Source organism: Microcaecilia unicolor, chromosome 7 (assembly GCF_901765095.1).
Source record: "Microcaecilia unicolor chromosome 7, aMicUni1.1, whole genome shotgun sequence".
Taxonomy (NCBI): domain Eukaryota; kingdom Metazoa; phylum Chordata; class Amphibia; order Gymnophiona; family Siphonopidae; genus Microcaecilia; species Microcaecilia unicolor.
The window spans coordinates 298,875,590-298,991,639 of record NC_044037.1 but is presented as its reverse complement, the minus strand read 5'-3'; the positions used below and the strand labels follow the sequence as shown (position 1 = coordinate 298,991,639).

At 43.7% G+C, this 116,050-nt stretch overlaps 1 protein-coding gene across 1 annotated transcript; it reads right to left on the bottom strand.

Moving 5' to 3' along the window:
- Nucleotides 1-23,830: 23,830 nt before the first annotated feature.
- On the bottom strand, nucleotides 23,831-114,265 carry IGFBP2 (insulin like growth factor binding protein 2). Its single transcript, XM_030210639.1, has 4 exons — nucleotides 113,865-114,265; nucleotides 37,795-38,021; nucleotides 31,146-31,283; nucleotides 23,831-25,403 (listed from the first exon to the last, which is right to left on the bottom strand). The coding sequence occupies exons 1-4, from the start codon at nucleotides 114,214-114,216 to the stop codon at nucleotides 25,242-25,244; spliced, it is 879 nt and encodes a 292-aa protein (XP_030066499.1). The 5' UTR covers nucleotides 114,217-114,265; the 3' UTR covers nucleotides 23,831-25,241.
- Nucleotides 114,266-116,050: the final 1,785 nt, after the last annotated feature.

The following is a 116,050-nucleotide window of genomic DNA, read 5'->3' as shown; positions in this document are numbered from 1 at the left end:
GGTTTGCACTTACCTTTGAACAGTAAGCTCTTTAGTAGAAAGAAGGCTGGAGAGAGCCGGGGGGAGGCGACCGACACTGAATGGTGAATTTTCTGTCAATGAACAGAACGCATTTCAGATCCACCTAAAGAATAGCCAAGGAGCAAAAGCAGAAAGTTTACACGCGACTGCGGCAAAGCCGTGAGGTCCAGGTTACCATCTGTTTACCCCTTTCGTGTATTCTTTTAGTGTGGGAGTAAACAGAGATCTGCCTTAATTTTATTCCTACACACATATAACTTTAGACTCCTAAATACCGTGTTTCCCTGAAAATAAGACAGTGTCTTATATTAATTTTTGCTCCCAAAGATGCGCTAGGTCTTATTTTCAGGGAATGTCTTATTCGGGAGTAGTAGGGGGACTGTGGTGGTCGGGAACAGTATTGAAGTGGGGGACGGTATCCTGCAGGAGTAGGCCATGGCTTGCCTATCTACCCACAGTGACTGCAGGACTCGAGTGGAGCAGAGCCGCCCTGGCCGGGGTGGGAATGGAGAAGGGGTATGAACTAGGGAAGGTAATGGAATGTGGGGCTGGGCTGCTCTGGCTGGGGGTCTCGGGAGGTTGTGAGAGGGCTTAGGGCGCAGGATCATCCCTACCGTATTACAAACGATAAAAAAAAATTCAACGGTAGCTCCGTTCCCCGTTGGTGGTGCTTTATGCGCTCCTCCTGTACATTCGCAACACTTTCCATCCTCCTAGTCTGACTTAGCCCTTGGGCGATGGAGCAGCGCCGAAAGGGCTCAGTTACTCATTTTCTTTTCTTTCATTATTTCTGCAAGGGGGATGTTTCTTTTCTTTCCGGGCTCACTTACCGGTAGTTGATCTTCACAAAAGCGTGAAGGAGGATGGTAGGAGTCCACTGGACGATAGATTTTCCACCTCAGTCTTGTTTCTTGCATTTCTTTTATGTTATTTCGTCTTTGGGTTGCAGCGAAAAAAATTAAGGTTTCTGTGTCCATGTCCCATCGGGGCCAAACAAAAACTTTGCTAGGTCTTACTTTCGGGGGAGGCCTTATATTTAGCAATTCAGCAAAACCTCTACTAGGTCTTATTTTCGGGGAAACAGGGTAGATATTGATAGCGTCAAATATGGATTATACTTAAATTATAGAGGAAAAGCCTCAATCCTGGCGTGTGCTCCTTATGTTGTATAACAACGTTAGGGAGCACCGCCCGATCATCACTGGCTCAACATATACAACATAAGGAGCACACGCCAGGATTGAGGCTTTTCCTTTATAATTTAAGTATAATCCATATTTGAAGCTATCAATATCTATTTAGGAGTCTAAAGTTATATAAGATTCGACTGCCTATTGCTCCGTTTGTGATTTAATTTTATTCCTCTCATAAGCTGGAAAAGATCCTGCCCGAAATTGTGGTCAACCTCTGTTTAAATGTTCCTCAGCAGATGAGTTTGAAGCTGGGTGATCAACAGGAGCGGCACGCAGGGTACAAGTCATTTCAGACCGGTTTTGGATATGTTTATTTGGGAGAGGGTGGGTGGAGTTGAGGCTTACTAGCTGTGCACATAGTTCAGTTCTGGAAGCTAACTTTATAAGTGACCCCTCCTGCCGGTGTCCTTAGACTGGGTGGCTGTGCTGTAAAGCCCGGGGTGCGATTACGACCTCTCTTGGCCCACTGAGCTCTGCCAGTGACCTTTTGCTGTTTTAGGTCTTCGTTTTGTAACTTTGACTGGACAAAGGTCTTGTTGGCTCATTTTGAGTTCATTCAGGCAAGATCTGGCAAAAACAAAGTTAGCAAAATCTCTGCTTTGGAGACAATTGAAATAATATATAAATATATATATATATGTGTGTGTGTGTGTGTGTATGTGTGTATCTATTTTGTTTATTATTGAAAGGAAGTTTCGTTTGTAGAGTGGAGGGGGGCAAGGTGACCTTTCCGGAACGGAAGTGGCTGTAGACTGTGTTGTTTAACAACAGAGGGAGCCTTCTGTTAGGGATGTTCCCAGGGGGGATGACTCAAGATTGTGACTGCGGCTAAGCATAAAGTAACTCCCCCTCCCCCTATGACAGAAGTGACTTTGATTTAAAGCAAACATACAGACAAGAACAGTCCCCCCCCCCCCTTCCAGTTGAGGCATCATTTGGTGGTGAGAACAGGCTTAAACTCCGTCACTTCACGTCTTCGTCACATGGCCCATTCACGGTGGTGCATGGAGGAACAGGCAGATCCTGCATTTCCCAAGCCCTCAGCAGTGTTGAGGCTTGGGTTGTTTTGGTTTCTTAGCTGGGCACAGGCTGCCCCGTGTACCTTTGTTTAAGTCTTTGGCTCTCTCTTGTTTTGTCTGGGATGCTGGTTTTTCTCCCAGGGAGGAGGGACAGTTTGAAGGGGAATGAACAGTTATCTTTCATAGTGCAGTAGTATGTCGGTGATGATTTTCCTCACATTAGTGCAGGCAGAAGAAAATGGAAGATTCTCCCAATATACAAAGGTTTTCGCCGGGCATTTCCAGCTTCTTTTCCTTGAAATGGCAGGTTTAAGGATTAGAAGCTACCTTCCCTTACTTCTTTGATGGCCTCTCACGTTCTGTAAATCCTTCTCAACTCTCAACCTGTGTGTCACGTTCAGATGGCACCTTCTTTCTCACCTTCAGATTGAAACAGCCACGTCGGGCTTCTGTGTCACAGGCTGAGCGTCCCTGATGAGTGGCTGCACCTGTAGTGTTGTTTGTACTGCCAGTGGTGTGTTAGAGCTGCCTCCATGACCGCTTTGGGAAGGCTGAAGGAAGGAGCTGAATCAGTAATTAGTTATCACTAAAGTCCACCTTCTATACTATCCTGCCTAACACCTTCCTTCTCTCTTCCCTATCTTAATCTGTATACATTACTAATTGTATCTGAGAATTGTATCTAACTGTATTTGATGGTATCTGGAATGACTATGTCATAACAAAACTCTGCAAGCCACATTGAGCCTGGGAAAATGTGGGATACAAATGCAATAAAATAGTCCCCTGATACTGGGCTGATGCAACCGAGTGGTTCAGAGGTCCCTACAGAATTTCTTCCTCCTGTATTTGTCCACTGAACTTTGTAGGCGCAAAGTCTTAGCCAGTTGTATTGGTCTTGGAGTCGCTGGAATCCCTGCAGGGTGGAATATCGTTATTACATTGGCCTAAGAATCAGATACTGGACATGAGCTCTTAAGATCACATAGAATCCAGTCTACTCTAAACTCAAAGTTCTTTGCCCACATCTTGGCAGCCGCTGTGCAGGAATGCAGAGTCTGGCATGGAGTCTGCTTGTGAGGGCATCTAGGAGGGGGAAAGTGTAAGTCTTATGAGGTATTTGGGGCTGTGACCTAGAGGAACTAGGAAGGAAAACAGAGAGAACTGATAACGCCGCTAAGAGGATTGCAGAAATAGCACGGATAGGCTGAAAGAAAAGACCTTTGCTGGCAAAACCATCATTATATCAGAGAGGTGAGGTACAAACACACCCCTTCCAGATATGCAAAACCTCCATTGGGGCCCACCCAAGGATATCTAACTCCGTTGGCAAAACATTCAGCCAAGTGCCTCTCCGCAAAGAGGCCGAAGGCCCTTTCCCCACCCATATCCAATCTCTCCCCTTTCCTACCTTCCTTCAAGTGTCCAGCATCTTCTTTCTATTCCAGCACCCCCCTCCTCCTCCTCCTCACATGGTCAGCGCTGTCCCTTCCCTACCTGGAATTGCATTGCCACCACCAGGCCAACCCTTACACACCAGGACTTGAGCAGGTGTGCACATTCAAGGTCTGCCACGCGTCCCACCCTCTCTAAATAGGAATTTTGGAGAAGGTAGGTTGGAGCAGGCCTTGAGAGTGCATGTCTGCCCAAGGCCCCGTGATGGGCATAGTTTTCTTTAGGGGTACTGCAGACTGTCGTGCCAGCATCATCCTCGGATGTGTGCCCACCTAAGAAGATAACTTAGTCCTCCTCGTGATAGAACCATTCCTGAATTCCATCAAGCTATTCCATGATCTAGAAAATCTTTGAAAGATGTCAACAGAATGCAACTGGCTGGAAGACAGCCATAGAGACTTGAGTAATGATATAGTGACTCATTTCCCTGGGGTGCTGATCTTTAGGCTTCAGAGTGGTTTCAACGTCTACTGATGGCTTGCTGGTGAATCTAGGAAGGTTTTCAGCTTTGAGGGGTTCTGACAGCTAGAACCAAGTTACAAGTGGAGAATCTACAGTACTGAGCCATAACAGGAACTAAGATCAGAGTAGGAGATGTGAGTTTGTGCTAGTAACCCATGAAAGGTCATCCTGATGGAAGAACAGGGGTAGACTCGATTACTAACAAACTGTGCTGGACTGCAAGGCCTCCTAAACCTGTCCTCAAAACCTCATGGTTCTCATATGCAAATTTCACTGTGGGTATCCTGAAACCCAAGTGGCTGTGGGATCGTGGTCTCTACTGTACCATGAGATACCTCTGCCTTTTGGAAGAAGGGGATTTCCTTTCCAAAGTGCACTGGAAAAGCTGTTTCTGTGTTTGGCATATGGAAAACGAGACCTTGTGTAGATCCTCTCATGTTTCTTTCAAAACATTTCTGTTCATTCAGTGTTCTTTACTGGGAAATGCGGATACCCCACTCGCTTTGGTAAGGCAGTGGCTCAGAGATTCTAATTCTTTTTGTCCTCCCACCCCCACCGCCTTGGTAAAGGCATCAGCACTAGAAGGGCAAAAGTCAGGAAGAATCTTCCAGAAGTCAGGCTTCAGTAGTCTCTGAACACCTAATTTCCCTATGGTGTCATCTCCCAAAAGGAGTATGTAGCTTCATCAAAGTCTGCATCTTTAGATTCATTAGACAATTCCCCTTCACAGTGTCTTAGTAACATAGGAGAGGATAAGATGTTTGATCATCCAACTTTTACCATTATTCACTCCATGGATATATGCCAGCCGAAGACGCTTGACCACCTGAGGTCATTTGTCCTGTTGCGTGCCAGTTTTCTTCATTGTTTCTCTGCTAGGTAAGCATACCAGTCAGTGTCTGTAATACCCGGCAGCATTCCCCCCCCCCCCCCCCCCCCCCACCCATGTTACATTCTGTTTTCTTTGAGTTTTTCTGGAATTTATCCTGTCCCTCTTCACATACTGGTACAGCCCTGCAGTGTACAATCAGCCTGGCCTAGCTGCGTCGTCATGTGGCACAAGAACACTTTATGAGGAACACAGAAAGCTGTATTAAGTGCCCCACGCAAACCTTCAGCCTTGCACCCCCCCCCCCCCCCCCCATCAATTAACCCTCGTCTGCTTCCCAAATTTTGCAAATTAAACAAGTTATGGTCACTCCAATTCCATCCCTACCAAAATGACCTTATGAAAGCTTGTGCACTGTTAGTTGGTTTTTTGAGTTAGTGCGGCTGGCAGGATCAATGGTTTTGCTTTGACCGCAGCATCTTTGTGCCCCCCCTCCCCTCCCCGCACACCTACCCGTCTAGTGGTTGAGCCAGCCCTGGATGAAAATAGCCAGAGTTTGGACTTTAGTATGTGCAGGGCTCTTCCACTTTTTCCTAGGTTTGGTGTGACCTGCGTCTACTTGCATCCTGCAAAAACTTCCTGCTTCTGAGCTCTGGTAACAAAGCCAGTAGCCATGAAAGTCCCCTAGGGCAAATACCTTGTGTCAATGGCTTTACGCCTGTGCCGCTACCCTGCCTGATGTACAGGAAATTTCGGCGGTATTACAGGTGGCTTTTCCAGTAGGTGACCTGCATGTCTGCATAAGATGCCATACATGCAGGCAGGGGAAGAGAGTCCGACAGGTTGGGGATGACGGTTCGGGGTAGAAAGAAGGAGATGGATGAGTAGAAGGAGAGACAGAAAAGGGGGTGCAATGCTGGGGCTAGAAGGAGGGGTATCAGCGTTGCCTACCGGAATGGGACGCTGTTTAGTTTTTGCACAGGGTGCCGCTTAGCTTAGAGCTGGCCATGGACTGGACACAAGATTATAGACCAGTTACTGAAAACCCACAACCTGATTTTCTCTTAAGGCTGATCACACAAAACACACGATCAAAAAATAGGTACACCGGTAACTGTGCGTATGTGAAATACAGACAGAATGGACCTTGTAGCAGAAAAAAACCTCGGGGGGACAGTGCGGCCGTCATAGAATGGTCCCACTTTCATCATTATAGAAAAGTTTCTTTTGGGATATTTTTTTCTCTCTACAAAATGGCCCTAAAATGCAGGAGGGGTGAAGAGGAGAATTTTGATTGGCTCTTACGGTGACCAGATGCTTCCATTTCAGAAGGGACAGACAGATCCAAGACTGGTTTTAGCCCACGCCATCTCTGAATACGTACGTCCCATTTCCTTAGATGCGGTGGGGGTTAAACCCAGAATTAAGTAAAGTTCTTGGAATGTATGAACTGCTGCCAGAGACTATTTTAGGCTGTTTAGTCATGTGGTCATTGTTGAGCCAATCACAGTTGGAGAAGGTTTTTCTAAAGATATGGCTGTTAACTAGCTCCAGGTATGTGGCAGATTTTGGGGCTGCTTTAAAAACTGAAACTTAAATCTGAAGGATCTCAGGGGACATGGAGTCTTGTGTGTGTTGTGCAGACCAAGGAGGTTTGATCATAGGAGATGGCATGAGCCTATCTGGCCCATTATGTGGGCTGAAGCCAGTAGGCAGAGCTTTCCCCTTAACAATTACATTGTTTTGGGTGTACCAAGATGGCAGCAGCTGCATTGGGGAGAATTAAAACCTCCTTGGGTGGAGTGGAAACTGGCTTCAGCCTTGTGACATCATGCTGTCTCCTGTTATCAAACCTCCTTGATGCAGACTGAGCTTCCAAGTTACTGTGTTACAGGACAGAGATCTTAGGCCAGTCCTGGATTTCTTGACAACCCTATCCTGGTGCGTTATAGGACATGCAGCACTGATTTCAATGAGTAGAATCAGGGACTAGAAAATACCAACTACTTCAAGACGCAAGTTTAAAACCCAGACTTGCCAAAAAGTCTCCCTCCTTGAACTGGGTAACGTGGCAGCTGTGTAAAGAGATAATGAAGCCTACAGTTCCCCGAGTGCTGAAAATACTAATTTAAGCGCACACACACAACTAAGGCCATTCTGCAAATGAGACTGGCATGGGGGTGCCAGTACGGTTACTTACAGGCAATGATGGGGCAGAAGGAGCAGGCTGAACGAAGCCTGGGTTTATCCCCCATGCACTTGTAGCTACATTAGATGAATCATGGGACAGACCTAGGCCTTTCTTGGCCTGCACAAATGGTCGTCACCTGATGTCTCTTGTCAGTTCCTGGTGTGTTTAAGAGATTGGGGGGGGGGGGGGGGGGGGAGGAGGATAATTAAGTGGAAACCATCAGTAGAGCTTGGCATTGGGATGGGTTTTGCATCTCTTCATATTTTTGTGTCTGGGGGTCAATGTTTGCACCTGTGTCAATGCCGTTGATGAGCGACATGAGGTTGGCATGGGGGGGGGGGGGGAAACTATTCAAACATTATTAACAGGAGGGCACCGGTTCTGCATGCCTGTCCTGTGTTGAAACCACTACAGTGGGGTGTTATTTGTGTAATCAGAGGGGCCAGGCCGAGCGGAGTTCCAGTCCCTGTTTCTCTGTGCACTATTGGACATGGAAGTTAAGAGATGCCACAGGGGAGGGGGGAAGGGTGGCAAAGCTAGACTGGCTTGGCATGAGTGAGATGGATGACCCTTGCTGATGACCTGGTGCTCTCCAGTCACCTTTCTCCAATTTCTTTTGGAACTTTCTCAGAGCGGCTAGTATGGTATCCTACCGAGCCCTCCCCTCCTTTTTCACATGGTACAGTCCTTCCACAACACATTTATCTACCACCGTAGGCACTCATGTTAACCAGATTCCAAGTTCACCACTTGGGTTGGATTTCTTACTATTTGTTAGGTGAAACACTACAACATGCTAGAGTTCTTATAACTTTACATACATACATACATAGCTCTGGGTTTTTTTCTCAGTACTGAATATTCATAGTCTTGCTGGTGAAAAGAATAAAAAAAAAAAAAACAACAGTTTGTGAAAAACTGACCACAGAAGAGTTTAGTGACTCTGTTTTAGCATTTTGTACGTAAAAGAAAAAAAAATCTCACATTTTATTAAAAAAAAGTGAAGATTGCTGTATACTATTTATTCAAGTTATAATTTATGTTACTCTTTGAACTGTGTCCTTTTTTTTTTGTCATGACAAAGCATTTATTTAATAAAGTTATGTATTCTGTTTTCAGACTGATGCGTTTCCATCTTGTGGCACTTCCGGGTGGGGTGGGGGGGGTGGAATGGGAAGGGAGGGAGGTGGAATGGGAAGGGAGGGAGCTTTCTCCATTGTCAACGTGGAACAACCAAAGTGACTTCTTTCCATCAGGAATTTCTCCTACAGTTCTCATTGGCTGCTCCTGGAGAGGGAGGTCCCCCTGGCCTGGAACTGGAGATGTGAAGGAGGTAGAACGAGAGGGCATGAAATGAGATTGAAGGAGGGGCAGACTCAAGAAAAATGTCAGGAAGTATTTTTTCACGGAGAGAGGAGTGGATGCTTGGAGTGCCCTCCCACGGGAGTGGGTGGAAATGAAAACGGTAAGAGAATTCAAGCACGCGTGGGATAAACATAAAGGAATCCTGTTCAGAAGGAATGGATCCTAAGGAGCTTAGCCGAGATTGGGTGGCAGAGCCGGAAGCGGGGATAGTGCTGGGCAGACTTATATGGTCTGTGCAAGAGCCAGTGGTTGGGAGGCGGGGCTGGTGGTTGGGAGGCGGGGATAGTGCTGGGCAGACTTACACAGTCTGTGCCAGAGCCGGTGATGGGAGGCAGGGATAGTGCTGGGCAGACTTATACGGTCTGTGCCAGAACCGGTGGTGGGAGGAGGGGCTGGTGGTTGGGAGGCGGGGATAGTGCTGGGCAGACTTATACGGTCTGTGCCAGAACCGGTGGTGGGAGGAGGGGCTGGTGGTTGGGAGGCGGGGATAGTGCTGGGCAGACTTATACGGTCTGTGCCAGAGCCGGTGGTGGGAGGAGGGGCTGGTGGTTGGGAGGCGGGGATAGTGCTGAGCAGACTTATACGGTCTGTGCCAGAGCCGGTGGTGGGAGGAGGGGCTGGTGGTTGGGAGGCGGGGATAGTGCTGGGCAGACTTACACGGTCTGTGCCCTGAAAAGGACAGGTACAAATCAAGGTAAGGTATACACAAAAAGTAGCACATATGAGTTTCTCTTGTTGGCCAGACTGGATGGACCGTGCAGGTCTTTTTCTGCCATCATCTACTATGTATGGAACTGGCAACGGATAAAGAAATAAATCAAAATGAAATGCCAAATAAAATTTTACAGTCCACAGGTGTGTTTTATTCTACTTAACCAGTTGATATTCAAAGTCATTTAAGGGGGGCAGGTGAGGCTTCTGCCTATTTCAAGTTTATTTCACTCTTGATATACCATCCTAGGATGTACCTTCTGGGCGGTTTACAGTATACTACAATTAAAATGGAGAAGAATATGAAAGGAAGTACAAATACTGATAGAAAAGAGACAGGGAGAGAAGAAAGCATAGGAGGAAAGAAATAAGTATTGCCGCACTGGGACAGACAGAAGGTCCATCAAGCCCAGCATACAGTGGCCAATCCAGGTTACAAGTACCTGGCAGGATCCCAAAACAGTACAATACGTTTTATGCTCCTTATCCCAGAAATAAGCAGTGGATTTTCCCCAAGTCCATTTTAATAATGGTCTATGGACTTTTCCTTTAGGAAGCCATCCAAACCTTTTTTTAAACACCGCTAAGCTAACCGCCTTTACCACATTCTGTGGCAATGAATTCCAGAGTTTAATTACACGTTGAGTGAAGAAATATTTTCTCTGATTCATTTTAAATTTACTACTTTGTAACTTCATTGCATGCCCCCCTAGTCCTAGTATTTTTGGAAAGAGTAAACAAACCATTCACGTCTACCCGTTCCACTCCACTCATTATTTTATAGACCTCTATCATATCTCCCCTCAGCCATCTTTTCTCCAAGCTGAAGAGTCCTAGCTGCTTTAGCCTTTCCTCATAGGGAAGTCATTCCATCCCCTTTATCATTTTCATCACCCTTCTCTGTACCTTTTCTATTTCTACTATATCTTTTTTGAGATGCGGTGACCAGAATTGAATACAATATTTGATACAAAGGCATTATAACATCCTCATTTTTGTTTTCCATGCCTTTCCTAATAACACCTAACATTCTATTTGCTATCTTAGCCGCCACCACACACTGAGCAAAGGGTATCAATGTATCATCAACGACGATGCCTAGATCCCTCTAATATGTAACCTTGCATTACGTAGCTATAATTTGGGTTCCTCTTTCCCACATGCATCACTTTGTAGTTGCTCACATTAAATGTCATCTGCCATTTACTATAGATGCCCAGTCTCCCAGTCTCTTGTGATTTAACAACTTTGAATAGCTGTGTTGTCAACAAATTTAATGACCTCACTAGTTACTCCCATCTCTAGATCATTTATAAATATGTTGAAAAGCAGCAGTCCCAGCACAGACCCCTGGGGAACCCCACTGACTACCCTTCTCCATTGAGAATACTGACCATTTAACCCTACTCTCTATTTTCTGCCTTTTAACCAGTTTTTAATCCACAATAGGACACTACCTCCTATCCCATGACTCTCTAATTTCCTCTGGAATCTTTCATGAGGTACTTTGTCAAACGCCTTCTGAAAATCCAGATACACAATATCAACCGGCTCACCTTTATCCACATGTTTGTTCACCCCTTCAAAGAAATGTAGTAGATTGGTGAGGCAAGATTCCCTTCACTAAATCCATGTTGGCTTTGTCTCATTAATCCATGCTTTTGAATATGCTCTGTAATTTTGTTCTTTATAATAGTCTCTACCATTTTCCCGGATCTCCTCTGGAACCTTTTTTAAAAATCGGCATTACATTGGCCACCCTCCAATCTTCTGGTACCATGCTTGATTTTAAAGTCCATAGTCTGTTATTGAGATGGGCACGGGGGAATGCCACTGCTTGCCCCAGGTTCGGTTGCATGGAATGTTGCTACTAATTGGGTTTACGCCAGGTACTTGTGACCTGGATTGGTGACTGTTGGAAGCAGGATACTGGGCTAGATGAACCATTGGTCTGACCCAGTATGGCCATTCGAATGTTATGTTCTTACATTTAGAGGCCTTTACCATGATTTTAGGAAAAGTCTAAAAACACCGATGCTTGAATTCTTTTAAAATCTTATTTTGCGATTATTTTTTCATTTGATTTGTATATGAAAGCTTTTATTTTATTAGGGATTTAAAAATATTATTTGCTTTAATTCACCTTGAGATTGAGATCAAAGGCTTTCAAACATCAAATCTGACAATAAACTAAATTAGTCTAAATCAAACCAACTCAATGGGCCAGTTAGCCTTTGTCATAAATTAAGGGGTCCTTTTACTAAAGCTTAGCGTGCATAATGGACATTAGCGTGTGCTAAATGCTGGGCATCCTATTTTATACCTTTGGCCCACACTTGCCACACACTAATATCCATCAGCTTGCACTAAGCTTTAGTAAAATGGCCTCATTTGTTAATATATTCAAATGGAGAAACATTGCATTTCTGTTTTCAAGGGTGATCTAGCTGCAAGAAAGATAAAACACGTTGATTGCTCTATCCTGCTGTTCTGGGTGTAATATCGAGCCCATGGTGATCATCATTTTTTAAAACTGCCAGCACATGTAGGATTTTTATATCCAGACATTCAGTTTTGCTATTTGTATGCCAGTGGTGCTGAATATTTGTGTAAATCTTGACCACTGTTATTCATCCAGGTACCAGAGCAGGATCCAGATAAAGATAGGATCTTGCTGAAATGGCTCTGTGTGGATTTTCAGTGGCATTATCCAGATAATGCTATTAAAAATCTGGGGATGGACTCGGTGGGCAAGACTGGAGTTGCTCCTATCTGGATAAGTCCTGCTGAATATCAACTCCTCTGTTCCTAGATTACTACAATTGTTAAAATGCCACATTCTACCACAAGATGTCAGCAGACCTCTACTTGTAGACATAACACTAGACGCTGGAAAAGCAGGACACAAAGAACTCAAATAGTAACATAGTAGATGATGGCAGAAAAAGACCTGCACGGTCCATCTAGTCTGCCCAACAAGATAACTCATATGTGCTACTTCTTGTGTATACCTCACCTTGATTTGTATCTGCCATTTTCAGGACACAGACCGTAGAAGTCTTGCCCAGAACTAGCCCCACCACCCAAACACCAGCCCCGCCTCCCAATCTCGGCTAAGCTTCTGAGGATCCATTCCTTCTGCACAGGATTCCTTTATGTTTATCCCATGCATGCTTGAATTCCGCTACTGTTTTCATCTCCACCACCTCCCACGGGAGGGTATTCCAAGTATCTACCACTCTATCTCTCTCCGTGAAAAAATACTTCCTGACATTTTTCTTGAGTCTGCCCCCCTTTAATCTCATTTCATGTCCTCTCGTTCTACCGCCCTCCCATCTCCGGAAAAGGTTAGTTTGCGGATTAATACCTTTCAAATATTTGAACGTCTGTATCATATCACCCCTGTTTCTCCTTTCCTCCAGGGTGTACATGTTCAGGTCAGCAAGTCTCTCCTCATACGTCTTGTATCACAATGGGAAATCATTCCACTCCCACCTCATCATACTTGTAACTCGTTCTTGTGAACTGTTTGTTGTGTAGCTGCCCCTCCCTCCCCCAAACCCTAGTCAGTGCATGAAACCTTCCCCTCCAACAAGGGGTGGACTGACAGTGATCTGGACCGCTGGGCATTAATCGTCATGAGCCCCTAATCACCTGTCAAAAATGATTAAACTAGATGGAAGCTAGGGGAGAGTGAGCCCCCTACTGCTGTGCGCCCCGGGCACCACTCTATTGTCCCAATGGTCAGTCCATCTCTGCCTCCAGTCTCTCTGCATATGATAGATGGGGTGAACAAACATGTGGATAAAGGGGAGGAGCCGGTTGATATTGTGTATCTGGATTTTCAGAAGGCGTTTGATAAAGTACCTCATGAAAGACTCCAGAGGAAATTGGAGAGTCATGGGATAGGAGGTAGTGTTCTATTGTGGATTAAAAACTGGTTAAAAGATAGAAAACAGAGAGTAGGGTTAAATAGTCAGTATTCTCAATGGAGAAGGGTAGTTAGTTGGCTCTGTGCTGGGACCGCTGCTTTTTAACATATTTATAAATTACCTAGAGATGGGAGTAACTAGTGAGGAAATTAAATTTGCTGATGACACAAAGTTATTCAAAGTCGTTAAATCGCGGGAGGATTGTGAAAAATTACAAGAGGACCTTACGAGACTGGGAGACTAAATGGCAGATGACGTTTAATGTGAGCAAGTGCAAAGTGATGCATGTGGGAAAGAGGAACCAGAATTATAGCTACGTCATGCAAGGTTCCACATTAGGAGTCACAGACCAAGAAAGGGATCTAGGTGTCGTCGTTGATGATACGTTGAATCCTTCTGCTCAGTGTGCTGCTGCGGCTAAGAAAGCAAATAGAATGTTAGGTATTATTAGAAAAGGAATGGAAAACAAAAATGAGGATGTTATAATGCCTTTGTATCGCTCCATGGTGCAACCGCACCTCAAATATTGTGTTCAATTCTGGTCGCCGCATCTCAAAAAAGATATAGTGGAATTAGAAAAGGTGCAGAGAAGGGCGCCAAAAATTATAAAGGGGATGGGATGACTTCTCTATGAGGAAAGGCTAAAGTGGCTAGGGCTCTTCAGTTTGGAGAAAAGGCAGCTGAGGGAGATATGATAGAGGTCTATAAAATAATGAGTGGAGTTGAACGGGTAGATGTGAAGCGTCTGTCCACGCTTTCCAAAAATACTAGGACTAGGGGGCATGTGATGAAGCTACAATGTAGTAAATTTAAAACGAATCAGAGAAAATATTTCTTCACTCAATGTGTAATTAAACTCTGGAATTCGTTGCCAGAGAATGTGGTAAAGGAGGTTAGCTTAGCGGAGTTTAAAAAAGGTTTGGACGGCTTCCTAAAGGAAAAGTCCATAGACGTTATTAAATGAACTTGGGGAAAATCCACTATTTCTGGGATAAGCAGTATAAAATGTTTTGTACATTTTGGGGATCTTGCCGGGTATTTGTGACCTGGATTGGCCACTGTTGGAAACAGGATACTGGGCTTGATGGACCTTTGGTCTTTCCCAGTATGGCAATACTTCCGTACTTATGTTTATGTTAAATGTGGTAAAGAAGTTTTGGAATAGAATAAAATAGTTTATCAGGTTGGGCAAGAGACAGAGAATTTTATAAGGCAGCAATCAGTCAAGGGTAATGAGAGAAAAGAGTCAGCGAAAAAGGCACAGAGTCATGTGTGAAAACATAATCTAGAGTACGACCAGCTTGATGGGTAGAAAAAAAAAGTCATGTTGGTGAAAAGAGAGGTCTGACAGCAAGGAAAGGAATCGTTTGTAAAAGGGGGCGGATAGGATTATCGATGTGGAAATTAAAATCATCTTGGATCATTAAGTGAAAGAACTGAACAGGGATGTCAGTAAGACATTAACAAAATTGATCAAGAAAGGAAATATGAGGGGACGGAGAAAATAGACGAGAAGAGCTGTCCAAATGAAGAGTCTGAGGAAAGAAAGGAACCACGGAAATGTGAGAGTTAGAGGATGAGAGATAAAAAGTTGATTAAGTAGATGGAAAGTTAAAAGGAGTAGAGTTAGCGGGTGAAAGTTGACTGGACAGAGGCAGAGAAGAAAAACAACAGAGGAGAGCCCTTTAGAAGATCAATGTGTCAGCAACAGATGTACTGAGGGACTGGAACAAGACAGGAGTAAAAATAACAAATGGACAGCGGCTGCTGGAAACAGAATCAGCAGAAGACAGGAAAAATAAACTGGACCAGTATGATGGAAAAATAAAATGCCCAGATACACAATGGTACATACATAAGTACATAAGTAATGCCATACTGGGAAAAGACCAAGGGTCCATCGAGCCCAGCATTCTGTCCACGACAGCGGCCAATCCAGGCCAAGGGCACCTGGCGAGCTTCCCAAATGTACAAACATTCTATACATGTTATTCCTGGAATTGTGGATGTTTCCAAAGTCCATTTAGTAGCGGTTTATGGACTTGACCTTTAGGAAACCATCCAACCCCTTTTTAAACTCTGCTAAGCTAACCGCCTTCACCACTTTCTCCGACAATGAATTCCAGAGTTTAATTATACGTTGGGTGAAGAAATATTTTCTCCGATTTGTTTTAAATTTACTACACTATAGTTTCATCGCATGCCCCTAGTCCTAGTATTTTTGGAAAGCGTGAACAGACGCTTCACATCCACCTGTTCCACTCCACTCATTATTTTATATACCTCTATCATGTCTCCCCTCAGCCATCTCTTCTCCAAGCTGTATAGCCCTAGCCTCCTTAATCTTTCTTCATAGGGAAGTCGTCCCATCCCCGCTATCATTTAAGTCGCCCTTCGCTGCACCTTTTCCAATTCTACTATATCTTTCTTGAGATGTGGCGACCAGAATTGAACACCATACTCAAGGTGCGGTTGCACCATGGAGTGATACAACGGCATTATAACATCCTCACACCTGTTTTCCATACCTTTCCTAATAATACCCAGTATTCTATTCGCTTTCCTAGTCGCAGCAGCATACTGAGCAGAAGGTTTCAGCGTATTATCGACGACGGCACCCAGATCCCTTTCTTGGTCCGTAACTCCTAACGTGGAACCTTGCATGACGTAGCTATAATTCGGGTAGAAAAAAGTGATTTATTTTCAATTTATAAGCTGGAATATGCTAGCTTTGGGAAATGTGCATCACATACCTCTACATGTTCTGTTCAGTACAAAAGGACATTCATTTGCTCTTTTCTCCAGTGTTGCAGTATTTGCTGAGCTTAACCTCTTGAGGTTCCCATATTTCTATTCCTAATTCAGGATCCCTTGTTCTGTATTTGGGTGAGGGTCTGTCTGTTTTGCATGTTGACTGAAGCGTGGTATTTGTTTGCATATAGTTTTACTTGTGTAACTTTGTGGTCTCACTACAACATTCCAGGCACCGGCTAGCTCTTTGGGTCAGCACTCACACCAGGGTCACCACAAAAGTTTTATTTTCTTACTCAGCTGAGTGCAGGCCAGGGCCGGAATAAATCTGGTAGGCCGTAGGGTTTTAAAGACATGTTTATTTTATTTCTCTCTCGGTCTGGGAGCAAATTAACCTCACTCGCACTCCAAAGAACTCTCCACTCCAGGATTTGTATTTTATGCAAAACAGAACTTTACTGGAATGCTGCAACAGGCAGATATCCAAAACGTCATATAATCTTGTAACAAAACAGTTCATTTGGTATCACACAGTTCAATTTGTATCCAAAATAGTTTACTTTGCTGAAAGCGGTTTTTGTGCCAGTCTAAGACTCTTGGTGTATATCTTAACTACGTAACTAATAGTCTCTATATAAATCTAGGATATTTATATATATATTTACAGCATTACCAGGCCTCCAATACCCATCCTTTCTGGCAGAACAATCCAAGGCTGTGCTTGCAGTGCTTTCTGCAGCAAGCTGTCTCGCTGGGCTTGATCCAGTTGCTGGACTCATTCAGGATCAGACCTCCCTGTCCGTCCTTTCCAGAGGGGCACTTCCACCAGCTGCTACCTCTAGTACCGAACAGGCTTTTTCCTGTTCCACTCACGGGCTGGGTTAACGCTTTCTACCCAACCGGAGCACTCCTCACAATCCAATTAATGCTTTGTTTGCAAAAACCTCTTTTTTTCAGCCTTAGGTTATTGGGTCTATCCAGGATACCCCCTCTCCTCATGGGTCCTGGTGGGGGTGAAGGCAACCAAAGACCATGTGCTCACCAGTCCTATCACTTTTATAGCTTGCTAGTAAAAAAAGGCCCGTTTCTGGAACGAATGAAACGGGCGCTAGCAAGGTTTTCCTGGGAGTGTGTATGTTTGAGAGAGAGAGCCAAAGTGAATGTGCGGGTGTGTGACAGAGTGAGACTGTCTGTGTGACAGTGTGTGTGTGAGAATGAGAGTGTGTGACAGGGCCCCCTCCCCTGTTCCTAATGCCCCTCACCCCGTTCCCTCCCCTCCTTTTCCTCCTCCTTCCCACACTTTGGGTTCCTTAAGGCTTTCAAAAGTCTATGTACCCCCGTGGCCCTAACGCCCAGTATCCGGATACCCCACCGCTTTCCTCCTCACCCCTCCCCCAAGATGTAATACTTTCACGTCCTTCATTTTTTTTTTAAACGTGTCCTATCTACCCTGTGTACAAATGCCCGGCATTCAGATTGTGTTCCTCTCCTAAGTTTTCATTTCTTTCATTCATTCAGAACTTGCCCCCCCCCCCCCCCCCCTGAACACTTTTGGTTCCTTCAGTCTTTTAAAACTCTCCTATCTACCCTGTATCCTAATGGCCAGCATTCAGATTGTTTTCCTTTCCCAAATGTTCATGTCTTTCAGTCGTTCAGAACTTCCCCCCTCCCCCCATTTAACGCTTTTGGTTCCTTCAGTCTTTTAAAACGCTCCTATCAACCCTGTGTCCTAATGGCCAGCATTCAGATTGTTTTCCTTTCCCAAATGTTCATGTCTTTCAGTCATTCACAACTCCCCCCCCCCCCTTCTCCAGTTTAACACTTTCGTTTCCTTCAGTCTTTTAAAACTTGCCTATCAACCCTGTGTCCTAATGGCCAGCACTCGATTGTTTTGCTTTGCCAAATTGTCTGTCACTGAGGTCAGTGCGTGCCTGCCTAGCAGACCACTTCCGGCAGGCACGGTCCCAGGCACATCCTGTTGGAGGTGAGAATTATTATATAGGATCAACTCCACCCCAAGTATGACATCTACTGTCACTCTTCTTTTCGTAAACCTCCCCCCTCTGGGCTGGGCTCCACTTCCACACCCCGCGCTGTTCTCCCTCTCCCCAGTGACTCTGGAGAGTTCCACAGCAGTCTAGTAATCTCCTGAGGAAATTTCCAAATTCAATTTAGCACGGGATTACAGATTTCTCATCCCCCCTCCTCTTGCAGCATACCCCCACAGACTGTTTGGACAAGTCCCCCTCCCTCACCTGACTTACCCTGCCCTCCCAGCTCATGTAGAAGGAAGAAATAATCAGCTGCACATCAGACCACTTCCTCTTCCTCTGCTGGCCTGGGCACAACTTCTGTACAGAGTCCTGCATGGTTCAAATAAGCAGTGGGCCCAGGCCAGCAAAGGAGGAGAAAGTGGTCTGATGTGCAGCTGATTATTTCATCCTTATGGTAATATGGAGACAAGGATAGAAAACAGTACAGGGCCCCTTTTATCAAGCTGCGGCAAAGGGGGGCTAGCGCAGCTGGTAAAAGGGAAGTCTCGCCTTCCTGCAGGAAATGGCCGTACATAAGTATTGCCATACTGGGAAAGACCAAAGGTCCATCGAGCCCAGCATCCTGTTTCCAACAGTGGCCAATCCAGGTCACAAATATCCGGCAAGATCCCAAAAATGTACAAAACATTTTATACTGCTTATCCCAGAAATAGTGGATTTTCCCCAAGTCCATTTAATAACGGTCTATGGGCTTTTCCTTTAGGAAGCCATCCAAACCTTTTTAAAAACTCCGCTAAGCTAACCTCCTTTACCACATTCTCTGGCAACGAATTCCAGAGTTTAATTACACGTTGAGTGAAGAAACATTTTCTCCGACTCGTTTTAAATTTACTACATTGTAGCTTCATCGCATGCCCCCTAGTCCTAGTATTTTTGGAAAGCGTGAACAGACGCTTCACATCTACCCGTTCAACTCCACTCATTATTTTATAGACCTCTATCATATCTCCCCTCAGCCGTCTTTTCTCCAAGCTGAAGAGACCTAGCCGTTTTAGCCTTTCCTCATAGGCTTGTCGCGCGGCCATTTCAGGGGGGGGGGGGGGAGCCCTTACCGCCACCCATTGAGGTAGCATTAAGGGCTCCCGTGTTAACCCGGTGGTAACTGGGCAGCGAGCGGCACTGCCCCATTACCGCTGGGTACACTCAGGCGATACAAAAATACATTTTTGTTATGCCGGAAATGACGACATGCTAAGGATGGGAAGTACCAGTGGGCAGCTGCAGTAGCCTGGCAGTACTTCCTGAATACCAAGCGGTAAACCCACGTTGGGCTTACCGCTGCTTAGTAAAAGGAGCCCTAAGAGAGAGGCAGGGGTTGGGGAAAGGAAATGTGTTCAAGTTAAATCAGGGTAGGGAGGGTGGAACCTGAATCCAAGTTGGAATGAGAGAAAGTTGGCCAGGTTGCACCTGGAGAGCAATATTACTGATGAAGGGAGAAGCTGGGGGGAGGGGTTAGGCCTTATGATTGGGGAAATTCTAAGATGCAGATTTTTAAAATACTGTGCACAGAATTTCCACAAAATTTTTTGTGCAGAATTTTTCATTTTGTGCCAGATTCCCTCAGGAGTAGGATTCTTGCTGTTTGGATCATAGCATTAGTTCTACTGTGCTATGACATTTGCTAAATGTATGCTGAGTTTGTATTTTCTTTAGGCTGGTAGAGATCTATATTGCTATTACTGTAATTACATGCGAATCAGAATAATTGTATTGCGACTTCCACGGAGAAATCTCCTAGTTGTAATCTGCACTTGTTGGGGGGGGAGGTTGGGCTTTTGTGGATGCAGAGCATAAGAACTGCTATACTGTCCGACCAAAGGTCCCCGAGGGTCATAAATGCAGTGGTGTCACGTATACGAGCATCATCCATCTGTTGTGTCCTAACTGAATAAAAGGTTGACAATCATTGCCCTAGGGTCTAAGCTACCGTTTAGAAAGCAAAACATGCAGATCTTTCAAAATTTATATCCCGGACGCACTTGCTAGAATTCTCACTCATTGCTTTCAATTGCAATCATTGTGTTGGTAAAAGTCACTCTGATGGGTCAACCCTTTTCATATTGTTGTGGTGCACCAGGCCTCTTTTGGTTCCACCAAAACTTGTGCCAGCTGCTCCTTTCTACTACCTACTTGGGCTGGTGCTACCAGATCAGCTATAGAGTGGGGAGCAACTTTCTTCGCCTAACTGCTGGAACCACACAGCTGCTAAAATCAGAGAGAATCTACTTTCCGTTTCATGTGCGGTACAGGAAGTATTCGTTCTCTGCTTTCGATTCCTGCATGGTGCTGGCGGCTAGAGTGTCTTGGGCTATGAAAAGGAGTCCCTTTTTCTACAGTGGATTTAGTGGGTAGATAGAAGGGGGCTGACGAGACCAGTCTGATGCTGGGTAAAGGGGGCAAGTATGAGATGGGAGCAGGGGTTGGGGATGGGTCTGATACAGGGGATGGGAGAAGGGCATTGGTGGTGAGAAAAGGATCGATATGGTTGGGGAGGGAAGAAACATGCGCATATGTAGGGGAAGGTGAAGATGGAGGGGCACAGAGATGGTTGCTGGGGTTAAGGCGAAGGAAAGGTAGGGTATAAAGATATTGGAGAAAGCGGCAAGTGGATGATGGGGAAGTGAAGTGGAGAAGAGGTTGGGACAGTGGTGGCTGGCAAAAGGGGAAAATGAGGTGACATAGGTGAGACAAAGAGGGGAGGTAAAAGGGGGAATGGGAACCTGAATAAGGGGGTAACACATAAGAAAGGAACTGGAGGGGGGAAATAACAGGGAGGCAATAAATACAGGGGCTGGAAATGGGGGACTGGAAAGTGATTCGAACACTCCCATTCATTGTTTCAATTTATTGTTTGGGTTCCTGCCAGTTACTTGTGACCTGGATTGGTCTCTGTTGGAAACAGGATCTTGAGCTAGATGGACCATTGGTCTGACCCAGTATGGTTATTTTTACGTTATTGATGGCCCAAAATTATAGAACAGTTTACCTGTCAATATGAGATCAACTTATACCCTAAGAGCTGTTAAGAAATCTAAAAAAAAAAAAAATGATTTCAACAAGCTTTTGATGGTGTATGATTGCTTTTATGGGTGGATGTGATTAACAGAAACCTTAAACGATATTTGATGATCTGTTTATTGTTTGTATTTTATTTTGTATATTTTTTGTACCCCACCTAGAAATCTTTGAAATAAATGAGTTATTTTATCACAAGTCACCCCTAGACCATTAGGAGAATTCCAGGTAGGCTGGGGAAGGGGGAGGGGAGGACTCAGGTAGGGCTGTAATTGTCTTTGGGTGGAAGGGAGGGAGGGAGGGTAGAGTATCAAAGTGGCTGAGGCACCTGGTTCTGCTTATGTGAGCTCCAGCTGAATTTCGTCAAAAAGGTTAGCAGACCAAAACAAAACAAAGCAGTCCAAAGAAGAATTTATTAAATAAGCAGCAGCACTGAAAGGGTAAAACCTATGCCTGACTTGGCCAAGTTTCACCCTTCCTGGGCTATCTAGCGTCCCAATCTGGTGTAGGATTCCAGGTAACATCAAGCTTGATTCATGTGTCTCTCTCTCCCTCAGCAGTGAGTTCTGACGACAGTCAGATTCAAATCCCAAGACACGGTGCTTTATGGTCCTACCGTGTTAAAGCCCTCATTACATGAGGATGACCACACCAAATTATGTGATGTTTGGCACTTATGAGTAAGTTAGTCTTTTTGTGAACAAGTTACCAGCCCGTAGCACAATCTCCAACTTCGGAGGCCCTGTTCTCCACTCTCTGATTCGGAGAACAAGGATTAGATGGTATGGATATGATGGAGGACTGAGGTGAAGACAGATGCTGAAGGTAAAAGCTCCAAGGAATCCAGGTCAGTCTGCTCCTCACCCAGAATAAGACTTCATCTCTGTTCTAGTCATCTTCCAATTGAAACGTGCCCAATCGCAGCTCGGAGCTGAATTTCACTTAAGACATGTTGGTGTTGGACATGCTAGTAATCAGTCAGGACACTGACACAGGGGGACTAGTGCACTTACCTATTTATTTTCATACAAGCCTTACGACTTTTCCACATAGTACAGATATCTTCCCTAAAATCTAGGGACTGTGACAAATCATTTACAATATCCTCCCCCAGCATACGTGTTCCACAGACCTGAACAAAACTACAGAATCCAAAAGCCAACAACCCAGTGGCTACCTCCCACCAAAAACATTTGCCCCTAGCTCTCCCCTTCCTTTAGTCACCAGAGAGGATCTGGATGTTGAACTCACAACACCTCAACGTCCTTCGTCGTACATGGAATACTCAAACCATATTGCATGAAAATGTATTTAAAACCCACATCACTTAATGTTTCATAAAAGGATTTTCTTTTTCTTTTGTTTTGCTTTACATTCAAACAAGAAAAAAAATGCAATTCAAATCTAATGCAGTTTCTGGCTATGTTAATACTACCATAAATGTGATCCATATAACATTCTACTTACTCCATTCGTAGCTTATTAAATCTCAAAAGCATTTTTACTGCTCCAAAGAGAAAAGAGAAATCAAAGAGTGATGTCAAAAACCCAACTGGATGCCAAAAATTTCAATAATAGCCAGTCCATATAGAACAAGCGCAATGCTTCCCCTATTTTCCTGTTTAATTACCATTTTCCATCTTGTTCGAGTGCCCAGTGTATCACCCTTTTATTAAGGACATACCCTCTGATGCAGGGCCGACTCTGGGGGAATGTGGTACCCAAGGAAAATCTGCTGTACTGATTCCCCCCAGAGTTTAAACAACATTTGCCACTTCCCCACCACAATTCCCAGTACACTGAAAATCAGGAATAGAAGATGTTAGAGGCACAGCTACTGCAGCTACCCTACAGATCTCCAAATTTGTCTTCAGGTGTCCCCCACCTCTCCCCTTCTGCCCCCAAGAACAGCTTTGCTCTGATCCTGAACTCCTCTTGCACTGCACAGGGAGCTGCTCAGTCTACATTGCTCTGTTGTGTTGGGGTCGCATACTTTTTGGGGTGCCTTTGTTTTTTTTTCCCATTTTTATTTATTGATTTATACGTTAACATTACAACATAGGCGTTACTGCCACTATTATCCAGTTTAACAATATCAACTTTTTTTCTCTCAAAGCATTTTAGAACTTGTAACACAACATTTCCTTCACCCCCCCCCCCCACCTCCCTATCCCCTGGGGTGCCTTTGGTTGATGCCGAAACAGCATGACAGTGGCCATCATGGAAGGCTTAGCCAGTGGTGGGAGGCAGGGCTGGTGGTTGGGAGGCGGGGCTAGTGCTGGACAGACTTATACAGTCTGTCCCCTGAAAAAGACAGGTACAAATCAAGGTCCTGGTGGTTGGGAGGCGGGGCTAGTGCTGGGCAGACTTATACAGTCTGTCCCCTGAAAAAGACAGGTACAAATCAAGGTCCTGGTGGTTGGGAGGCGGGGCTAGTGCTGGGCAGACTTATACAGTCTGTCCCCTGAAAAAGACAGGTACAAATCAAGGTAAGGTATGCACAAAAAGTAGCACATATGAGTTATCTTGTTGGGCAGACTGGATGGACCGTGCAGGTCTTTTTCTGCCATCATCTACTATGTTATATGTCATCAAAAAGTGGCAGGGTGTAGTAAAGCAGAGCTCGCTGCACCCCCCTCCCCCCCCCCCCATCTCCCTGGCAGGAAATAACAAGGGATTCTTAGTACAACCATTCAGAAGTGTTGATGTGATTAAACAAAGCTAAAATCTGATTGTGGAGGTGGTGCTGCCCTACGGTCCCCCAGGAGAGGAGCCGTTAGTACAGCTGCAGTAAAAGGAGGCTTTCTCCCAGCAATGGTACAGTTTATTCTTCCCAACCCCCCCCCCCCCCCCCTTATTTTAGCCCCCAATATGTAGGGCACCAACTCACCCACTTGACTCATTAGAAAAAGGAAACAAACGTGAAAGATGGCCTCAGCAGTACCTGGGCTAACAGTTTTTTCCTTTATCTAGAAACATTATATATATTTTTCAGCTACTTGAAGGACAGGTAGGCAGGTTATAACCTTCTCTCACTCTCGCATAAACTCTTCCTAGAGCATAAAGCAGCTCAGTGCTCCAGAAAGTCATTTTGTGAAAATGGGAAGAAGGTTTGAAGGACTGTACTTCACCTCCTCTTTGGTTTCTCCTGCTTTTCCTCTCCCACATAGCGAATGCTTGAGCAGGCTCACGGGACCCTCAGCAATGCTTGTGGAGCATCAGGGATCACCCTACTACCAGCAGCCATCCTACCCCCCCCCCCCCCCCTCCAGATCTGAACACACTAACTACATGGAACACCCAGGCCTGACCAGGCACTGCCTTAAAAAAAATCTAACTCAAGTCACATCATCTCTAGACTGTGACATCACTGGACAATGGGATCACAAACAGAAAACTCTGTTTCACTACTGAAATCCATTTCACACAGACAGTAAATAGCATGGCAAAAAAAAAAAAAAAAAAAAACACACACACACACAAAACAAAAACAAATAAACCCTCCAATTTGAAACCAAAAGACACTGTCACTTCTGGAAATTCAGTATGAAAGTTTTCACAAAGCAACAAAGTGGTGGACAGAAGCCTTCAATGCAGCCTTGAAGACCCCCCCCCCCCTTAAACTCAGCACCTGCACAAAAGTAATTTCCCACAAACCTACCCAATTTATAATACATTTTTTAAAAAATCCTGGGAAACAGGAACAAGCTTCAGGAGACAGCCATGGATTTACAGCCTGCCAGTTTCAAAGGGGATTTTCTTCTACGGTCAAAAATTCAGGATTTTTAAGAAGTACTTTCATTCCAACTGGGGAAACAAGAGCTGATGTCTTCCTACAGTCCTGCACTGTCCCCTTTACATTCAGGTTTCAGACGTACGTAAGCGCTACATTCCCTGCCCCATCTACTAACCTCTTTCCTAAATTATCTTGCAACCTGCTTCCTATTAACATCATATAGTTGTGTGACCTTAGAAGCGATGCATAAGCTTCTCCTCACCTCCCCCATACAAAGATTGGATGAGAAAACAAAAACTCAAGAGAGAAAACTTCAATCATGCATTGAGGTTGAGGAAACAAAGGTTGTGGCACACAGAAGTTTTCTCCTGCACTAGAAAATTCTCCCCCTTTCAGGCCCCCTTTTTTTAGACCCAAATACAATCCATTACTAGCCTTCTCTCCCCTACCCTACAAGTATAGCAAGATGCGCTCCTTGGAGGGGAGGTGATGGGGTGCTCAAGCATTTTAAGGGGCATGCGCTGTCGGTGCTCCACGCTCTTCCTGCTCATTGTAGTAAAGGTGGCACTCTGGGTCGCCTCGGATAGTCGGTGCCCCCAAGATGGTCTTCCCAGTGTTGGGGTTCACACACCAGCACTCCCCTCGCTGGCCATTCAGGGACATCTTACACTGAAGGGGAAAGAGAACAAGTTAATCCTATGACCCATCTACCCAACACATATCCAGATGACGACGACAATGACCCAGACTACATCTCCCACCAAATCTCCCTACGCTTATCCCCTGTCCCTTCCCCTCTACACCCCTCCAATGCTCACCTACCCCTTACTCATACCTCTCCTACACCCTTCACCCTTACCCATCTCTTTTTAATATTCTGCTATAAGTATCTTGCATTGTCTCTATCAATATTCTAGTAGACAATAGTAAGAGGATTACCATACAGGACTCCAAGATGTAAGATCACCGAACATATAAAGAGGAATCCAATAAAATTTATATGGAAATATAATGTTTGGTTTTAACAAAATATTTCTAAAAAGCAAGGAAAAGACCTCAAAACGCCCGACCGCTTACTTTCAGTTTTCAGCAGCTTTAACTGGGGGCGTGGTGTTCATCACTGGTCATAAAAACCTTGCTTGGAAAGAATTATTTTAACTTTTAATTTATTTCCAAATAGATTTTAACAATTTTGCTCTTTTTACAAGAAATTTATTTTAAATATATTGACAATATCAATGCTAACTTCAAATTTTCATTGGTTCATAAAAACCTTCACTGATTCTCATTCAGTGCTCTAAAGCAGCTTTACAAAGATAAAGTAAAGTCAAGTTGGGCAACAGATAACACGCCTATAATGCTGCTTATTAACCAGGGACCTAAATGACTTGCAAAATGTGACATTAGACTTCTCATTGTCTCATGAAAAATGATGTCAGTTAGTAAAAATTATCACATTTTTATTGAGCCCACAGTTTCTGGAACTGTTCCCATGAAATTGTGATTATAAATTTTAATTTGTAGTCTGGTAATTAAATATTCATTTTTACCAGTCAGAAATTGTTTTATTCTCAGATTTTCCTCAAATGGTTTTATTCAGGGTTACGTATTGCTTCTCTTTGGATCGTACTTACAAATAGTTATCCATTATTTTTACTTTTTAAAGTGTTTTTAAAACCATTGCTGTTAACTGCTTTGATTTTAATGATGTTTCTTTTCTTCTTTTTTATTTGTTTATATGTAATACCTATTGTAACCTGTTTTGAGTTATTATTGGAAATGCAGTGTAGAAACATAGCAAACACACGTTTTCTTTGAGCCCCTCACAATGTAGATTTTTCTTGGACTAAGATAATGAGTTGTACTAGGTCTGCCTGTGTAGAGTTGCATGTTATGTTGGTTTATAGCAGGGGCGTAGGCAGACTTCGGCGGGAGGGGGGTCCAGAGCCCAAGGTGAGGGAGCACACTTTAGCACCCCCCCCCCCCGGCGCCAACCCTTTCGACCCCCCCTTCCCCCCGCTGCCGGGTACCTTTACTGGCGAGGGTCCCCAATCCCCACTAGCCAAAGTCCTTTTCTCCGGCACAGCCGCATTGCTGATCTGCAAGGCTTCTGTTTCTGTGAGTCTGACGTCCTGCACGTTCCTCTTCTCCGGCGCGGCCGCATTGCTGATCTGCAAGGCTTCTGTTTCTGTGACAGAAACAGAAGCCTTGCAGATCAGCAATGCGGCCGCGCCGGAGAAGAGGACTTCGGCTGGCGGAGGTTGGTGACCCCCGCCAGCAAAGGTACCCGAAGGTGACGTTGGGGGGCCTGGGCCAGATCTACGGGGGCCTGTGCCCCCGTGGCCCCACGGTTATGCCTATACTAACTAGTTACCTCTTCCATAGGGACCTGTTTACTAAGGTGCGTTAGTGTTTTTAGCGCACCTACATTTAGCACACGCTAACCATGTAGGCGCCTATAGGGATACTGTAGGCATGTACATGGTTAACACGCGTTTAAAATGTTAACGCACCTATGACGCTGCTTAGTAAACAGGGCCCTTAATGTCTTGTCTGCTGGGGCTTCTAATACTGGGTTTGCCTCATTTGTTTTAACTAGATAATATAACAGATAAGCTGTCATCTTCTGTTCTGTTTTATTCTTATTCTTCTTTGTTAATTTGTACAGCGCTGCATAACCCTAGTAGCGCTCTAGAAATGTTAAGTAGTAGTAGTAGTATTACATATAGCAGTGATTTAACCAGAGCTGAGATTGTGATGTCATAATGCCTCATTCCACCAATGCCTAAGAGCCAACCTCATCAGTGATGTCACAATGGCTTGACTGTCCTATACTTGGCCCACTTCCCCCCTTAGTGTGAAGAGTTTCAGTCTCTGGTATCCAGAGCTGAGATTGTGATGTCATAATGCCTCATTCCACCAATGCCTAAGAGCCAACCTCATCAGTGATGTCACAATGGCTTGATTGTCCTATATTTGTCTCACTCTTATCTATTAGATTGTAAGCTCTTTGAGCAGGGACTGTCTCTCTTTGTTAAATTGTACAGCGCTGCGTAACCCTAGTAGCGCTCTAGAAATGTTAAGTAGTAGTAGTAGTATTCTATTGTGCGGTCATTTTATTTCTTGCGTCAGGTGTATCTTGATGGTCTAGTTGGATTTTTTTTTTAACAGTAGATTTAAAAATAAGCAAGGATCAGAGAGGCAAGAGACAGGGTTGCCCCCCCCCCCCCCCCCCCCCCGGTCTCCCCTGCTATTCATTCTCTGTATGGAACCATTGGCGCAAAAACTATTGCTAGATACTCAAGGTCCAGGGAATACCCATTGGCACCCAACAGTTTAAAGGTGGTAGATCAAATCCCATTCCCTTTCCCTATTTGAGATTCTACATAGAATGTTACTAGTGGAGGAGTAGCCTAGTGGTTATTGCAGTGGACTCTGATTCTGGGGAACTGGGTTCAATTCCCACTGCAGCTTCTTGAGACTCTAGGCAAGTCACTTAATCCTCCATTGCCCCAGGTAAAAATAAGGACCTGTATATACCATGTAAAGTGCTTTGAATGTAGTTGCAAAAACCACAGAAAGGCAGTAGATTAAGTCCCATTTCCCTTTCCCTATTTGAGATTCTACATGGAATGTTGCTACTATTGGAGATTCTGTTGCTACTATTTGCAGGACGTCAGACTCACAGAAACAGAAGCCTGCGCGGCCGCATTGGTGATCTGCAAGGGCAGGCTTCTACATGGAATGTTGCGAGTGGAGGAGTAGCCTCGTGGTTAGTGCAGTGGCCTTTGATCCTGGGGAACTGGGTTCGATTCCCACTGCAGCTCCTTGTGACTCTGGGCAAGTCACTTAACCCTCCATTGCCCCTGGTACAAGATAAGTACCTGAATATATGTAAACCGCTTTGAATGTAGTTGCAAAAACCTCAGAAAGGCGGTATGTCAAATCCCAGTTCCCTTTCCCTATTTGAGATTCTAGATGGAATGTTGAAACTATTACATAGTAACATAGTAGATGACGGCAGAAAAAGACCTGCACGGTCCATCCAGTCTGCCCAACAAGACAACTCATGTGTGCTACTTTTGTATATACCCTACTTTGATTTGTACCTGTGCTCTTCAGGGCACAGACCATATAAGTCTGCCCAGCAATAGCCCCGCCTCCCAACCACCGGCTCTGGCATAGACCGTATAAGTCTGCCCAGCACTATCCCCGCCTCCCACCACCGGCTCTGGCACAGACCGTATAAGTCTGCCCAGCGCTATCCGTGCCTCCCAACCTCCAGTCCCGCCTCCCACCACTGGCTCTGGCACAGACCGTATAAGTCTGCCCTGCACTATCCCCGCCTCCCAACCTCCAGCCCCGCCTCCCACTACCGGCTCTGCTATCCAATCTCGGTTAAGATTCTAGATGGAATGTTGCTACTATTGAGATTCTGTTGTTACCATTGGAGATTCTACATGGAATGTTGCTAGTGGAGGAGTAGCCTAGTGGTTAGTGCAGTGGATTCTGATTCTGGGGAACTGGGTTTGATTCCCACTGCAGCTCCATGTGACTCTGGGCAAGTCACTTAATCCTCCATTGTCCCAGGTACAAATAAGTACCTGTATATACTACGTAAACTGCTTTGAATGTAGTTGCAAAGACCATAGAATGGTGACATATCAAGTCCCATCCCCCTTCCCTTTTCCAGTTCCCAACTAGTGGAGCTGCCATTGAAGCCCACAGCACCTCTCTATATACTTAAGACAGCTGTTGCACAACCAAGTCTAGAAGAAAAAAAAAACCATTTCCTTACGTAAGAAGAAATTTAGAAATTATAGGCCGGTATTAAACTTCCCCATCCTTGGTAAGGCTATAGAATGTGCTATGACTTTCCAGACTGATGAGTTTCTAAAGGATAATCATTAGTCTGGTTTTGTGGAGGTCACAGCAACAAAACTTTCTCACTTACTTAAGGGATGATCTAAGTGGGAACTAGAAGGAGAGAATAACTCATTAGTGGTTATGCTGCACCCGTCCTCAGCCTCTGATGTAAGTGGACCTCAGATTTTGTTTAAGCAGTTACAGTTTTGTGTCAAGGTGCTGAAATGGTATATTTTAGGACCATTGCCACATGTGAACAGCAGCATTTAAATGTCATTTCGGATCAGAGGCCAGTCACGTGTGGGGAAGCGGAGTACGTCAGATAAGGGGCTGTGGGTGGGGGCTGAGAGAGGGAATGGTCTGAGCAGGCCTACAATACAGTTGTGCATTCCACGTTTCACGTAGTGAATCCATGTCTGTATGGCAAAAATAGACCTTTGGAATTTACACCTGTCCTGAGGTACATCTAAGTGCCAGCAACAGGGGCAGATGTAAACCCCAATTTATGGGCTGCCCTGTCCCTCCCCCCATTAACATCCGCAGCCCCAAAATCATTCCCCAACACCATTTGACCTCGCCACCCACCCATCCCTCTTCCCCAATGCCAGAACAAACCCTGGCTGACAAGACACCAAGACCCCTCCATGGAACCAGCTCCTTCCCCAACTGCAACAACCACCCTGATGGCATTCTTCAACCTGATGCTTCTCCCCCTGGACTTCAGGGATTCCCTCCCCTTCAAAGATTCCCTTCCATAAAAGCAGCCCTCCTACTGCAACCCCCACATGTTGCTCTCACCCCCCCCCCCCCCCCATCCGGAGGTAAAAATAATCTTAAGCAGGCCTCTCATCCTGGGATCCCAAGCCCGTTCTTACCATGGAGAACCCTGGGGTCCAGTGGAGCAGGCGCAACGCCTACTCACTCCCACTGGAATGTTCCTGGCTGCCAAGACCCCTAGTGGAAATACTGCTGGAATCAAATTTCTATATAAAGGGTTGGGGGGCCTGCTGGGGAGAGACCTGCTCGAGGTTATGTTGCCATAGGAGGAGGGTTGGCTCCAGGGGGATGGTACTAGGTGTTCCACACAAGGGGAACAGTCTGACCTGGGGGGTGGGAGACTGTTGTTGAGGAAAGACGAGGTTGATGCAAGGGGCAGGGGGTACATGGTATGGGGGGGGGGGGGGGAGGAGGCCACTACTAATCAGGGCCCTTTGCAGAGGGTTCAGCAAGTTTGAAAGCTGCTCCTATGTCTATGTTGGTTGGGGGGGGGGGGGGGGAGTGAAGAGATTGTATTTTTTTAATCAATTTCACATGCAGTCCTGCACCTGTTTTAAAGGAGTCTCTATTTTTGTCAAAGGCTTTTGTAAAATAGTATGAGAATTCCACATGTCCTGACGTGGACATACGACGTCCCCTCTCCATGCTCTATTTAAAACCTGCCTCTTTACCACATACTGCCCAATTCAAACAGGAACATGTATTTACACTGAGCTTCTCAAGGTTCAGCCTCCTTAAAGCTACAGTGCATTTTCTAACCCCACTTGCCTGCTTTAGATTGAAAAGGCCATTCTTGTCGCAGTTGGGGATGTGCAGCGAGTACAGATGCTCCAGGATATCCTCACCAGGGTGGTGCATATTGGAGATACGTTCCAGAACCTGATCTAGATTCTTCTGACATAGAGTCTGCAAGTGGTGAGAAAGGGAACATCTGTTCAATCAAGTACTCAGAGCAGCAAGAGAACAGAAAATAGATCTTCTTAAGCAAGGGAATACCAAAGGCTATGGGCATGGTATGGTCTAATCAAAACCATGATATTGAAGGGTCTTCTAATACAGCCAACCAACCAGCCTGGCCCTAAATACCTCATGAGTCCCAATTAACAACCGGACAGCTCAAATGCATCTAAAAGGCATCAAAAGGCTACTTTCAGTAGAGGTCCTGGGATGCCCACAGGAATACAGAGAGATCTAGGTCCGATTCCCACTTCGGCTGTTCTGCTCCAGGCCAGTCAAGGGATACTGCAGAGAGAGCCTTCACAGGCCCGGGGGTGGGGGCCTGTGGAGTAGTTAATCACTATGCACATAGCTATACAGTGGTGGAAATAAGTATTTGATCCCTTGCTGATTTTGTAAGTTTGCCCACTGACAAAGACATGAGCAGCCCATAATTGAAGGGTAGGTTATTGGTAACAGTGAGAGATAGCACATCACAAATTAAATCCGGAAAATCACATTGTGGAAAGTATATGAATTTATTTGCATTCTGCAGAGGGAAATAAGTATTTGATCCCCACCAACCAGTAAGAGATCTGGCCCCTACAGACCAGGTAGATGCTCCAAATCACTCGTTACCTGCATGACAGACAGCTGTCGGCAATGGTCACCTGTATGAAAGACACCTGTCCACAGACTCAGTGAATCAGTCAGACTCTAACCTCTACAAAATGGCCAAGAGCAAGGAGCTGTCTAAGGATGTCAGGGACAAGATCATACACCTGCACAAGGCTGGAATGGGCTACAAAACCATCAGTAAGACGCTGGGCGAGAAGGAGACAACTGTTGGTGCCATAGTAAGAAAATGGAAGAAGTACAAAATGACTGTCAATCGACAAAGATCTGGGGCTCCACGCAAAATCTCACCTCGTGGGGTATCCTTGATCATGAGGAAGGTTAGAAATCAGCCTACAACTACAAGGGGGGAACTTGTCAATGATCTCAAGGCAGCTGGGACCACTGTCACCACGAAACCATTGGTAACACATTACGACATAACGGATTTGCAATCCTGCAGTGCCTGCAAGGTCCCCGTGCTCCGGAAGGCACATGTGACGGCCCGTCTGAAGTTTGCCAGTGAACACCTGGATGATGCCGAGAGTGATGGGGAGAAGGTGCTGTGGTCAGATGAGACAAAAATTGAGCTCTTTGGCATGAACTCAACTCGCCGTGTTTGGAGGAAGAGAAATGCTGCCTATGACCCAAAGAACACCGTCCCCACTGTCAAGCATGGAGGTGGAAATGTTATGTTTTGGGGGTGTTTCTCTGCTAAGGGCACAGGACTACTTCACCGCATCAATGGGAGAATGGATGGGGCCATGTACCGTACAATTCTGAGTGACAACCTCCTTCCCTCCGCCAGGGCCTTAAAAATGGGTCGTGGCTGGGTCTTCCAGCACGACAATGACCCAAAACATACAGCCAAGGCAACAAAGGAGTGGCTCAGGAAGAAGCACATTAGGGTCATGGAGTGGCCTAGCCAGTCACCAGACCTTAATCCCATTGAAAACTTATGGAGGGAGCTGAAGCTGCGAGTTGCCAAGCGACAGCCCAGAACTCTTAATGATTTAGAGATGATCTGCAAAGAGGAGTGGACCAAAATTCCTCCTGACATGTGTGCAAACCTCATCATCAACTACAGAAGACGTCTGACCGCTGTGCTTGCCAACAAGGGTTTTGCCACCAAGTATTAGGTCTTGTTTGCCAGAGGGATTAAATACCTATTTCCCTCTGCAGAATGCAAATAAATTCATATACTTTCCACAATGTGATTTTCCGGATTTAATTTGTGATGTGCTATCTCTCACTGTTACCAATAACCTACCCTTCAATTATGGGCTGCTCATGTCTTTGTCAGTGGGCAAACTTACAAAATCAGCAAGGGATCAAATACTTATTTCCACCACTGTAGGTGGTCTGTGACTCACCTGTTTGGGGAGGCTAAAGTAGGCAGCTAGGTGAGGTTACGGGGTGGTGCTAGGGGTCAGGGTATGGGACAGAGTGGAATGGAACACAGCAAGTTAAAATCTTTGGAGTGTGAGTGTGTGTGTGTTGGGGGGGGGGGGGGGAACCTATGTCAGCATTGAAAGGATAATGGAGCACTTTTCAACACTGCAAAGAAGTTGGCCTTTCACTCAGTGGCTCCAGTACCTCTAATTTGCACCATAAATACACTCCAGGAGTTATGTTCCAAAAAATAAATATCAAATTAGTGTACCAAAATAAAACAAACAGAATAACATTTGCAGTATTCTGGAAATATATACATGTACTTTATCACAGATTTGTAAGACCTCCAGAAACAGGAAAATACCGACCGTACTTGAATGCAACTCTCACTGAGCTACAATTGAAAGAGGCAAAACCCTACAAAATCATTCAGGAGCTATAAAGCAATTCTACCATACTATAACACTAACTTCCAGGGGTCGCCCAAAGCCCTCCTAGGAAAAACAGCACCGTGACATCGCAATGGGCGACTTATTATGAAGCTGAACAAGCTGAATTGGTCCAGATCAATTCCATACAGACATTCGATGCTAACAGAATACCAAGCCTTTTTCATACGTGAACACAGGTAGACCCTCATCAAGTATAGAATAAAGTAACCACAAACTAAAAACAGAAACAGACAAAAATTAAACTGAACCCCAAAGAAGCCATACTCTGCATACAATGCAAAGCCAAAGAAATAGAAAAACGCTGACACGTTCCTTTGTACTGTGCAAAATATAAAAACAGCAGATGTAAATTTCAAAAGCTGACGTATTTCAATTGCTACATTATAAATTAACAAATAAAACCAAAACAGAAAATAAGATGATATCTTCTTATTGAACTAACTCCTTACGTTTTTTAACTAGTTTTCGGAGGCCAAAAGCTCCTTTCTTAAGTCAGGACAAGAATATTATAACCGCGGTGCACTGTCCCGACCTGAAGAAGTAGGTTTTGGTGTCCAAAGGTTAGTCAAAAAGTGTATTTAATCCAATACGTCACCTTATTTTTTTATTTATTTTTTTATGTTTATAAATTTTTTGAAGTGGACTAAAATAGCTTCCACATTACTTCATCCTACATTAAAAATATATTTTTTTCTACCTTTGCTTTAATTTCTCCAACTGTGTTGGTCCCAGTTTCTGCTTTCCTATCTTCTTTTAACTCTCTTTCCAAGGGTCTCCTGTCCGTTTGTCTTCTTCACCTCTTCCACTACAACTAACTCCAAACTGATTTGTTCATTTCAGCTTTCTTCCATTTTTTTTCTTGCCTATCCATTCAGATTTTATTTCTATTATTCCAGTCTTCAATCTCCCTCTTTTTACTGCATCTACCTAGCTTTCCATCTCTTTCCCTCACTCTGGCTCTCCCATTCTCCTTCTCATTCCCAGTTTTTCATTAACCCTTTCCTCTCCCCCTCCTATCCAGCATCTTCTCTTATCTCTTTCTCCCCCTGCCAACTTGCATCCCGTCTCTCGTCTTTCTCCCCTTCTACCATCCAGTATCTTTGTGTAGCAGATCTTTCACCATGCCTAACACCTTGAAAGTGGCTAATGGTGCTGTTTAGACCAAGGTGGTATTTTAGGCCCTTCCCACAGCAAAGTTATAATGCCGCTGTATCGCTCCATGGTGCGACCACACCTTGAGTATTGTGTTCAATTCTGGTCACCGCATCTCAAGAAAGATATAGTAGAATTTGAAAAGGTGCAGCGAAGGGCGACTAAAATGATAGCGCAGATGGGACGACTTCCCTATGAAGAAAGACTAAGGAGGCTAGGGCTTTTCAGCTTGGAGAAGAGACGGCTGAGGGGAGACATGATAGAGGTATATAAAATAATGAGTGGAGTGGAACAGGTGGATGTGAAGCGTCTGTTCACGCTTTACAAAAATACTAGGACTAGGGAGAATGCGATGAAACTACAGTGTAGTAAATTTAAAACAAATCGGAGAAAATGTTTCTTCACCCAACGCGTAATTAAACTATGGAATTCGTTGCCGGAGAACGTGGTGAAGGCGGTTAGCTTGGCAGAGTTTAAAAGGGGGTTAAACGGTTTCCTAAAGGACAAATCCATAAACCACTACTAAATGGACTTGGGAAAAATCCACAATTCCAGGAATAACATGTATAGAATGTTTGTACGTTTGGGAAGCTCGCCAGGCGCCCTTGGCCTGGATTGGCCGCTGTCGTGGACAGGATGCTGGGATTGATGGACCCTTGGTCTTTTCCCAGTGTGGCATTACTTATGTAAGGTTGTTAGGCATGGTGAAAGATCTGATACACAAAGATAATTATTCAACTCGTCATCTTTAAAGGAGAAAGTTCCGTTGCTTCTTAGATGTCACAACCTAACTGACCCCTGATGCAGCCACTGTGCATTGAAACATGGCCCGTATCGGGTCACTAAGGAAAGACTGATGTTCAAGTCACATGATTAAAGGAACTGTGTCCCATTTTTTGAAGGCTCTTGGTGCTTCTTTTTGCTATTTGTGCTGCTTATCCTAGAAATAAGCAGTGGGCTTTCCCAAGTCCATCTTAATAATGGCTTATGGACTTTTCTTTTAAGAAATTATACGAACCTTTTTAAACCCTGCTAAGCTAACGGCTTTTACCACATTTTCTTGCAACAGATTCCAGAGTTTAATTACACGTTGAGTGAAGAAATATTTTCTCCGATTCGTTTTAAATTTACTACTTTGTAGTTTCATTGCGTGCCCCCCCTAGTCCTGGTATTTTTGGAAAAAGTAAACAAGTGATTCACGTCTACCCGTTCCACTCCACTCAGTATTTTATATACCTCTATCATATCTCCCCTCAGCCGTCTTTTCTCCAAGCTGAAGAGCTATATATTTTTTGAGATGCGGTGACCAGAATTGCAAACGGTATTTGAAGTGCAGTCGCACCTTGTGTTAAGTCTCTGGTGAGGCCCCATTTTGAATACTGTAAGCAATTCTGGAGGCCACACCTTCAAAAAGGATTGAGTCGGTCCAGAGGGCGGCTACAAAACTGGTCAGTGGTCTCCGTCATAAAGCATATGGAGACAGACTTATAGACTTCAATATGTATTCTCTGGAAGAAAGGCGGGAAAGAGGCGATATGATAGAGACATTTAAATATATGGATCCATAATTAAGAGATAAAGCAATGCACATAGTTCAACAAACTCAAGATTAACATGGGGGGAGAGGTTCTGCAGCTAAAGCTGTATGTGTAAATATCTGAAAGATATTAATCCACAAAAAAACCATTTCATTTCTTTAGGGCATAAGACTGTAGAAGTCTGCCCGGCACTGTCCCTTGTTCTAAAATTTCTGAAGTTGTTGTCATAGCCCCTGTTGTCTCTTCAAGGATGTTGAAGATGTGCACGGAGGGTCCTTGGTGAAACCCAAACATCAAAGAGCATAGGAAAGCTGGATTTTAAAATGGCCAGGGCGTCAGCGTAAATACTGATTCTGTAAGAAGCAAAAGTTGCATCAAAGACAACTAACTTGTGGGCATTCCGGGGGCAGAGTTGGCACTTATGCAGTTAAATTCCAATATTCAGCCCTTGACCGCATAAGATAACCTCTTAACTTGGACTCCATAAACAGCAGTCCTATCTTTAAGCTTATGCAGTCAAGGGCTCAATATTGCACTTAAGCGAATACGCTTTAGCAGTCAACCTAAAACCCAGATATTCAATGCCAGTGTCGCTGCCGGCTGAATATCGTCCAGTATAATTTTCTGACCTGCTATGTTGAAGCAATTTAAAGTCGATATATCAAATGTAGGGGCCCTTTTACAAAGCGGCGGATAAGCCCCCACGAGCGGGTTTACCACATCCTAAAACTGAACTACCACCGGGGCAACGCATCCACCGGCAGTAGTTCCGGGTTGAGCACGCGCCATTTCCAGCACTCCCTGGAAAATGTTTTTTTTTTTTTTGTCTAGCGCAGCGCTAACCTGGTGGTAATCAGGCTGCTGGGTTACCATAGAAGCCCTTACCGCCACCTCAATGGTGGCAGTAAGTGCTCCCCGCCTTATGGCCATGCGGTAAGAGTTATTTTACGGCATCGCCATTTTTGGGGGGAGCTTTTTACCCATCGCGGTAAAGAGGGCCCTGACATGCAGGAAAAACAGCCCCTGCCCACTACCGGAGGGCCCTTTTTCCCCGCAGCTCAGTAAAAGGATCCTGTAATAAACAAAACTTTGATCCTACCTCCTTGTTCGTTTCCTGTCCGACTATATCATCTAAACCCCCTTACATAAATGGACTGGAGTCCTCTGCTGTTTGCGCTCGTCACTTACAGTACACCTTAGTCTCTGACTATACCCTGAAGTGCTTCACAACAGTATTTATTCAGTATTTCTGCTTTTCTGGATCCCCTCTTCACAAAGTTCACTGCATTTTCAATTCAGAACCTCTTGAGAAGGGTTAAATTCACTAACCCTGGCAGACGGACGTATCTTCTTGGGATCATCAGGGTTATGGGGGCGTTTGTCGATTTTGATCATCTGCCGATGCTGCTCATTGGCTCGCTCTCTGTTTATAGCCGCCACCTTCCCGCTACCTCTTGTGGGCAGTTCCCTTCCCAAAGCAACGCCAACAGCAGTGCCCGTCTCCCCATCGACCTGGTTTTCCACCAGAACGCCATCCGAGTGATCTTCCAACTTCTCTGCAATAGGGAGAAGAAAAATGACGAGAAAAATGATGTCACCTGCTTTCAATCCAACGGGAAGCAATGAATCATCTCCCCCTCAACACACACAAGCATGCATGGACACATTCATTGGAAAGGAGGCTCTGGAATGAAAGGTCACAGGACAGCAGCGAAAGGGGGAAGTCTCAGGAGTAACCTGTTTATTTTCAGAGTGCTAGATGGATGGATCAGACTCCTGTGGAGGTGGTGGAGAAAGGACTATATCTGAATTCAAGCATGGGACAAGCACAGAGAATACCCAAGAGAGAGGAAAGGCTTATGCAGCTTAGCAGCTGGATGAGCAGACTGGCTCAGCCATATTGTCTTTATCTGCTGTAATTTTCTCTGTTTCTATAATGTAAAAAAATAAACTTTTATGTAAAATAGGCGTCTGATTTCGGGTTATAATTGGAAAACCATGAAAATCCTCCTCCTTTGGCCTCCGACATCTTCTGGTTGCAGCTAAGCACAGTGTGAGGGAATAACACTGAGAGATTGGGTGAGGATAGAGTGGGGAGGATTTTTTATATGTTACAATTAATATTTAAGAATAGGGGGAATTACTGAAAGCATAAGAACATGTGCTCCAGCTTTTTAGGGAAATTATATCTTTGATTCTAATATTCTATTCTCCACCAATTAACCTGTAAGGTAATAAGATTTACAATTGTAAGAATAAGGAGGAATTAAATATTAAACTTGTTGAATCACATTAACCTGCACTGCAAGATTTAAAAGCATGAGTGGCCTAGTGGTTAGGGTGGTGGACTTTGGTCCTGGGGAACTGGGTTCGATTCCCACTGCAGGCACAGGCAGCTCCTTGTGACTCTGGGCAAGTCACTCAACCCTCAATTGCCCCAGGTACAAATAAGTACCTACCCTGTTTCCCCCAAAGTAAGACATCCCCCAAAAATAAGACCTAGTAGCGGTGTTCCTGAATTGGTAGATATAAGGCCGCCCCCGAAAGTAAGACCTAGCAAATTTTTGTTTGAAAGCAGGGCCGCCGAGAGCCGGACAAGGCTGCCCCCCCACCCGAGGTCGCAGGGCCCCCCCTCCACCCACCCTCCGTCGCTCCCGGAACTAACCTTAAATGCCTCCTTTTACCTTTGCAGCAAGCAGCAGCAGGGCAGACCTCTCCTTCCTTCCGTGCCCCGCCCTCGCGGACGTTACTGTCAGGCGAGGGCAGGACACGGAAGGAAGGAGTGGCCTGCCCTGCTGCTGCTTGCTGCGAAGGTGAAAGGAGGCGTTTAAGGTTAGTTCTGGGAGCGACGGAGGGCGGGCGGGCCAACCCCGATGTTTCCCCGAAAAATAAGACAGCCCCTTAAAATAAGACCTAGCGCATTTTGGGGGGCAAAAATTAATATAAGACAGTGTCTTATTTTCGGGGAAACACGGTAAGCCACATTGAGCCTGCCATGAGTGGGAAAGTGCAGGGTACAAATAAAAAAAAAAGGTAATTTATAAAATAGAATTCACTTAAAATGTTCCTAACATTTAATTTTGCGATGCAAGCACTGATACACACAGAATTTTAATACAATTCAAAGCACCTAATTAACTTGAAAATAAATCCCTAAACTTAATTTAGAACAGTACTACAATATTTGCTTGTTAAACTACTACCATGTTCTATCATCATTATGTTACCCAAGATCTTTCTGCAATTCTAAATGTCTATTTTCTTATGTATTTCCACTAATCATGATGTATTGTAAGCCACATTGAGCCTGCAAATAGGTGGGGGAAATGTGGGATACAAATGCAATAAATAAAAATAAATGCAATAAAATAAATAAAAATTTATAAACACCCAGAATCAGATGCCAATATTTCATAGCACCAATAGCACGTTTTCTGACTGTGTCCAGACATAAGCCCACTTCCAGCTGTGCTGCACATCACTGATGCAACTGCATATAGAATATGATGAGAGAAAACGCCCGTAAGACGGAACTCATTCGCCAGTATTCCACTACTGCTGCAATACCACACAGCCACCAGGCTTCATCTTCACATCCTTACCACCAAGCTAGACTTCTGCGTTTCCCCCTAAGCTTTCTCGATTGTTACTGTTTGCCATTCTATTATCTCGCCTGAGAAACTGTTCCATGTATCCACTATCCTGTTTGGGGAAGAACAATTTCCTAATGTCACTCATGAATCTACAAAGTAACATAGTACATATTAGCAGATAAACATTTGCATAGTCCATCCAACAAGATAAACTCATTAGAACAGAAGAGTAGCCATACTGGGTCAGACCAATGGTCCATCTAGCCCAGTATCCTGTTTTCCAAACAGTGGCCAAGCCAGGTCAAAAAGTACCTGGCAGAAACCAAATCGTGGCAACACTCCATACTACAAATCCCAGGGCAAGCAGTTGCTTCCTATGTCTGTCTCAATAGCAGACTAAGGACTTTTCCTCCAGGAATTTGTCCAAACCTTTTTTTAACCCAAATACACTAACCGCTGTTACTACATCGGCAAAGAGTTCCAGAGCTTAACTATTTGTTGAGTGAAAAAATATTTCATCCTATTTGTTTTAAAAGTATTTCCATGTAACTTCCTCGAGTGTCCCCTAGTCTTCGTACTTTTGGAATGAGTTAAAAAAATTTTGATTTACTTCTACTCGTTCTACACCACTCATGAATTTGTAGACCTCAGTCATATCTCCCCTCATCCGTCTCTTTTCCAAGCTTAAGAGCCCTAACTTCTTTAGCTTTTCCTCATACGAGAGGAGTTCCATCCCCTTTATCATTTTTGTCACTCTTCTTTAAACCTTTTCTAATTCCGTTATATCTTTTTTGAGGTACGGTGACCAGAACTGAACGTAACACTCAAAGTGCATAGTTGTTTTGGATCTGTCCTTGCCATTTTGAGCACACAGACCATAGACGTTTGCCCAGCACTGGCTTAATTTTCAACTACTGAAGTTGACGTCAAAGTACACGCCAGCTCAACTATATCTGTTTATCCATAATCAAAAAATAGATCATACCCTTCAAAATCTGCACCCTGGTTCACAAAATTATATACGGTGAAGCCCCGGGATACATGACAGACCTGATGGATTTACCAACTAGAAACACATCAGAATCAACACCAACTTATCTAAACCTACATTACCCAAGCTGAAAAAAATTAAATACAAATCAACTTAAGCATCCAGCTTTTCCTACATAAGCACACAACTGTGGACCGCATTACCAAAAGCCTTAAAAACGACATACGACCACCTAAACTTCACCCAACGTGTAATTAGACTCTGGAATTCATTGCCGGAGAACGTGGTACGGGCGGTTAGCTTGACGGAGTTTAAAAAGGGGTTAGATAGATTCCTAAAGGACAAGTCCATAGACCGCTATTAAATGGACTGGAAAAATTCCTCATTTTTAGGTATAACTTGTCTGGAATGTTTTTACGTTTGGGGAGCGTGCCAGGTGCCCTTGACCTGGATTGGCCACTGTCGGTGACAGGATGCTGGGCTAGATGGACCTTTGGTCTTTCCCAGTATGGCACTACTTATGTACTTATGTACTAACTTCCGGAAATCACTAAAAACTAACCTATTCAAAAAGGCATACCCCATCGATCCAACTTAAATGCCTGATCCCTGCAACACAACGTAACTAAAGTACGTAATGGACAAAACCCAACTCTTCCGTTAGACGATTCTCTAATTTGGCTGTGCCACATGAACTTTATCTTACCACATCACCACTTTGTATTTGTTCACACCGGAGTCTGCAAACGCCTCTCCGGAACTATGTAAGCCACTTTGAGCCCACAAATAGGTGGGAAAATGTGGGATACAAATGTAACAAATAAATAAATAGAAGTCTGCCTGGCACTAGCCTTACTTCCCAACTATTGGACTTGCCCAGAGTCACAAGGAGCTGCAGTGTGAATTGAACCCGATTCCCCTAGCACTCAGGCTGCTGCACTAACCACTAGGCTATTCCTCCACATTGAGATAGTTACATGTCTCTAATACGTGTAGGATATACTTACATACTAAATGACGTCAGATAAAGATCTGTATGGTCCCTATCCAGTCTGCCCATCAAGATAGTCAGAGTTGTACCTGCCGTTCTATGCAGGTTACACCCCTCTATGACCTGTTTAAAGTGTGGAGATCATTTAGGTTTCATCCTCTGTGTTTATCCCATGAGTTTTCTGAATTCTGGCACTGGTTTTGTCCCCACCACCTTCTTTGGGAGAGGAACCAAGGGTCAAGGTTATGTTTATTTGATGAATTGTCCAATTGCAATGCTGTCAAAGCGATTTACATATAATAAAAACAATATCACATAATACAATATATTATGTCTTACAATTTTACAATAAACATGAAAAAAAGCTGAAAAAATACAATAAAACAGTAGAAGGAATAGGAAACAAGACCAAACAGGAAAAAAAAATGAGCAAAACAAACAAATCTGCTGTATCTGACAGGACTCCAGAGGCTAATGCAGACCCAGAGTTAGGGAAAACCACCCTCCTGATGTTACTCCTAAGCCTACCACCCTGCAACCTTAGCCCATGTCTTCTAGTTCTACCACTTCCACATCTCTGAAAAAGATGTTTGAATATACCACCTGTCACGTATTTAAACATGTGGATGTGGAGGAGTGGCCTAGTGGTTAGGGTGGTGGACTTTGGTCCTGGGGAACTGAGTTCGATTCCCAGCACAGGCAGCTCCTTGTGACTCTGGGCAAGTCACTTAACCCTCCATTGCCCGCCGCATTGAGCCTGCCGTGAGTGGGAAAGCGCGGGGTACAAATGTAACAAATAAAAAATCTGTATCTTAGCTCCCTTGTCCTTCCTTTCCTCTAGACCAGGCACTCTCAACCTAGTCCTCAGGATGCACCAAGCCACTCTGCTTCTCAATATATCCACAATGAATGTTCATGAGATAAATTTGCATGCACTGTGTATATTATATACAAACCTCTCTCCAGTGGACAGTATTCCTGGTGGAGCCCCACCAACGACCTGTACAGGGCATTTAACTCCTGCGTTTTTCTGCTGGTTATGCCTTTCTACATGCAGCCTAGCATCCATCTGCACTTATTTTTAGCACTAGGCTCATAGGTGTAGGCAAACGAACGGCAAGCCTAAATTTACAAGCATAACTTTTAAGCTTCTAAACTCAGATTAAGGCTCCTGAGTCTGGTTGAAAACAGGGCACAAATTTTGACATATTTAAGAACCTAACCAAGGAGCTCAGCTTTATTTGAATATGAAGCCCAGTTTGTTTATTTTATATATAGTTATTTTATTGCATTTTATATTTCAACAGTTTTATTGATGATGTTTCATACATACCCAGATACAGAAGGATTAAAAAATAAACATGTAAATCATACTCCATGTGAACAACCAAACAGCCGATCATCAAGAATTTTACATTTTTCTCCCCCCCCCCCCCCCCCCCCCCCGTTTACTGGAAATGGTTTATTAATTCTTAAACACTTCACAGCGGGCATGCCAACCACCTAATCTCTAACCTTTGTGCTGGCCATCCCACTCTAACCTATACCATTGAACCTAACCTATCATTTGTGATAGTAAAATCCGTACCCAACCCTCTAACACTGAACTCGTTACCGGTTCTACGTACTCCACTTACTGACCCGCTTCCAACCCCACCGCACCCATGCAAAACTAGCGTAACTCAAGCCCTCCCACCCCTCCACCCCCCTTCCCGCCCCACCGGATTACCATGACATACTTTTTAAGAATTCAGGATTCTACTACTTGCTACTGATGTTAAAGAGTCCCACAAGGGTGACCACATTTGCATGTTTATTTTAAATTGTGTTTTATACGATTGGTTGTAAATCACTTTTGAACCACCAATTGGGAACAAAAGGCAGCACGGACATTTTTTATAAATAAAATAAACATCCATCTCGTTACTTTATTGTACAGAAGTTACTCTCCTATCAGAAGGCATCTCACCTAATTGCTCCTCTCCCCTTCCATCCCATCCACACATTGTCCCTTCCCTTTTTTTGGCATTTTGTTGCTGGTAGTGGAGGCTTCTGGCAGTTTTGCCCGCTGTTCACTTTCCAGCTGAATCAGAACTGACCTTTGATGGGTTTGGCACCATGAGTCCTCATGCAGAGATAACACAGAAAATTGTTCCCAAATCACTTAGCTCAATCACTGCAGCAAAAGTTGCTGGCTGGGGCCAAAGCACTGGGATCCACAATTTTTGTTTATGTCTGTTTACTTTCTTGATATACTGCTCTTCAAGCTAGCTATCAGAGCAGTAATTGCGGGTTCCCAAGTCTACCTAGCAGTGGCATTTACAGCCCATGATTCAGGGGCGTAGCCAGACAACAGATTTTTGGGTGGGCCTGGGCAAGAAGTGGGTGGGCACCAAGTGTTCTCCCTCCCTCACCACCATGAAAACAAATATCTCAGCTGGCAGGAAAACCCTTCTTTCCACCTTGGCAGTCTGCAGCAGGCTTACGCTCAAAACTGAGCATGTGAAGGTGCCAGTATCATGGAGAGTAGCGTTTTTGTTACCTCAAGGGGAAGTCTTCAGCTGGCGGTGCTTGGGATCCCCACCAGCTACTGCTAAACATGTGCTACTGATGGGTGGGCCTGAGCCCTAAATGGGTGGGCCCTGGCCCACCCAGGCCCACCTGTGGGCACGCCACTGCCACGATTGCAAAACCCTGGTGCACGGTGCCTTAGGCCAGGGACCGCTGCTGTAATAATCTGGCTGAATTGGGAGGGGACAATCCCTCGGGAGCTGAAAACAGGAAACTCAGTTCTGACTGAGCTGGAAGCATAAGGAAGCTGGAGGAAATCTGACAGGTCAAACAGAGAAAAACAATCTCACCGATTATCAAAAACACGCACTAAGCCAGGTCCCATTTGTGGTTTGCTGACAGAAGAAATTCTATGGTAGTTCATAGTATTTTATCAGTGCTCTGCAAACAGCAAAGTTCTTTATCCTCTTCTCACATTTACCCCGCCACATGTAAGTATTTGCACAGCAGTTCCAATTAATAACCTTAATGCCCAGTACACAAGTAAGCAGAATTTTCTATCAAGAGCAGACTACATCCAAGTCAGTTTAAACTTGTGCTATTCAATTTGGACACAGTTTTGACTGGTTCACTGGGAGTGGAGGAGTGGCCTAGTGGTTAGGGTGGTGGACTTTGGTCCTGGGGAACTGAGGAACTGAGTTCGATTCCCACTTCAGGCACAGGCAGCTCCTTGTGACTCTGGGCAAGTCACTTAACCCTCCATTGCCCCATGTAAGCCGCATTGAGCCTGCCATGAGTGGGAAAGCGCAGGGTACAAATGTAACAAAATAAAATAGATACTATTGGAGATTCTACATGGAATGTTGCTACTATTGGAGATTCTACATGGAATGTTGCTATTCCACTAGCAACATTCCATGTAGAAGGCTGCGCAGGCCTACGCAGCCACATTGGTGAGCTGCAAGGGCCGACGTCTACATGGAATGTTGCTAGTGGGACTCTGGGCAAGTCACTTAACCCTCCACTGCCCCATGTAAGCCGCATTGAGCCTGCCATGAGTGGGAAAGCGCAGGGTACAAATGTAACAAACACAAACACCCCCTATAATCACTTAACAAGCCAACTGCACTGGCAGATAACTTATTTATTGTTCGTTAGAAAGTGCAACTGACAATTAAGTGCTGCAAAATTCTGGTGACTATGCCAGTCCTACAGTAAGACTCTTCGCAGGGTGCCATAAACTGAATTTACTATAACAGGGGTAGTAGTTTAATGCTGATTGGGAGAAAGAAATGGTGGGGAAAGAGTCTCTGGGTGCTGTACTAGTTATACCAACTGATATAAAGACCACTTTAGGACCGAAAGAGGGAGAATACAAAATCAACTTGCACAGAACAACTAAACAAAGAATTCACCAATACTAAGATGCAGACAGCAGTCCAGCGGCGAGATGGGGGCCATCCAGTGCTTCCTACTGAATGTTGTATGTATGATTATGACCCAGTTGGAGAGTGGTTGTACGTGTGCACTTGGTGCAAAGAGCTCCTTGCTTCCAAGGTACGAGTCTGATCTCTTGAAGCTAGAGTAGCAGACAGAAGTATACGGAGGAGACCTTCATGGAGAGAGTGGTGGATGCTTGGAATGCCCTCCCGCGGGAGGTGGTGGAGATGAAAACGGTAACGGAATTCAAAAATGCGTGGGATAAACATAAAGGAATCCTGTTCGGAAGGAAGGGATCCTCAGAAGCTTAGCCGAGATTGGGTGGTAGAGCCGGTGGGGGGAGGCGGGGCTGGTGGTTGGGAGGTGGGCCTTGTTCTGGGCAGACTTCTACGGTCTGTGCCATGAAAATGGCAGAAACAAATCAAGGTCAGGTATACACATAAAGTAGCAAATATGAGTTTAAATTGTTGGGCAGACTAGATGGACCGTGCAGGTCTTTTTCTGCCATCATCTACTATGTTACAGAAGTCTCACCTCTAGTATGGCAGCCTTTCTGTTTCCTTGGAGGGGAGATATCACTGTACGGGACAACATCTACTTGCTGAAACAGGAAAGGATCCTACAGCCAGGACCTGCTCTCCAGGGGATGCGATATCCTCTTCCAGCAACGATGTTTCTGCAGTGAGGTCTGCCCAGGAGGGAAGAGTTAATACAGGCATTTTAATTAGGAGATCTGATCATTAGGCATATAGATAGCTTGGGGGGGCTGGTAGGCTTCAGGATCATGTGGTCACTTGCCTGTCTGGTGTAAAGGTGGTGGACCTCACATGTCACCTAGACAGTGCTGGGGAGGCGTCAGCTGTCTTAGTCTGGAAGAGAGGTTCTGGAAGCCAAATTTAGGCTCTCAGGTGAAAATGTGGAATCCAGACGTCCAGGGTACCATTCTCAGAAATTATCCCATTCCATGGGCAGGACACAAGAGGCAGGCAGAGCTCTGGAGTCTCAATGTGCAAATGAGACGATGGACAGGGAACGTGGGAGTTTTGATTTGTCAGAAAATGAGTGGCATTCTGAGGACGGAAGAGCCTATGCTGAAAAGATGGGTTCCATCTTAACCAGGGTGGAATCAGGCTGCTGGCACCAACGTTAAAAAGAAAAAAAAAAAGGTAAAGCAGCTTTTAAAACTAGAATTTGGGGGAAAGCTGACAGTCCCTCAGGAGTGAATGGTTTGATGCGAGGGATCTTTGAAGGACACTCTCAAAACAGGGAAGATAGGGCATCCTGAAAGAGAGGTTGCAACAAAGGCAAAACACAGATGCCTTTAAGGGAAGAGCAGACAACGGAGAAAATTTGCAATTTTTATTCTGTAACAGCTGTAGATACAAACAAAAAATACACTTTGAAATGTCTGTATACAAATGCTAGAAGACTACAAAATAAGATGGGAGAATTATAGCATTGAAAAGAGAGAAAGACATAACAGGCATCTCAGAAACATGGCGGAAAAAGAATGGCTAATGAAACACTAATACCAGGGTACAAATTATATCATAATGATAGGGTGGATCAAATTGGAAGGGATTGACACTATATGTTAAGAGGAAACTGAATCAAACAGAATCAAAATTCTGCAGGACACACTGCAGGGGCGTAGCCACGGGTGGGCCTGGGCCCACCCACTTTGGCCTCAGGCCCACCCAGCAACGGTGCAAGCTGTAGGCCTTCTTTCCCTCGGGCCCTCCCTCCCCTTCGGGCAGCGCCGCAGTCTACCTGTACAGGAAAGCTGCACGGCACCAGGTCCGTCCTGCCGCTACGCTGCTGCCCTCCGCTCCGTTGTCATCATCTTTCTGGCACAGAGTTGTTACTCGTTCTTCTGCTGCTTATCTGCAGCGGATCCACGTGCTGGCAGGGCTGTATGCTGCTGCGACTGCTTCCTCTGCGCTGGCCCCGCCTTCCGCCTCTTCAAGAAGGTGGGGCCAGCACAGAGGAAGCAGTCGCAGGGATCAGGGGGGGGGGTCAGGGAGAGACAGGAGCACTGTTGGGATGAGGGAGTGAGACAGGTAGGGGGAGGGATGGAGAGATGCTGCAAGGGAAAAGAGAGGGAGAATGGTTGGATATGGGTGGGATGGGGAGAGGGAGGGAAAGGGCATGAGAGAAAAAAACGTGTTGGACATGAAAGTGGAAGGGAGGGAGAGAGATGAGAGGGGAAATGTTGAACATGGCATTGAGGTGAGGGAAAGGAAGGATGGAGAGATGGTGGGTGGGGGGGGGAAGAGAGAGATGTTAAACCAGGGGCTCAAGGCAGGGATAGGGAGAAAAGTTGGACATGAAGAAGGTGGAGAAGAGCAGAGGAAAGGAGAGATGCACAAGCGGGGGAGGGGAGAAAGAGGGAAGATGGATCCAGGGAGAGAAGATAGACAATGGATGGTAGGGAAGAGAAAGGGAAAATGCTGGACAATGGGGGAGGGAAGACAGATGGGACAGGAAGATGCTGGTGGTGGGAGGTAAAAGGTATAGGGAAATAGGCTATGAGGGTGAGGAGGGTAGAAAGAGGGAACAGATGCTTGGCTGGGGGGGGGGGGAAGAGAAAATTTTGTGCCCACCCACATTGTGCTCAGGCCCACCCAAAATTGGCTGTCTGGCTACGCCACTGGGACACAGACTGCAATGTGGAATCCTTACGGACAGAAATTCCACATGTAAAGGGCAAGAGAATAGTGGTAGGAGATACTGGACCAAATTCTATAAATAGCGTTGAACAATTGGCGTTGAAAAAATAATGTGCTAAGCACTTTTCTAAAAATGGCACTGAAAGGCACCATTTATAGAATACTAGGAAAAAATGCCCGTTTCTGAGCGGAATGAAACGGGCGCTAGCAAGGGGCCCCTCCCTCCGTCCCTGGAAGCTACTTGCCTTGTTCGCTGTGGGCCGTTTCTGCCCTCGAGTGTCAATAGCTCCGCCCTCGACGTCATGACGTTTTGACGCGTCATGACGTTTTGACGCGAGGGCGGTGCAGACACTCCAGGGCACACCGGATATCTCGGGCACCTCAACTTCCGTGGAGGCTTCAGAACGTTGGGGTTGCCTTTTATATATATAGATGATTAGCACCTAACTTTTAGACACGAAGATTTACACCAAGTAAACCCTGGTGTAAACCTTCATATCTAAATTAGAGGCAAATCCCCTTATTCAATAACAGAGCATAAATTGTAGAAATGCCTCTGAACTGCCCATAACCCTCTCATGGCCACGCCCCCTTTGTGGAGCTGCACGTAAATCTCTGCAAACTAAGTAAATTTCAATTAATGCCAATTAGTGCCAATAATTGATTAGCACCCAATTATCAGCACTAACTGGCTCATTATTCAATTAAATTGCATGCGCAAATTGGCTGTGCGCAGTTTTAAGTACATAAGTAATGCCATACTGGGAAAAGACCAAGGGTCCATCGAGCCCAGCATCCTGTCCACGACAGCGGCCAATCCAGGCCAAGGGCACCTGGCAAGCTTCCCAAACGTACAAACATTCTATACATGTTATTCCTGGAATTTTGGATTTTTCCAAGTCCATTTAGTAGCGGTTTATGGACTTGTCCTTTAGGAAACCGTCCAACCCCTTTTTAAACTCTGCTAAGCTAACCGCCTTCACCACTTTCTCCGGCAACGAATTCCAGAGTTTAATTACACGTTGGGTGAAGAAAAATTTTCTCCGATTTGTTTTAAATTTACTACACTGTAGTTTCATCGCATGCCCCCTAGTCCTAGTATTTTTGGAAAGCGTGAACAGAAGTTTCACATCCACCTGTTCCACTCCACTCATTATTTTATATACCTCTATCATGTCTCCCCTCAGCCGTCTCTTCTCCAAGCTGAATAGCCCTAGCCTCCTTAGTCTTTCTTCATAGGGAAGTCGTCCCATCCCCGCTATCATTTTAGTCGCCCTTCACTGCACCTTTTCCAATTCTACTATATCTTTCTTGAGATGCGGCGACCAGAATTGAACACAATACTCAGGTGCGGTTGCACCATGGAGCGACACAACGGCATTATAACATCCTCACACCTGTTTTTCATACCTTTCCTAATAATACCCAGCATTCTATTCGCTTTCTTAGCCGCAGCAGCACACTGAGCAGAAGGTTTCAGTGTGTTATCGACGACGACACCCAGATCCCTTTCTTGGTCCGTAACTCCTAACGTGGAACCTTGCATGACGTAGCTATAATTCGGGTTCTTTTTTCCCACATGCATCACCTTGCACTTGCTCACATTAAACATCATCTGCCATTTAGCCGCCCAGTCTCCCAGTCTCGTAAGGTCCTCTTGTAATTTTTCACAATCCTGTCGCGATTTAACGACTTTGCATAACTTTGTGTCATCAGCAAATTTAATTACCTCGCTAGTTACTCCCATCTCTAAATCATTTATAAATATATTACAAAGCAGAGGTCCTAGCACAGACCCCTGAGGAACCCCACTAACTACCCCTCTCCATTGTGAATACTGCCCATTTAACCCCACTCTCTGTTTCCTATCCTTCAACCAGTTTTTAATCCACAATAGGACATTTCCTCCTATCCCATGACCCTCCAATTTCCTCTGTAGCCTTTCATGAGGTACCTTGTCAATCGCCTTTTGAAAATCCAGATACACAATATCAACCGACTCCCCTTTGTTCACATGTTTGTTCACTCCTTCAAAGAATTGAAGTAAATTGGTCAGGCAAGATTTCCCCACACAAAAGCCATGCTGACTTGGTCTCAGTAATCCATGTCCTCGGATGTGCTCTGTAATTTTGTTTTTAATAATAGCCTCTACCATTTTCCCAGGCCATTTATAGAATTTTGGGGATACTGTCTTACCTGGCCAGAATAAGCAGGCAAATGATAAAATGTTAACAAAAATTAGGAAAGCTAACAAATTTAGGGGCCCTTTTACGAAGCGGTGGTAGTTCCCTTCCCCCCAGTGTGTGCCATTTCGGTGCTGCAAAAATATTTCAAATTTTTTTATAGCGCCGGTGTGTACCCGGCAGTAATTAGGCAATGTCGTGCGTTGCCCGGTTACTGCCGGGTTAGTGCGGGAGCCTTTACCGCCACCTCAACGAGTGGCAGTAAGTGCTCCCCCCAAAATGGCCGTCCGGCTTCACTGGCCGCACTGCCATTTCTTTAAAGAGAAACAAAGACCTGCCTTTTACCCGCTGTGGTGAAAGGGGGCCTCGGCGAGCATCAACAACACGCACAGACACCAGCGCAGGCCCCCTTTCACCACAGCTTCGTAAAAGGACCCCTTAAGCAATATCATAATAATGGGAATACCAAGCAACCAATGTTAGCCATTGTATCTCACTCAATTTATATTTATTTTATTTGTTACATTTGTATCCAGGAAAAAATAGCGGGTAGAATCAAGCAAAATGTTATGTTTGTTACATTTGTACCCCGCGCTTTCCCACTCATGGCAGGCTCAATGCGGCTTACATGGGGCAATGGAGGGTTAAGTGACTTGCCCAGAGTCCCACTAGCAACATTCCATGTAGAAGTCGGCCCTTGCAGATCACCAATGTGGCCGCGCAGGCTTCTACATGGAATGTTGCTAGTGGAATAGCAACATTCCATGTAGAATCTCCAATAGTAGCAACATTCCATGTAGAATCTCCAATAGTATCTATTTTATTTTTGTTACATTTGTACCCTGCGCTTTCCCACTCATGGCAGGCTCAATGCGGCTTACATGGGGCAATAGAGGGTTAAGTGACTTGCCCAGAGTCCCACTAGCAACATTCCATGTAGAAGTCGGCCTTTGCAGATCACCAATGTGGCCACGCAGGCTTCTGCTTCTGTGAGTCTGATGTCCTGCACGTATGTGCAGGACGTCAGACTCACAGAAACAGAAGCCTGCGCAGCCTTCTACATGGAATGTTGCTAGTGGAATAGCAACATTCCATGTAGAATCTCCAATAGTAGCAACATTCCATGTAGAATCTCCAATAGTATCTATTTTATTTTTGTTACATTTGTACTCTGCACTTTCCCACTCATGGCAGGCTCAATGGGGCTTACATGGGGCAATGGAGGGTTAAGTGACTTGCCCAGAGTCACAAGGAGCTGTCTGTGCCTGAAGTGGGAATCGAACTCAGTTCCCTAGGATCAAAGTCCACTGCACTAACCACTAGGCTACTCCTCCACTAGCAACATTCCATGTAGAAGTCGGCCCTTGCAGATCACCAGGACGTCAGACTCACAGAAACAGAAGCATGCGCAGCCTTCTACATGGAATGTTGCTAGTGGAATAGCAACATTCCATGTAGAATCTCCAATAGTATCTATTTTATTTTTGTTACATTTGTACCCCATGCTTTCCCACTCATGGCAGGCTCAATGCGGCTTACATCAGGGGCAATGGAGGGTTAAGTGATTTGCCCAGAGTCACAAGGAGCTGCCTGTGCCTGAAGTGGGAATCCAACTCAGTTCCACCACCCTAACCACTAGGCCACTCCTCCACTGTTGCTACTATTTGAGATTCTACATGGAATGTTGCTATTCCACTAGCAACATTCCATGTAGAAGTCGGCCCTTGCAGATCACCAATGTGGCCGCGCAGGCTTCTACATGGAATGTTGCTAGTGGAATAGCAACATTCCATGTAGAATCTCCAATAGTAGCAACATTCCATGTAGAATCTCCAATAGTATCTAATTTTTGTTACATTTGTACCCTGCGCTTTCCCACTCATGGCAGGCTCAATGCGGCTTACATGGGGCAATGGAGGGTTGTGACTTGTCCAGAGTCACAAGGAGCTGCCTGTGCCTGAAGTGGGAATCGAACTCAGTTCCTCAGTTCCCCAGGACCAAAGTCCACCACCCTAACCACTAGGCCACTCCTCCACTCCATGACAATGGAAAAAAATAATAAAGGAATGGGGAAAAAAGGACCTCAGACTCATGGCATTCAGCCAGATTAATGGGATTACTCGTGCGAAAATGCAAATATGCACATATGCACCATCACCATGTTTTAATCACTGGTCCTTAACCCACCACCTCCCTAGATGTTAAACAATATTTGTTTTTTTAGTCATATTCATACAAAATGTGCTAAATATACCCTCTCAGAACATGAAAAGCAGACATAATCACTTATCTTATGGCAGCTTCCCAATCGGGCCTCCCCAACGGTCCGTTTCGCCAATCACAGGCTTCGTCAGGGGAAGGACGCCCTAATGAAGAACACTGCTCAAAGCTGCTTGTCCTGCTATGCGCACTGGAGGGAACGTAATAGCTTGACGTTGCTGTTGATACTTATAAGAGGCATATTTTCAAAGCACTTTGGGAGGCTAAGTTCCATAGGTTTCTATGGAACTTTGGGAGGCTAAGTGCTTTGAAAATGAGCTTGTTTGTGTTCTTCATTAGGGCGTTTTTGCAAAAATAATCAACTTTACACTCAATTTGTGAACTCATGGAAAATATTAGGAGAATGAAATTGTATATTCAAAAACCTTGTGTTGATAAGTTGTTGTGTGCAAAGTTTCACGTTTATCACACCTTTAATTCCGCAGATATAAAAAACCAAACTTTATCATTTTTTCCTGCCGCAAATTTTTCGGACTAAGTTTGCTCCAAGTTTTCTTCATGGAAATCGCTCATGAAGATTTTTTTTATTATTTTGGTTAATAGAGCACAAAAAGTTGTACAAGATGGCCAAGTTTTGTTTCTCTCAACAAAATATTGCCCGAGATACAGTGTCTCAAAGTTGCCGAAATCTAGGAGTCATACCATAGAAGGCTGCGGTATGGGGTCAAACAGATTACTATATCTCAGCAAGTATTGCATCGGCGAACGTAAAACTTTACCAATGTTCATTGGGGACATGTATGAATGTTCACAGAAAATTTTATCGAAATCCGTGATGGTCGCGCGGGGACCACCAGACCACTTGACTTGGAATGACCCTACTGCAACAGCCACGCAGTAGCCGTTGGGCGTGGGCAGACGCTTATGCGGCTTAGTAAAAGGGCCACTAAGTTGGCTACCTATGAGTGCAGTGGAGGCATTGTATAGGAAAAATGAGTTGGTGCTCAGTGATACAGAAACCAAAACAAACCCAAAGATAAAGGCAAAAACCCCTACGTATAGTCCAAGCAGAAATCCAAGAAATAGGGATGGACCAAGAAATCTTCACAGACAGAAGTCAATAAAAGCACTTTTATTCAGCACCGCACATGCTCATCGGAATCTGAATAGTTTTCACTGCATCTTAACGGTTTATTTATTACCAGTTGCATTATTCTGCACCTATATTGCGTGATTTCCACTGTATCTGTCAAACCCCGGGAGCAGGCGGTTGTTCCGTCGAAACACGGCCCTGTGTTGGGTCGAACACACGTGTAGTGCTGAAAAAAATTGCTTTTATTGACTTCTGGCTGTGAAGATTTCTTGGTCCACTTGTACTTCTTGGATTTCTGCTCAGTGATATGGAAACAGAAATTTTGGGTATATAGTGCATAAGTGAATACTCATTTTTTGATTGTTATTAAATATGGCCATAGTACCTGAGAAGAAAGGGGTGACATGGAAAATCTGGGGGTTACGCTAGGTACACAATTCATCACTGAAAGAACATATAGATATATTAAAAGTAGTTCATATTTATTTTTACAAATTTCTAGTCTGCATCATTAACAAGGCAGATTAGAATATAACATGCATAGGGCTCCTTTTACAAAGCCTCGCATGCGATGAAGCCCATTCAATTCCTATGAGCTAAGTCGCATTTGTCTATGAGGCTTTATAAAAGGAGCCCATAATAAATAAATAGATTGGTAACTCACACACACTGCTGTCATGTTCTTCCAGTATATTTGCTGAAAGATGCCCCTGAAGCAGTAATTATTATATCGCAAAATACTAAACTTGGTTCAGGAGAGGATGACTGCTCATTTCAGATAAGAATAGTCTTTAGCTCTCAGAAATATGATGAATGAGTTTTCTACTCTTTAGATTGGAGCCTGATGTATGCGACTAACCACTGACATGTTAAAGTCAAGTCACTTTAGAAAATTTGAAAATGAAAATAAGTGAAAATGAAAATCAAAAAATGCACTTAGTCCAATAAAAAAAAGGTATCATTTTATTTTATATTTCAACGATTTTTATTGATGACAAAACAATACAGTAACATTATACAACCATCTGGCGGTAGCAAAAGTGCATCCACAAAATACATCTGGAGTGTTCCTATAATACATGATGTCATCAAATTATAATTCCCAACACTTTTATGGAGGAAGTAACAAAATATCACCAATTATCAACTATACCAAAATGGAAAATCAAATTTCCAGTGATTACAAAAATGATCCTTCCCATTAACAAAGACCCTTTCCGCCCTTCTAGAACCCCCCTACCCAACAGGTATCATTTTCTTTTATTTTCTATGCTTTGATTTATTTCTGTTTATTACAAGGATAATTTGAAAATTACAGCCTGGTTAGAAGAAACCTGAGGAGAACATGCTGATACCTTCAGTGCTGGTTTCCCTTGGTTTTTCAAGAAATCTTTTGTAAAGCCTTCCAGCAAAAAGACTAAGGAACAGTTTTATTTTTTATTTATAATTATTATTATTTGTTACATTTGTATCCCACATTTTCCCACATATTTGCAGGCTCAATGTGGCTTACATAATACCGTGAAGGCATTCGCCAAATCCGGTAAGGAATAGGTACAAAATGTTGCATTGGGATAGGGAAGATAAGATTCAAACAAGTTGGGTTGAGGTAAAAGAGTTCATTAATGTCCAATACGATCTTTAATAGTGAAGTTTTTGCAGGGTTGAGTCATTTAAGTTGGGTCATTATTGCATTTGTATCCCACATTTTCCCACCTCTTCGCAGGCTCAATGTGGCTTACGATACATCATGAATAGTGGAGATGTATAAGAAATAAACATTTAGTATTACAGAAGGATCTTGGGTAACATGATAGTGAAAAAAGCAGGATATTAGTATAGCAAGCAAATGTTATGAGACATTTCTGTGGAGGGATTCACATTTGTTACTCTTTATCGGGAACTGAATTCTTTCTTAAATGCCCATCAGAAGCTTTAAAGATGAGATCTGATCTGAGAACAGGGTGAATAGTTTTACTTCATGTGTTGGGGATCAAACAGGAATGGCAGGGGGGAGGAGAGAGAAAAAGTGAATTCATCATGACTGGAGTTCAAATATATTTTATGCCACAGTGGCTGACTGGAATTTATTCTATGTTTTTACAGCCAGGCAAAAACAGAGATCAGACCATAGGTAACACAGTGTGAAGAGGTGTTTAGACAGCAGCGGACAAGCTTCACCCTGGGTTAATTTCAAAGGTAGGGAGCTGTGAATTGGAGTGGAGGGAGGGGGAAGAAAATTAACTCATACACGTAAATCTTACTCTTGGAGAGGGGGAAGAATGTGAGTGGGACAGGTTGCTGGAGGATTTGGCCAGAAAACTATATTCTATTGCTTTCTGGTGCGAGACCCTTTGCTCTGAGCTCTGGTCACATATTAAGTCTGTAGGCATTAAACAGCACCATAAACTTCTCTTAGAGGACCTGCTTTTCAGAGATCTTAATTCCTCATAGAGCAGTCCTGAAGATCTACTGTCTAGTACTGGTGGATTTACTAATTCCAAGTGCACCAAATCATTCTCGGTAGTTTCTTTGCAGTAACATTCCCTACCTGTAATTTCAGCTGTTGGCAAGTGAGTATGTAACCACAAATTAGCAACTAAATTCAGGAAAAACCAGAGGAAAAAAAACCCATACATGCGTAGGTGAACTAAGCCACAGGTACAGTCAAGGACCAAATACAATCCACGGTAGAAAATGATGTAATATAGTGAATCTGCAACCACAGATTATCATTATCTTAAGATAAAACGGTGCATCGTTAAGTACAGCGGAGCTGTGAGATCTCTTGGAGAAGAAATTGCCTGTTTTCCGTTCTTGTTCTGATGGGCTTTCGGACCAATGAGCCTTGAGGTTAAGACTGCATTCAGAACTTCTTAAGAATTCACAATCGTAGGTAAAAACTTTTTCGAGTTTCAAGTAGCTTACCTGCACTGTGATAAATAGAGGATCTCCACACAGAAAAAAGGATGGAATCCAATTAAAGAAAAAAACTTAAATGACCTCATAAGGTCTGGATCCCGTAAATGGCAAAGACAGATCAGGATGGAATGGATCCATGGAATCTCAGCAGAGTTTGGGTGGCAACACCGGTAATTGGGAAGCAAAACCAGTGCTGGGCAGACTGCTACGGTCTACGCCCTGATCATGACTGAATAGATATGGATGGGCTACAGTGTAAATTTTAAGGGGTTTCGACGTTAGCGTCAGAACTTAATACAAGAACACTGTTGGACAGACTTCTACGGTCTGTGCCTTGAGAAAGGCAAGAACAAATCAACCTCGGGTATGCATATAAAGTATCATATACCGTGTAAAATGAATTTATCTCGTTAGGCAGACTGGACGGAGCGTGCAGGTCTTTATCTGCCGTCATTTACTACGTTACTATGGAGTGGGCTTCAAAGGCAACTCCAGTAGTTGGATTAGGACTGGCTCTGGGTACGTTTCTATGGTCCCTGTCCCAAAATAGGCATGGAGAGCTAGAAATTAAAGTACGTCAGTATTTAATCATGAAAAAAATGGAACCTGTGCAAAGTGCTATTTACAACTCTGGCCACCTTGATGGGCAGATTGGATGGACAGTACAGGTCTTTAGCTGCCAACATACTACTACTACTACTTATCATTTCTAAAGCGCTACTAGACGTACGCAGCGCTGTACACTTGAACATGAAGAGACAGTCCCTGCTCGACAGAGCTTACAATCTAATTAGGACAGACAAACAGAACAAATAAGAGATAAGGACAAAGAGTAGCAAGATTCCGGAACCCCAAAGAGTAGCAAGCTTCCGGAATCCCAAAGATGACTACTACTACTACTTATCATTTCTAAAGCGCTACTAGACATACGCAGCGCTGTACACTTGAACATGAAGAGACAGACCCTGCTCGACAGAGCTTACAATCTAATTGGGAGACAGACAGACAGAACAAACAAGAGATAAGGGAATATTAAAGTGAGGATGATAAGGTGAGGGTTCTGAACGGGCGAGTGGGGGTTAGGAGTTAAAAGCAGCATCAAAAAGGTGGGCTTTTAGCTTAGATTTGAAGACGGCCAGAGATGGAGCTTGACGTACCGGCTCAGGAAGTCTATTCCATGCATAGGGTGCAGCAAGATAAAAGGAACGGAGTCTGGAGTTAGCGGTGGAGGAGAAGGGTGCAGATAAGAGAGATTTACCCAGTGAACGGAGTTCCCGGGGAGGAATGTAGGGAGAGATGAGAGTGGAGAGGTACTGAGGAGCTGCAGAGTGAATGCACTTATAAGTCAATAAGAGGAGTTTGAACTGTATGCGGAAATGGATAGGAAGCCAGTGAAGTGACTTGAGGAGAGTGCTAATATGAGCATAACAACCCTGGCGGAATATTAGTCGTGCGGCAGAATTTTGAACAGATTGAAGAGGAGAGAGATGGCTAAGTGGGAGACCTGCCCTCTCCAACATTTACTATGTTACTATGAGTTACATCAAATTTTAGCACTATGCAGTTCTACTCTCTCTGTCATGGTGCAGACAGAGCTGAAAGCTCCTACCTGTAAGCATTAGGATCAGCAGTTCTGGAAGCACTCCATTCATCCATCTGTCTAACACATTTCAGATATGCATTCTCAATCTCATCTTCCCAACTTCTGCCCTCCCTGCCATTAAACCTTCGGACCCGGCACCTCCAGCTGCTTCCTGTATTAGCTCTTCGCATCCATTCTTAAGCTCAGCAAATTAGAAACATCTTTTAAATATACATACACACAGGCCCGACATTCAAGCACTGCTCCATAAGGCAGCTCATAAAGCTGGAAGAGAAAATAAATAAATCCAGATGTGCACATCTGCTTTCCTCCTGCAGGAACTCCTCGGTTGAGCGTAGCATCCCTCCCACCTAGGCCTCTTTGGATCAGAGGTCAAAATTAAACGGCACCTGGAAACCGTGGCTTATTCTTTGGGGAAAATAATCATTCAGATGATTATACAGTGTCCGCTCTTGTAGGTCCTTTAGTACCCCCCCCCCCCCCCCCAAAAAAAAAAAGAAAATCTTAATTGGAAAGTTTCAGAAAAAACAAACCTTATTCGTCAAAAAAAGCATACATATACAAGGAGATGTCAGCACAAATCAAGTTTGCATCAAGGAAACCTCTTGACGTAAAGCCAAGAATTGTTTCCTGCTTTCCTGAGTCCATCTACAGACATCTGTAAAAATCTGAACTCTATCCCCGGGCCTCCCACACCATGAAGGTAACATCTTGAGAACAAAAAATCTAAACACATAATAGCTTCTTTGTCTTGCAGACTTCTGTGACCTTCTTCCACAGACTTCTCTAATAATCCACTGAAATCCAAACTCTCAAGAGCAAACATCGGTCACAGATGAGTCCCGTTTACAGTCATTCCTCCCTTTTCCTCACAAAGGCAGATAATATACCATATGCAATGGAGGATATACTGTCTCAAGACATTTCAGAAGGTCTTTCAGAAATCTGTAGGACAAATACTCGGTGGTGGCAGGTGCTGCCACGTGTGGAAAACTTAATAATCTCAAGTTTAAATGCCTTGTAAAATTATCCAAACTCCCAAGCTTCCAAATGGACTGTCAATTTATCTTGAACTGAAGAATCCTAAACAGCTTTACTCGGAGAAACAATAGAAATCAAACAAAATAAAACATGGAAAAGAAAATAAGATGATACCTTTTTTATTGGACATAACTTAATACATTTCTTGATTAGCTTTCGAAGGTTGCCCTTCTTCCTCAGATCGGAAATAAGCAAATGTGCTAGCTGACAGTGTATATAAGTGAAAACATTCAAGCATTACTATGACAGTAAAATAGATACCATTGGAGATTCTATATGGAATGTTGCTACTCTTTGAGATTCTACATGGAATGTTGCTACTATTGGACATTCTACATGGAATGTTGCTATTCCACTAGCAACATTCCATGTAGAAGGCTGCGCAGGCTTCTGTTTCTGTGAGTCTGACGTCCTGCACGTACGTGCAGGACGTCAGACTCACAGAAGCAGAAGCCTGCGCGGCCACATTGGTGATCTACAAGGGCCGACTTCTACATGGAATGTTGCTAGTGGAATAGCAACATTCCATGTAGAATCTATAGAAATCAAACAAAATAAAACATGGAAAAGAAAATAAGATGATACCTTTTTTATTGGACATAACTTAATACATTTCTTGATTAGCTTTCGAAGGTTGCCCTTCTTCGTCAGATCGGAAATAAGCAAATGTGCTAGCTGACAGTGTATATAAGTGAAAACGTTCAAGCATTACTATGACAGTCTGACAGGGTGGGAGGATGGGGGTGGGTCAGAGGTATGCATGGGGACATCAAAGCATATCATTGATATTCTAACAGGATGGGTGTTGGTAAGTGACAGGAGGGTAATAAACAGAGAAATAAACAGAAATACAGCTTTATTTCCGATCTGACGAAGAAGGGCAACCTTCGAAAGTTAATCAAGAAATGTATTAAGTTATGTCCAATAAAAAAGGTATCATCTTATTTTCTTTTCCATGTTTTATTTTGTTTGATTTCTATTGATAACCTTTAAGAGTGGACTAACACGGCTACCACACCTCTCTACTCGGAGAAACAGAATTTAACAAATGTTCAGTCTTACTAGCCAATGAGTGGACTTGAACCACAAATTTTCTGGATCTTAGAGCAAGTCTGCAGAGCGGAATTAATAATACCAAAACAGATTTGATAAGAGAGAATTCACAAAAGTCCAAATAGAATCCAAAGTGACCTCCACCAGTCTAACCAGAGGTTTCAAGGTCAGTGTTGTCACTGCTGCCACTGCATTCAGCTCATTCCCCTCCCTGGAGCTGCCTGATGGATCAGTTGCCAATCTAGCACAAGCGGCTACTACCCCAACTTTGAATTAAGTCTGCTCCACCAAGCGTGACATAGCTACAGGTGTCTCTGTAGGAAACATTGTAAAGATTTGCAATTAGGGTTCTTCCACTGCTGCACAGGCCTACATATCAGTCTCTATACCAGCATGACTCCACAAACATCTTTCCTCACAGCTTCGGGGGAACCTCTAGCCCAAGTGGCCTGAGTGAAATTTCACCTTCCAGACATAGACACTTTCTCATCCCCTGCACAATGTGTGCACCCAAAACAGGTAAGACCTGAACAAAACAACAATGGAGCTCTCAGGTTTTGATGGAGGATTGCCTTGGGGGGAGGGGAGAGGAAGGAAGGAATTAGAAAAGGTACAGAGAAGGGCGAGGAAAATGATAAAGAGGATGGGACGACTTCCCTATGAGGAAAGGCTAAAGCAGCTAGGGCTCTTCAGCTTGGAGAAAAGGCAGCTGAGGGGAGATATGATAGATGTCTATAAAATAAGGAGTGAACAGGTAGATGTGAAGTGTCTATTTATTATTTCCAAAAATACTAGGACTAGGGGGCATGCGACGAAGCTACAAAGTAGTAAATGTAAATCGAATCAGAGAAAAGTTTTCTTCACTCAACGTGTAATTAAACTCTGGAATTCGTTGCCAGATAATGTGGTAAAGGCAGTTAGCTTAGCAGAGTTTAAAAAAGGTTTGGACGGCTTCTTAAAGGAAAAGTCCATAGACCATTATTAAATTGGAATTGGGGAAAATCCACTATTTCTGGGATAAGCAGTAAAAAATGTTTTGTACTTTTTTGGGATCTGGATTGGCCACTGTTGGAAACAGAATGCTGGGCTTGATGAGCCTTTGATCTGTCCCAGTATGGCAATACTTATGTACTTACGTACCCAAGGTCTTCTCAAATGCTCCCTTTGTGCTTAAGCATAGAAGAACGTTATTCTAATTATGGAAAACTAAGATTGGGAGGGGGGGACAACTGACTTTCTGGTGTAAGCGATAATAATGAGGTGAACAATGTTTTCAAAATCTAGTGCAAATGAAGGCAAATGTCATTGTCCTACATATGTCAGAGGGATGAAAAAGTAACGTGTGAGGCAACACTTCTAAAAAAACAAAACACTGCTCATGATACGCATGCGCACATTTTGTATTTTTTCTTGGCGCAATCCAGCCATTTAAATAACCGACGCTACAATAGGCTTGTCTTTTCGACATTGCTTTCATGCTATGCCGATGAAATATCTTCACACCTTGGTGAGTACTATGTTTACACCTCTTTTTTTTTTTAGTGCACGTTGTTCTGAAGCTGTAAAGTAAATATTTGTACACAGGACTCAGAGTCTTTTAAATGTTTTGCAGCACTTTAAAATTGATTTTATGGCTGCAGCATCGTGTCTGCCCTTTTAACTAAAATAACCACAATGCACATTTAATAATAACTCGTTCGTGCACAACATTTAGAAACAGGGCTTCTTATCAGGTATTAAATAAGAGTTCTTAGTTATCTGTTGGGCACCATGCCTCCCCCCCCCCCCCTTTTCTTTATACATAATATACTTAGTTTAATCTAGAATTGATGGATTGATGGGGTGGTCTATTATCATTCTTTTTTTTTTTTTTTTGCCGGCTAGCACGAATGATAAGTGAGTCTCTGAAATGTAAGAATGCATTTAGCAAGGTTTGGTCTTTTTAGAAAGTGTTGCCTCACACGTTACTTTTTCATCCCTCTGACATATGTAGGACAACTATGAAACAAAAAAGTGAGGAGAATGAGTGAGGATACCAAGAAAAATGTTTATTCACATAAAAAATTACCCGACACGGCCGTGTTTTGGCCCAAACGCCTGCCTCAGGGGTCTTTATAACCTCAGGTAATCTGATGTGAAACGTGCACTCTGAAAAATGGTGTCGGTGAACCCTCTTGGGTCTCCTCTCCTCTAGACAAATTTTTAGATATTAACCAGAAACTAGCCTGTTATACTCCTCTCGTTAAAACGGTTTCCCATTATAAAGACCCCTGAGGCAGGCCTTTGGGCCGAAACACGGCCGTGTCGGGTCATTTTTTATGTGAATAAACATTTTTCTTGGTATCCTCACTCATTCTCCTCACTTTTTTGTTTCATATCTCACGTTCCGTAAGGGATTTCACCTCCTTTTTGTTTTTTTCCTTTTTTTCATATGTAGGACAACGGCATTTGCCTTCATTTGCACTAGATTTTGAAAACATCGTTCACCTCATTATTATCACTTACACCATAAAGTCAGTTGTCCAGTGGTTTAATCGTCCTTATTCTTATGGTTCACACATTAGTGATATATTGTATCCTTTTAGATTATATTTCTTCTAAAGCATACCTTGTCTTCTCTAATGCACATTTCCTAGTGCTTTTTACATGTACATCATTAAGTATGTCTTGTTTATGTTTCAAGTCTTGCAAATTTTTAAATAATTATTGATCTTTTTTATCATCATTCTTACTGTATAAACATTGCTATATATGTTTACACTAGCCTGTGTATATTTTATAGACTCCTGAAGCAGGTGCTTTGGCGACGAAACGCAGCAGCTGTGTCGAGTCGTTTGGTGATTTTCAGTAAAGACTCATATATAGTATACGTGTCTCCCTTGCTGTTTTTGGAAGAGCCAGGCTACCCTACTCTTTGATCCACTTGACTGACGGTCGTAGGGATTGACTTTGCCTCCACATCTTGTGGTTTTTTTCCTTGTCTAATATGCCAAATGATCTTCCACCATAAGATCAGAAGCTTTTTTTCCCCCATTTGTGAGTACCAGGCCTAGAATAGCTCCATCCCGCGTCGGGTTCCTTTACCTACTGCTGAAACTATTCTTCCTGTAGAGAATCCAAGATATCTTTGCTTCTGGATGACCGCAAGGCAGTAATGCCCCAACTGATGGTCCGGCATGTTGAAATCACCTATCAGTAGTACTTCCCCTTCTCTATTTATTTTGTGGATGTCTTCAATTAAGCCTCTGTCAATTTCTTCTGACTGTAAAGGTGACCTATATATTACGCCATTGTAAATACATTTTCCTTTTACCAGTTTAGCCCACAGTGCTTCTTCCTTACCCCATACATCCTGCAGTTCTGTCACCCTAATACTACTCTTACCACATGCCACTCTTCCACCCTACCCTGACCTTCCCGAATAGATTATAGCCAGGTATAACTACATCCCAGTCATGCCTCTCCGTGAACCACATCTCTGTGACCATCACTAAATTCATGTCGGCGTCTATCACTGCAGCCTCTAGATCTAGAAATTTGTTTCCCATACTACAATGCTTTCCAGATGTTACTTTTTCCCCCCTTTTTCTATAATAAGATTTTATGTCTTACCTCCCTGGGGGTTATTAATTAGTTTAAAGCCCTCTTTAGTACTTTAGACACCATCACCACTCAGTAACTCTTGGAAAATCATCCAATGGTCTAGGAAACCTAAGCACTTGTGTTGGCACCATCCACACATTTAGCTCCAGGATGCGAGCTTCACTCGTTCGTCCTTTACCTTCAATAGAAAGCATCGATGAGAACACTACCTGACTAAGTGCTTTACCGTCTCACCCAGAGCCATAAAGTCATGTTTGATACGTTCAGCAGAAGACCTAGCAGTATCATTTGTGCCAACACAGATGAGAAGCATAGGATAGTGATCAGTAGGCTTGATGAGTCTAAGCAATCTTTCCTCTGAATCTTGGCACCAGGCAGAGAGCACATCTCCCTGGACATCATGTCTGGTCAGCAGACGGGCGTTTCAGTACCACTCATAAGAGAATCACCAACAGCCCCTACCTATCGCTTCATATTGGCCACTGATCCAGCGGCTTTGGGAATATTAATCATTGTCTCCTCTTCTTCTTCTTCTTGAGATGTTTTCATCTCTTCTGCCTCCAGGGCTGCGAACCGATTCTTCAGTTCAACAGAAGATGGAGTGGGAGGGGTTGATTTTGCAGGATCTGTGTCCAGCTGTCCTCTTTATGCATGAGATGTTCTCTCCCTTTGCTGGAAATCCCCAATGTTTCAACATGCAGATGCTGGGATGAATTTCCGGTAGTCACAGATGCTTCTTAGTTTTGCCACCTCCTCTCTTGGTTCTTGTACTTCTTTCACCAGGTGCTTATCACACCTCAAGAGGTTTGGAACAGATTACAGAGAATTCAACAAGAACGCATTGGGAAGACAAGTTTTATAGCAGATTACAGACGGGGTTAGCAGGTATATAAGTCAGTCTAATACATGGATGCAGTGAAATGGACTTCAGTTTGATGCTATTGAAAAAGTCATGTTGGGGAACCAGATTTACAAGGAGTTTGGTAAGATGTATTTCTTGAATACAGCAGATTTTAAGGCTTTATGGAATTGAATGTAGCAGTTAATGTTGAGTATTGGTGTCAGTACGGCGTTCCAAAATTTGGCAGCTTGGTAAGAGAATAGGCTTGAGAAAAGTCTCTTGAAGGATGGGAAGGATAATTTTAGAGAGTTTCTTGTCCCGTAGTTCAAGTGCAGAGTTGTGATTAGAGAAATCTTGGAATCATCTTTGGATGTGGTCACTTCTAGATCCACACTGGTGGCTACTTTTGCTCTGGAGAATGATTGGAATGTGATTCACAAACTTTATTCCCATTCAATGGATCAGTTGTTTTGGGAATCTAACATAGAAGTTTTCCTGACTAGTCAAGAGTGACTCAGAAACGGCAGCAGGAAGTTCTTGGTCATGCGACCTAGCGATCAGAAGCTGAATTCTGAGTTTGTTTTGCAATTTCTTGGTATATGTGTGATAAATTTTGAAAATATGGTATATATGTTTTTTTGACCCGAAACAACTACCGGATTTTATTATTTCTAAAGAGGAGCTGAGGACTGTGACAAAAGTTAGATCTTTCTGCTATGACTGGCTTGGAAGCACAGGACTAAGTTTATGTTTGTATGGGGTTTTCTTTCTTTTCTTTTTATATTATTTTTTCCTGGACATGATTCCTTATTATCCTTGTTTTATTGGTCGAAACATTTGAGCCCTCTTTATTATATTTCCTGTTGTAACTGGTTATTTCCTTTGTCATGATTATTGTGATTGATATTATTTGAAATTTCAAAAATACTAAAGTTAAAAAAAAAAAAAAGAGAGAGAGAGGACAGCAGGGTTGAACAGTCAATATTCTGAATGAAGGTTAGATAGTGGCATTCCCCAGGGGTCTGTGCTGGAACTACTGCTTTTTAAACATATTTACTTATAAGTGATTTGGAAGCAGGAATAGCCAAGTGAGGTGATTAACTCTCCTGTTTACTAAGCTGTGCTAGCAGCTTTGAATGGGCTGTGTCGGAACTGCCATGTAGCAGAGAGATGTGGTGACCAGAACTGCACACAATATTCGAGGTGCGGTCACACCATGGAGCAATACAAAGGCATTATAATCTCAGGTTTGTTCTCCGTTCCTTTTCTTAATTCCTAAATCCTTTTCCTGGGCAGTGACTCCTAATGTGGAACCTTGAATCACCTAGCTATGGTTTGGGTTCCTCTTCCTTACATGTATCACTTTGCTCCTGCTCACATTAGTCATCTGCCATTTGGACACCCAGTGTCCCAGTCTCGGAAGGTCCTCTTGCAATTTTTCCACAGTCTTCTTGTGATTTAATAGCTTTGTGTCGTCGGCAAATTTACCCCACCGTTTACTAAGCAGTTCTAGCAGATATAGCAGAATTAGAAAAGGAACAGAGAGGGGTAATGAAAATGATAAAGAGGATGGGACGACTTCCCTATGATGAAAGGTTAAAGAAGCTACAGCTCTTCAGCCTGGAGAAGAGACGGCAGAAGGGAGTACAGTCATTTAGATACCTAGGTATTATTATTGATTCCGCCTTATCCTTTAATGAGCAAGTATCCGATGTGATAAAGAAATCTTTTTTATCAATTACGTAAATTACGCTCGATTAGAAATTCCTTAGATAAATCTTCCCTGCGTACACTAACTTATGCTTATATCTTATCACGTTTAGACTACTGTAACATAGTGTGTGCAGGTCTTTCAAAATTTAATCTAAGACGACTACAGATGATACAAAACACAGCAGCTTGTATTATCTGTAGAGCTTCAAAATATGATAGGATTACTCCATTGTTATATCAATTGCACTGGCTTCCAATAGAAGCAAGAATAAAATTTTAAGTTCTGATATTGACACACAAAGCTTTTTATTCATTTAGTCCATCATATCTGTCTAACCTTACTATCCCCTATACACCAACTCGGACACTGCAGTCATTGACAGATAATAGACTTGTAATTCCATCTCCATCCAAAGCTAGACGGGAATCAACACGAACATCGGCATTCTTTTTTCTAGCTCCGTCTCTTTGGAACTGTCTTCCTAAAGAACTTAGACTGGAGGACTCTTATACTCATTTTCGTAAAGCTTTAAAAAACACATCTCTTTCGAGAGTCACTAGAAATAATCACCTAAAACCAAAATATAGGAAAAGTAAAACAAACTGAAAGGGGGGGAAAAAAGCCCACAGTTTGTGAAATCTGTAAGTGCATTTATTTATTTGTTTATTTATTGCATTTGTATCCCACATTTTCCCACCTATTTGCAGGCTCAATGTTGCTTACAATTTTTCCGTCATGACTTATGTCATTTCAGAATACATATACAATTGGTAATATATATAGAACATGAATGCTAAATGAACAGTCAGGTAAAAAAGGGAAAACATACAAATGGTATCACATATTGAACATGGATTGCATATTACAATTAAACAAAACGGTATATGAAGAGAGTAATCCTATTGTTAAGTAAATGATGGTGAATTACAATTCCAATTATAAGTCATTGTGGTATGTCATATTAAACTAAAGAGATGTGTCTTCAGTGCCTTACGGAAGTTAATTATGTTGTGAATTACTTTCAGGTCCAATGGTAGAGCATTCCACATTTGTGAACTCAGGTATGAAAAGCTGGATGCATGTATTAGTCTATATTTTAGACCTTTACAGCTGGGGAAGTGTTGACTTTTTGTAGTTCTTTCCTATCACAAATGGATTTCAGAGTATGTTTATCTACTGTTTTTAGTATTATTTTATGTTATTTTATATTGTAAACCGTTCTGATTTACTTTTGCAAGTGACGGTCTAGTAAATGAATAAACGATAGAGGTCTATAAAATACTGAGTGAAGTGAAACAGATAAGACATGAAATTGCTTATTTACTTTTTCCAAAAATACAAGGCCTGGGTGGGGGGGGGGCATGCAATGAAGCTACTAAGTAGTAAATTTAAAACAAATCGGAGAAAATATTTTTTGAACTCTGGAATTCAATTGCCAGAGAATGTAGTAAAAGCAGTTAGTTTAGCAGGGTTTAAAAAAAAGGTTTCGACACGACCCTACAAGAAAGTCCATAAGCCATTATTAGGATGGACTTGGGAAAATTCACTGCTTATTTCTGGGATAATCAGCATAAAACCTATTTTTACTCTTCGGTGATCTTGCCAGGTACTTGTCACCTGGATTGGCCACTGTTGGAAAACAGTGCGCTTGTTTGACCCTTCGTCTAATCCAGTATGGTAATGTTTATGTTTATTATACTGTTTAATACAATATTTTTGTTAATGCCAAGTATACCCGGGGCTTGAATTTTACAGTTCTGATGGAACTCAGATATGAAATTATAGGCCTGCTTTCTGTAATCTGCAACCTGTCATTAAATCTGACAAATGCAGAGTAGTACATGTAATGACAATTACAGACCGCTGAGCTTGACATCAATGGTATAAAACTTTGGAAAATGCTGCTAAGCCTTGATATGAACAAACATAACTTAATGGACAATAACCATTATGGATTCTGCAAACAGATGTCATGCCTTATTAAGATTTTTTTTTGAAGATGTACATAAGCCCGCAGATAAGGACGAGATAGACAAGAGTTTCTAGATTTTCAGAAAGCAATTTATTCCTTCATGAGAGGCTCTTTGGGAAATTAACTCAGCTTTCAGCAGTCAAGATTTGGGGAGTTACTAATAATTGGGGTTAACAGTAAAATAACACATCTTAACAGCAGCCCACCCTGATAAATTCCCCCCTGAATATCTTTAGTTAGCACACAAATAAGCTGTGAAAATTATTGCTGAAAGCGTACACTCACAGCTACTAAAATAGATTTTATGCTGATTATCCCAGAAATAAGCAGTGAATTTTCCCAAGTCCATCCTAATAATGGCTTATGGACTTTCTTGTAGGAACTTGTCGAAACCTTTTTTAAACCCTGCTAAACTAACTACTAAAATACATCTTAGAGACCCAGAACAGCCACTGTCAAAGACAGAGTGCAGGGCTCAGTGGACCACTGGTATGTCACAGCATGGCATATCTTATGTTCCAATTCTGTGGTGGTCCTGAGAGATGCACAGACTAGCCAATATTCAAAGCTATTTAACTGGCTAGGAATGGCTCCTGGTCAGTTCAATAGCGTTTAAGCACCTAACCATGAATATTCTGCAGGAGATAACTGGTTAGCGCAGCATATTGGCTTAACCAGTTAAGTTGCTGTCGTCAAAAGTGAAACCGAATATTCAATGCCAGTTGCCGGATACGGGCCTGCATTGGATATCTGGTCTGACTGCTGGAGCTCAGTAGTCACCACACAAACCGACGCCAGCTGAATATTGGGGGGGGGGGGGGAGTCTATTTTTGAGATAAGTACATACTCTCCAATTAATTAAAATATTCCTTCTGAGTACATTTTGAACATATTAAAAATAATAATGACCTATGAAGAATTATGGGATGACTCAATGACTTGCAATGGGCAAATTGATGCAGGCAAACTTTACTGGAAAAGCTTTTCCAATCCCCTCTTTTGTTTTTCCTGTTGTATGACTACTACTACTAAACATTTATAAAGCGCTACCAGGGTTACGCAGCGCTCTACAATTTAACACAGTCCCTGCTCGAAGGAGCTTACAATCTAAAGGACAAAAAAGTGCAGTCAATCAAATTGGGGCAGTCTAGATTTCCTGAATAGATGAATAATGGTTAGATGCCGAAAGCGACATTGAAGAGGTGGGCTTTGACCAAGGATTTGAAGATGGGCAGGGAGGGGGCTTGGCTTATGGGCTCAGGGAGTTTATTTCAAGCATAGGGTGAGGCGAGGCAGAAAGGGTGGAGCCTGGAGTTGGCGGTGGTGGAGAAGGGTACTGAGAGGAGGGATTTGTCCTGTGAGCGGAGGTTACGGGTAGGAGCATAAGGGGAGACGAGGGTAGAGAGGTAATGAGGGGCTGCAGATTGAGTGCATTTGTAGGTTAATAAGAGAAGCTTGAATTGTATGCGGTACCTGATCAGAAGCCAGTGAAGTGACTCCTAAATAGAAATTATGATTGGAGCAGGCCTAGTGATGGCCTTCAAAAAAAACCCCTTCCAAACCTTAAAAACATAGGGGCCAATATTCAGACCATGGGAGGGAGCTTGGCTAACTCCCACGGTCAGCAGTCAGCCCAGATGGACAGCACAAACGGATTCCACACATTATCTCACAGAATGGGACAAGAGATGCAGAAGCATACTAGACGAAATAGCGCCCTTACGAACAAGAACCTCACGTAGGCATAACTCTATACCATGGTTCAATGATGAACTGAAAAAACTAAAAACACAATCCAGGAAACTCGAACAAGCATGGAAAAAAAAATAAAAGATGAACACACACTTAATGCATGGAAACAGATACATAGAAAATACAAATGCGCAATAAGACAAACCAAAAGGACATACTATAAAATTAAAATAGGGCCTGACTTCAAAGACACAAAGAAACTATACCAACTTGTGAACAAATTACTAGACACAACAGCGGTTACTGCAACCAATACAGACATTCCATCTGCAGACAAACTCGCTAAATACTTCAGTGAAAAAATCACAAACTTACGCAAAACACTACCTCAGGACAGTACTGATACTGAAAACCTCATCAATAGCTTGGATCCAAACCCTGGAGAATACCCAGCTGACCGAACTTGGTCAAACTTCACGCACCTCAATGTTGAAACAGTCGCTCAGGCGATCAAAAGGTTCTCCAGCACCCACTGCAAACTGGATACCTGCCCCAGCTACCTGCTAAAATTCGCCCTTGACCGCATCATAACAGACCTTACATCCCACCTAAACTACCTGCTCCAACAAGGTCTTTTCCCTGAGGAATATGGCAACATCCTCCTCACCCCAATCCCAAAAGATTCCAAGAAAAAAACAACCAAACTCGCCAACTATCACCCAGTTGCATCTATCCCACTAGCAGTCAAACTGATAAAGAGCATGGTGACCAAACAGATTACTTACTACATGGACAAGTCCTCATTATTACATGAATCACAATCTGGATTTCGCCCCCTCCATAGTACCGAAACTGTGCTAATCACTCTCCTGGCCAAATTCAAGCAGGAAATAGCTACAGGCAAGAGCATCCGAGGAGGATTTGGGGGGGACACCGGTGCCGGAAAGAATATTTGAAGCGGGGGAATCGGAGAAACTAAACAAATTCTCTGTAACCTTGGAGGATGTAATGGGTCAGTTCAGCAAGCTGAAGAGTAGTAAATCACCGGGACCTGATGGTATTCATCCCAGAGTATTAATAGAACTAAAAAATGAACTTGCGGAGCTACTGTTAGAAATATGCAATCTGTCCCTAAAATCGAGTGTAATACCGGAAGACTGGAGGGTAGCCAATGTTACTCCGATTTTTAAGAAGGGTTCCAGAGGAGATCCGGGAAATTATAGACCGGTGAGTCTGACGTCGGTGCCGGGCAAGATGGTGGAGGCTATTATTAAGAATAAAATTGCAGAGCATATACAAAAACATGGACTGATGAGACAAAGTCAGCACGGATTTAGTGAAGGGAAGTCTTGCCTCACCAATCTAATGCATTTTTTTGAGGGGGTAAGCAAACATGTGGACAATGGGGAGCCGGTTGTAATTGTATATCTGGATTTTCAGAAGGCGTTTGACAAAGTGCCGCACGAAAGACTCCTGAAGAAATTGCAGAGTCATGGAATCGGAGGTAGGGTATTATTATGGATTAAGAACTGGTTGAAAGATAGGAAGCAGAGAGTAGGATTGCGTGGCCAGTATTCTCAGTGGAGGAGGGTAGTTAGTGGGGTCCCGCAGGGGTCTGTGCTGGGTCCGTTGCTTTTTAATGTATTTATAAATGACCTAGAGATGGGAATAACTAGTGAGGTAATTAAATTCGCCGATGACACAAAATTATTCAGGGTCGTCAAGTCGCAGGAGGAATGTGAACGATTACAGGAGGACCTTGCGAGACTGGGAGAATGGGCGTGCAAGTGGCAGATGAAGTTCAATGTTGACAAGTGCAAAGTGATGCATGTGGGTAAGAGGAACCCGAATTATAGCTACGTCTTGCAAGGTTCCGCGTTAGGAGTTACGGATCAAGAAAGGGATCTGGGTGTCGTCGTCGATGATACGCTGAAACCTTCTGCTCAGTGTGCTGCTGCGGCTAGGAAAGCGAATAGAATGTTGGGTGTTATTAAGAAGGGTATGGAGTCCAGGTGTGCGGATGTTATAATGCCGTTGTATCGCTCCATGGTGCGACCGCACCTGGAGTATTGTGTTCAGTACTGGTCTCCGTATCTCAAAAAAGATATAGTAGAATTGGAAAAGGTACAGCGAAGGGCGACGAAAATGATAGTGGGGATGGGACGACTTTCCTATGAAGAGAGGCTGAGAAGGCTAGGGCTTTTCAGCTTGGAGAAGAGACGGCTGAGGGGAGATATGATAGAAGTGTATAAAATAATGAGTGGAATGGATCGGGTGGATGTGAAGCGACTGTTCACGCTATCCAAAAATACTAGGACTAGAGGGCATGAGTTGAAGCTACAGTGTGGTAAATTTAAAACGAATCGGAGAAAATTTTTCTTCACCCAACGTGTAATTAGACTCTGGAATTCATTGCCGGAGAACGTGGTACGGGCGGTTAGCTTGACGGAGTTTAAAAAGGGGTTAGATAGATTCCTAAAGGACAAGTCCATAGACCGCTATTAAATGGACTGGAAAAATTCCTCATTTTTAGGTACAACTTGTCTGGAATGTTTTTACGTTTGGGGAGCGTGCCAGGTGCCCTTGACCTGGATTGGCCACTGTCGGTGACAGGATGCTGGGCTAGATGGACCTTTGGTCTTTCCCAGTATGGCACTACTTATGTACTTATGTACTTCTCCTCCAATTCGATATGTTGAGCGCATTCGACATGGTAAACCACAACATACTACTAAGATTCTTAGACTACTTCGGGATTGGCGGAAATATACTAGCTGGATCAAGGGTTTTCTTACCACCAGAACATACCAAGTGAAATCAAAATTAAACATCACCTCCTTGGAAAGCAGACTGTGAAGTACCACTATCACCAACACTCTTCAACATAATGATGATCCCACTGGCCAAGTCCTTATCAAAGCAAGGCCTCAACCCATTCATCTACGCAGACGATGTCACAATATACATTCCCTTCAGACATGACCTAAAAGAAATCACCAATGAAATCAAACTCGGTTTGAACACCATGGACTCATGGGCAAGTTCTTTTCAACTGAAACTGAACACTGAAAAAACACACCGTCTCATCCTCTCATCTCATCTCAACACAATACATACAAACCCACAACCTTAATCACCCCAGACTACTACACCCTCCCTATATCAGACAGTCTGAAAATACTCGGTGTTACAATCAACCACAACCTCACATTCGAAAGCCAAGTGAACTCTACAACAAGGAAAATGTTCCACTCAATGTGGAAACTCAAAAGCGTAAAACCTTTCTTCCCGAGGGAAATATTTCGCAACCTTGTACAATCAATGGTACTAAGCCATGCAGACTACTGCAACGGAATCTATGCGGGATGCAAAGAACAACTTACAAAGAAATTCCAGACCTCTCAAAACACAGCAGCTAGGCTGATATTTGGTAAATCACGATTCAAAAGTGCCAAACCCCTCCGAGAAAAAATGCACTGGCTTCCAATCAAAGAACGTATCACCTTCAAAATCTGCACCTTGGTCCACAAAATTATCTACGGCCAAGTCCCAGGATACATGACAAACCTCATCGACATAACCAGTTCATCTCGAAAATACCTAAACCTCCACTACCCAAACTGCAAAGGACTCAAAAACAAAGCAACCTACGCATCCAGCTTCTCCTAAATAAGAACACAACTATGGAACGCATTGCCAAAAGCTGTGAAAACAACCTACGACCACCTAAACTTCAGGAAATCACTAAAAACCTACCTATTCAAAAAGGCATACCCACCAACCCAACATAGATACCTACACTCTGCTACACAGCAAAACCAAAGCTCGAAATGGACACTATTATAACCTTTCCTCTCCTCAACCCCCATTGTACCTGACACACATATACCTTATTCGACCACAATATCACCTTGTATTTGTTTCTCTTCTGGACTTGGCGAATGCCTTATTCGACCACAATATCACCTTTCTATTTGCTTCACTACTGGACTTGGCGAATGCCTTTACGGAACTATGTAAGCCACATTGAGCCTGCAAATAGGTGGGAAAATGTGGGATACAAAAGCAACAAATAAAAAAATTAAAATAACCGGTTTATTTTTAGCCTGTTTAAAGTTAACCGGCTAAGTCGATATTCAAAGATAGCCATCTTTAAATCGGCTAAAGATATACCAGCTATTTAAGTGGCCCAATGTGGCTGCTTACAATAGCCAGATATGAATTAAATATTTGGGGATAGCCAGCTATATCGCATGATATAGCCAGTTATCTCTTAGGCGCCAACTGGAAATATTCAGACGGGGATAACCGGCTATCCACCACTAAATATCACCGGATAGTCAGTTAAGTGCTATTTAACTGGCCAGAGAGTTACATGGTTTTGAATATCGGGGGGGGGGGGGGGGTATTCTATCTAGAAACAGTGTCTCCATTTAAGATATTTTGTAGGGGGAAAGGTGAATTGAATGGCATGTTCTTGTTCCCTTGCTGAAGTTGTGAACTTTATAGCCTAAAATATTTAGCTAATTCTGTCACAGACTTAGGGGCACAAATATAGTCATCAATAGTGCTACAATGTTGCTAGTTTTTGGGACAAGAGAAAAGCAATTGGTAAGACAAACAATGACTAGAGTAACAAAGATATTTGCTAGAACACTTAAGATGATTCAAAAGAAAAGAACCAGGCCCTATAAAAAAAGGGCATTTTTTCTCCTTATATGTAAATCTGCTCTCCTGGAATGTAAACACTGTGTTAGAGTCACTTCAGGCACTTTGCAGCACTGGAAAGGTTTTGAAGCATCCGTCTGCTGAAAGAATATAGTCTCAGCAAGCCGTAGGCAGTAAAATCACTCTGCCTATATGTTCCACACTAAACACCAATGCTACAAGAACAGGGATTTTCTCATGCAGACCTGTTCCTTGCATAACGGCATTTGCTGCATACAGAGTAATACACCAAAGTAGATGACAACATATACTACTACTATAAATCACTTTTATAGTGCTACCAGTCGTACACAGCACTTTACAATTGAACATGAAGAAGAAAGACAGTCCCTGCTCAAAAGAGCTTACAATCTAAATCAAGACAGACAGGACCAAAAAGGATAAGGGAAGGACAGACAGAAGAACACATAAGGATAAGATAAAAGTTACAAGTCAGGAGTTGAAAGCAGCATCAAACAGGTAGGCTTTTAGCCGAGATTTGAAGGCAGCCAGGGATGGAGCTAGAATAATGGCTCAGGAAGCCTATTCCAGGCATAAGGTGCGGCGAGGAGTTAGCGATGGAGGAGAAGGGTACAATTAGGAGAGATTTCCCTAGTGAACGGAGTTCTAGGGAAGGAGTGTAGGGAGAGATGAGGTTGGAGAGGTAGTGAAGGGCTGCAGAGTGAATGCACTTATAGGTCAACAAGAGGAGCTTGAACTGTATACGGACACGGATAGGGAGCCAGTGAAGTGACTTCAGGAGAGGGCTGACATGGGCATAACGACTTTGGCGAAATATTAGTCGTGCGGCAGAGTTTTGAACAGATTGAAGAGGAGAGAGAGGGCTGAGTGGAAGGCCAAATTGAACCATCCAGTCTACCGGGTTGAGATTCACACTACATCTGCTCACTGCCTGTACATGGCTGTTTATTTTTTCATTTGGGAGGGAGGAGTTGAGTTATTAAGTTATTAAAGTTGTTTTGCCATATGCAGTGTTATCTAAGTTACCAGAGAGTACACTGCAATGAGATGCAAAACATGCAAATTCATGTAAAGTAGCTCTTTACTATATAAAAACTACACCACAGCTTTCGAAATGCACGCCACAAGCCACAGTATAGCCAGTAAATTAACCCCAGATTAAAGCTGCCTGGGAGCCATCGGTGCTGTCAAGTGCCTAATGAGCACCCCTACCCTCCCCAATCAGGTCCCACCCCCCCCCCCACAAAGATCCTCCCATCCAATCCCCCTTGACCTACTGATACAATCCTTGGTGGTCTAGTGGGTCCCTAGGCAGGAGCGATCCAATGTCACTCCTGTCCTCACCCTTCCTCCAAAATGGCACTGGTAACCCCTGCAGTAGTCTCTCAGTACTACCACTAGGGGGTCATGTAAGAGGTTCAGGGAGTGTAATCGTTCCCAAAACCCAGGCTAGCAGACAGGATAAGAGCTGGAATGTGAAGCACTTACAACACAGGCTAAGAACAGGGCAAGGCCCTAGAAAGTAATAAAGCTGGCCTGCTTGTGATATCCCTGCCTCCGATTGTCTTATTTTGCTGGTCAAGACCAACCAGCAAGCCAGAGGTGGGGAAACATTTTCTCCAGGTCCTACACCGACAAGGAAGGGGGAAATAGTTGGCATTATGGGAAGTACAATCAAACACAGGATGGAAGAAAACAAGTCCAAGTGACCAGCCAAAACACAGGAGTAAGAACTCCAAACAAAGTTTATTTGGACCCTACACAGTCCGTGTTTCGGCAAAAAGCCTTCTTCAGTGGAGGAGTGGCCTAGTGGTTAGGGTGGTGGACTCTGGTCCGCTATTCCACTAGCAACATTCCATGTAGAAGGCTGCGCAGGCTTCTGTTTCTGTGAGTCTGACGTCTTGCACGTACAGACTCACAGAAGCAGAAGCCTGCGCGGCCACATTGGTGATCTGCAAGGGCCGACTTCTACATGGAATGTTGCTAGTGGAATAGCAACATTCCATGTAGAATCTCCAGTAGTAGCAACATTCCATGTAGAATCTCAAATAGTAGCAACAGTGGAGGAGTGGCCTAGTGGTTAGGGTGGTGGGCTTTGGTCCTGGGGAACTGACGCACTGAGTTCGATTCCCACTTCAGGCACAGGCAGCTCCTTGTGACTCTGGGCAAGTCACTTAACCCTCCACTGCCCCAGGTACAAATAAGTACCTGTATATGTAAGCCACATTGAGCCTGCCATGAGTGGGAAAGCGCGGGGTACAAATGTAACAATAAAAAAATAGATCCTCTGCTGGACATCAAATCGACTGTGAGTGCTAGGAAAGCACAAGTGTAATAACGCTGAATCCGTGAAAAGGAACGCAGCCAACTCAAGTAGATAAAAGCAGACAACGTTTTTGACCCCTGAAGAAGGCTTTTTGCCGAAACACGGACCGTGTAGGGTCCCAATAAACTTTGTTTGGAGCTCTTACTCGTGTGTTTTGGCTGGTCACTTGGACTTGTTTTCTTCCACCCTGTGTTTGATTTTGCTTGCGTTACTGTGGAAGGAGTTGGCCCCCCCCCCCCCCCACCTTTTCTCCTTTGTTTCCATTATGGGAAGTACAACCAGGGCAACTGCCATAGGCTCCCAGACTACAGGAGGCGCTGACCCTGCATGAAGCTGAAGGCAGCACAATCTGGCAGCTCTGGGGCCTCCATTCTACCTTGGGCACCAGCCCTGGAAGGAAATGCAAGGCAGTATCAAGTAGAAGGGAACAGAACAGAGAAAGCAGAAAATAGTGAGAGTCTGATAGATCCGAGGGGGCGGGGAGCGAGAAGAAGAGAGAGTAAAGGAACAAAAAAAAAAAAAGCCTCAAGATCCCTCAACTCTCTCCTTCAGCCTCCACAAGTCAGTTGTCATCACCCATCTATTGCTTTCTATTTTATTTTAATGCAGTGAAGAAAAGGAAGATGAGGCCCAGGACGTTTTTTTCTTGAGCCGACATTGGAAGGTTGGGTATTCACCATCCAACCAATACGAGTCAATATGACTGACGCCACAACTTAACAGCTTTATTCAATGTGTTATTTTTTTCTTCCGAAGACATAAAACTGGAAAAAAAATGTTTTCACTAAGGCCCACAGTTGGCTAGGATGAAAGATAACATATATACAGGTCAATAATCAGCCGACAGCGTTTCTTTCAAAGCCGACTCCTCGCCTCCTCTCTCCCCTCCCCAAGCTAATTTAGACCTGGATATTCAGTGCCAGGTCCTATCTGGACACAGGAACTGAATATCCAGGTCATTGTCTGTACCTAGAAGTTATGCGGGTATGGCTGATATTCAGGGCCCTACCTGCTTAGGTAAATGGGTAAAGTTAGGACTGACTTTTGTGTGATCCTACGTGCCTGGTTAACCATACGGGCACCAGGACTAATATCAAAAGTGTCCACGTAACCCCTGGCTCCTTCCAACTCCACCCCCCTAGATCGCCCCAGCACTAAATCAACCAGTTCTACAGCAGTCACGCCAGATTTCCAGAGGCACTGTACTGCTAAAAATCCGGGGATGGCCTGCTCACTGCGATTTCACCTGACAGGAGCCTCTCGCAGGAGCTGAAAATTTCAACGTAAGTACATAAGCACCGCCATACTGGGAATAGACCAAGGGTCCATCAAGCCCAGCATCCTGTCTCCGACAGTGGCCAATCCAGGCTTCAAGAACCCGGCAACCACCCCCCCCCCCCCCCCAAAAAAAAAAATAAAACTTAATTCTTAATAATGTTCAATGAACTTTTCCCTCAGGAATCTGTCCAAACCCCCTTTAAATTCCATAAGGCCAGCTGCTCTCACTACATTCTCCGGCAACGAGTTCCAGAGTCCAACTACACGCTGAGTAAAGAAAACCTTTCTCCTGTTTGTTTTAAATCTACCATGTTCTAGCTTCATCTTGTGTCCCCTGGTTCTATTATTGTTTGACAGTGTAAACAAATGCTTCACATCTGTCCGCTCTACTCCGCTCATTATCTTGTAGACTTCTATCATATCACCCCTCAGCCGCCTTTTCTCAAAGCTGAAGAGCCCTAACCTTCTCAGCCTTTCCTCATAGGGAAGTCGTTCCATTCCCTTTATCATTTTCATCGCCCTTCTCTGCACCTTCTCTAATTCCTTTACAAAGGGCCATATTGAACAAATTCTTCAACAAAGTTTTATGTTGAACATGACAGCCGAGTCCAAACTTATTTGGAACACCAGTGGAGAAAGCAAACTATACCTTGGACTCTGGAGGATAAACCTCCCTCTCAAGAGGAATCCCATGATCTTGTGAGAATGAGTCAAGGACTTAAGTCCAAGTACGGAGTGTCAGCTCCTCTTAGAAAAGGTCAGGCCCAGTAAAGGGATATAGCCATAAAAATGTAGTTCTGATAAATTCCTTGAAACATTATCAAACTTTGTACCAAGCTAAAAACTCTGCGAACCACAAGTAAAACTGAATAAAATCCTTTTTCTTTGCTTGTGAGAATTAAAACAGCTCTCGTAAGTCATTAAAAAAAAAAGAGAACCAACTCAAATTCTCAGCTAAGTAATGTACATTTCTCCAAGGAGAAATTATGATTTTCCCCATTTAGGAAAAACATTTTTAAAATTCTGCATTGGCAACCTTTAAAACGAATATTTTGTATGCAACTGTTAAATGTGTGGGGGGAAGAGGGGTTGGTGGTTGGGAGGGTGAGGATAGTGGAGGGCAGACTTATACGGTCTGTGCCAGAGCCGGTGATGGGAGGCGGGACTGGTGGTTGGGAGGCGGGGATAGTGCTGGGCAGACTTATATGGTCTGTGCCAGAGCTGGTGGTGGGAGGCGGGGATAGTGCTGGGCAGACTTATACGGTCTGTGCCCTGAAGAGCACAGGTACAAATCAAGGTAGGGTATACACAAAAAGCAGCAAATATGAGTTATCTTGTTGGGCAGACTGGATGGACCATGCAGGTCTTTTTCTGCCGTCATCTACTATGTTACTATGTGTGTGCTGCTCATCAATCTCAGGAAAGGCAGTAAATAAATAAATATACTGTACCGGTGAGGCTGATGGGTACTTATTATTATTATTTGTTACATTTGTACCCCGCGCGCGCTTTCCCACTCACGGCAGGCTCAATGCGGCTTACATGGGGCAATGGAGGGTTAAGTGACTTGCCCAGAGTCCCACTAGCAACATTCCATGTAGAAGTCGGACCTTGCAGATCACCAATGTGGCCGCGCAGGCTTCTGCTTCTGTGAGTCTGACGTCCTGCACGTATGTGCAGGACGTCAGACTCACAGAAACAGAAGCCTGCGCAGCCTTCTACATGGACTGTTGCTAGTGGAATAGCAACAGTCCGTGTAGAATCTCCAATAGTAGCAACAGAATCTCAGTAGTAGCAACATTCCATGTAGAATCTCCAATAGTAGCAACATTCCATGTAGAATCTCCAATAGTATCTATTTTATTTTTGTTACATTTGCACCCTGCGCTTTCCCACTCATGGCAGGCTCAATGCGGCTTACATGGGGCAATGGAGGGTTAAGTGACTTGCCCAGAGTCACAAGGAGCTGCCTGTAGTGGGAATCGAACTCAGTTCCCCAGGACCAAAGTCCACCACCCTAACCACTAGGCCACTCCTCCACTCCACTTTTCATGCTTAGGATTTGTAGACTGGCCTAAAGGAAAAGACAGGGGGGGGGGGGTTTCTATGTGGAGGAAACTCCCAGAAGTCCTGAATGATACACAAAGCACAAAAAATAGAACGTCTATCTTGAAAATCACAAAGTTGGGCTTGCATGTGTGGGATCTTGTTTTTTTTTTTTTTTTTTCTTTTTTCACACACCTTAAAAATTCAAAGAAATATTCTTACCAACAAAACTGGCATGGAGTTTCTCTCCTTTCAAATGCATTAGCCAACAGCTTCAACCAGCACAATGAGTCATAGCACATACTTGCAAGTCCTTTCAAAGCCCATCAGTAAAAGACAGAGAGAGAAAAAAAAAAAAAGATAAACCACTAATTAGAAGCATAACACACCATCCTAGGCAGCACCATGCTCGGATTGTCCAGGCATGTTCACATCACAAAGTCTAGCCCTAGGACAGGGATCCTGCCAGTAAAACCATCTCATTATGTTCCAGAATCTCTCAACAACCAGTTTTCTCTCTCTCTCCAAAAGAGGACGTGCTCCTAGCAAGGTCCCAACACAACTTTAATGAGTTCCGCGGGTCCTTACTGGCCAAAAACAAGAGAATTAAACTGATATATCTGATTTTTTTTATTTTTTGTAAACCCTTGCCCTGGAAAACTGGGAGCACATTGTACTGTGAAACAAGACCGTGCACACAGCAGCACGTAGCACTGTAGAAACCAAGACTGACTCGAGCAATCGTCATAGCATTATACAACCCTTTTCATTTCTAGATTACTAATTGAAGAACCTAGCTCAGGCCCTCTTTTTAAATGTTTTACTGGCCCCTAAGGGAAATGAATTGATGGACTCGGCTCAGTTCAGGTGGCCATCACACTAGATACCCTATCACTGTGAGGAAAAACAAAATAAACCTGAATCTCACAGTGCATATCCTAAAAGGAAAACAATGCAAAAAGCCACACGTGTATCAGTGTACCCAAGCCTAAAATTCCTAAAATAACCAGTAAAAAACTCAATGTCTGGTTCTCACTTCCCAATACAACACAAACAATTACCCTACCATAACCACACCTTACTGCACACTCCCTATCTCAGAAAATCTAAAAATTCTTGGAGTCAATATTGATCGAAACCTCACACTTGACACCCACGTGAAGAACCTGGACTACTGTAACGCTCTGTACGCAGGCTGTAAAGAACAGACCATTAAAAACTCCAAACAGCCCAGAACACCGCAGCCCGACTCATCTTTGGAAAAACCAAATACGAAAGTGCGAAGCCCATAAGAGAGAAACTGCTCTGGCTCCCACTCAAGGAACGAATTGGGTTCAAGATCTGCACGACCGTACACAAAATCATTCACGCAGATGCCCCACTCTACATGCTAAACTTATTAGACTTACCGCCCAGAAACGCCAGAAGATCAGCCCGCAAGTCCCTCCATTTGAACTTCCCCAGCTGTAAAGGAATCAAATACAAACAGGCATACGCTACCACCTTTGCGTACAAAAGCACACAGATATAGAACGCACTACCCATGGCCTTGAAAACCACGGACAACTTAACCAGCTTTCGTAAATCTTTGAAGACACATCTCTTCAACAAGGCCTACAAAAGACATCCTTAATGAAACAAATCACTCCTTTTACCACCCAAGTGCTTTAAAACACCTCTCGCACGACCTTACCTAATACCTTTCCATCTAAACCCTCATCTACCTTCAGCTTATTATCGACTGTATCTAAGTTTATGTAATGACTATATCATATTAACACCCTGTAAGCCACATTGAGCCTGCAAAAAGGCGGGATAATGTGGGGTACAAATGCAATAAAATAAATAAATAAATAAAACATAGAAGCCCGTTCTGCTTCGATGAAGGTCAAAACTAGTCAATGAGACACAACATACCTCATGCCTAACATGTAGTAATTGCAAAATCACAAACAAAAAAAAAAGCAACACTGGGCCTTCAAGACTGAGACAACAGGAGTATTTTATTGATAAATGACCCGACACTGGCCGTGTTTCGGCATTAAATAACGCCTGCCTCAGGGGTCAAGGTTTGGATGTAAATAATATAAACTGTGTATGTATCCAATACCTCCGAACGGGGACAGAGAAAATCTTTAAAACCAAGCGTGCCTTACAAAAATAACAGCCGCCATATAGGAAAAAACTCCTGCATATAGCCTTGTATTTTGGACCCCTGAGGCAGGCGTTTTTTCAACACCGAAACACGGCTCGTGTCGGGTCATCTATATATATAAAAGGCACTTTGAAGCCGAGATATCCGGTTTGGCCTGCAGGCTCCAGTCACTGTAGCTCCACCCTCGCGTCAAAACGCGATGACGTTGAGGGCGGGGCGGCCCTCGCAACCACATCACTGAGGGACGAAGGGACGAAGAGGAGAGGTGTGCAACTCGGAACGGAGGCACGGAGGGGGTGTCTGCAACTCGGGAGGGAGGGAGGACGGGGGGGGGGGGGGATTACCCTGCTAGCGCCCGTTTCATTTTTGCCAGAAACGGGCATTTCTTACTAGTTTATCAATAAAATACTCCAGTTGTCTCAGTCTTGAAGGCCCAGTGTTGCTTTTTTTGTTTGTGTACTTTCTAGGTATGCTGGTTACCCTCTCTGTTTGGCTTGTAATTGCAAAATCTACAGCACGTTAGTAAAACAGTCCCTTTTTGTCTCTAAGGTGATACAACACATTGAACACTTTCCACATGCAAAATGATCAGCAACGATTTGTCTATCTTGAACTTTCTCACCAAATCTCATTGGGTCACTCAGATGGCCACAAAAGTTCCGGGATCTCACCAGGTACTTGTCACCTGGATTGACCACTGTTTGACACAAGATACTGGGCTCGATGGACCTTCAGTTTGTCCCAGTATGGCAACACTTATGTTATGCTTACGAAACTGATTCCTGCTGCACACGGTTACTGATTTGTGAGAAAAATGCAAGGAAAGAGGGACATGTAGCTGTACATTTCTAGAGAAATACGTGAGTAGCCTATAGCAGCCTTTACATAAAGCCATAGAGCAGCCTGCAAACTGTTAATATGTGTCCCAGGTTACTACTACTACTACTATTTAGCATTTCTATAGCGCTACAAGGCGTACACAGCGCTGCACAAACATAGAAGAAAGACAGTCCCTGCTCAAAGAGCTATGTAATAAAAGTGAGCCAAGTATAGGACAATCAAGCCATTGTGACATCACTGATGAGGTTGGCTCTTATTGGTGGACTGAGGCATTATGACATCACAATATTAGCTCTGGTTACAAGAGACTACTACTACTACTATTTAGCATTTCTATAGCGCTACAAGGCGTACGCAGCACTGCACAAACATAGAAGAAAGACAGTCCCTGCTCAAAGAGCTATGTAATAAAAGTGAGCCAAGTATAGGACAATCAAGCCATTGTGACATCACTGATGAGGTTGGCTCTTATTGGTGGCCTGAGGCATTATGACATCACAACATTAGCTCTGGTTACAAGAGACTACTACTACTACTATTTAGCATTTCTATAGCGCTACAAGGCGTACGCAGCGCTGCACAAACATAGAAGAAAGACAGTCCCTGCTCAAAGAGCTTACAATCTAATAGACAAAAAATAAATAAAGTAAGCAAATCAAATCAATTAATGTGAATGGGAAGGAAGAGAGGAGGGTAGGTGGAGGCGAGTGGTTACAAGTGGTTACGAGTCAAAAGCAATATTAAAGAGGTGGGCTTTCAGTCTAGATTTAAAGGTGGCCAAGGATGGGGCAAGACGTAGGGGCTCAGGAAGTTTATTCCAGGCGTAGGGTGCAGCGAGACAGAAGGCGCGAAGTCTGGAGTTGGCAGTAGTGGAGAAGGGAACAGATAAGAAGGATTTATCCATGGAGCGGAGTGCACGGGAAGGGGTGTAGGGAAGGACGAGTGTGGAGAGATACCTGGGAGCAGCAGAGTGAGTACATTTATAGGTTAGTAGAAGAAATTTGAACAGGATGCGAAAACGGATAGGGAGCCAGTGAAGGGTCTTGAGGAGAGGGGTAGTATGAGTAAAGCAACCCTGGCGGAAGATGAGACGGGCAGCAGAGTTTTGAACCGACTGGACAGGGGAGAGGTGACTAAGTGGGAGGCCAGCAAGAAGCAGATTGCAGTAGTCTAAACGAGAGGTGACAAGGGTGTGGATGAGGGTTTTGGTAGAGTGCTCGGAAAGAAAGGGGCGGATTTTACGGATGTTGTAAAGAAAGAAACGACAGGTCTTGGCGGTCTGCTGGATATGAGCAGAGAAGGAGAGAGAAGAGTCAAAGATGACCCCAAGGTTTCGAGCTGAGGAGACAGGGAGAATGAGAGAGCCATCAACAGAAATAGAAAACGGGGGGAGCGGGGAGGTGGGTTTGGGGGGGAAAATGAGAAGCTCGGTTTTGGTCATATTTAATTTCAGCTTGAGACCTATCCACTGGAATAGTGGTGGGCCAAGTTACATAGCTTAAACAGCTGAAAAGCACTGACTAGGCCTGATAACCAGCTGATGGCCTTATAGCTGAGAGCCTGCAAGAGCAGGACTGCTTGGTGAGTCTTATTGAAACCTGGTACAACTTTCAAATTGAGTGTAACACTAAAGATGTAGAAATTAATGACAAAAATGGTAAAAAGCTTGGTTCATAAAATGGAGTCTGTCTTTATAAACATGGCTCCCAGAATCACAAGATAGAAAGACATAGATCTCTCTCAGTATTAGGAAAGAGGTTTTAAAAGTGTTGAAATTGGCACTATGAAGAAATCTTTGAGAGGAGGGGCAGGTGGGCACCTGACCTGCGGTTAAGTATGAAGAAAGATTAGAAAAAAAGTCTCTCTCCAATTGACTTGTATGGGGACGAAATACTATATAAGAAATGCAGAGCTGAGCTAAAATCGGATTCTTTCCCCACCGAAATCTCTGAAGGCGAAGCTCTGGCCGGTTGAACCCAGAATCTGTCTGATGTTTGTACTAACTTGAAGTCCTGATTTGGGTGAGAATAAAAGACTATTTCTCACTAAACTGCTTCAGTCCCTGTTTCAATCTCTTTTCTCTCCTCCACACACAAGTAAAATTCACTCTCACTCATCTAGATTTCATGTGGGAACATAAATGGCCAAAGATTCACTTAGATCCAGAGAGACAGAAAGCTGTGGTCATGGGAATTAGATTTGAACTGCGCCTTCTGTCACCCCCCCCTACGCCTCCGTGACCGGAGGCGCTCCTTAGAACCCCGAATCGTAACACCATGGAATGGGGTTTCGCTGGAATTTAGGGAGGGGATGATCAACAAGATCCTAGAAGAACAAACCCTCTGTACACCTCCGTGGGCAAGGGTCCTGCGGGGGTCTAGAGAGGGGTAGATTTTAACAAAACTAACAGCTTATTAGACCAGGCTTATCTCCGTCTCTACTGTGCCAAACTTCTCTAGGCTTTTTGATAATGGTAAGATCATTTGATGCAATAATCACTACCCTAAACCTTCACAGGTGGATCTTTCTGCACAAGATCCGGCCGATTATTTCTCTGGAAAAACAGAGCAGCTAGATTTTTCTACAAATGCAGCTAAATTTTTCTGAGTCATCTACTGTGTCTCCTTTAGATACTTCTGCCTCTGTGTCGCAATCGTGACCATCTTTATCTGTCTCATTAACAGGAAGTTCTCTTATGGTCGTCACTGTACCATCCCTTTTGTCCTTTAACAAGACCGTCCATTCCATGAAGTGTAGTACTTCACCGAGGGGTCCTTTTACAAAGGTGCCATGAAAAATGGCCTGCGGTAGCGTAGGCGTGGGTTTTGGGAGCGCGCCAATCCATTTTCAGTGCACCTGTAAAAATAGGCCCTTTTTTGCCAAAAATTGCCGTGCATCCATTTTGGGTCTGAGACCTTACCGCCAGCCATAGACCTAGCGGTGAAGAATTTGGGTGGTAATGACATGCGCCCATCCGCTACGAGCACCAGAAAATAAAAAATATTTTTCAGACGCGCACCACAAATGAAATTCCCGCAAGAGCCATGTGGCAGTTGGGCGGTAAATCTATTCTGGCGCATGTAGACGCTTACGCGACTTAGTAAAAGGACCCCTATATGATCTAACTGCATCACACATTTTTATGGGAGCAACTGTGAGGGTCAAAAATTTACATCAGGCGTGGATGCTGTTCAAAAACACCATCCTGGAAGCCCAGGCCAAATATATTCCGCGTATTAAAAAAGGAGGACGGAAGACCAAACGACAGCCGGCATGGTTAAGAAGTGAGGTGAAGGAAGCTATTAGAGCTAAAAGAAAATCCTTCAGAAAATGGAAGAAGGAACCGACTGAAAATAATAAGAAACAGCATAAGGAATGTCAAGTCAAATGCAAAGCGCTGATAAGGAAGGCTAAGAGGGACTTTGAAAAAAAGATTGCACTGGAAGCAAAAGCACATAGTAAACATTTTTTTAGGTATATTAAAAGCAGGAAGCCAGCAAAAGAATCTGTTGGATCACTAGATGACCGAAGAGTAAAAGGGGTGATCAGGGAAGACAAAGCCGTAGCGGAGAGATTAAATGAATTCTTTGCTTCGGTCTTCACAGAGGAAGATTTGGGTGGGATACTGTTGCCGGAAATGGTATTCGAAGCTGACGAATCAGAGAAACTTAATGAATTCTCTGTAAACCTGGAGGATGTAATGAGGCAGTTCTACAAACTGAACAGTAGCAAATCTCCTGGATCGGATGGTATTCATCCCAGAGTACTGATAGAACTGAAAAATGAGCTTGCGGAGCTATTGTTAGTAATATGTAATTTATTCTTAAAATTGAGTGTGGTACCAGAAGATTGGAGGGTGGCCAATGTAACGCCGATTTTTTAAAAAAGGTTCCAGAGGAGATCCGAGAAATTATAGACCGCTGAGTCTGACGTCGGTGCTGGGCAAAATGGTAGAGACTATTAAGAACAAAATTACAGAGCATATTCAAAAGCATGATTTAATGAGACAAAGTCAACATGGATTTAGTGAAGGGAAATCTTGCCTCACCAATCTACTACATTTCTTTGGAAGGGTGAACAACCATGTGGATAAAGGTGAGACGGTTGATATTGTGTATCTGGATTTTCAGAAGGCGTTTGACAAAGTACCTCATGAAAGACTCCAGAGGAAATTGGAGAGTCATGGGTAGGAGGTAGTGTTCTATTGTGGATTAAAAACTGGTTAAAAGATAGAAAACAGAGAGTAGGGTTAAATGGTCAGTATTCTCAATGGAGAAGGGTAGTTAGTGGGGTTCCCCAGGGGTCTGTGCTAGGACCGCTGCTTTTTAACATATTTATAAATGACCTAGATATGGGAGTAACTAGTGAGGTAAATTTTCTGATGACACAAAGTTATTCAAAGTCGTTAGAGGGGAGGATTGTGAAAAATTACAAGAGGACCTTATGAGACTGGACGTCTAAATGGCAGATGACGTTTAATGTGAGCAAGTGCAAAGTGATGCATGTGGGAAAGAGGAACCCGAATTATAGCTACGTCATGCAAGGTTCCACGTTAGGAGTCACGGACCAAGAAAGGGATCTAGGTGTCGTCGTTGATGATACGTTGAAACCTTCTGCTCAGTGTGCTGCTGCAGCTAAGAAAGCAAATAGAATGTTAGGTATTATTAGGAAAAGAATGGAAATCAAAAATGAGGATCTTATAATGCCTTTATATCGCTCCATGATGCGACCACACGTCAAATATTGTGTTCAATTCTGGTCGCCGCATCTCAAAAAAGATAAAGTACAATTAGAAAAGGTGCAGAGAAAGGCGACGAAAATGATAAAGGGGATGGGACGACTTCCCTATGAGGAAAGGCTAAAGCGGCTAGGGCTCTTCAGCTTGGAGAAAAGGCGGCTGAGGGGCGATATGATAGAGGTCTATAAAATAATGAGTGGAGTTGAACGGGTAGATGTGAAGCGTCTGTTTACGCTTTCCAAAAATACTAGGACTAGGGGGCATGCAATGACGCTACAATGTAGTAAATTTAAAACGAATCTGAGAAACTTTTTCTTCACTCAACGTGTAATTAAACTCTGGAATTCGTTGCCAGAGAATGTGGTAAAGGCATTTAGCTTAGCAGAGTTTTAAAAAGGCCTGGACCGCTTCCTAAAGGAAAAGTCCTAGACCATTATTAAATGGACTTGGGGAAAATCCACTATTTATAGGATAAGCAGTATAAAATGTTTAGTACTTTTTTGGGATCTTGCCAGGTATTTGTGACCTGGATTGGCCACTGTTGGAAACAGGATGCTGGGCTTGATGGACCTTTGGTCTTTCCCAGTATGGCAATACTTATGTACTTATGTCCTTATGTCTCTTGTAGTTTATCCAAACACACTATACCCAGTTCCTGGAAAGTTGCATGCATTTGACTTCAACTTGAAAAATAGTAATGAATCTTGATCTCTGAATTCTAACTCTATGGATCAGTCTCAAACTTGCCTTTCGTTACTAAAATTGCTGAACGGATAGTATTTAGCCAACTTCAAATTTTCCATGAGAAGAAAAATATCCAGTTTGAGATATAGAAAACCATAGTACAGAAACCGCCTTTATCGATATGACAACTTTTATTTAATCACATTTATATAAGGCAACCGTTCTGCTTATTTCTTTGGATTTACCTGCAACATTCAATTGTGTTGATCATAACTTTTGCTAGTGAGTTTTCCGATAGATATTGGTACCTCAGCATCCATTTTGAATTGGTTTTCTTCCTAATTCCAAGATAGTTTAGGTGTAGTATATTGGCAAGGACCAATATCAGAGCCATTCCCTTTGAAATATGGTGTCCCTCAAGGCCAAATTCTTGCCCCTATACAGTTCAGTTCTTTCTGGCAACATTGATTCAGACTTTGGAACTTTTTTTTTGTTCCTCTACGTAGGACGATATACAGCTGTTTACCAAGGTTAATCCACAAAAACAGGATAAATTGATAATTAACCAGAAACTCTACAATCTCAGACTGGCTGCAAAACCCACAAAGTTAATATGAGTAAACTAAGGCAATATTATTCTCTGGAAAGGAGACACCGATACTCATATCTAGTCTGAAAGCTATTTTCCATTCCTATCATTGATTCATTTTAAATTCTAGGTATTACTTTGGATAACAACCAGTTCTTTTCAATTGAAATATTCAGAGCTAACTAGGAAGAGTTATAAACAGGATGGAGTCGGTCCAGAGGGCGGCTACGAAATTAGTAAGCGGTCTTGAATGCAAAAATTATAGGGACAGGCTTATGAACCTCAACATGTATACGCTGGAAGAGAGGAGGGACAGAGGAGACATGATAGAAACGTTTAAATATCTCAAGGGCATTTATGTACAGAAAGAGAGCCTTTTTCAAATGAAGGAGAGCTCTGGAATGAGGGGGCATATGGCAAAGTTAAGAGGGAATAGGCTTAGGAGTAACCTAAGGAAGTATTATTTCACAGAAAGAGTGGTGGAGGCGTGGAATGGCCTCCCGGTGGAGGTGGTGGAGTCGAGGACTGTTCCAGAGTTTAAAAAGGCATGGGATAAGCATGTGGGATCGCTTAGGAACAGGAAGAATTAGGGGTTACAGAGGATGGGCAGACTGGATGGGTCATATGGCCTTTATCTGCCGCCATATTTCTATGTTTCTAACCTGACTGCAAGACCCAATACAGAAATTTGAGCAAAAGCTAAGCAAAAAAGGTATATTACACATTCACCAACTTCTGATAAGACCAAAACTAGATCAGTGCAAGACTGGAAGAAAGTTAATTGACATTCTTTGACCCTTTTGAAGCAAGGTATGAACGTATTGTACTATGCATAACTGACGGAAAGCAATTCTTGCAGAAAATATGACACCTGGAATATTTCCTTCCTTTTGTGGCCAGAGCATGGAGTCTTTCCCCAGCAATATATTGGAATACTCCCTACATTTTTTTGGCTTTCTTCATTTCTGATTCAACTATAGCATAACAGAGTTATCTGAAAACTCAGTCTTGATGAATCCAGATGTTGGAGATGGACTGTACAAACACCGGAGTATTCCACCTGACATTTGCTGTTCTTGTAGTAAATCATGGATCAAAACTGCCACTGCAGCTTAAATGTTAGTAATCTGAAGATTGCTGGAATGGGAAATGAACTTTGCGCAAATCTGGGATAGGAAATAAGATACGATTTTTGTAGGACAAGAGTATGGATCTGAGGGAATCCCTGTGGGAAGTTCTTTTGTCTCATGGGAAGAGTTGAATGATTATATTGCAGATTTCACGGAGTTCCATTCTCTTCTCTCTCCTGGCTCCTTGCTAACCCATTTATTCATCCTTCCCCCACCTCTCCATAATTCCGTCACCCTACACCCTTCCCTCCTTGCTTATTTTTCTCCACACCGTCTTCCCTCTCTTTCTACTCATGTCCCTTCCCACTCATCTCTCCTCCTCATCCTGGCATATATTCAAGGATACTCAAAGAACTCAAGCATGAAATTGCCGATCTACTAGTAGTAATTTGTAACCTGTTGTTAAAATCGTCTGTAGAACCTAAAGATTGGAGGGTGGCCAATGTGACGCCGATTTTTAAAAAGGGTTCTAGGGGTGATCTGGGAAATTACAGATTGGTAGACGACCTCTGTGCCGGGCAAAATAGTGGAAATGATAATACAGAATAAAATTACAGAACATGTAAACATGGGTTAATGGGTCAGAGTCAGCATGAGTTCAGCCAAGGGAAGTCTTGCCTCACCAATTTGCTTTATTTCTTTGAAGGCGTGAATGTAGTGTATCTAGATTTTCAGAAAGCTTTTGATAAAGTTCCTCACGAGAGACTCCTGAGAAAAGTAAAGAGTCATGAAATAAGAGACAAGGTTCTGGTGTGGATTAGGAATTGGTTATTGGACAGAAAACAGATCCAGCATTTCACTCTTTCTTCCCTGCACCCTCACAACCAAGTTCAACATTTCTCTCATCTTCAGTCCTCCCCCCCCCCCCCCCACACTAAAAAAATAAGTCCTACAGCTTTCCCTCCCCCCAGATCAAGCCTAATCTCCCTCTGCTTCCTGCACCCAGGTCCAGGATATTTCCCTCTCCATCCCCCACCCATCAGAACCAACATAATTTCCCCCTTCTCTTCTCTACCGCCAAAGTCCAACATCTCCCCTTCTCCCTCCTTCCCTGCATGCGCATTGCAGAGCGTCTCACAAAGCCTAGGGGATGCTCATTGAAGTTACATGGTAATACTTCCAAAATGAATAGGAAGAAATAAATAGTTAAGATCTGGAATTCATTGCCAGAGGATCTGATTAGGTTTGGACAAGTTCCTGGAGGAAAAGTCCATAGTTTACTATTGAGATAGACATGGGGGACGCCACTGCTTGTCCTAGGATCGGTAGCATGGAATCTTGCTATTTAGGATTCTGCCAGGTACTTGTGACCTGTATTGGCCACTATTGGAAACAGGATACTGGGCTAGATGGACCATCGGTCTAACCCATTATTGCTATTTTTAGGTTATGTCCTTTCATACCTCCCTTCCTGCTGACACTGCAAAGTGAATTAAAAAACCATAACTATCATCATGGAAACACCGCACACCTGTGCTCCTAAAGACCCTGCCGTCTCACCACCAGTCGGAACTCTATATAGGCAGTGAAAGCCCAGAATTAATTGAATAAGCAAGAATATCGAATTGATGTCCCTTTGAATGAGTGCTGGTGGTATTAAAAGTAATAAAACCCAGATTAGATAAAATAGATAAAAAGTAATAATAATTTAAAAATATAAACCAAGAAATAAAAAATTAAGAAACCCTGCAGTAGCAGCATCACCTAAGTCATCAAGATATAAATTTACATCATCGAAAAGAAGACAACGGTACATAAAAATGATTGAACAATAAAATCTAAAAATATTCAGGCAGCAACCCAGGGTCCAGGAGGCCTATTAAAAAAAATATACAACAAACACTGTTTTCCAAGGACCTGTCGTAGTATTGTTTGAAAAGGTAAAACAACCATGCCTTATTTATCTGCACCACCCATTCATTACTGTATAGATTTCTTCAGCCTGTCTGCACAAAGAAGCCATCCATCCCCTTTATGATGTTCATCACCCTTTCCTAGTTCCACTATCTCTGCGATAAGACAACCAGAACTGTTCATAGGGGGGGGGGGGGGGGGGGTGTCTTTTACTAAAGCTTAGCTCGAGTTATCTGCAGCAGAGCCCATAGGAATAAAATGGGCCTTGCTGCAGATAACTCAGTCAAGATGCAACTGTACCATGGATTGATAGAGATGAAATGATATTCCCTGTTTTATTCTCCAATCTTTTTCTAAAATCTACCATTCTATTTGCTATTTAGATAACTGGAGTACTCCAAGCTGAAGACTGAAACGAAGACACTTTACTTCATGCTCTGTTGATATCCCATTTGGATTATACCTAAGTTGCCTATGCTTTCCAGTATACTGTGAAGCATCTGCACTCTTCAAAATGAAGAAATTCAGCTGCTACTACTATTTAACATTTCTAAAGCGCTACTACGGTTACGCAGCGCTGTACTGCTAAGAAGAGTAGGTAGGCGAGATTATGTGACGACTTGTTCGTACACTATCACTGGCTCACAGTTAAGTATCAAATAGAGTTTAAAGTCATTACTTTAGCGGATAAGACCCTCTATGAGGGGACCTTGCCTTATTTGGCAATATTGATTTCTCTGTATGTCTGGATGATCCCTTAGATCACTTGCAACTCATAAGTTGGCCATCTTTTACGGCTCATCAGGTGGCAACATGCACTAATGCTTCTTTTTTTTTTTTTTTTTGGGCTAACCCTGGCCCTTATGAATCAGTTCCCTATTTGTTTGTGCACTGAAGCACTTTCTAAGAAATTTAAGGCACATCTGAAAATATTTTTATTTACTGAACCTACAAAACTATCCATAATGCTAATTTTTCTTACCAAAGTACCAAACTCTGGAACTTATTACCCCGAGTATATCAGACACTCAGTTGATTATAAGTCACTTAGAAGTTTACTTAACGCCCACTTCTTTAGATCTGTGTCCAGCTAATATGAAAAGACATTTTTTAATAGTTGCATTGTTATATTAATATTAATTGTCTTGTAATGTTTCTTCTTAAATTTGTTATGTAAGCCACATTGAACCTGAGCTTTCTTGAGAAAATGTGGAGTAGAAATGTCATAGTAAATAAATAAAAGTCTTGAGACTCAGGAGAAATTTATCTGGCATGGAAGTCGACCTCGAATTCCCCGGTCTACTTTGTACAAGGCACGCAAAGCAAGAGGTGGTTTGGGGGTTCCCAACTTGGTACACTATCATAGGGCAGCCCAAGCCAAGGCGGCAGTGGAATGGTTCCAGGAGCCCAAGCATAAACTCTGGGTACAATTGGAACAATATTTGGTTCGCAGTCCACTGAAATTGGGACATTTGATATGGCTACCATCTAAGCATAGACGCCTAGCGTCTAATTTATGTCCTGCAGTTCAGTTTACATTTTCGTGTTGGGACAAACTAGAGCGTCCGAAGCGTTTCTATAATTCCCGCTTATCCCCCATAGCATATAATTTGGCGTTTATTCAGGGCTGCACACCCTCTACATTTACTAGATGGAAGAGACAAGGTTTAGATTTATGGGGACAATTAGTGGAGAAAGGAGAATTTGTAACTTTCAAGGAATTGGCTGAAACATACCAACTGCCCTCAAAAGACCATTATGCTTATTGTCAACTTATTCATTTTCTTGGTACTCCAGGGGTCAAAGATAAATTGTTTGGGGAAGTGACTTTTTTAGAAGAAATGTGTGTACGAAATGTAGGCTCTAAGGGCTTGATTTCTTTGCTTTAGATATCTGAGAGATTCACTACCGGTGACATGTAGACACCGTAGGAGCTGGGAAAAAGAATTAGGTGTCTCCTATGAGGAGGGGGAGTGGGAGCGTATGGAGTGGGCCTCGGTTCGGGTTTCTCCTGCAGTCAATATTCAGGAAAACAGTGTTAAATTGTTGTATCGCTGGTATCTGACACCGGTTCGATTGAATCGAATGTTTAAAACTGTTCAACCCTTATGTTGGAGAAATTGTGGTCAATTGGGCACTTTAGGTCATATCTGGTAGACATGCAAGAAGGTGAAAGCATTTTGGAAAGCTGTCCAGGGCAGAGTTCAGTTGTGGGTAAGATCTAGTATCCCATGGGACCCAGCACTATTTTTGTTTAATAGGACTATTCCGGGGATACCTGCAGAAGGGAAAGTCTTGGCACGACACTGCTTCTGTGCTGGTCGGTTGATCATCGCTAGATCCTGGAAGCAAAGTAATAGCCCCTCGATAATTAAGTGGAGACAGTTGTTGGAGTACATTGCTGAAAGGGAACGGCTTTTGGCACGGGAAAGGAACACTCTAGCTAAATGGACAAAGATATGGGCTCCCTTTATGTCACTAGTGCAATACTAGGCTGGGTTAAGGAGGTTATACAAATCATTTTGGTTGAACCTTGCGGGGGCGATGGGGGGTTTGGGTGGGTAGGTTGGCTATTCAAGGCATTTTATACATATTGTTTTCTTTGCACTCCTTTAAACAAAAATACAACTGGGTTCTATCTTGCATGTAGGGGGTCCCACTTCAGTAGGACCTCTGATGCAGATGAATCTAACTGTTTGATATTGTTAATTTGCACTGTTTTGTACAATGTATATTTGTTGGATTCATTAAATAAACTTCCGGTTTAAAATTAAAAAAAAAAGTCTTGAGACTCAGGGTTGGGACCTTACAGTCATGAGAGTACCTCAGGGAAGGTGTGATTGTTTCTGCTGTTTGTTATACACTTTCCTTTTTTTAATTTTTATTTATTAATTTTCTCACTTCAACAAGTTTTTACACTTGAAAAGCAATACAGGTAAGAAAACGTTCAAAATAAAGATAGAAGACAATCTCACCAAAGCAAAAAAAGTTCTTAAGGAAATCTGCTTAACACGCTATCCTATTCAAATACATATTTGTCTATCTATTTGGGAATTGACGGTTGACCCATTGTTTTCGCATTTACAAATGCCTTCAATTGTTCAAGTTAATAAAAAACATACTTAGAGGAGATGCAGTGGCCTAGTGGTTAGGGTGGTGGACTTTGGTCCTGGGGAACTGAGGAACTGAGTTCGATTCCCGGGCCAGGGCACCTGGCAAGCTTCCCAAACGTACAAACATTCAATACGTTATTCCTGGAATTGTGGATTTTTCCCAAGTCCATTTAGTACTTGGCCTTTAGGAAACCACCTAACCCCTTTTTAAACTCTGCCAAGCTAACCGCCTTCACCACGTTCTCCGGCAACGAATTCCAGAGTTTAATTACGCGTTGGGTGAAGAAGAATTTTCTCCGATTTGTTTTAAATTTACACTTTCCTGTCAATTATAGTAGTTTTTACTTTTTGTTATTGTTTTTACAACTTTGTAAACCACCTTGACCTATCTTAGATCTGGCAGTATATCAATATTTAATAAAATGAATTTCAATGTGTAGTGTTTCAGCCATAAAAACACAATATACCCCATGTCTTTCATTTCCTGAGGAGTCTTGTGAGGGATTTTGACAAATATCTTCTGAAAATCCAGATACACTTATTGATTGGCCCACCCATTATCCAAATTATTTTACATCTTTGAAAAAAATATAAACCCATATTAATTTATTCCCACTAAGTTGCACGTAGAATTGGTAATTTTTGTTTTTGAAACCAGATTTACCATTGAACAAAACAGATGTCAGAATCAATCCACAACTTCCTGGATCAAACCTGGAGTCCTTTGGAAAAACTAATGTTACAGCAGTCACATTCCCATCCTCAGATACTTTGGCTCTTTGAAATCGTATTTTAAATATTTTATAAAATTTATAGCCCACATTAACTTTAAAAAAAATCTAACGGTTTCCAACATATTTGATTAAAAATCAAATAATAATGACATGATCAATTAAATAGCATAATTTTAATGGAAAATGTATGCTATGTATTTTAACATCAAACCCATACAACACAAATAAAAAATATTTTTGGCTTCTGAACAACACACATCATTAATACTCCTATGTTATAAACACTGCTTTTTCAAGTCTATACAATGCCCTCTTCCTTATCTTATATAAAGTAGACCACACAGCAGCATTTTAGAAAGGACGTCCAACTCAAAATGTGGACGTTCCAGTCAGTAAGTCACAAATGGATGTCCATCTTGCATGTATTTTAGAAAAAGATATAGCCCATGCTAAAATACATGCGAGATGGACATCCATGTGCTGGAAACATCCAGCATGAACATCCGTTTTACAAGCTGAAAGATTCAAATTTGTTGCTGTCTATTTAGCTCACTGGCATGCTAGAGTGGAGGAGTAGCCTAGTGGTTAGTGCAGCAGACTTTGATCCTGGGGAACTGGGTTCCAGTCCCACTGCAGCTCCTTGTAACTCTGGGCAAGTCACGTAACCCTCCATTGCCCCTGTATTATACTATGTAAACTGCTTTGAATGTAGTTGGTGTTTTGTGGACCAAGGCTCATCACCATATGGGGGAGAAGAGGAGGGGGAGGGAAGCTGGGGTCAAATCCCACTGACATGCTTTGTGACCTTGGTCACCTTACTCTCTCATTGCCTCTGGTACAAACTTAGGGCTAGATTTACTAAAAATGTACTACAGCGTTAATGCACACTAACACATTACTAACTGCTGGACCTATTTACCAATAATTTACATTAACAATGTTCGTACATGCCAACACAAGGGGAACAGCAGTCTAATGGTTAGTGCAGTGGGTTGAGAACCTGGGGAACAGGGTTTTATTCCCACTGCAGCTCCTTCTGACCCTTGCCAAATCACTTAACCCACTATCCGTTTCCGCTTACAGTTCAAACTCCTCTTATTGACCTACAAGTGCATTCACTCTGTAGCTCCTCAGTACCTCTCCACTCTAATCTCTCCCTACATTCCTCCCCGGGAACTCCGTTCACTGGGTAAATCTCTCTTATCTGCACCCTTCTCCTCCACTGCTAACTCCAGACTCCGTTCCTTTTATCTTGCTGCACCATATGCCTGGAATAGACTTCCTGAGCCGGTACGTCAAGCTCCATCTCTGGCCGTCTTCAAATCTAAGCTAAAAGCCCACCTTTTTGATGCTGCTTTTAACTCCTAACCCTTGTTCACTTGTTCAGAACCCTTATGTTATCATCCTCACTTTAATAATATTCCCTTATCTCTTGTTTGTCCTGTTTGTCTGTCCTAATTAGATTGTAAGCTCTGTCGAGCAGGGACTGTCTCTTCATGTTCAAGTGTACAGCACTGCGTACGTCTAGTAGCGCTTTAGAAATTATAAGTAGTAGTAGTAGTACTATTGCCCCAGGTACAAAAACTTACGTTGTGAGCCCACTAGGGACAGAAAAAGTACTTGTATATAATAAATGTAAACCACTTTGGTTGTTCCACAGAAAGGCGAAATATCAAAATCAATGGCCTTTACTTTAGTCTTAGATTGTATGACCTCTAGAGACAGAGAAAGGTGCAACCCAAAACCAAACAAACTGAAATTGGAACCCTAGGTCTTCGCCTCTCTCACAGTCCTGCAAAACGTACACTTGAAATAATAAATATGCATATTATGTGAGCAAAAGCAAAAAAAAAATCGGACATGAAGACAAATGGCCGCTGCCAAAATTTAATAAAGTGCAAGATACCTGCTACAGCACCTGTGGGTAGGAGCTGGGTTGAAGGTATCTCGGGTCTATGAAATCTACACAATCCTATGCAGTTCTGACAGCCCATGAAACTTTTTGGTCTGGTATGTTTCTGCTGGCACTTTTAGCATCGACTAACACTGAACTGGGCTGTCATGATGTGTTTATTTAAGCTCTGCTCCAGTAGGATAAAGTTACAGATTGTTAGTTTAAAGTGATCCAACTTTATACCTAAAGCAAATTACAAAATTATAAAACATGATTTAAGAGACTGGGAGAGACCTCAAAAATAGCATGCAACTTATCTTAATCATGCAAAACCTGTTCAAACTATTTCTGAATATTTATCACGGACATTAGGGGTGACAATTATTGACAGCCAATAAGAAAGACTATGTATAAAACATGTTTATTTCCATGTTCAGTAATGGAGGTAAATGGACTGACCCAAGAAAAATAGGGTCCATATAGAATTCTGAGCACATTTCCCTTCTCCTCTCAAAATGTTCTTTTATTCTTAAGAACTTTATTTTGGTTTGTAAATTGTTTGCCTGATTGGATTTTCCCAGTCTTTATGTGCATTTTCCCCTTTCAATTTGGGAAACTACAACTTTGATTTTTTTTTTTATATGTTTTTTTATTCTTCTATATTTTTTTATTGAATATACAAAGTCAAACAGACAGAAAAGATCTGGTACCTGCTGACATGCATAAAATAATGAGCATGAAACAAAAGGATTTCATCCTTCCTTCATAAGGTCCTTCTCAGGCCAACATTACAGCACAGAATAACATTTTGAGTCCTCAACTTCAGAAAGGATACAACATGTAACGTGTGGAACCCTCTTAATTTCAAGATCCAGGGTATAGACCTAAATCTCCACTACCCACACTGCAAAGGTCTCAAATACAAATCAACGTATGCATCCAGCTTCTCCTATTTAAGCGCACAACTATGGAACACACTGCCAAGAGCCGTAAAAACAGCCTATGACCACCTAAATTTCCGGAAATCACTAAAAACAACCCTGTTCAAAAAGGCATACCCCACCAACCCAACATAAAAGCCTGAATACCTGCAACACAACGAAACCAAAGCACGTAATGGACATACTTAACTCTTCCTCTCTAAGATCCCCCAATATGTATATCACACATGAACCATATTCTACCACAAGATCACCTTGTATTTGTTCACACCGGAATCGGCGAAAGCCGTGTCCAGTACCATGTAAGCCATATTGAGCATGCAAATAGGTGGGAAAATGTGGGATACAAATGTAACAAATAAATAAATAGTCTTGACTCAGCTCCTTTACCTTTGGGATTGTGTGAAATGGGAAGAACTACTACTTATCATTTCTATAGCGCTACTAGAGGTACACAGCGCTGTACACTTGAACATGAAGAGACAGTCCCTGCTCAACAGAGCTTACAATCTAATCAGGACAGACAAACAGGACAAATAAGAGATAAGGACAAACAGTAGCAAGATTCCGGAATCCCAAAGAGTAGCAAGATTCTGTGTAGAATTCTAAAGAGTAGCAAGATTCCGGAATCCCAAAGACTACTACTACTACTACTTATCATTTCTAAAGCGCTACTAGACGTACGCAGCACTGTACACTTGAACATGAAGAGACAGTCCCTGCTCGACAGAGCTTACAATCTAATCAGGACAGACAAACAGGACAAATAAGAGATAAGGACAAACAGTAGCAAGATTCCGGAATCCCAAAGAGTAGCAAGATTCTGTGTAGAATTCCAAAGAGTAGCAAGATTCCGGAATCCCAAAGACTACTACTACTACTACTTATCATTTCTAAAGCGCTACTAGACGTACGCAGCACTGTACACTTGAACATGAAGAGACAGTCCCTGCTCAATAGAGCTTACAATCTAATCAAGACAAACAGGACAAATAAGGGGATAAGTACAAAGAGAGCAAGATTCTGGAATCGCAAAGACTACTACTACTTCTTATCATTTCTATAACGCTATTAGACATAAGCAGCGCTGTACACCGACTTGTAAGAGACAGTCCCTGCTCGACAGAGCTTACAATCTAATCAGGACATACAGGACAAATAAGGGATATGGGAATTACTTAAGGCGGGAATGATAAAACAGACATGGGTACTGAACAAGTGAATAGGAATTAGGAGTTGCAGCTTCAAAAAGTTGGGCTTTTAGCCTAGATTTGAAGACGGCCAGAGATGGAGCTTGACATACCAACTCAGGAAGTCTATTCCAGGCGTATGGTGCAGCAAGATTGGAGTCTGGAGTTGAGGAGAAGGGTACTGGAATTTACTCGAAGATCACTTCCAAGACCCTAGATCCATGGACTCTCCCAACTCAGTTGGATCTGCAGCAGAATCTCTTACCACTTAAAGTTGTCCAATGTCCAGGCAGGGGCTACCCGAGTAAAATGTTTCTCTCTTTACTAAGTGAACTGACAAAGTTAAAATATCAAGCAAGTTGAATAGGCACAAACTTTATCAGGGCCTCAGTCTTCTTCCCTGGAACTAACTGTTCTCACCTGCTGCTATAATAGACTCCTCTCCTTTCTCTCTTCAGGCTCACCAAGTCCCTTCCTTCATGTCTTCAGTTCTCAAAAAGGACTGGTAAAGACAGTTTCCCCAAAGACAGAGACCCTCCAACTTCTTCACAGAATTTGTGTCAGTCCTCACTCCTGTAAAGCCACCAGGCAATCTATGTTGACAGCCCCTCAAAACGCACTTGTCTTCACACGATCCTTGAGCCACTAGAATCTGTGGGAATGAAACCCAAGATCACGTATGCCCCTCCAATTCGAAGGTCACTTTGGCTTTCAGGACCCTCTCCTGAAAGTCCAGGATAGAAGGTTTTCAGAGACAGAAAACTCTTCAAAATGCCAGTCACCTAAAATCCAATCTTAGATTGCATGCCCTTTGGACCATACTCCTGAGAGTCTAGTAGCTCACACAGAAAGGGGGGAAAAAAGGATAATTTTTTCCCCTTGTCTTCAAGCAGTATGGTAAATGGAACCCAGCTCGCACAAGTCAAGGAATTCCACACTTGAGCACGTGATGCAGAAAAAGATGTGGTAAGTAGAGAGGGACGCTACCACGGTAACGGTATAACATTACACGGAAGTGCCGTAGAACAGGGACCGTGATTACTTTATCCCCGTGGTAATGGGGATAAGGTCTGGCCACCCTGCCGCCCCATCCCCCCTCCCTAAGTCCACCTTAAAATGCCACTGGCAAGTAAAAACAAATTCCTCCCAACAGGAGTTTATAAACTGGAAATTGACCTCATAACTGAATTAAAATAACCCTTCCCATTTTCCAGGTGGTGAACATGATTTTCATAAACACTCTTTCAGAGGGAAGAAGGAAGTCATCCACAGTGGAAGAATTAATATCCGAGGCATCAATATGGAAGAGAACTTCAGTGAAATACCTCACCCATTAGGAAAAAAAATCATTTTGAAAAAAGGATTAGTAAGTGAATTAAAAGGAAAAGTAGGCTTATGAATACAGACTGTCAAGGACAAGAGCACTTCACTGTATAAATGGGCGTTTCATGGTCATTCCAAAATTTACATTCATAGTTATAGAATAGGCACAGTGCACGTAGATCTATGCGCAGGGACTTACGCCACGTTTTCGTTGGTGTAAATGGAGGCACTGGGATATCAACTAAGTGTATTCTTTATACCGCACCTAAATCTAGATGCCGTTTATAGAATAGACTTAGCCAGGAATGTTTACCATGCAGATTTTTTAGGTGCCTTATGTAGAATCTGGCCCTACCTGATCATCTGCAGAACACCAAAAAAAAGGACCAATCTGTTGCTCCAAACTGAACGCACTGTCATTCCCGACCCAAAGATTTTTCAATGAAAGGACCACATACAGATTGTCAAAATAAGGCAGTTAGTCTTCAGTCTGCCAATATTCGCACCTTCTATTTTCTTCATTCGGTCCTGCTTTCCATTTCTTAAGACTCCATTGGTTGCTCATATCTTTCAGAATCAGCTTTAAAAATTATTCTTCCGGTACCTAAAACCCTACAAGCTGGAGTTCCAACGTACTTTTTTTTAAAACTTGATTCCAGCACCTACGTCTCACTCAATGTAATCTCAACCATAGGTGCCCAACATTTCAAAATGATTGGGGGGTGCCAAACACAATACGAATCATCACTCCCTGGCACCCACAGAGCTGACTCATACGCTCTCAACACATTAACCAATTAACAGGGCCGTGGAGTTGAAGCTACAGTCCCCAACCCCCACCAGCCGAAGCCTTCTTCAGCACGTCTCTGGTGTAGCCGTGTTCGCTGCCTGCCCCCTGCTTCAGCGTGCTCAGGAGGAGCAAGAAGAAAGAAGAGCAGGGGGCAGGCAGAGAACGTGGCTGCGCCGTAGACCGCCAAGCATCAGCGTGCACAAGAGGAGCAAGAAGAAAGAAAGGCAGGGGGCAGGCAGCAAGCGTGGCTGCGCCGCAGACCGCCGAGCGTCAGCGTGCACAAGAGGAGCAAGAAGAAAGAAGAGCAGGGGGCAGGCAGCGAGCGTGGCTGCGCCGGAGACCGCCGAGCGTCAGCGTGCACAAGAGGAGCAAGAAGAAAGAAGAGCAGGGGGCAGGCAGCGAACGTGGCTGCGCCGGAGACCGCCGAGCGTCAGCGTGCACAAGAGGAGCAAGAAGAAAGAAGAGCAGGGGGCAGGCAGCGAACACAGCTGTGCCGGAGACCGCCAAGCGTCAGTGTGCACAAGAGGAGCAAGAAGAAAGAAGGGCAAGGGGCAGGCAGCGAGCACGGCTGCGCTGGAGAAAGCTTCGGCTGGCAGGGGTTTGGGACCCCCGCCAGCCAAACCAGGGGCATGGATGAAATTTACGGGGGCCCAGGCCCCCGTGGCCCCCAGTAGCTATGCCCCTGTCTTGGCTGTGTAAGTTGTAACATGTGGTAACAGATAACATTTCAATTATGTGCATACCACGGCTGTGTGCAAATGGAACTATGATCCGTGAAGTGCGAGTAATTAGGTAGACATCCAAGACAGAAAACTCCAGTGCCTCACTTCTTAAAAGATTTAATGGAGTTAACTGACCAAACAAGAACTTATCATAAGACGAAGTGAAATTAAAGGTAGGTGCCTACAGCTTGAGTCCATACAGCTGAGAGAAGTCTATCTCTGGAGCTCTGACTGAAATTCAGTGTGAAAAGGAGATGCACTGCTAGAGCCCCAGAGAGATACCTGCAAGGGAGACTGGGTGCTAGGAACAAACACCTTCCCCATATTTCTCTTCTTCCAGGGTGACCAACTAAGAAAGAGAATTTGGAGCAATCGATAGAAAATGCTACCGAGAGAGCTACACTCCTAGATCTCAATGCCATTCTAAGGCTTCACTTTAAATACTCAAATGTTTTCTTTGGAGGGGAAAAAATTTTGGATTTATCCGGATGTTACTAATTTAGAAATGGAGAAAAATGTTTTTGGCTATAAAACAGGAAACATTGAAATTAGGGGGAACATTTTTCCTTGCTTACGCATGTAAATGTTTGGTCCGATTTGGAGAGACGAAATACACTTTTTATTCCCCAGAGCAATTAAAAGCTTTTCTAGGTTTAAAAAAGTTATAATAAATGTTAGAAATAGTAATATAGGATAGGTAATCACACGTAGCCTTTATGTCTAGATTTGGTATTACTTATGAATAATCTCCTATGATCTAGCCACGCCTCCTAATTAATGGTGGTCTAAGAAAGTTGACTTTATTTTGATATATGATGTTTCTTCTATTTGCTTTGGCTTCTACTGTGTTTCTGAATGACAAGTGTATGGCTTGTAAAAAGTTCTGTAAAATTATCATAAATACATTAAAAAAAAAAAAAAAGAGATTATACCCCCAAGTCAGGAAGTGGATGCAGGGCACCCCAAGGTGGTTTAATTGACAGGAGACAGAAGGAACGTGCTTGGCCCATGATCTGGCCTGAAGCCATCATACTGAATCACCCAAAACAATAGCAAACACTTATTAGAAATCAGGACCGCATATGCATAGCCTGACATGGTCCAATAGTTTGCTTTGGCTTGAGTGTATCAAGATGGTGGCTATAGCTTCAGCCTTGTCACGTGATGCCGCCTCCTGTCAAACATCCTTGGGGAACCTTAATGAGTGGAATGGGGAGGAGAGTTATAGCACATTCCTAACCTACCGAATCGAAGCTCATGGACTTTAGCATTATCTTCTCCAATACATAGGGGTGATCCTACAGCATCTGAGTAACATGAATACACAGAAACTGGGAACTGTGCAGACCAAGCACAGGTACACTTTTAGAAATATGCCCACTGGCATTTATACCTGCCCTGAGTCGCCTACATCAGCTACTTGTTCATTTGAACAAGTGATTGATGGGGGGGGGGGGGGGGGGGGGGGATTTTGCATAGATCTATAGTGATCAAAACCATATGGAAAAAAAAAGGGCAAAAAATGTGAGTTTGGTAGCCCAGCTCCGTAACTAGCTCTCCTGGAACATCCAGTTTTCTGAAATGTAGCACTTACATACATAGGCTGCAAAATGCACTGCTTACATGAACAAAGGTGCCACCGCATCCCATGCAAAATTGGGCTTTACATGTTCTTAGGTATGCTAGCAATACTGAGCCTGAACCATAAACAATGCTAAATAGAGTACTTTCATCCAAAAATGTTGTACAGGTAACTTGCTCAAGTTTTTTTTTTCTATTCAATAAGCTCTGAAATGTTGCTCAAAAGTATTGTGCAGTCTATAATCCATGTCAAAATGTACACTTGTTTCTTTGGATTATGATTAATGCATATTTAAGAAATATTACTGACATCTTTCATTAGAGAATGGTTTTACATGCATTTTTATAATTCCTGAGTTTTTTTCTTTTCCATTATAGTGATGGGGTTCTATTATTGGAAATTAGCATTTGGGCTGCTTTACTAATCTCTCTATATAAAACGCACCTCCAACGTTCTATTGAAGCCTCTCTTAGCAAAGTGAAGGGGGTGAGATCGCATTGTGTCTGCCCCGCCCACGCGTCAAACGTGATGACGTCGAGGGCGGAGCTATGACACAACCAATCGCATCGCTCGGCAGCGAAGCGTCAGGGAAGGAGGCGGCGCTCTCGACGTCTAGCCTTCCCTTCGCTGTGTTCCGCCTTCTTCTGACGTCAAGGATGACGTCAAAAGAAGGCGGAACACAGCGAAGGGAAGGCTAGACGTCGAGAACGCCGCCTCCTTCCCTGACGCTTCGCTGCCGGAACCGCCACGGAGGTAAATTTAAAAACAAGAAAAAAAAAACGCATGTTGGGGGGAGAGAAGAGGGTGGCCAGTAAACTACAACAATGGGAGCGGGAGGGCAGGGGAGAAACCACAGCATGGATGCGAAGGGGGGGGGGGGAGAGGCCGGCCCAGGCTGCCACATGGGAGAGAGAGGAGCATGGATGCGAGGGGGGGTCATGGAAGGGAGAGAGGGGACTTGCTGGAAAAGGATGAATGGAGGCGGCAGGGGACAGAGGAGCATGGATGGGCATGGATTGGGAGGGCAGGGCTCAGGGAGAGAGGGGAATTACTGGAAACGGATGAATGGAGGGGGCAGGGGACAGAGGAGCATGGATTGGGAGGGCAGGACTCAGGGAGAGAGGGAAATTGCTGGATAGGGATGAATAGAGGGGACAGATGGGCATGGATGGATATGGATTGCAGGGCAGGCCTCAGGGAGAGAGGGCAATTGCTGGATAGGGAAAATGGAGGGGCCAGGTGACAGATGAGCATGGATGGGCATGGATTGGAAGGGCAGGACTCAGGGAGAGGGGAATTGCTGGATAGGGATGAATGGAGGGGACAGATGGGCATGGATGGATATGGATTGCAGAGCAGGCCTCAGGCAGAGAGGGGAAATGCTGGATAGGGAAAAATGGAGGGGCCAGGTGACAGAGGAGCATGGATGGCCATGGATTGGAAGGGTAGGACTCAGGGAGAGGGGAATTGCTGGATAGGGATGAATGGAGGGGACAGATGGGCATGGATGCATATGGATTGCAGGGCAGGCCTCAGGCAGAGAGGGGAAATGCTGGATAGGGATGAATGGAGGGGGCAGGTGACAGAGAAACATGGATGGCCATGGATTGGGAGGGCAGGGCTCAGGGAGAGAGGGGAATTGCTGGAAAAGGATGAATGGAGGGGGCAGGGGACAGATGGCCATGGATGGATATGGATTGCAGGGCAGGCCTCAGGCAGCGAGGGGAAATGCTGGATAGGGATGAATGGAGGGGGCAGGTGACAGAGAAACATGGATGGCCATGGATTGGGAGGGCAGGCCTCAAGGAGAGAGGGAAATTGCTGGATAGGGATGAATGGAGGGGCCAGGTGACAAAGGAGCATGGATGGGCATGGATTGGAAGGGCAGGACTCAGGGAGAGGGGAATTGCTGGATAGGGATGAATGGAGGGGACAGATGGGCATGGATGGATATGGATTGCACGGCAGGCCTCAGGGAGAGATGGGAATTGCTGGATAGGGATGAATGGAGGGGACAGGTGACAAAGGAGCATGGATGGGCATGGATTGGAAGGGCAGGACTCAGGAAGAGGGGAATTGCTGGATAGGGATGAATGGAGGGGCCAGGTGACAGAGGAGCATGGATTGGACTCACACTTTCACTCTGACTCTCAAACAGTCACTCTCACATACACTCTCCCAAACATACACACTCCGAGGAAAACCTTGCTAGCGCCCGTTTCATTTGTGTCAGAAACGGGCCTTTTTTACTAGTTATCTCATATTTGTGTTCTTACAAGGGAACGTACATAGAAACATAGAAACATGACGGCAGATAAAGGCCATATGACCAATCCAGTCTGCCCATCCTCTGTAACCCCTAATTCTTCCTGTTCCTAAGCGATCCCTCATGCTTATCCCATGCCTTTTTAAATTCTGGAACAATCCTCGACTCCACCATCTCCACCGGGAGGCCATTCCACGCCTCCACCACCCTTTCTGTAAAATAATACTGCCTTAGGATACTTCTAAGCCTGTTCCCTCTTAACTTTGTCATATGCCCCCTCATTCCAGAGCTCTCCTTCATTTGAAAAAGGCTCTCTTCCTATACATAATGCCCTTGAGAGCTCACCACATCTTTCACCTGCTGGAGACTGAAAATACTGAGACTTGATAGGGCTGAGCAGGGATCTTATTGGCTCTCTCAAGAAACATTGTTCTTAGTCTCCACCTGCTGGAAGGCATGCACAACCCATCAATTCAGATGGGCCAGTCTGGAGGGATGCTAAGGAAAATTGATGTTAATTGGCACTCATTTAAATGTGTACATCCATATGGCTGCACACTAATCTATAAGGCATGGTGCCTAATTCTAGTAGCACACAACTTAAAGGGGGGGGCACTGCCTTGGGAGGGGCACATTAGAGGTGTTACAAAAAGTTGTGCGGGTTCTTACAGAGTACTGCCTCAGCGTGCCTAACTTGGGGTGCCAGCATTTACACCAGGGTTTAGCAGGCATAAGTCTCACATCAAACGTTAGGCATGGGAATCAACACTAACCCCCCCCCCCCTCCCCGTTTACTAAGTTGCGCTAGCAACTGCCATGTGGCATTGCCGACACTGCCCATTCAAAGTGAATGGGCAGTGTCGGCATTTGCGCATGGCAGCCGCTAGCGCAGTTAGTAAATGGGGGGGGGGGGGGGGGGCAAAGTGTGACTGTATACAGGGACCCAGAATGGATTAGATCAGTTTTGCCCAAGTCTGATCCTGGAGTACCCCTTGTCAGTCAGGGTTTCAGGATATCCACAATTTATTTATTTGTAGCATTTGTATCCCACATTTTCCCACCTATTTGCAGGCTCAATGTGGCTTACATTTGCCGTAATGGCAGTTGTCATTTCCGGTTAACAGAATTACAAATAGTATTACATTAAGGAGCATACATACATAGTAACATAGATGGTGCATACATACATGGTAACATAGATGGAACATAATATATATGGAACAAATCGTGGTATAAATATATACTAGCCGTTGAGCCCGTAAAAACGGGCTGGTATAGAGGTTTTCCTCCCCCCGAGGTCACCACCGCTCCCCTCCCCCCCGCGAAGTCGCCACCGCTCCCCCCCCCCCCTCGAAGTCGTCGCCGCCACCCCTCCACCTGGTCCGGGCCCTCTCTTCACTTCTGAACTTACAGATCCATTCGCCGAACGCAGCAACGCACATCAGCTGAGCTGCCCCTTCCTTCTCTGCCTGTGTGTGTCCCGCCCTCGCTGACGTTACGTCACAGGAGGGCGGGGCCACAGGCAAAGAAGGAAGGACTCACTGCAGCTCAGTGATTTGTGCGTTGCTGCGTTCGGCGAATGGATCTGTAAGTTCAGAAGGGAAGAGAGGGCCCGGGCCGGGTGGAGGGGTGGCGGCGGCGACTCCGAGTGGGGGGGGGGAGCGGTAGCAACGTCGGCGGCGCAGTTTCCCTCTCTGTCCCGCCCCCCCCCCCCCCCGTCATCACGTATTGACGCGGGGGCGGGACAGAGAGGGAAGTCTCTACTGCGCATTTGCAGTGAGTACGGTCACTCGCCATTTATATGTTTGATATATATACCATATGAATACATACATGGTAAAGAATACATTATGGTAGTGCAAGAAGGTTCCTGAGTAATAAGTTAGATTGTAACAGACATTAGGTCATCGACTGTAGAGAAGTCCTATTCAGCATAAGGTTTAAAGTGGTAGTGCTTGATCATTAATAGCAAAGAGGTTGAGCAGTCATGCGTTAAAAGTTCGGATTTGTATAGATCGTGTATAATGTTAATATTTAGTATTAAGATGGATGCTTATGGTATGCCTTCTTGAAAAGATCTGTTTTCAGTAGTCTTCGGAAGATGGTTAGGTCTTGCGTTGTTTTTATGGCCTTCGGTAGTGCGTTCCATAGCTGCGTGCAGATGTATGAGAAACTGGTCGCGTATATGGATTTGTATTTTATCCCTTTACAGTTAGGGTAGTGGAGATTGAGGAATGTGCGTGATGATCTTTTTGCGTTCCTAATAGGCAAGCCTATAAGGTCTAGCACGTAGGTCGGGGCTTCTCCGTAGATGATTTTGTGGACCAGGGTGCAGACTTTGAACACAATTTGTTCTTTTAGTGGGAGCCAGTGTAGTTTTTCTCTTATGAATATGCATAAAAGATTTGCATATCATGGAGGCAGTGTATGCAAATCAAGTTCATGCACATTCATAGTGGATATTCTGAAAACCAGACTGGCGGCAAGGGGTACTCAAGGACTGGATTTAGACGTTTAGACGTGCAGTCGAGTGGGCGTATAAATAAGGAAAAGATTCTGAGAAAGCTTTTATACTAACATCCAGGGATATAAAACTAATGAAGCCTTATCAAAAGCAAATTTTTTTTATTTGGTTCTTTTCCATATCGCCTCTCTGTAGTACAATCAAAGCAATTCACATACATTATATGCAGGTACTTTCTTTGGCCCTAGGGGGCTCAAAATCTAAGTTTTGTACCTGGGGTAATGGAAGGTTAAGCGACTTGCCCAGCGTCACAAGGAGCTACAGTGCAAATCGAACCCAGATCCCCAGGTTCTCAGCCCACTGCGATTAAGGGAAAAGGGTGGGGGGGGGGAATTCTACAATGGCCCAAACGTTTGGCACCAGGTAGATCCATGCCGAGCACCAATTCCATAACTGCTTAGTGCTAAGCAACTTTATATTAAAATAGAGATTTATTTCCCGCCTTTTTAAAAGAATTCACTCAAGGCTCTGTACAGTAAGAATAAATCAAACACAAGCGATAGACAACTGCTTAAAACTCACCTCTTCTATGCTGCCTTCGGCGCCTAACCGCTCTAGATAGACAGAATGCCCCTATCTATCCACTCTATCAGATTAACTGTTCACTCGTCCTCTAGATTGTTCACTTGTCTTTAGATTGTTCTCTTGTCTTTTAGATTGTAAGCTCTTTGAGCAGGGACCGTCCTTCTATGTCTAAATTGTACAGCGCTGCGTAACCCTAGTAGCACTTTAGAAATGCTAGTTAGTAGTAGTAGTAGTAGTAAAAATATTCAAACAATAGAAAGTATGGCATAGAAACAAATATTAACTCTGCTACAAAAAAATATGCAAAAAAATAAATTTTAGGGCCCTAGACGCAGGGAGGCCAATTCCGTAAAGAGCACTGGGCTTTGCACACAGTTTCGCTCAGTGTTTGTGCTACCAGGGGGGGGGGTCTCTATGTAAAAACAAGTTGTGCATGAGGTGTGTGCAAAGCTTTGGGTAGAAATCAACACAATACTTATTTAAATCCCATGGTAATTAAAGTATTATCTGTTTAAGAGATATGCAAAGAAGTGTGCAGACCAGAAAGCTGAGCACCAAGTTTCCTAACACAGAAGCTTTAATGCAAGGTCTGAGAAGGAGTTTTAAAGGTTAGCTCTTTCTTCTGTGGTAGTGAGGATTTCATGCCTGTTTCTTCTCTTTATTGCAAGCATACAGAACATGCAACTTTTTTTCTGGTTTCCTTGAAGATGATGGGTCAAAAAAAAGAAGGGGGGACCAGATGAGCTGAGGGAAGGTGTGCTACAACAAAGGGAGTGCTGACTATGGACAATTTTGCAAGAACTGTATTGGCCGTCAGAGCCGCATATGCTTGTGCTTATATGCTGACTGCTACTATGCATAATATTTATACTGCAAAACCTGCATGAACAGATTAGCATTCCTGCACACGCATAGATGTGCGTGCAATTTCAAGAGCTGTTACAATTTTTTGTCTACAAAATATAATCCGCTGCTAGCACAGACATGTTTGCATACTCTCTTCCATTTGCAAACAGCTCTTTTGCATATTATTCGGTTAATGCGTTGGGCACAACTTTTTTTCTTAACCCATACAATCAGGAAGCACTGCACTGAGCTTTAATGCAGACCTTTAATGCATCACTTTTTGCATGGCGCCCCACAAAGGGGGGAGAGAGGCTAAAATTGACTCTACTCCTCATGGTACTGTATCATTCATAACATTGCATTACAATACAAAGTGGAATAACAAAACTCAGAGGCGTTCATATAAAAAATAAACAGTGAAAACACAATTAAAACATTTGAAAATGCCAATAGGTTGTGGGCTGTGTGTTTAGGCAATAGGCAAAGTTTGCATCCGTTCCTCTGCAAATCTGGCTTATGACCTCTTTAAAAAAAAACACACACACACACATTTCGGAATGTCTTTTCAGTCCTCTACACTGCCCTGAATTCCATCATCTCCTTTGCTGTGGGACTTCAATTTTCTTTGGTCTTGCAAGCATTATAAGCAAGTATAAACATTGTTAGCCACATAGAGCCTGCTATGCTGGGAATATGTGGGATATAAATGTTCTAAATAAATTACATGAAATACAAACTTCAGTACCGCTTCCTATTTTAAAACCCCTGTAGTGTATTAAAAAGGAAAAAAGTTGCAACTTATGAGCGTCCCTGTGTCTCCACATTCCTAATGCTTTCAGCTTTACGTTTAAAAAAAAAACACAAACTCCAATAGCTCACTTTGTTTCTTTTAATTGCACACGGGACAGACTGTTGCACACCGACAAGCTTGACCCCTAACCCCAAAGCTAATAATTTTCTTTAAAGCAAGAATTCACGGTTCCAGACTCCAGGAAAAACATGTTCCTAATCCTTTCAGGGGCAAAGCACAGGTGGCCCCTGGCACTGTAAGGATAATCCTCCAAGTCCCTCTCTGCTCAAACATGACTGGGGAGGGGAAAAAAACCACACAGGGAAATGCACAGACACGTCCCTGGCGAAGGGGGAGAAAGATCTGAGAAGTGCCAACTGTCAGATCTGAAGTTGCAAAGCATGAAAGTTCTCCTTCCCCTCACTTTGATGATACCTGCCTATGATCTCAGTTGTCAAGGATTTGGACGGTGGAGGTGGAAATCCTCCCCCCCCCCCCCCCTTTCAAAGTCTTAAGTGCAGGGTATCAGTGCTCCTGGTTCGAGGACTAAACCACCTCAAAAGAAAAGGGGGAAACGTTTGAAAGCAGTTGTTACAGGTTTGGCACTCCTGCAACGAAGTTTAAAAAGCAAATCCCACCTGATCCCGGCTATAATGAGACTCCTGCAAGTATCCTTCACTAACAAGTTCCCAAACAAGGGTCCACTCCAGATGCCAGCACGAATCCAGCTAAACTTGGGTTTCTTGCTGATTTTAGGAAGCTGGCACAGGTGGGGGAATTGTCTGCTACAAAGCCCCCCCCCCCCCCCAGACTGTCAGTTTGCCCAGAGCAGCCCCAAAGGGCCTCAGAAGTTTGGAAGGTGCATGTGGGGTTTTTGTTTCTGTCCTTACAAAACTTGAAACAGGTCAATGCTGGGGGTGTAAATGCAAAACCCTCACCCTTGAATAGCAGCAGACAGTAAATGCACTAGATTTGGAAGGGGGGAAGATTTAGAAAGAGTAAGAAAACTTTGCAACATAAAAATCCAAAGTTGAAAAAGACTCTTCCCCCAATGGGGGTAAGCTGGGGGTAAGCTGGGGGCTCCCGCCACCCCCCCCCCCCCCCGACTCTGTCAGTTTCCCCAGAGCAGAAGAAAAGCCCCAAAGGACTTGGAGGGTGCATGTGGGGTTTTTGTTTCTGTCCTTGCAAAATTTAGAACAGTTCAGTGCTGGGGGTGTAAATGCAAAACCCTCACCCCTGAATAGCTGCAGACAGTAAATGCACTAGATTTGGAAGGGGGGAAGATTTAGAAAGAGTAAGAAAACTTTGCACCATAAAAATCCAAAGTTGAAAAAGACTCTCCCCCAATGGGGGTAAGCTGGGGGCTCCCGCCACCCCCCCCCCCCCCCCCCCCCCCCGACTCTGTCAGTTTCCCCAGAGCAGAAGAAAAGCCCCAAAGGACTTGGAGGGTGCATGTGGGGTTTTTGTTTCTGTCCTTGCAAAATTTAGAACAGTTCAGTGCTGGGGGTGTAAATGCAAAACCCTCACCCCTGAATAGCTGCAGACAGTAAATGCACTAGATTTGGAAAGGGGGGGAGGTTTAGAAAGAGTAAGAAAACTTTGCACCATTCAAAAATCCAGAGTTGCAAAAGATCCCCCCCCCCCGAGGGGGCAAGAACGTCTCTCCCTGCTCCCCAGCCGGGGCTCGAGCGCCCTTACCTGCCGCGGGCTCCTGGCTCGTGCCGTAGTCCCCGTCCCTCCTCTGGCCGCACGCGCCCTGCCCTTGCACGAGCGCCTGCAGCGGCAGCTCCGAGTCCGGGCTCGGGTAACAGCGCAGCCCGGTGGCGCAGCGCGCAGTGTAAACGCCGCAGGCTTCGCCCTCCAGCCGCGCGCACACCCGGCAGCAGCCGCAGCCGGGCTCCTGCACCAGCTCCGCGCAGGGCCCGCGGACAGAGGCGGTGGGACAAGCGTCCAGGCGCTCCCGGCTGCAGGGCGGACAGCGGAAGAGCATGTCGGCCGGAGCCGGGCGCCAGAGCGCGAGCGACAGCACGAGCAACAGTGGCAGCAGCATCCCTGCACGAGGCGAGCGCGAGCCAGTGACTGAGGGAGCGAGAGGGCGGAGCGCGAGACCAGGCACCCGGGCAGGTGGCAGGAGGCAGCGCGGCGCGAGCCCCGGAGGGAGGCGGCCGCTCCGCGGGGGTCCTAGAGGGAGGCGTTTTCCTCTACCTGTACGTCTCCTCTCTGTGCGCTCACATGATGTACAGATAAGACCAAATTTGGCACTGCAATTAAATTCGTCTAAGCATAGGAGACAACTTTTCAAAATTATTGGGGGTGCTAAGCCCAATGGAAATAATTTTATTTATTTGTAGCATTTGTATCCCACATTTTCCCACCAATTTGCAGGCTCAATGTGGCTTACATTTCCCGGAATGGCGGTTGCCATTTCCGGGTAATAGAATTACAAGTGGTAATGCGTTAAGTTGCATACATACATGGTAAAATACATGGAACATAACATACGTGGAACAGATCATGGTATATAGATATATAATATATCGTGTGCATATACATGGTAAAGATAAAGAAGAATAAATTATGGTAATGCATGAAGGTTCCTGAGTAATAAATTGGGTTGCAGCATAATTTAGGTCATCGGCTATGGAGAGACCACATTCCACATAAAGATTGTGGTGGTAGTGGAATTTTCTCAATATTGGGGGTGCTCAAGAACCCACAGTGTGGGCTCCAATGAATGGAGGGTTAAGTGACTTGCCCAGAATCACAAGGAGCTGCAGTGGGAATCAAACCCAGTTCCTCAGGATCAGAGTCCGCTGCACTAACCACTAGGCTACTCCTCTGCACAGACTGGACCTATTCTATAACATAGATTCTAGAAACGCCCAAGACGCGTCCATTCCAGACCCATGGTCATGCTCACTTTTCAACTATGCCACTTAGAATTTACTCTCACTATAGAATAGCTTAGTTGTGTGCATAAAATTCTCATTAATGCCAATTTGTGTCAATTGCTTGTTAATTGGTAATTATCAGCACTGATTGGCTTGTTAACCTATTAAGTTATGCGCATTCTTATGGAAAACACCAATTTCTGCGCGGAGATCTTGATGCCATATATAGACTCCAGGTGATAGCATGTATAAATAGGGAGGGTTTTGTTTCTTTTATTCTCCTTCATGCTACGTTTTTGCAAAGACCAGCACAGTTCACTAAGCACTTTGGCCTCTGCTGTGCAAAATTCCTGAGCTGCAAAGCTAGCTGCATATCAGGGACTGTGGTGCCTGTCACCCTGTTGTTTGGGATGACATAGATCTGGAGTTGCTTGCTTTTGCCCCTCCAAGATTTAATCCACTGTCTGTCTGTCTGTTTGTTTGTTTATTTATTTTATTGCACAGCTAAACTCTTGGAGGACGTTTTCACAAACTGCTGAACAGCCAGGGCTGAAGATTGAATGTAGTAGTGCTAGATCGTACAAGTTTGCATCAAGTGTATGGCACCCTTATCTAGTTCCTGGAAATGTTTATGCTTAAGACATATATCACAGTGTGACAAGTTCCTAGACAAAAAGTTGTCATCCTGCAGACAAGTTCCTGGAGAAAAAGCCACATCAATCATTATTACAACAAACACAGCTGTATTAAATTTTCAGTCCTTTGGGAGAAAAGACCTTATATGGCCAGCATAATAGCTGTTGTCCCGGCAACTTAAATCCTTTCTCTAATCATAGGTCAAAAACTCCCATGCCCATTTTTATATTGATTCTGCTGAAATGCAGATAATAAATGTTCATACAGGCATAATTTTCAATGATACTGCCACCAAGTACAGAATTATATTGTCCAAAGTCCCCTCCCCCCCCCCCCATTTTTTTTTTAATCATTTGA

Bases quoted from the DNA above. Each gene is read 5' to 3' on its own strand.
- IGFBP2 (XM_030210639.1), bottom strand. From the start codon at position 114,216: ATGCTGCTGCCACTGTTGCTCGTGCTGTCGCTCGCGCTCTGGCGCCCG. The intron at 38,022-113,864 runs GTAAGGGCGCTC...TCCCTATTGCAG, and splicing joins GAGCCAGGAGCCCGCGGCAG to AGAAGTTGGAAGATCACTCG. The intron at 31,284-37,794 runs GTTAGTGAATTT...CACCACTTGCAG, and splicing joins AGATACGTCCGTCTGCCAGG to ACTCTATGTCAGAAGAATCT.